We start from the raw sequence: 116,749 nt of genomic DNA on the forward strand, positions 1-116,749 counted from the left end.
TCTCTGGTCTGCATCTTTGGGTCCTGTTCTAAAAACCATGGTGAAAACCATAACATTTGGTTTCCGAAATGTCACAACATGCGACTGAAAATAACGTCATGTGAGCGACCTATGTTTACACTCGCGCCCATAGGTTTGGCATAGTTATGATGTGCTTGACGCTGTATTTATCCGGGTTCATGTAAACGACAACATTTTTGAAAATGATGTTGTGTGCACGATGTTATTTTTGAAAACGAGGGGTGGGAGGAGGGGCTAAAATATCCGTTTTCCAAAATACTCTGCTACGTGTAAATGTAGGCTCAGTCTCTTCCGAAGGATTTCATCCATGAGTATGGTTGAGTCAGACATCTCAGGAGACAAGTCAGAGGACTCTGAGGAAACTACAGAAAATGAAATTTAATATATATTTTACTGTGTAATGTGTAAAATGCTTGATTATACGAGACTGTATACTCACCATCATCACAAACAGCTATCAACACGTTGCCTTGTCCAACAAGGTCGCTGAATATTTCAGAATTGACCTCTGTCCCTGTAGCATCTTTGTAAGTCAATTCTGCACCCGGTGGCAGGCAAAATTTCTCAATGACTGGAAAAATTGTGATATGAAATTGAATATTCTTTTAAAGTCAGCCCTATTCGTTTCCTCACAGCAAATTACTGATGTCAAATACAAATATTAAAGCACTTCAGAATGACAAATGAATTAATGATGCATTTAAAAATTGACAAGTTGCATTACCAAAACTGTTAAGCAATATATCCCCTTTTAAGAAAGAGTCGGCACAAATCAGTATATGACATTAATCAGCTTACACAATGAGGTTTTAAGTATATTTTTAAATTTAGCACTCATCCATGTAAAATAAATGTGCTGTGGGAGGAGCTTAGTTTTTTAAATTAACTCTGGCAGAGTTAAAGTAACAGTGGTTACTTTAACTCTGAAATGTTTAACCCTGAAAATTCAACACACTTAAGTAGAAGAAAGTAAAAAGTAAAATATGATTTTGAAATCAATAGTCAAAAAGCAACCTTGGAGATAAGTTGCGATGGTGAGGATGGCTGAAAGCTAAAAGTTCATATTCTCATTCCTTTGCTTCTCTTCAACACCATGCACCTCTGCTGGCTAAAGCCACGCAAACTGAGGTTTTAGTGCTCTCTAAAGTTTTCCTTATGGACCAATCTCAGTACTGAAAGGTGGAAAAAAGCACTGGAGACAACTCCTCTCACTGTAAAAAAAAGTACTGGACTGAGAATAGCTGCATCCATGCTCTGTACAGTGTGTTTTATTATGTGCAACATTATATTCTCCCCTTCCTCCGAGGCTCCATGTTCATACTCAGCTGCTGTGTTCACTGTTATTGTTGACATGAACTCAAACAAAATGCAGATGGTTTTCTGTGAATGGTACACATCCAGTGCATTTTGGAGTCAGTGTAACTCTGAATTTACAAATGGACTCTCTTTCAGTTTTTTGGGTGAATCTGCTGCCATGCAAATTACAAATATGTGGGGATTGTTCGTATGTATTATATACTAGGGGGTGGCACACATGATTCCCACCAGCGCATACTCTCAGCTACATCAGTCTTCAATAGAGGGGCCCTTTGTGCATTTAACCCCTGCACTTAAGGGAATCTGTGTACGCCACAAGCCATCTGCAATTACACAGTTGCATACACACAGACACAGCCTGCATACACTGGTAAAGCACTTACTGTACCTGTGGTTCATTTACGGTGTGAATGTGTCTGGGCTGCAGAACAATCAGAGGCTGCTGCTGTTACATAAGAAGCAGACAGTGTGGCTCTGTGCACAGCGCTGCTCCAGCTGCCCTATCCTATCTCTTTAAATAAGACAGAGCAGCTCTGCTCTGCGTGTGTGCGTGTGTGGAGGAGAAAGAGAGGGCCACTCTGTTGTGGAGGAGGACTAGGCAATCGGAAATCAAATAGAGAAATTATTTTGAATAGCTTTGAGCGATTTTGCAGAGGGGGCTGTGTATCGGGTTTCCCAAACGTTTAAATGATTCTGATTTTGGACCTGGGTGCTCTTCTTGTATCTATGGGCTCGCTCCGCGCATCGCTCACCTCCCGATAGGACATTACGGGCAGGGCTTCCTCCTAATAATTATTTATTTCCCCTTCTCTGCACCGCAACGTTGGGAAAACGTGATCGAGAGGTAGCGATATCAGCGTGCTGACTATGGATTAATGCCCCAGTGAATTTTCATCAGAGAGGTAAGGAATGCTCCGAAAAAAAAAAAAAAAAAAAAAAAAAAAAGCGAACAAGGAAGATGTGTCCATGTTTGCAGAATATGTGTGTAGAATGTCAATACTTGTGATGGATGATGAGGTGGTGGGTTATGGCAGCCGTGCCCACACTGCGGCTCCTCAGATGAGGCGGAGGAGACTGCAGAGAGATCGGGGGTGATGTGGGTGAATGGCGCTGGGTTTTTCAGCTCTTTGTGTGCATGGTGAGGCCTTTGGGAGACGGAGCTGATCAGTCGCATCGAGCTGCGTATTATTAACAAACACGATGACGTCAGCGTCTGCCAGTGACGCAATCTCTTTCGTTCTCATTTGTGCAGCAACGTGATTTCTTCTTTTTAGTCCTTTATTTCGAAACCAGGTATTTAATGAGTTTCTCTGTGTTTGTCGTGATTCTATACCGATGCTCTGTTAGCTGTTTTTCAGTCTCGTATGGGCTCCATGACATTTCTATACTTTCTATAATTAATGATCACTTAATCCTTTTAACATTTAATCCTCCGACCCCCTTCCATTTAGTAGCTTTGAGATTGGTAAAGCCATCTTTGTATGTTTGATAACTTTTGGATTTCCTGTAGAATATAATTGATTGTGCATTTGAACCATATTTGGCTGTAACGCATGTGGTTAGAATGACTGATCTACTGATGGAGGTGGTGTTGGTGGACCTTGTGAGGACTACACTTCCCATAATGTAAGCTGACAGCTTTCAAACTCCGCCCCTCTCAGTTTGTAGTGTGTGTGTGTGTATGTGTGTGTGTGTGTGGGGGGGCATATGAAAAGCATATTTAGTTTAACAGAAGGCTTCCTTTTGATGGAAATAAGTTGTGATGAGCAAATCAGTTCTTCTCAATGTATCACTAAAATACATTTATTAAAAAGATTTACTCAACAGATTTGTTCTGTGCTAAAGGTTCTGTAATAGCTACCTGGCTTACACGTGCATTTAACTCATCTTAGATAGCCAACTTGCAAGATGCTGAAAGTAGAACTAAAAATGAAAGACACAACACCGTTTGTGCAAGATATTGAGGCTTTTATGACTTTGTAAGAGAATTCATTAATGAGTAACTAAAATCTTTCATAAACATTGTGACGTTTCAGTCTAACTGTCTCTCTGTGTAGGTGCAGGAACACACACACACACACACACACACACACACACACACACACACACACACACACACACACACACACACACACAGACTCAATAGCTTTTTGTGGAAAGACAGGATTTCAGAAAACACAGGAAACAGAATTAAACCCCAACCTCTTCTCACCAGCCACAAGGGGTGATGGACAGGTTTTGAACGAACAACCTTGTTTTTCCTCTTCAGATACATCCATCCATCCATCCATCCATCCATCCATTCTCTATACCCGACTATTGGGCGTTGGGCGAAAGGCGGGGACACCCTGAACCGGTTGCAAGTCGATTGCAGGGCAACATATATAGACATACAACCATTCTGTCTGTGGTCTGTGCCCAGAGAGAACCCATACATGCACGGGAAGAACATGCAAACTTCACACATAAAGGCCCCGCCTGACCTGGGGATTGAACCGGTGACCTTCTTGCTGTGAGGCATGTGCACTACCTGCTGCGTCACCGTGCCGCCCTCTTCAGATACAGTCAACACAAATTGGAAAAGCCACAGTCCCCTCTGATTGTGTCCCTCTCTCTTCCACTCCTTTTATTCACCATGAGTATTTGCAATGGTCAGAATCATCTAAAATGTGTAAATATATTTATCTTGTTTTTTCAGATCATGTACTAATTTTAATATTATGGAAATTTGAACTCAAACAGTGTACCACACTGCTACTGAATGACTTTTTGGTAATACATGTTATCCAGCAAACTTAGACATAAAGTATTTTAAGTTTAAATTAGGTTTAACCTAAATTCTTACAAATTATTGTTACATAAAACCTTTTTGCACTCCATTTTTCCTCAACTATTGTTTTATTTTTCTATTGAAAAACTGGAATACAATATCAAGCGACCTGAACCATTTGGATGAATACATCGACAAATGCTTCAGCAGACTCTCCCTCATGAACAAAGAAAATACAGACAACACAAAAACAGGCAAAGGCAGCTTCACTCCAAACAGTAAGAGATTTCATCCAGGTTCACTCTCAAGCTCAGGGACAACACCATCCACATCTCTGAAACCTCCTCATGAGAGCACATAGGGCTAAACTAAACTATCAAAATTTAGTTTTTCTAAATTCTAATTCTAAATTCTGTAATTCTGTTTTGTGTGGAGCACTGTACAAAAAACAATTTCCCCTCGGGGATCAATAAAGGAAATCTGATTCTGATTCTGATTCAAACATTGTGATTACTTGAGTGGTGTGCAGTTTAGGAACAATATGATTTTCTTGTGGGGGTTCATCAAAAATGAGAAATGATGATGATCTGATGTCTATAAGTTTTGAATTATTATAGTCATCAATGTTGCATTAGACTCAGTAGATGTAGCATTTTCTTGATGCGACAGGTCTATAATTTATTTGTCAATATTCCTGAGAGTGAAATCTTGAAATTCTGTCAAGTCAAAACATCCCAAAATATGAGCTGGTAACAGTGTCTGACTCTAAAGTGTCTGAAAAGAAACTTAAGAGGTGGGTGCATTATTTGGCAAAATAGATTTTTCATTTTTCATTTGCATCCATCTCTTGTCTGAGCTTAGATCACTGTGAGATGTATGAAATTTTTAATGCCGAGTCAAAATAGCCCAAAATATGAGCTAGTAACAGTTGGGGATACAACATTGAACTACAATACTGTCCTTGCATTCCTTCCCAGGAGATTTAACACAATTGCCCTCACTTGACAATCTTAATGACTGTTTTTCCACACACGTGATAATAACCCCAAAGAGGTTAAATATCGGGGACCCCCCCACCAGTCAGTTCAAACTGAAGAGCCCCTTGGATGAGAGGTGACAGTCTAGTTGCCCATGATTCTGTCCTCCTTGGATAACCATGACCTGGATGACTGAGAATCTTCACTGACAGCTGGTAACAGTGTTTGACCCTAAGGTGTCTGAAAAGAAACACAAGGCCAACATGAGTTGGCCAAAGAAATTTTGTACCTGCAGAGATTTGCAGCCACATCTTTTTTGAGCATTGATGACTGTCAGATGTATGAAATTCTCAATATCAAGTCAAAACTACTGTTTAAACTGTTATTTCATTCCCAGGCCTCCTAGTGATGGAGTGGGTGCAGTATTTACAACCTGAGATTTACCTGCAGGGAATTCCATGTCCTATCTCAGGACAGGCTGAGCCTTACACTTTCTGTAATTAACATTAACAGCATTTTTTCCCCCAAGGGGAAATCTCATGTTAAACACAATGTTCTACACTTTACTATGTACAGAATTGCAGACTCACTTTGTTTCCTTTTCTTAAACTGCTGGGTACTTTGTCTGCCCTGGCCTTGGTAATATGCCTCCAAATATTCACTTGCTGGATGATACTATATTATATCATAAATATAAATAACCTCATCTAACTGTTAAAATATAAAAGTATGCTGTAGATGGAAGCATACAAAGTGTATTTTGGAAAAATGCCATATAATGCCATAATAAGGATTAAAAGAACATAAACAGGACAGAGAAACAAAACATGAAATCGACATGAACTTTGATGAATGGGCATGCTAAGACGAAAAAACAAATCCACATGTGAATGGTTGATTAAACTAAAAGTTCCAAAATAAAAACTAAACATTTTAGACACAAGGAAGCAAACACGATAATAATAAATAAAGGACAGTGGGACTAAATAATTAAATGTAATACAACCATAGCATATGACTGTGTGTAGGTCCACAGAGGGCAGAGTTACTCATCCAGTGCTGGACTCCTATGCAGCCATGATGGTACCACTTACCACAGGTGTCACAGCCAATTTGAAAACTGCACATTAAAGTTTAATATAATCAACATTTCATATATTTTGTTTCATTATTCTGAAATCAAATCAAAAATCTAATTAAATTTATTCATAAAGCACAGCCATTGACCAAAGTGCTGGACAATTTTCAACATAAAAGCAGCATAATATAAAGGCAACATGAAAGCAACATACAACAAGAAACAGACAGAAATAAAACTCTCACACTGAGTTAAAAGCCAAAGAATAAAAAATGTGTTTTAAGATGTGATTTAAAAACAGGCAGTGAGGGGGATAATCTAATATGCAGAGGCAGCTCATTCCAGAGTTGGGGGGCTACAACAGAAAAGGCCCAATCTCCTCTGTTTTAACCTTGCTCTGGGTACAACTAAAAGCGACTGATTGGCAGACCTAAGAGTTAGTACTGGCTCATGTGTCACTAAAAGCTCAGCCAAATAACTTGGAGCTAGCCCATGTAAAGATTTAAAAGCAAAGGTTAAATTTTTTAAAACTGATCCTAAAACGTACAGGGAGCCAGTGAAGGTAAGCCAGCACAGGGGAAAATGTGCTCTTGCGTGTGTATTCCTGTTAAAAGACCAGCTGCTGCATTTTGGATTAACTGTAAGCGTGAGAGAGAAGTCTGGCTAACACCAACATAAAGAGCATTACAGTAGTCGACGGGATGAAATAAAAGCATGGATGACTCTTTCAAAATTATTAAAATCTCTGATGATTAAGACCCTTTCATATTTTGGCATAATGCCAGCCAAGAAAGTGGAGAAGTCGTTCAGGAAATCCTTATTATATTTGGGTAGTCGGTTAACCACAGCACATAATACCGGGTGGGAGCGATCCCACTCAAACATACTTAATTTGAAGCTCGAGTAAGAGTCTGACAACAGGTGCCTACAGTGAAACAGTTTCTTAAAAACAGTTACTACTCCTCCTCCTCCTCAGCCAGTGGTTCTTGGTGAGTTAAAATATAAACAGTCCGGCGCAAAAGTTCAGAAAAAGGGCTCAACTAACAGACACTCAGCCAGGTCTCTGTAACAAACAGAAAGTCCAATCCATGGGAGAAGAAGAAATCATTCAGGATAAATGTCTTAGTTAGAGATCTGGCATTTACCAGGGCTATCCTGGTTGGAGCTGGGTTGACAGACGTCTGGGGTTCAGGGATTTGGCCCACCTCTACGGAGGTGAGGTGAGCGAAGGCGGGGGATTAGGATCTCGTCATCTGGGCCGACAACAGGAACCAGCCAGGTATACTGTATATGGGATCCAGAGAGCGCCAGGAAACATAGCGCCGATGATCCGATCCATCTTCAGACAGAATATCGTGGGGATTAGATCCAGGAGACAGTGCCAGGAGGAATTTCAGTCTCACCAGCAAGCCACTGCGCTTACCGCAGTGTCTCTGATGCCTCCTCCGGGGCAGTGGAGCTGAAGCGCGGCATAGGTAGGCAGGTATATCTGATAAGAACCGAGGAAGAGCTTTCTGTCCGTAAAAAGTTGTATTTCACCAGATTATCTGTAGCAACACGTATGTTCAGTAATGCTTGGCAATCATAAGCCAGTGTAGAGTTGGAATTCTCGTGATGGAAGACAAAAACAACACAAACACAAACAGAGCTGACAGCAGCTGATGGCAAGCCACACACACTGGCGCCATGACACCCTGCCCCGATGAGCACACCAAATGAAATGGCTTTTGTCTTACCGTTGGCATTCCTATTATCATACCACTGGAATGCAATGTTGTAAACCCGGTACAAGCAATGTCTTTTATCCTATCATTTTAATGTTATTATTTTTACTGCAGGTAAGCATTAGTTACCTAGCAAAGATAGCAAAGATGTTCCCAAAACATCTTTCACATTTGCAACCTCAGTAACTGTTACAGAGCATTAATGTGCTGTACTACAGAGAATGACTGTAACTTCTTTGGCCCTACTGGACCTCCCAGTGAACCCTTCCACATGAACACGCTTCATGTGTACCAGCATCTTTCAAAACAGGAAATTAGATTTTGATTTTGAAAGAAGTATGTGTAAAATGATGCAGTTTTACATAAAAAATGTGAATTTGATATTTTGTCAATATACACTAGATTCTGCTCAAGCCTACCTATTGGCAGTTAGTAGTTAAGGGATTGTCAAAGCTCAAGCACATTGATTAAGATTTCTACAGTAAGTCTGAATGAAAAGATGAAATAAGAATTTCAATAAGTAATAAATAAGAGAGAATACAATAATAATAATAAATCAAATTAAAATTTCAGCCAGAATTGCATGCACAGTGTTTTCAAGCTCACAACTCATTCACTTCTGCAAGAATGAGAAATAGTCATCTTTCTGTTACTAGAGTGCCCAATGATTTAGCTAACTGTTCACTGAAATGAAAATATTTTCTTAAATAATTGGCAAAGACAAAACCTAACCTGTTAGACATGCAGATATACCTGTCCATGAAGTGAAGCCTCTTTGCTTACATGAAAAACTTAATACTAAAAAAAAAGAAGTATGTCTTTACTGTCAAAGAATTAAATATTTGCAGAAACATACTTTCATCTATTTTACTTTGTGTATATCTGACACTTGACACTCCCCAGGATACGGGTGCTGGGTCAACCAGGCATGTAGCTACAGGCACAGATGCTGCTGGGGATGTAGCTGCAGGTTCTAAGGCTGCAGGTTGTGTGGCTACAAGTCCTGTGCTTGCTGGACCTGTAGCTTTTGATGCCCTGACCTGAGCTGCCTTGGATACGGGTGCTGTGGCTATAGCTGAAAGTGCTGTGACTGTTGGTGTGCTAGATGCAGGTACTGAGGCTGCTGGGGCTGTAGCTACAGATGCAGTGGTGACTGGAAGAGTGGCAGTTAGCAGCTAGCTGCTTGTGTAGAGACAATCCTGTGGGGACCCCTTGGCTTCTGGATCTTGAAATCTCTCAGGTGGTAAATGCTGACTGAGATCAGCACTTTTGAATACCAGTGATGTTACAGTAAATTGCAAATAAATAAAGTAGAAATAAATTAAAGGTCCCAGATTATGAAGCGTTTTCAATAAGTTAACATAGGTCTATGAGTTCCATAAAATGTGTTTTTGAAGCTGTTTGCTTGAAATAGCTTTTAGGAAAAGATTCTCGCCTCCCTCTATTTCCTTTTGCTTCAGTCTGTGCTGTCCTCACAACACGTGCCTGTGTGCTGCTAGACAGCTAGCGAACCATTTAAGAAAACTCCGTACACAAGGCTTTCTTTTCTTGCTTTTATGGAGCTGTCTTGTAGTCAACATGCCAATCATACATGATGTCAAATGTTGACAAATGTTGACAAATGGTAACTGTAACATACAGAAAAATGCAATTACTATCTATAATATATGTGGTATGCTAACACAAACACGTAGTTAACACATGTCGGTAACATCGGTATCCGCTAACGGAAACACAACTGACTTTACAAACTTCCTCAAAATACTAATTCATAACATTTATGGCCTCTATATAAGTGCTTCGTACACATAATACTTACAAAGACGAAAATTTCCCAAGGCTCAAATGCTCTGGAGTCAACACAGCGTGTTATGAGTGTTTTACGATCTTGATTTCTGCCGTACCGCTAGCCAGTCTCTCGTGATAGAAAAAACACCAAAGACTGTCTATTCATGAGATGAGCACCCACTCTGCATTAACCAAAACGATCCTTTACGAAGAGGTGTCTCACTCTGATAACTTTTTAACCATAGCCTTTTAACAGTTTTTAACCATGAAATCAACTTAGTTATTTTTACATTATGAACTTATTTATAACCTTTCAACAGATTTATGAAATTCTAAATGTCTTTGATCCAAAGGCATGACACAGTCCCTTTCAGAATCCACTGTTTCTGGTGTCTGTAGCTTTAAATGCAAATGAGCTGCTGCTTTCCCGCCTATAAAGTGTTACCGTGGTGATGGGGAGAGCTTAGACTTTAACATTCCACTACCCATGTGAAAGTAGCAGACATAGCGGCAATGAACAGACTGAGTGCTTATATAGTTCAACCATACATCTTCGAACCTGAATTGGATCCTGAAGGGAGGGGAGGCTCCTACAGAACCTCAGACTCAGAGAATTCAGGATGGTTCTGAATGGTTAGTCAAAAAATGTCTTTCCTTTTTTTTCTCTTTAATATGAGCGCCCCCTGTACAGATGTGCACAGTTCAGATGGTCAATGCTCACACTAGTAAGCACCAATCCTAACTTGTAGCATACCAGAATGACGGGGAGAAACTTATTTAAAAGCCTCGACCAAGCATTGTCACCCAAACGAAACATAATTCATACCCCAAGAAATTATATGGGCATGTAACGTAAACACAAAAATAGTGTATGTCCACTTTGGTGCATCTGCTGATTTCACCATTTCAGGCAAACCACACAAGTCTGGTATCATATGAAAGCAAAGCGTGTGAAGGTCCTGGTTGTTTATGTAAAGAGGAGGAGGTTCACAACATCGTTTCCAAAAATGTTGTCGTTTACATGAACCCGGTGTAGCAGAACTGGCCTCTAACTGACCTTCTCTTACCCTCTCTGCAATACTCCAGAGAAATGGAGTTGTAAACCAGTCTAACTGGTTGAATTATAGACCACCTGGTTTGCTTACAAGGAAGGTGTTAATTTCAGAGACAAGATGTCTGGCCAAGAGGAATCTCCTCCATGTTTTCTTTTCGGGGAAGCCAGAGACACAGACACCTCAACATCAAAGGTTGCCTTCTCCTCACCTTCTCCTCACTATGTTTCTCATGGCAACGCTACTTCTCTCCTGATAGCCCCATGAGAGATCGGGACAATAAAACTGTCTGAATGAATGGTGCCAGGCTCCAGAGGAACCTCCAAAAATCAGATAATGCTGATGGGTTTTAAATTGGACATTCCTGAAGCAACTTGTGGTGTATGCTTGTGTGCTTCTATGTTCTTCTATGTTGAACTTAACTTTTGATGTTTTCACCTTACAGGATTCCCAATATGTATAATATTGATGTTTTTCCAGTTTCTCTAATTCGAAGAATGACAAAGTTGTGATTTTAACTGTTTAATAAAGTTTGTCTGAATTTGTATCATGGAACCATACTGCCACCTAGAGGTTCGTAACAGTCAGGTTGAATACGTTTGACGTGATGCGTTTAATAAGTAACCGTAATAGTGATAATCATTTTGGGCAAATATAGTCTGCCTTTCTTTATTTCTTTATTTTGTGTTAGTTATACCTTGAGTCATCATTCATATTAGGACGAGCATTATAAATTGTTACCATGATTATCGTTTAATGTTGTCATCCAATCATAGGAATTACCTAACGCATGTTGTGAACAATGTTGAAATGTCATTGAAAATCGTCCATTCAAAATATAGGTGATTGACCATAGTGAGAAGCAGATGAGCCCCTCGTATGAATCATTAATTAATTCCAGCTCCATGAGGCGAGATTACATCGTGCGCCATAAACCGTCCTACGTGAGCGACGGCCTGCCCATTAGACACGCCCTGGAGCGAGATTTAAATGTCTGCAGCTGCAGCATGAATTCAGTGCGCGTTACCCAGTCTTGTTTTAAGTTATGTTACGTTATGTTTTAGTTTGTTTGTTACTTCTCAGTTGTCTTAGTCTTGTACAGTCGTTTTGCTCTTTAAGTTTTTCCCGTCTTCGAGCTACTCAAAAGCCATACTGAGTAGCGTGATTTATTTTTCAGAAGACGTGTTTCTATAGTTTTGCTGTAAACTTTCATTTTTCCAAGTCACACGTTTTTGTTTTAGTATCTGTAAAATTTAGTCAAATTTTGTAGACCCTTTTCAACTGGCCATCGAAGAGACTATCAATTTTGTTACTATCAGTCTAAAATAATCCTTCACGGACTCAACCGAAACAAAACCCTACAGCCAGCTGTTGATCCTTGGTCTGGGTTAACAATGATCCGGAGCCGTCCCTTATCTGTGACCGACACCGTAGAACCCAGTTCGAGAGACATCACCGTCCAACATCAGCTCTTCACCTTGGTGTGCCTGTGCCTTCCACCGGACCACCGAGCAGATCGAGCCACGGACGAGCACCTGGGCATCTTCGAGTTAGTTTGGAGCAGAATTTACTGGGACGCCATCAACCAAGTAGGCATGCTAAGCGGGTTTGACTAAGAGTTGGTCAGTGAGGTTAAGATACTGCTAATTTATCAAAATTCTCTCAACTGCTCGTTTAATTCCTTAATTTTATGTTTGCATCCCTATTATCCCCTTACAACTACTTCTCACTATCGCCAAACTTGTTTGTCATTGCGTTGCCATAAGTTTCTTTTGTGTTATGTCACATCACCTCATATCTTCTGTCGTACTATTCATGATATATCATTCATTATCCACGATTCTGCTAAATAAATGAGATTTTGATTTAAGTCCTGGTTAAACGGTGTCCTTTTGAGCTGAATATATACGATCCCTGTATCCAGAGTTTACACTTCAGATTATCAGACTGGTTTACTGTTAGTTCATTCGTTAGTATTTTATCAGCATTATAGCAGTTAATTTCTGCAGTCCTTCTTAGCTGAGGAAGGTGGTGCCCCGTCATTTTATCAACGAATGCAACATCAAATTAAGGTAGTTCCCCTACACCGGATAAAAACGCTGTAGAGCGCATCAGAACTATGTCAAACCTATGGGCGCGAGTGTAAACATAGGTCGCTCACATGGCGTTAAGTATTTTCAGTCGCATGTTGTGACGTTTCGGAACCTAAAACGCTGTTTAACCCTGTTTACACGGCAACACATAACTGGCGTTTTCAAAAATCTCCACTTTGGCCGGAGTTTTTAAAAATGATAATTTTCTGTGAAAAAAACTCTGTTTGCGTGTAAACGAGAGGCCAAACAGCATGAAAACATATGCGGTTTCCCTAAGTGTAAACGTAGGCTAAAACATGCAGGACAAGGGTCCTCGAGGACCGGAATTGAGAAACACTGATTTAATGCATGTTTGAGGGAGATGTCATCATTTTCAAATATTTACCTGGGTTTATTTTGCAGTTTTACACAACCTAACCAAGTAGTGTTTTGCCATATAGCACAAGCTAACGCTAGCTTCTAGTTAGCAATCAGCATGGTCTCCATATGCAAACCCAGTGACCCTGTCGGTCTAGCAATACATACACAGACCCTCTGCCAGGTCTAAGCTTCGGGAATTTGTGGAAATAATGCATTTGGAAATATTTTCTAAACTGGAATATGTTAGCATAGTCCAGGGCAAAACGAGTGTATGGTTGAGACTACTACATAACAGTTTCTTATTTCTTTCTTATTTAAGGGTGATCTTTTCTTACGCTGTATGTAGCTGTTGGCATAGCTATACATGTAAGATGAAGTTGATGTCACTTCTCATTTTTTATATAGGCCAGTGCATCATTACAGTTACCTGCTGTTGATCAAGTGTAGCAGTAAGCTGTTGCGGCCTGTAGTGCTGGAATTTATACTGTAACAGTGCTGTCATGTTTTACTCATTAGTATGCCATGTGATCATAAAAAATATTTAGTATGCCACCACATCATCAGGGATCCTCTTTTCAAACTGAGCTTTCCAAAGTCCAGGAAGGGAGAGTGCAGAGCTAGAACAGTGAAGACTGAGGCGTTAACTTTTTAATTCAGTTCTGTCTCCTGAGTGTTCTGTTAATTTTCCCTTGGCTCCCAGAGTAAACCTAACCTAGCGTAGAATTACCCAACTCATATGCTAACTTTGTAGCCTAGCATACCTTCCACCCTTTTTGGTAGCTACCACCATTACCTTAAGTGCTACAATTCACTTTTGTGTGTGTTCCTATGTCTGTGTATTGCACAGGGTATATTGATGATTTGATGGACATAATCATTGAGAAGGTCTTTGTCGGGTTGACAAAGACCTTCTCCATGATCATCATACAGAACTGAGATTCTGATGATAAACATCCTGCCGGGCATGTCTTCACAATATGCCAGCACCAGCTCACAAAACTCCTATAAGCTTAATACCTGTAACGGCTGAGAAAATGTAACATGATGTTAGTCAACACGTTCTATAATGATTGAAAAATTACAGCATCACAAAAAAAACCAAAAAAAAACAAACAAAAAAAAAAAAAGCAGAAACAAATACAGAACGCTCCGAGAGAACAGGTTGAGTGGCATGGTATAACCTGCTTGTCCAGAACAATGAAGAACCCATGGGTGGCACTTCTTCTCTACTCCAATGGAGTAGATAGGGTTGTACTGTACTGTTGATGGTATCAGCGTGTTCCTGGATGCTTGTTCCACTCTGAGGATAGAAGAATGAAATTAAATTTAGAAGAAGAAGAAGAAGAAGAAGAAGAAGAAGAAGAAGAAGAAGAAGAAGAAACATACTTTATTGATCACATCACACAGTGAGTTAGTTGCACACTACACGCCATGCTTCTCGTGAAATTGTTTTTCCGCATTTGACCCATCCTTGGACTGTCGATCCTCCGCGGCAGACCAGGAGCGGTGGGCTGCCAGCCGATGCCGGTGCCCACGCCCGGGGACCCATCTTTTTTGTCACCATTGGTCAGGTGGTGATCTTCTTGCATGTTTTTAGTGGGGGTTATTACAGAGGAAACCCCGGGTGAACACGGGGAGAACATGCAAACTCCACACAGAAAGGCCCCCTTTTTTCCTCGAGCAGCAGCACCAGAGGCATGGTGGAGGACACGCCACCAGCGCCACAGCGGGATTCGAACCGGGGACCTTCTTTAAACAATGAAATTCAAAATTTAAAATGAATTAACAGTTTAAATGGTTCAAGATCATAAATCAATACTGTAGGTATATAAAAAAAGTTGTCCCAAATCTCTATGGTGTCCTGTATACAAGATGATTTCTGGGGTGCCTAAGACAATGAGTCTGATGTCTTCTTGATGTCTCAAAAGAAAAATAACATTTTCCACATTCAAATAAGTTACAATACAAACCTTAAACACAAGATGCTTCTTGGCCTGGTTTGCAGAAGCCTTGCCTGGTCTTTTTTGGCCTTGGGCTGAAGGGGAAGCAGGTAGAGGAGGATGACATTCATTGTACATACAGCGCATGCGTTAGCGTCACGTCGGCGTTGTGTCTCTCCGCCAAATGCCTCAGGAAATCTGACTTTTTATGATATTTTAAGCAACATTTTTACGGTACACCTTTTAGATCTTGTTTCTTTTTAACTACTCCTCCTAATCAGAGAAACAATTTCTGTAATCGGACGCCTCGATCTCAAGAAAAGTAAACTAGCTGAGCACAGCTCAGCTCAGCTAGCCATGGCTCCACTTACCTCGCCATCCGGCTGTCAAAGCTGTTTCGCCCTCGGCAAGAAAATCGCTGAGCTGGAGCAGAGGATTTCCACTCTCTACAAAATCCAGGAAGCTGAGAGACACCTGGACACTATCCTCTTCGGCCCTGCACAAGTCTCTGCTTCCAGTAAAGACCTTGAGACCACGGCTCCCTACTCGACTACTGACTCCACGCAGCGCGCGACTACGGCCCCCGCCGCAGGCTTCACTCCACCCGCTGCTGCTCCTGCTCTGGCCGCCACCACCACTGCCTCGATACTCGGCTCTACCGCACTGACCGCTGGTTCCACTCCACCTGCCTTTCCTGAGGACCCCTGGTTCCAACTCGGGGCTAAACCAAAGGTCCCAGTCAGCTCCACTCCTTTACACACGGACACCTGGGTGGTTGTTGGCGACCGCAAGAGGAGGGAGAGGCTGTCATTCCATGCCCCATCAACCTGTGACATCCAGCTTCAAAATCGTTTTAACATCCTGGACTCACACGAATTTCCACCACTGGCTGCGAACCTGGAGCCTTCTTCTTCACCTCCCAGGATTTTAAATGATTTCAGCGGATCTCCACTGCTCCCGTCTGTCCCGGTGAACGCACCTAGGGGAACAACTCGCCCCACACCCCGCCGAGCACAGCAAAATTTCACCCCGGCTCCACGGGACTCTTCTCAACGGTCCTCATCCTGGTCTGCGACCTCTTCTGCCCGACGTCGGATCCTGAAGGAGGCCGTGCTCCGGCGCTCCGGCGGTCTTCCTCGTTCGGAGCCAGCGGGGAATCCCTCTCTCAGGCCCGACAAAACATCCCCTACATTGCACCCGTCTGTCCGGACGCACAGCGCTGACCACGCATCATCTAGCCACGGCACCTCACAACCTCCACCACTTCGTCTGCTCTTCCCTCCAACCACTTTAGTAGTGGGCGGTTCAATAATCCGGGGAATTCGCTTTTTCAACGCAGCCACTCACTGCTTTCCAGGAGCCACAGTCCCAGTTATCCTGGAGAAACTTCCAGGTCTGCTGCGGTCACTCCCATCCTCCATAAGCCGTGTCTCAGTACACGTGGGCTGCGTTGACACCGCTCAGAGGCCGTCTGAGCTGCTCAAAAGGGATTTAAACAACCTTTTTAACTTCTTAAACAACTGTGGTAAGTCCGTTTTTATCAGCGGTCCTCTCCCCACACTGTCTCATCATGGAGCATGGCGTTTCAGCAAGCTACTTTATCTAAACACTTGGCTACAGTCCACCTGCAGAGCTTTTAATGTTGGTTTTATTGACAATTTTAACCTGTTTTGGAACCGTCCCTCCTTTTATAGGGCCGATGGAGTTCACCCCAACAGGCTCGGCAGCCAAATGCTAACTGCTAATATTCACCACGCCGTCCAGTATGCTCCACGAGACTGACTGTTTACCTGTCACACCCCCTCCCCAGATTTCTCTTCTCCGTCCACACCAGCTGTTCACAATACTGTCACACTCACTGGCCCCCCCTACAGTCCACAGCTGTCATTACCACCGAAACCGGACATCTTTATTATAAAAACCATTACAGGCAGACGTTTTCCCCGGACTCACAGACAGAGTGCTTTTAACAGGGATAACCTCATACACCCGGTCATTTTATCTCCCTTTGATCAGGAGCGCACGTTCAGCAAGAACATTAACCTGGCTGTGCTGAACGTGCGCTCTCTTTTAAACAAATCTTTTATCATAAATGACCTGATTTTAGACAACAAGTTAGATGGGTTACTTTTGACAGAAACATGGCTTGGCACAGAGGCACCAGTTGTTCTCACTGAGGCTTGCCCACCAAATTTTAACTTTTTATTCTCCACCAGGGGAGGCAAGAGAGGAGGTGGGACTGCATCAATTTTTAATAATATTTTATTGTCAAAGGAAGTCTTTTTTAACAATTATTCATCTTTTGAGTATCACGCCTTTGTTTTTAGCAGTCCTCCTGTTCTCTGCATCACTGTTTATAGACCACCCCATCATTCCTCTGCTTTTATCAGTGAATTTTCAGAGCTTTTATCAACCATACACACCACTTATAACAGAATTTTAATAACTGGCGATTTTAACCTGCACGTTGATAACACCTCGGACTCACTGTCCAGAGAATTCTTAAACCTTTTAAATTGCATGGATTTTTATCAGCACGTCACACAGCCAACTCACAACAGAGGACACACCCTGGACCTGGTCATAACTTATGGCCTCTCTACTGGTGTGTCCTCTATTGTTGACCTGGCGGTGTCGGACCATTATTGTGTGTATTTTAATATCGCCAGTTTTAAACATCAGGGCGCCCTGGTGAGAACAGTGAGGAAACGCCACCTAACTTCTGAAGTGGCTGCAAATTTTATCGAGATTTTACAGAACACTCCTGCAGAAGTCTTACCTGCACCCTGTGATTTTATTGTTGACAATTTTAACAGGAAATTGCAATCATCTTTAGACTCTGTGGCTCCACTGTTAACAAAAACTGTAAAAACAAAACCTTTACCCCCGTGGAGAAGTAAAGATGAAATTAAAAAATCAAAAAGACTATGCAGGATTGCAGAGAGAAGGTGGAGAAAAAACAAACTCACAGTTCACTATGAAATATTCCGTGAACAACTCAAATCGTACAATAAAACAGTCAAACAGGCAAGAATATCCCATTTCTCAAACCTCATCTCAAATAATAAAAACAACCCAAAATTACTTTTCTCCACCTTCGATCTTTTAACTAATACTATTTCTAAAAAATCCCCAGAGACACCAACGGACGCCCTCTGCGAGGACTTTGCAGACCACTTCAGAAGTAAAATCGATGACATCAGATCCAGGCTTGTATCACATCAGAATGTAACTTTTAACACACCTGGACAGTCGATTTTACCCAAGGAAACACTGGAGAGTTTTGACCTGGTTGATGCGAGGACACTTGGTCGAGTTTTCTCCCAGGTAAATCCAACAACCTGCCTTTTAGATCCAATTCCCACATCACTTTTAAAGACATTTTATGGATTCTTTGAGGAACAAATCTTAAATATAGTGAATTGCTCTCTTCAGACGGGTGTCTTCCCTGCTGCCTACAAAATGGCAGTGGTGAAGCCCCTTCTGAAGAAGAGCAATTTAGACCCCAGCATTCTTAATAACTATAGACCCGTATCCAACTTACCCTTTATTAGTAAGATTTTAGAAAAGCTGGTTTTTAACCAACTAAATTATTTTTTAAATACTAACAACATTTTAGAGAAATATCAGTCTGGTTTTAGAGTGAACCACAGTACCGAGACAGCCCTCTTAAAGATTTTAAATGATATCAGGTGTAATGCGGACTCAGAAAAACTCACAGTCCTGGTGCTACTGGATCTAAGTGCTGCCTTTGATACAGAAGATCACCACATTTTATTAAATAGACTCAGAAACCTGGTGGGCCTCTCTGGTACTGTTTTTAAATGGTTTTACTCCTATCTCACAGACCGTTGTTTCTATGTAAGTTTGGATACATGTTCCTCCGGAACCCGTGAAATGAAATGTGGGGTACCCCAAGGGTCAATTTTAGGTCCAGTACTTTTTAATCTTTACATGCTTCCCCTTGGGGATGTCATCAGGAGACACGGCATCAGTTTTCATAGCTACGCTGATGATACACAGCTTTGCCGTGTCTCCTGATGACATGGGGCCTATTGATAACCTTTTAAACTGTATTTTAGACATTAAGTCATGGATGGCAGAAAACTTCCTACAGCTCAACCAGGATAAAACAGAGGTTTTAGTTATTGGTCCTGAAGGCAAGAGAGAGACACTTTTACCAAAACTACAAGGTTTTACACCATCACAATCTGTTAAGAACCTGGGCGTCATTTTAGACTCTGAGCTTAGTTTTATTCCTCATATTAAAAATATAACAAAGATTGGTTTTTACCATCTTAAAAATATAGCCAGAGTCCGCCCGTTTCTCTCTCAGGCTAACACAGAGGTGCTGATGCATGCTTTTATCTCCTGCCGTCTAGATTATTGTAATGCCCTGCTCTCTGGTCTTCCCAAAAAGACTATCTATAACTTACAATTACTACAGAACTCAGCCGCACGTGTGCTGACGAGGACCAGAGGGCGGGAGCACATTACACCGGTTTTAGAATCGCTGCATTGGCTCCCCGTGTGTTTCAGGATCGACTTTAAGGTGCTTTTATTAGTTTTTAAGTGTCTTAACGGACTTGGGCCATCTTATTTATCTGACCTGTTTTTATCATACCAGCCCTCGCGGATCCTGAGGTCCTCTGGCACCGGCCTTTTGATTGTTCCAAGGGTTCGGACCAAAGCCCACGGGGAAGCAGCATTCAGCCATTATGGTCCGAAGCTTTGGAACAGCCTGCCAGAGTGCATCAGGACTGCAGAGACTGTTGATATTTTTAAAAGAAGGCTCAAGACTCACCTTTTTAGTTTAGCTTTCAATTGATTTCTTATACTCTTTTAACTTAGACATGTTTTATCTCAGTACTTTGTCTTTTAGCTCTTAGGTCCTTTTATTATATTCAATTTTAGGTTTTAGGTCCTTTATTTTATTGTCTTTTAGGTTCTAGGTCATTTAATTCAATTGTCTTTTAGGTTTTAGCTCCAGTGCTTCCTCATGGGGGGCCTCCGCACTGGGACGGGTGTCTGGTCTGCCCGCCGGGGCGTCGTCCTGGGGACCCCTCAGGCGCAGAGGACTGGGGGGCTCTGCACTACGTGTGGAGTCCACCCCGGTTTGTCTGGGTTGGGGGTCTCCGTTGTGGTGGCGCTCCCTGTGGCCACGGCCGGTGATCCTTCGCAGTGTGGATGAGCTCCCCGTAGGTGGTTTTTTCCTCTCATGATGCCTCAGTGCCCTGCCATTTTCGTTGGGGTGGGTGTGTGTGGTTATGTGTATGTGTGTGGTTGTGTGCGGGTGGGTGTGTGCATGACGTATGTCTGCGGGTGTGTTGGGAGGGGTAGTTGCTTTTATATTGCTACGTTATGTTTTTATCTTTTGTCAAGCACCTTGTGCTGCATTTTTATGTATGAAAGGTGCTATAGAAATAAAGTTTGATTGATTGATTGATTGATAATGGAAGAAAGATTCCTGTCCCATCCTATACACAGAATGAAAAATAGTTAAATGCTAGATAATGGTACCATAATCATTGAAACAACATTCCTTAAAAAAAAGAAGAAGAAAAAAAAAAACAATTGAAAAAGGGGAAGGGGAATCAAACTACCTGAGGCAAGAATGCCATTATCCATTTCCTCTTAATTTGATGTTGCTTCTGCACGATGGATCAGTTCTTTCTAACTTGAGGAAGGGAGAGCTTTGCTCTGCTGAATGACCTTCTCTTTGGTCGTAGTTAGCCACCTAGATATAGAGATAATGTTTTAGTTAAACAAAGAAAGTCCAACACCAGTATCTGAAATAACACACAACAACTGGTAAATGTATCAGTGATGAGATTAATAAAAATCCTGTGTCTCTAGAATCAAGTACTCGCTACCTTGTCACCAACTTGTGAACAAATTACATTACACAAACACTGCTAGATCCTGGAGTTTCCTATATTAAGTGCAGATGTGATACAATCAGAATACAGCAAAAGTACCAAATACAACATACTGGGTTTCTGGGCTAGGAGTAATATGTAGTTGGGATTAACCTCTTCACAAACCTGACATAAACATCCTCTCTGAACAGCAGAATGAAATCTTGCTCAATCTGCAACAGATTAATTACATACCACAACCATCAGGTAAGTAATCTGCGATGACATGTGTTTTAGGAGATGATGTGTTGGACAGTCCAGGAAAATTTTTAAACTTTTAGGTCTAGTTGTTGACTAAAAATGTTTGAACATTGAATGGTACACAGAAATGATGTCTATAAAATCATATTAGCACTGAGGCCTTGCAAACTGTGTAACTGTCTCAGATTTGTAAAAATAAGGTAACAGAATATAAAAGTCTCTGTTTGTCCTCTTTTTTAAAATGTACCAGAATATATATAGAATACCCTGAAGTTGGAGCAAGTGTGGCTCATTGTCTGAGTTGCCTTATGAAATGTGTGCAGTCATTTCAGCACAACAGGCAAGTTAAAAAAGGATCTATACATCTATCTAATATTTTGCAGTTTACTTCCCATTCAACTGCAAAATATTAAAATAAACTTCAGAAATTCCTATATTTATGTCATTATTTTATCAACAGAAATTTGTGTGTCAGAAATTTTATCATTGCCTAACCTTTTTACTCATGCATGTTTGACTTCCTGAATACACCATGTGATTTTAAGTGGCGAGAGACAGACAGAAATGCAGTCAGAGGGAGAGAGAGAGAGACAGACAGACAGAGACAGACAGAAACGCAATCGCAGTAACAATGACAGTGGATGTAATAACAGTAGCAGCAGTTGCAGTGGATATCAGGCGGGGCCATGGCAGGAGACGCAGCTGTAATCCACAATCCGGATTCAGCCACCATCCATGGCAAACTCTGATGTCTGGTATGGTGGTATCGTGGTACGGTGGCAACACTGTCGCCTCACAGCTAGAAGTTCCCGGGTTCAGTTCCCGCTGTGGGTGCCGGGGGCATGTCCTCTACCATGCCTTCAGTGCCTGCTGCTCGAGGAAAGGGGCCTTTCTTTGTGGAGTTTGCATGTTCTCCTCGTGTTCACCTGGGGTATCCTCCTTAAAAAAAACCACTAAAAACATGTGAGAAAATCACCAACTGACCAAATGTGACGAAGGAAACTGGGTCCCTGGGTGCCGGTCGGATGGCAGCCCACCGCTCCTGGTCTGCTGCGGAGGAAGGACGACCAGGATGGGTCAAATGCGGAGGACAAATTTCACCAATTGCATGGCGTGTGTGCGTGTATGTTGTGTAAGGTACTATGAGCTCTTTAAGGCAAGAAGGTGCCTGGCCATTTATGGCTTTGTATGTAAAAAGGAGATATATTCTATTCTAAACTTTGCAGGGAGCCAGTGCAGAGTGGCTAATATTGGAGAAATATGATCTCTCTTCCTTGTTTTTGTCAGAACACATGCTGCAGCGTTCTGGAGCAACTGGAGAATATTCAGCAATGAATTTCCTCTAGCTTTTGGTCCTCCACCAGTCTGCTGACATGATGAAGTTCTGCTCTCTGATGAAGCACTCTTCCTTTGGATGTTTTTGAGCCTCCATGTCAAATAACCACTGCCACCCCCAGGATCATAGAAATGTTCCTTAAAATTATAACAGGATCATTAGTCAGAAAAAAGTAGCAGCTAGGTAAAATTAGGAAGTTAGATAAATGTGATACATTATAAGTTGTGTGATCTAAAAGCTTTAGACATTGCAGTATTCGGAAATGCCAATTCATTATTTTTGCAGTATAAATCATGCATCAGGTCCCTGAGATGAAACCACTTTCTTCTGATCAAATCTGAGGTGACCAAATATGTGAACAAATTTTAAATTGTACAACCCAACAACAATGCTAAACACAAAATTCTTATATATCCATTTTTGGAATATGGATCCTTCATCGTAGGGAATGAGGACACTATGCCTTGAGCATACTTTCTCTCACATGGCGTGGTGGTGCCGCTCTGAAGAAAGCAAAGTGAAAGAGCAATGAGAAGTAAGTTGCCACCTAACTTTATATATAAATACACACATAAACACACACACACACACACACACACACACACACACACACACACACACACACACGTGTGTTTCTACTTCTACACAAGCGAGAAATATCACATTAAGTATCACAAGCATGGCAGAAAAGTTCTGCTGGCCAAAAAAAAAAAAAAAAATTAATTAATTAAAAAAAATCAAAATTACGCATAACTTTCAGTCATGTCTGCATGTTAATAATCTGCTGCTGCGGGGAATGCCTTTCGTTCGGTTGTACTCCTTGACTATACGTTCTCCACCAGGTTTCTTTGTCAGTGCATATTCAACCAACTGTGAAAGGAAAGATAAGTCGACATAAATGACCCTACCCTTTTGGTATTACAATGGTGTGTGACTGATGGCTTACCAGAGTTCAAGAATTCTTCCAGGCTGGGCTGACTGATCTTCACATATTTCTGTTCATTATTGATTTTTGTTTTAATCAACATGATAGTATCTGTAAAAACAGAAGAACTGAATCCATATTGTGATCTACACAACAAAGCTACTCTGGCAGCAAAATTAGCTCCTGTTAGCACATGGTGGCATAGTTGTAGTGGTCGATATGGATTTCAAAAGAAGAAGAAGAAGAAATGTACTTTAGGATCACATTATATGCACACACAAACATGCACATGCCATGCTTCATGAAATTATTTCTCCGCATTTGACCCATCCTTCATCCGTCCTTCCTCCGCAGCAGACTAGGAGCGGTGGGCTGTATCTGTATCTCCATATCTGTACTTGGAGTGGGTGTTGCCTAGACCGGAAATGGGTGGGGCTTAAATCGGTACATTATTTTAAGTCTGAAATTGATATGGATTGATCAGAAGTAGCTATATTTATTGTTTATTTGAAAACTATTTACAGAACAGCCTCATATTTGAGATTCAAATCAATGTTTTCGATCACAAAAGTAAGAGAACTAAGTTTTTTATGAAAACATGAATATTCTTAAGTGTATGAATGAATATTTACAGAACAGCCTCAGAATTGAGATTCAATGTTTTTGATCACAATTGTAAAGGAACTATTTACAGAACAAGTTTTTTATAAACTCAGAACATGAATATTCTTAAGTGTATGAATGAATAACAGAACAGCCTCAGAACTGAGATTCAATGTTTTTGATCACAATAGTAAAGGAACTATTTACAGAATAAGTTTTTTTTATAAATTCAGAACATGAATATTTTTAAGTGCATGAATGAATACAACGCATGCAGTAGGAAATTATGAACTACTAAGGGTGCTTTTCATTACATAAATTGGTCTCCTCGTCTCCTCTACTCGCTTCCTCTCCTCGCGTCTTAGCTCCGCCCAGCGAGGACATGAAAGAGGGATGCGAGGAAGGGACGTGAGGACGGAGTAAACGAAACTCCGAAATGAAAAATCCTCGCTCCACAGCGTCAGTCCGAAGCGACGTCAATTACTCATGACGTTTGCACAGCTGTAAAAGCTGTAAAACGTGATATTATGGTCAGATCTGCAGTCAGACTATTCTACTCCTGATTGCTATTGATGAAGTTTCAATTATATGCCGTTAGAGGCATAACAGAGGACGGGTGTGTGGTAGATTAAACCAACAGCCTTGTAGCCTCGCTTTAAAAAAACGTAAATATATACCAAGAATTTTCATTAATTTCTTGGTGACAGATACAATTGTTAAAAGGACACAGTTGAAACGTTCTTGGCATTTTTTTCCCCCACACAAAGTTAAACAATGTTGATTAAGGTGTGTATGTGTGTGACTGAGTGACTGTGTGAGAGGGAGAGAGAGAGGTTGTTCTACTGACCAAATAGTCCTATGCTGTTTTTCAGATCTTCATTTACTTTAATGAAGACCAGTTGTTCCACATGGCTAGGGTCTAGGTTGCTCGCTGTGGACTGACCACATTTCCAGCCATGCTAAAAACACGCTTGGACTGGACACTAGTAGGTGGACAACTGAGATGCTGCAGTGCAAAGTGTGTCAAATTGGGCCAGCACTGGAGCTTGCCTGACCAGTATTTCACTGGGTCATCAGTAAGACTGATGTCCCCATCTGCCAGGTAGGCCTCCACATCACCTGATGGCAAATGTGTCCTCAATGGAGTAGCCGATTTCTTTTTCCGCAGGAAGGACAGTACTGAAGTGCTGCTGGTGGCAGGTGTCTCTTCTGTGTTTCTTGCAGGTGCAGCCACAGGGTCACAGAGCTCCATCCTATGGAATAATGTCCTCTTCAGTGCATCCACATCAACGCTGTTTGGGAAACAGCTGGCCTTACATCTGGGGTCAAAGAGAGTGGTGAGCAGAAATGTGGAGTTTGCAAAGATGGGTTCGAAACGCCATTGTAGTTCTTTGCTCAGACTGGCTGCGCGTTTCCTTTCTGCTGCTCCTAACTTTTCCCTGGACTCAGCTGCACCATCCTGGTCCTGCCCCTCTGTGGCATCCTGGTCATCATCACCAGCCATGACATGATCAGAGTCATCCTCAGATTCCTCACCAACTGCACAAGCCCCCACTTGTGCAGTGACCTGATGATGGAGCAAAAGCCATGCAGTAGGGGGATGACCTCAGAGATGGAGGCACTGTGTTTTGAGGGCACCTGTGTGACCTCCTCAAAAGGACTCGAATGAGTGAGCATGTCTGATGCCAACCTCCACTCATTTGGGTAGATGACTGTTGGAGCTCTACCCCTGTTAGACTCCTGTGTCATAATCTGCACAGCCCTGCGCTGCTCCACCAGCTGCTGGAGCATGTAGAACGTATAGTTCCACCTTGTTTTTATATCTGTTATGAGAGTGTGCTGGGGGAGGTTCAGCTGTGTTTGCAGCTCATGTAGTCTGTTGTTGGCTTTGCTTGAGCGATGAATATAGCTAGAGATGCTCCTGGCTTTGGACAGAAGAGATGTCACAATCCTGTCCTGCTCCAATGCCTTGATCACCACCAAGTGAAGCGTATGGGACACGGAACAGATGTGCCCAAATTCACTTAAAGCCTTCACCATGTTGACTGCATTATCTGACATGACAAACTTCACTCTAACTGGCTGTCCAACAGACTCTTCCCACTCTCTCATCTTTTCTTTCAGGCAGCACAGAATGTTGTTTGCTGTATGCTCAATGTCCAGCACACCAAATTTAGCAGTTATACAGAGGTATGCAAGGGCATTGTGGTTGCTGGTCCAGAGATCAGTAGTGAGGTTGATGACACCTCCATCAGCTGCCTTGAGTGACTGGACCAGCTCCCCTCTCATTGCCTCATACAACTCAGGCACTACAGTTCTAATGAAATGGTGCCTTGACGGGATCTTATACTTGGGCTCTAAAAAGGCAACAAGAGACTTGAAACCTCTCCTCTCCACCACAGCAAAAGGCTCAAGATCCGTGCAGATCATTTTACCAATCATCGATGTAATTTTTTTTTACCGGGGATGGTTTGCAGAGAATGGCTGCTTTGCTGCAAATGCAGTGAGTATCGGTGAAGAGGAGGAAGAAGGTGAGCCCTTAGCAGCACCCAGCTGAACACCAGTGTCCTGAAAAGGAATGCTGCCAGGAGAGGTGGAGGAGGTGGAGGAGAGGGCTGATACAGCGGGCTTTCTCATGTGATGAACATATAAAAGATGGTTATGTAGAGATGTTGTAATGTTTTGGATCTCTACCTCTGCTTATTTTGGACTTGCAACGCTTACACATGGCTTTGGAGGGATCATTTTCACAGACAGTGAAAGAGTCCCATACTGCAGAGGTCCTTTTGGTTTTTGGTGGAGGAGGACTTCCATCACCAGATGCAATATTGGTCTCAGTAGGGGCAAGGTGGGTGCTACCACTACTGCTATTGCGAGTGATATTGCCTGGTTCAGTGTCAGCTGAAGTACCCTCTATATAATTCATTGTATAAGAGAGAGAGAGAGAGAGAGGGAGAGAGAGAGAGAGAGAGGGTGTGTGTGTGTGTGTGTGTGTGTGTGTGTGTGTGTGTGTGTGTGTGTGCTATGTAACAGTTAAAATATCTACTGTATTCAAAGCCTATAAAACAGACCGGGGTGGAGGCAGTTACCGACGTGACATGAGCCGTTTTCAGCTCTGTCTTGTCAAATGCGCCGCGTACGTTACAAAACAAGTTCACCAAGTAATTTTAAATATCATACAAACTGAAATAGAGGTGAGCTGAAGAAAACCTAAGAAGTACTGAAGAGAGCAACGTGAGCAAGAGTCAAGCCAAGTACAGAGATCAGTCACTGTCTGTGTGTGTGCGAGAGTGGGGCACAGCTCTGGCTGCAGAGATGTGTCTGTGTTGGGAGGGGTGGGCGCTGTGTGTGACTGGCCAATCACAGAGCGTGAAGACAGTCAGTTACCCAATGAGGATTTTCCTTCAGCACAAGCACGAATATTGACGAGTTTTGATCATATCATGCTCATACTCGTCAAAAACACTTTATCTGTTCCGGATACTCGTCTGAAACGAGTATCCAGCTCAACCCTAGTTATTGGGAATTTATAAATTTAATGGGCTCAAATATAATTCTGGTAACCTCACAACCTCAGAGCAGACAAAATTGTGTGCACCCCTTACAACCTCTGGCGTCCCCCACTGGGGGGTGGGGGGCGCGGGCCCCAGGTTGGGAAGCACTGATCTAGGGCACAAGTTAATGTAGACAATCTGTGAAACACTGGCTGTGAGCTGCCCTAATACTGAGACTAAAAGATCAGTAGCTGAACAGCCAGGAAGACAGGTGACCTAGTCAGGAGTAGAATGACCTGACTTGGAGACATTTGGTGGACAGGCAACTGAAGGAAAGAGATTAAGGACGGAATTTATCCAACTTACCTGACGCGACGAACAAAAGAAAGATGGGACGAGCCCCCAATCATGTTATGTCCCTGGTTTAGGGGAGGACCAGGCATAACATGGTATGTGTGCCCCCCGTCTCCCCACTCCCAAGAAAGATCAGCGGCACAGAATAAATAATAAAATAAAGGTAGCTTTAAATGGATTCAAAGCTGAACTATGCCCAAAATAACAAAAAAACATCTCTTTTGAGTTCTGGGGCCTGTTGCACAAAAATAGGATAAGGGATTAAGCCGGGATATGTTGGTTATCCTGGCTCAACTTATCCGTGATCCGGTTGCACAAAAGCAGGATAGCAGAAAGTGGGATATGTTATGGGATAAGTTACCATGGAGATTTATTCTGTGGAGCTAGCCTGCTCCAGACCAGGCTAAGTTCCAGGATCTATTTAATCTCATCCCTTATCTCAGTCAGCAGTCATCACAAATGGAAACCAATAGTTATTCCACTCAGTGGCGTAGCTAGGCTGTATTCCACATGGGTTTTGAGGTCAAAGGGGCCCGACATTGCACACGCGAATAGAGGACAGAAAAAAGCCAAAGAAGTAAGGAATAAGTAAGCCAGGAATACACCATGACAGTGATTAGAATTGAAATAGCTGCCTTGTTTTATTGCTATCCATTCCCACCCTTTCCCCAGACCCTATACAAACAGGCAAAATAATAAATAAATAAATGACATACATGACCACCATAACATAAATAACAACACATAAATAACATTTTCCCAACACAATCCCAATACAAATAAATACACAAAATAAAATTACAATAAAATAACTTAAGATGCCATTACACTCCCGTGACGGGTATATCAACACTTTCCCAATACAATACACAAAATAAAACTTGGCTCCAATAAACAACTCAAGGTGCCATTGCACCACCAGGCATAGAAATCTAAGAATAACTTCAGTAAACGTTGGTTAGCATAAAAGTGCAGCTGCATGACAGCAAAAAGGGCTATTGAAAAAATACAAAATAAACGAGTTGAGAACTTTGCATTTCTGCCACGATTTGACTTCGCCTAGAACTTTGTTTTTCTTTTCTTCATCGTAGCAAATGTCTCAACAACATTGTTAAAGTTAGCCCTCTCAGTAAGGTCTCTCTCAATGAGAAGTAATGCCAGGTTTGAGAGACGAGACTCACTCATCGTTGAGCGCAGGTATGATTTAATTAGTTTAAGGCGACTGAAAGTGCACTGCTTATTGGAACAGTCAGATAGATCCTATATAATTTTTCAAGGTTCGGATAGGCCCGGTGCAGGTCATTTGCAATGAACTTAACTTGAACTGCAACTTATTGTTTCATTCTTCAGCTCTGTTTTATATATTTACACACATTTGTTTGCAGAACCTGCAGCTTGGTCGGTTGCAGCTGTTATATTAGGCCTAATCAGTGGAGGGAAGTGAGATGATTGCTTAACGTTATGTTACGTGGTACAAAGTATCATTTCACCTCTTTGCAACTCTTACTGCTTGTGTGTGTCCAGAGGATGATGCCAAATTTTGTTTCAAAGAATCAAAGTCCACAGATAGTTTCCTAAATCGTTTTTATTGCAAGAAATATTATCCACCATTCACTCTGATCATTAAATGTGTATCAAGCAAGTAAGTCTATCCTAAATCATTTTTATAATTATTATCCACCATTCACTCTTTATCAAGTAAGTAAGTAAAGTAAGCAAGACAGAAAGACAGGCAACTAACTATTTAAAATTAAATGCAACATTTCCGTTGATCATGAATGTCTTGCCGTTGTGATAAATAAACTGTGAAATAACATATGTTAACGTATTTTCTGAGTTTCTGTTGCCAAGGTCACCAACTAGCATTTGAGCCAGCGCAATAATTTAGAACAATCAGGCTATTTGACCGGAACTTTTTTATAGTTGTCCTATAACACTTTTTAACAGACACCCTGCAGCCAGTCAGAATCGAGTATTCACCCAGACCATGGTATAACAAGGAGTTATACAGTCTGATGGAGTTACATTTACACAATTTCACTCACAATTTCAAATTCGTAATCAGAATACAGCTACATTCTCAGAGATGTTAATCAACTATTTAGATTGTAATTGTGATGGTTTCAGTGGAGCAGTGGGTGGGTATTTGTGCGCTATTTACGCATTCAGGCAGTCTGCGATACTTTGCCACGCTTTCTCTTGTTGTTTTATAACTGTGGCGGTGTTGCCTTTCTTTTTAATTTGGTCCTTCACCTCCTCGTAAGCCTCCATGAGGACTTCTGCCTCCGACGGGGAAAAGTACGCCGGTGAATCTGTGATCGATGGTGGGGTCTATTTGAGGAAGCCGCGTGCACATACTTATCCAGGATAGGTTTCACCTGGCTTGTTGAATCCGTGTCTGCTCATCCTGGCTTGGTCTTTGTGCAACCGATTAAGCCTGAACGCTCATGTTTTAGATTGGTTGAACTCAACTCAGTCACTTATCCTGGATGTCTTAATCCTACTTTTGTGCAACGGGCCCCTGAACTTCCCTAATCAAATAAAACAAATAAACAAGAAAACTAAACTAGGCTCATAAACAAGAGAAAACGGGAATAAAACAAAAAGGGCTCGCTACTGCACCATTGAGTCACAACAGATTTACAATAGGCAGGACTGCTGGTTCATTGTCTTTGGAGTGGGAAAGGAGAGAAGTGCTGATTGCTGTCAGCTGGACTTTAAGCTTCTGCTGATTGGCCGTCCAATCTGCTGGCTTCAGTGAGATTCAAACCCTCAAATCCCAGAACTCCACCTGCAACACACATTCACTGAAGGGGAGGAGAGAGAGAACTAAGACGAATACACCCACATTCACTAAAGAGAAGGAGAGAGAAAACTAAGATGAACAAAACATACACACCACAAACCACATGACCTAGAGTCATAACAGAGGATGAGGGATGCACCCTGAAAGGGAAAACTTCTTTTTTTTTTCACACTTTATTGACATTTCGTTAATAAGATAAACAACAAACCACATGAACTCACAAAAGCCCTCCCTCCCACCCTCTACAATACAAGATTATGTGAAAAAAAAACCTCAATAAATAAATTATAATAAAAACTAAATAAATTAATAAATGAAAATAAAAACACACATAAAATAATAAAATTAGAAATTCAGTCTCCATGAAATGAAGTAAAAAGTAATCATAGTATCAATCATAGTAATCATAGATAAAGAGAAGAAATAAAAAAAAAGGGGGGGGAAAGGTTATTTCATATTAGTTTATTTAGAAATAGCAAATCACAGGCCTTCTTGGCACTGCATGAAAAGTAGCATTTCCATCAATTATCGTCACTGTAAATTACGGTGGAAGTTCTCTCTCAGCCCCTGTGACCGTGAGGTGTTAAAATGCAAATGTAATGCTGCAACCTATACAAATGCACATTGGGATTGTGTGTGTGTGTGTGTGTGTGTGTGTGTGTGTGTGTGTGTGTGTGTGTGTGTTCTGTGCCTACAGAATAAAGACAAAGATTTTTTTTTTCATGAGGATTTAAAAGTGTGTTTAAATAATTTTATAGGTTACATACAGGATAAGAGTCCTGACTCTCAAAAGCCTTTCATTTTCCACTTAAATTGCTAAATCAAATTGTGAAAATTAAAGCATCCACAGTTCTTGGACATGTCGCAATTTTTCGCATTTTGCCACCACAACACCAGATGAACAGTGGTTGCGTGATTAGCTTGCAAAATTCCAGCAGAGTAAGTCCACTGATGATTCTTTAAGTGGGAATAAAAAGGGAACACACCAAGGTAATTTTCGATGATGTCAGTTTAAAGAAGTTTACATGTTTTATAAAATATTCAGGTACAAAAATAGAAAATCAAAGTACCTAGCAAAATCACAGCATGTTTCTCGTTCTACCCACAAAAATGGTCTCGCGAGAAATTCCGAGAGCGCGACCTCGCATATGATTGGACGCCTCCTCTGACGCAATGATGTTGGCAGAAAACGACCTCGGTGCGTCTGTGAACGCGAATCGAGTTTGGATCAGAACAGTTACGTTTCAGGTCCTGCTAAACTTTAACTCTGTTCATACAATGGTCGGACGTCTTCTTCAGTTCATCCCAGAAGGCACTCCTCTGCGACGAGTGGACGGCCTGTGCGGAGCGACCATATCCAGAAAGTCCAAACAATTTAGAGAAGAAACTGCTGAGCGCCTTCAGTGGATTGTCTTGGCTGGTAACGCAGCTGATCACGCAATTGGTGAGGAGAATGGCCGAGATAAAAGCCAGACTGCTCGCTCTGGAGGAGCAGCCCCGACCGAACTGCAGCTGTGGAGACAAAGAGATGGGTGCATAAGTTGCAGTAAGTAACGTAAGCATTTAATACTACATTGTGCAGTTTTTAGGGCGCCAAACCTTTATTATTCTTATTGCACTACGTTCCGAACGCTTGGTAACCATTCACTTTACATTTAACATTACAATGTATTTTGTATTCTAAAGGAAAACGTGTGACGTCTGTACAATAGTGACGGAAACGATAGGCAATATGAACCTGAGCAGGGGTAAATTGAAATACACAGAAATACACAGGAAATATTCTGCAGAATGTAAGTAAATATAAACGTTGCATGACGTGTTTGTACTTTTTGTGTTTTACAGACTGAACTCGTCCCACAACGAAGCGGTGACGTCATATTTGATGGCGACTTTAACTGGTCCAGACATGGATGGTGTGGACAGGAGTCTTTTTATGTAAGTTTTTTTGTTTTTTTTTTAACCCCTTTCTGTTGTTTCTTGTTGTTGTTGTTTTTACTGAAGCCTGACTTAATTATTTCAAACGAATATATATTTTCTTCCAGCGGCCTGTAAGACATATTACGAGACGGTGCGGAGGAGCTTCAGGTATGCCCAGGCAGCTCTTTCAGTTCGGGCAGCAGCTGTGAAGATTTCAGCTGGCAGCAGACACAGAAGGAAGCGGGTAAGAGTTACATGAATGCAGCTTTATTTTCACAACAATGTAAAAATGGGCTGAATTTTATTTATTAGCTGCATTGTTTTTGTCAAACATGGTCACATATGTTATCATGTGTTATTGTTTCTTAGCAGTACTAATATTATATTAATACCTGTATTTACAGCTGCTGGAAGCAAGAAGGAGTGTCCTAGCTCTCCCAACTCTGCCAGACACTGCAAGAGTGGCTGGAGAGCAACTCAAAGTATGTGGCAACACACCGCAAGAGGCTTCGCATCGAGTCCCCTTCAAAGTGACAGGCGCCAACTCAGTATGACCCAGAGGCAGAAAAGAAGCATTTCCAGAGGCCTTAGACTCTTTTTTTCATGCACCATGGACCAGCAGCATGGCCCAACCCAGAGGCTCTTATCAGTGAACCCCTCTGCACATTTCCTTGCTTTTTTCCCCTAGTAGACACTGATTTTATTTGGTTGATCCTTGTTGATGTGTGTCAACTGTGCTCTTTGTGTTCTACTGTGTGGTAGTGGGTGGTGTAGTTTTCAGAAGGTGGATAGTCAAATAAATAAATCATTAAAATAAAATTATATATATATTTTTACCAATAACAGCAGAGTTGCCATCCAATCGCATGATCACTCATTCAGTTGATTGGAGTTGCTATCCAATCACATGAGGGATTCCTTTTAAAATGCCTGTGGAATCATCCAGTGGTTGTTTGTGAAGCCAGCAGGCCAGCCTGAGTAGATCAACGTTGGTAGCATTCATGTGCTAATTAGAGCTATTCTCACCTTCGTGGAGGCGCGAATAACCACGCCCCCCCACCGACGAAGGGTCCGTTTCCGATAAAAAAGTTTTACCTCTGACTATATAAGTCAGTTTCTGTAACGTCAGATTGCAAGACATCTCCTTAACCCACTGACTGCAATTAGGTCCCTCAGTATCTTTCCATTTTAAAGCAATCACATGTTTGCTTACAACAGATAGAAATTAATAGGTTTGCACTTCTTTATATTTGCAGAGAAGCCTTCAGGATAAATATGGAGTAAACATAGCCTCACTTCCATTGGAATAACACTGTCTTGTCAATTTAGAAACCAGTTTAAGTACCTCTCTCCAGAAGATCCGGAGTTTTTGACATTCCCACATGCAATGGAACAGGGTACCAGTTTCCTCTGTGCATTTGATACAGTCATCAGGAATATCTGGATTAAAATGGTGTAATTCAGCTGGTGTAATATATGTCCTGAGCAACCATTTATACTGCAACAGTTTGTCTCTGGTGTTCATGATTTGGGTTTGGGCCAGAAGGCATGTCTTCTCCCATTCCTCTACTGAGATGTCCTGCTGCATGTAATACATCATAAAACATGGACAACTTTACTGTGACAGCGGGGGTTCCAAGGTGGTTTTATTTTTGTGTGCGTTTTCTAAGTATTTTAGTTCGTGCTGAATAAAGGTACAAGCGCAGTGGATGTTCCAGTGTACTATTTTCTATCCCTATCCAGGCTGGAACCTCTGTATTACAAAAATAATAAATGGCAGCCTGAAGTTGGGCTGCCCAGTAATAAAGTTTAATGTCAAGCAGTCTAAGGCCTCCATGATCATATTGTAGGTAGAGGAGAGAGAGAGATGCAGCCTAGGGCGTTTATTGTTCCATAAAAAGCAGGTGAAGCTTTTTGTAAGTGTGGAAAAGAAGGAGGCTAGTAGGGGGAGAAGGACTGACTGGAATAGATATAAAAATTTAGGTAGGATTGACATCTTGATAATATTAATGCGTCCTTTTATAGAGAGAGGCATTGTGCTCCATTTCTCTAAAGATTCTCCTACTTCTTTCACCAGGGGATCATAGTTGATTGGGATGAATTTTCCAATGTCTGTGGTTATTTTAATTCAAGTAATAAATCCTTCTGTTGTGATATCAAATGAGCATAGACCGATGGACCCTCTCTCTCTTCTTTATTCAACAGTAATAAGGCACTCTTGCCACTGTTCTTTTTATAACCAGAGAATTTCCAGAAAGTCTCCAGAAGGTGACATAGCACCTTTAGTGAGGTTCCCAGATTTGTCAAAAACAAAACAATATCATCCGCAAAGAGAGACAAACGATGCTCCATCTTGCTTAAAGTTATACCAGTGATTTCAGCTGAGGTTCGATGGCAAACAAGAATGATAAAGGGGACATAGGGCAGCCCTGTTGTGTAGATCTGCAAAGATTAAAAGGCTTTGATATTTGCTTGTTAGTTATAAGTGTATAATAATTGGATCCATTTAAGATACTTCTCCCCAAATCCAAATCTTTTTAAAGTATCAAAAAGATACCTCCACTCGATCCTGTCAAAAGCCTTTTTGGTGTCTAATGACAGTTTTGCATGGTCCCTGGCATTTTGTCTAGCATATAAGATATCTAACAATCTCCGTGTGTTGTGAAATGCTCGCCTGCCCTGTACAAATCCATTTTGGTGATAGATCAGCGATCAGATTGGGTATGACTTTTTCAATTTGCTTAGCCAGGGCCTTGCATAGTATTTTGGTGTCACATGACATTAATGATATGGGACAATAAGATGCTCTTTCTGAGGGAGATTTACCTGGTTTTAACAGAAGAGAAATTGCGGCAGACCTTAATGATGGAGGTAATATTCCTTTTTCCTAGGATTCAACACATCTCTAGGAGATGTGGTGGCAGTTTTCCTGAGAATTTCTTATATATTCCTATGGGTAAGCCATCGGGCCCTGTTGCCTTCCCACTGCTCATACGTCTCAAAGCCTCCAAGAGTTCTTCAATACATACATTTTTCTCAATATTAATTTTAGCCTCCTCAGTTAAAGTTGGAAACTGAAGTTGGTCCAGAAACTCATTTTGGTTCTCTGGGCTGTCTGGGTATTCAGATTTATACAATTCTTCATAGTAATTTGTAAAGGCAGTGTTTATTTCAACTGGATCGACCAGATTTTTTCCATCTTCTAATTTAATAAAGTTAATGGCTCTATGTGTTTGTATCTTTCTAATTCTCCATGCCAACAGTCTCTCAGCCTTTTCTCCCTGGTCGTAATATGACTGCTTTAACCATAGCAAATTGGAAGCTATCTTATTGGTGGTTAACTCGTTATATCAGGATTTCAATTTGAGAAGCTCTTGTTCTTTTTCGGGGATATCACTATGATAGAGTTTGTGTTCCAACTCCCTGACTTTTTGTTCGAGAGTGTACAGTTGTGCATAATATACTTTGGATTTGTACTTAGTGTAGCTTATGATCTGGCCCGTTAAGTATGCCTTAAATGCCTCCCATTTTATTGAAGCGCTGGTTTGGTTTGTATTCAGATGTTACAAAATTCAGGTACTGTAGCCAATGTGAGGAGCTTATATTGGGTACTTGCATTGTTAAAGAGATTGAAGCATGGACCAACAACAATATACTATCATACCAGCATTTGTCAATTGTTGATAGTTAACTATTAGAGAATAGAAAAATAATAGAGAATATTAGAAAAATAATCTATTCTAGAGTATGTTTTATACATATTTGAGAAGCATGAATAGTCCTTTTTATTATGGTGGAGGTGTCTCCAAATACCATCCATCCATCCATCCAGCCATCCATTTTCTATACCGACTATCCCTTTCGGGGTTGTGGGGGGGCTGGAGCCTATCCCAGCTGTCAACGGGCGAGAGGGGTGGTACACCCTGAACCGGTCGCCAGTCGATTGCAGAGCAACATACAGGGAGACAGACAACCATTCATGCTCACACCTTTTTTTTGGTCTGTGGGAGGAAGCCAGAGTACCTGGAGAGAACCCACGCATGCACGGGAAGAACATGCAAATTTCACACAGAAAGGCCCTGCCGACCCGGGGATCGAACCAGCAACCTTCTTGCTGTGAGGCACATGCACTACCTGCTGCTCCACCGTGCCGCCCTCTCCAAATACCTTGTATTTAATTGAGATGACATGTGGAGAGGTAAAAGAGAGTTCAGAGATAAATGTCAATTTTCAAGTCGTGGGGGATTCTCGTGGAGTGGCCTGCATCTTCAGGAGATACTCCTCTGCCTCTGCGACGGATTTGAAGATCAGATGCTGGCTGTCATGAGTGATCACCAGGTGAGCCGGATAGAGCAACCTGTAGTGGACATTCATGCTTCAAAGCTGGGCCTTAACTCTGTCGAATTGCCATTGACGCTGTCAGGTTTCAGCTGATCCGGAAAGAAGTTGACTCATTGATTCTCATACCGCACTTCCCTCTGCTGTCTGGCTGCTCTCAGTGTCTTCTCCCGGTCCTTATAGTTGAGAAATTTAATGACAATTGGTCTTGGCGCTGAAGACCGGCTTGTGTTAACTTTGCCGACCCGATGTGCTTGTTCAGTTACCGGAGTAGGGGTGAAAGCATTACCCAGTACTTTAGGAAGCCAGTTTTCCAAAAAGTTGCACATATATGGTCCTTTGGTTTTCTCAGGGAGACCGACCAGCCCCAAGTTTGAGCGTCTTCCTCTGTCTTCTTGGTCTTGGATTTTACTAGTCAGAACTTCCACTGTCCCCTCAAGCTGTTCAACTTTTTGTTGAAGGGCAGTTATGTCTTCTTCTGTCTGCGAGATTCTCTCCCCAATCCTCATCTCCTTTAATGCCATTAATCGGCAGACTGCTTGACCAAGTCATCCTTAAGTGAACGAACTGCACCCAGTATGTCGCTGTTTGAAGGTCCGTCAGCAGTAGTTTCATCGTGATCTGCGTTAGCATCATTGCTAGCATTGGTCGTGGTGTTGCTTGCCGTTTTAGTTTGTGCTGGTGTCTTGGACAGTTGTTGTCCACTTCAGTGTTAATTTTGACAGCAAAATTTCATTTAGTTTTAGTCATAGTCTTTTGACTAAAATGTAATTTAGTTTTAGTCATAATTTAGTCATCTAAATTGTTTTAGTTTTAGTCTAGTTTTAATTGACAAAACTATCATAATATTATAGTTGACAAAAACTACAGTAGATTTAGTCGACTAAAAAGTGTGTAAAGGGTAATATGTAAACTTTCCCTTCAATTTCTGAAAGTCATTACGTTCACCTAGATGAAATGAAACCTCTATGAATGCGTTAAGGAATGTTAAGGTATGACTGTGCAATTCACACACAGGCACAGCTGTAACTTTGCAACAAACATTTATTACCTGTAATACTATAAAATCAGCTGTGCCCTGCAAAAATAAAAACATGTGAAAGAAAAAGTGCATAGACTATAATGCCATCAGGCCTGCTCTCTCTGAATTGGTGTAACTCAAGTATTAAAAAGAAAAAAAAAAGGTATTTGCTTCACTTCACTGTTAAATAGTCAGCTGAAATTCTCGATAATCCACCGATCCACAGATTGATTTATCAAAGCCTTTGTTGAAAACAAATGCATACAGCGGAGGGGTGTCTCAAACGTCTCAAATTTAATATTTCACCCGTAAGCCGTGTAATAAATGGGATAATGTCCAGTGAGTTGTATGTTGTGGAAAAATAAACCCCTACAGGATGTATGGAACGGGTTCCATTCATCCCCATCCGTTGCTTAACATGCTTACTGTGTGTGGATTTCAGGATAACTCGACTGTAAATGTCTCTTCAAGTTCGCTGTATTTTTGCCAGTAATCCTTGCGCTACACTTTTTACACAGTGTCTTGTTTTCCTTCTAGTCAAACGTAAAATTTGTCCATATATCTTCTCTCCTCTTCCTCCCAGGCGTTGACATTCTGTTGTCTTCCGTGTGAAACATGATAGTTGGGAGCAAGTTGTATACATTCCCGGGGAAGTCTCAAACTAGCTCAAAGTGTGTACCTAACTTCATTACCACGTCGCTCTGATTGGTTCTCTTCCCAACTCCTCCCGCCTCTTACTAAATTGTCATTACCTTCCACGAGCCGTCAGGGGTTTTCGCAGAAAATTAGTGGTGAGCCAGTTAATGCGACTCGTCAGCGACACTCCATAACTGGAAGTCTTGCAAAAACAACTTCTGTGAAAAATTGCAACCACACACTTTGAACATTACATATTTTGGTTTGTTTTGGCTTGACAATGCAATGCCATATATGTATATAAACATGAATATTTATATGGAGGCCCTTTACCAGGACTTTTTCATCGGAGCAAGATGGCAGCGTGTACCTGCAAACTGGCAGGTTGTGCAACAACTCTACGCAAAAAACATCTTATTAATTTTGTCAATCCTCTATCTGATCAGGGAAGCAAAAAGAACCTAAACATTAATCTAACACAACGGGAAAATCCTACTGCGACTTTGCAAAAATCATTCATTGCTTGTTTCTCCCTGAGAATATTCCTGCACTGTTGTTATACTAACATTGCCTGGCATGACTTACCATGGCAAAATACACCTTGCAAGAACCAATGAGCCAGTCTTTGTTTTCAATACATTGCCTGATAATGGCCACGCTAAACCACATAGTCACCTGAGAACAACATCAAGCGCTCAGATGACATTTTGTACTTATTAACCATCATGATGTTAGCTTTGGACGTCGAATTGAATCCGGGTCCTGACCTGCTAGGTGATAAATTGACGTCTTCCGCTCAACATAATGGACCTGTTCCGTGCTGTATCGTGCCGGTGATGACTGGGATTGCCTCTGTGATCGCCATGCGACTGTCTGCATTGGGTGGGGGCCTGCCCGGCCTGCTGCATACTGCCACAGCCTCAACCGGAGTATTCCCTGGCGCTACACCGTATGCCTGGATCACACAGACCCTGCTGACAAGGAATATCTGTGGCTCTGCACAACCTCATCAGGGCACTTTGGATTCCATGGCCAATATGCAGCTGTGTTTGCAAGGACAGCCAATGTGGCTGTTTTGCAGATTGGCACAACTTTCTGGGGCATCTGTGACTGTGATTTATTTGGGCCTCAAGATCTAAACCAAAAGGATTCTTATTGGGCCATATTAACATTCGTGAACAAAGCAGAGCAAATGGAACACTTATTGATTGACTCTAAAAATACATTCTATGATCAACTCTTCTAAAATTTTGTAAGCTTAAAAGGGAAATTACTCTTATGGGTGATTTTAATATAAATTGGGATAGTAAATTGGAGAGAAAAAAAAATTGAAACAACTAACAGACAAATTCAATCTTACTCAAGTTATGCAAGGTCCAACAAGAATAACCAGTGCATCCAAAGCAGTGATTGATTTAATATTCACAAATAAATCTGACAGGATTACCAAAACTCTTAATCTTCTATCTGGGCTGCCTGACCATAATTTTACCCTATGTTCAAGAAAAATTAACCAGAAACATTTAACTGACCCCACTAGCCATCACATAATATCTAAAGGTGAACAACAAAATTTGAAGAATGCGTTGCAACAATAAGACTGGTCCATTATTACAATGAATAATGATGTTGAGGACAGATGTGACACTTGTGACAAGAATAACCAGTGCATCCAAAGCAGTGATTGATTTAATATTCACAAATAAATCTGACAGGATTATCAAAACTCTTAATCCTCTATCTGGGCTGCCTGACCATAATTTTACCCTATGTTCAAGAAAAAATAACCAGAAACATGGTTTCTGGTGAACAACAAAACAACAAAATTTGAAAAATGCGTTGCAACAATATCCATCCATCCATTTTCTATGCCGCTTATCCCTTTCGGGGTCACGGGGGGGCCCGAGCCTATCTCGGCTGTCAACGGGTGGGAGGCGGGACACTTTCCATATAGAGCTGGTACAGGCCGAGCTCTTTTATCTACAGAGACCCAACAAGTCCCTCATGAGCAAGCACTTGGCGACAGTGGCGAGGAAAAACTTCCTTTTAACAGGCAGAAACCTCAGGCAGAATCAGGCTCTGGGTGGCCTCGACCGGTTGGCTGAGAGAGAGAGAGAGAGCAAGAGAGAGAGAGAAGGACAGACAGAGAGACATAGACAGAAACAGTGACACAGTAACAATGACAGTGGATGTAATAACCAAACAGCTGTAAATACCCATGTCAGGAATATGCTGGGCATGATACTTTTCAGCAATAAAATATATTGCTGAATCCTTATGAAAGAGAACTACTTTGATTTTTCCAGTAACAAGCCCCTCATCATAATCATCAATCACAATGAGCATGTTCTTTCTGTATTTTGTCCCCCTCACAGTCACTTCATTGGCTATCAGAGTGTTTGTGGACTCAAAATTGTGATGTGCAACTGCCTCTCTGATCACATCATTGTAGTCATCTGAGAAAAACTGTGTTCCCTTCTCCACTGAAACACCTGGAGGGAAGACGGTACCAGCACTCAAAGGCCTGCAGAAGCTGATGTCTCTGCAAGAGTAGAACATGGATTCTTAAAGTTGCACAATTTTCTCAAACACTGGTTAAAATATGTGTGTTTGCTCTCAAACCTTAAAATCCATCGGCGAATAAGTGGCCCAAACTGGATAATGAGCTCAGGGTAATGACTGACATAATGATGTTCAGGCTTCAGTGGGTTGTGAGGAAAGGTTTGCAGAACACTCGATGATGTGTAGCACATGTCATCTAAATTGTGCATCCTCTTCTGGAAAATCTCCCATCCAAATGATGGTTCTTAAAGTCCCCCCCGGAGTTAATGGCAAATTATTTCTGTATTTTTTAAAGAATTGACCAAAAGAAAAGTTCTATCAAACTTCTGATCATGCTCCAAATTCCCCAGTCAACACTCAGTTTTCAAAAAAATACTCTAGTGTCCTGTAATTTAAAACATCAGCATACTGTTTAGGGTCTCTGTCCTGTTGCTCCAAATTAAGCAGCCCACAATGCATAGCTTACTACAGTACTAAACCGTTTAACATGAAAACAGTTTTTTAGTGTTGAAAATTGGCTGTAAATTTACCGCAGTTGCTTGCAGTGTATACCTAACACTCAGTGTTATTTTAAGGCATCTGAAAGTGTATTTTTTTGTTGATACTACATTGAGCAGTTCTCTTCCAATAGTGTTATTTAACACTTACAGTAAAATTCCAATACTTTTGTATCTCTTACCATCATTTAAAGCATACACTCCCACCATGAATGTTTTCATCATTCAATCTGAAAATGCTTCTAATGCCATTAAGACTTAAGACAATATTACATGATACTCTTTACTACCAGGGCTCTATTTTTGACTCCACCGCCGGCGCAGTGGTATTTTCCAGTGGCGCAGGCAGGCGCATGGCGCATTTGGAATTTTGGTAAACCGAGGCGTACAGGGGTGCGCCAGGATGGGCGTTGGTAGGGGGGAGGTGTCGGCATAATGAGCCGCGTAAAAGTGCACTGAAAGCTCGCCACCTCAGACCTGGTCAACTCTGTGCGCCAGCGGCGCAAGTGGATTTTCGTAAACTGGCGGAGTCGTGTGCTCACGTTACCAACACCTCACAGTCAGGTTTCCACAGTGTCTGGCATTTCACTGTGATCAATTATAAGCAACAGCCGCAATTCAATGCAACTATCTGTCAGCACATACAGTCAGACCTAAATTTATATATTTTGTTCAGCATCTCATCTGACCACATCGCAAGCGTGTTCGGCACGCGTAATGATCACTCAACCTGACTGAATGTACACAGGTGAAACAGGGATGTCTGGTGATCTGTGACTCAAATTGCCTGGTGACAAACGTGTATGCCACTTTCCCCGGGTCGGCACATGACTCATTCATCCGGTGAATTCTAGCATCCCTACAGTCTTTCAGGGGGACACCCCTCTGGATGTGTGGCTGCTAGGTAATAACGGCTATCCTCTGAAAACGTGATGACGCCATATATCACACCGTCAACAAGACGGCAGCGTGGTTTTAACGGTGTTTTCTGGAGTGCTCGGTCAGTCATCGAACGCACACTGCGATCAATAATTAGCAACAGCGACGATTCAATGCAACTGTCTGAGTCAGGACGTACAGTCAGACCTATATTTTGATCAGTATCTCATCTGACGACATTGCAAGCGCGTTCGGCACGCATAATGGTCACTCACCCTGACCGAATGTACACAGGTGAAACAGGGATGTGAACTAATCGGTTAACGTCGCTGTGCCAACCAGAAACAGCCGTGGCATCCTACAGAGCATATATACTGCATCTATCTCAGAGCACTCGAGACACAGAGAGAGACAGACACATGGAGAAAACGTAAGTGATGATCGTTGTCCGCTATTACCCACGTCATTTCATTCCAAATACAAATGTTATCATTGTAATGCTTAATGTTATCTACAAAGATGGAGTACATCATTGCTTTGAGGATGATGATGATGAGGAGGTGGATTTACCATCTAAGGACCTCAGATTTAGACATCAGAATCAGAATCAGAAATCCTTTATTTATATTTTTGTTGCAGTGCTCCTTTCAAGAATAGAATTAGAAAAAAAAATTGAAAAAGAAAGAAAATAGAGAGAACTATATACATAAAAAGCATATATATACACACACACACACACACACACACACACACACACACACACAAAATATACCACAAAATATAGAACATCATATAAAACAATATATATACTGAGAAAAAATAAACAGTATATACAAACGGGTGTACAAAGTAATACCAATGGATGTCAGGAGACATGAGTGACGTCAGTCTCCTGGAAACTTGCCATGCGTCTCGCCAGCGGTGTTCTTAAAGGTGAGGCGAGGAGCTGCTGTGATTGGTGAAGATTTGACTCGGATGTGCCAAACCCACTCCACGCCTTTTCCCCTCCCTCTTTCCGAGTTGCGCCGCTGGGTGGGACTGAAATGAGAAGGAGGTGGAGATGCGCCGGCGGCGCAGCTCACGAAAATACCAAAGTCTGTGCCGCCACGCCCCATCGGCGCAGCGGACCTGACTTTGCGCCGCGCCTGCGCTGCGCTGCGCCGGTGGCGGAGTCGAAAATAGAGCCCCCAGTGTCTACCTATATAACTTTAAATGTGTTTACCCACAAGTTAAAGTGCACAAGTATAATAAATCATTCAAACAAACTGTCACTTTATTCTGGAAAAGAAAAAGAAAAATCTTCTAAGCACCATGGGGACTAGCCATTTTCAAAGAAAAAAGTGGTACAATGTATAGGTGCTCATTTTCACAATTTCAAAGAGCTTATACATTACAAGACTGTTTGCTTTGATAACATGTTTCTCATCACTTTCAATTGGTAGGCATGAGAATCCTCACTGAAATGGTCAACCAAAAGCTTGTCCACTAGGAAATAAATAAAACCATCAAGTAAAATAATCTTTTTGATTCTGCAAAACACAGGCATTTTATCTTTAATCTCAGTACAAATGATTAGTCCTGCCTCATACTCTATCCCGCTGATTTTAACCCAGTTGGTAGAGAAGATGTCTTTTGGTACAGCAACATTCAAGGCTTGGGCAAACATGTCACTATTATTCTCACTGTCCAAATTAAATTATTTCAAGGGTCCATATTCAGTATACTTTAAGGGTATCCTATGGAAATTTGATGCTTTTTTGCGAGTGTTAAGTGATATTCGTTAAGTTTTTCAGAGTGTTTTTGTTTTGTTTTGCCTCAAATCTCATGCTCCACATATGCATTAAGGGTCCTATCTTTCGTATACAAGCTTGACAGTGTATCATTAAGTGATGTTTTGGGATAAGGTTTTTATCTGGATACAGTTTTTTGAACAAGTCATGATGTTCCATTGTTAAATGTTTCAAATACAGTCATGCCGAGTGTGACAGAAAATACAATGTTCATTATCAGCTGTTCATTAAAAGCAATGGGATGTTTCTTACAAGTCAAAGAGTGCTGTCCAGGTTAATGCTTGTTGGGCAATTTTTGTGCTCCAGGTACCCGTAGTCAAAAGCATAAATTCTGAACAACATATGAGGTTTGGAAAACATTATCTGAGAGCCACTGAGCAGACGCATGGCACAACACAGAAGAGCTAACTCTTCAGGTTTAGACTCAGCTGTTTACCTGCATCTCAAGGAGGAAGCACACTCCTTTGAGGATAAAAATGTGCATATTCTGGACAGAGAAGACAGATGGTTTGAAAGAGCAGTGAGAGAAGCCATCCATGTCAAGGTTGAAAAACCATCTCAGAACAGAGGGGGAGGCCTGAGACACCACCTATATCCCACATACAATGCTGTCCTTTCATCTCTTCCAAAGAGATTCAAAAACTTAGCCTCTGAAAAGAAACAACAAAGCCATTCACACATGGCTCAAGGAGCCTCCCAATGACAAGAATAGGACACTAACGAGGCAGACGACTGTCGTTGACACCCTAGGGTCGCACCCTACCCCGCCTCAATGGGGGATCATTTGCCTCACAATAGAGTGATACCATCCTTGGTTTTGGGGGTTGGCCTCACTCAGAGGATAAATACTTGAACCTAACACCATTTCATTGGACTAGAGCTGTCCTATCTAGTCCGGTGCGCATGAACTGATGAAGCCTGCTCGGATGAGAGGCGAAACGTCTTCCAAGACAAACTGACAAAGTCCAGTTGCGATCGATTGAATGCCCGAAGCTTACAATGACCTGGATGAATGAGAATATTCACAGGCATGTTTCTGAACATTTTGGGTTGGCTACCCTAAAAATGGTGCGGGAATATGAAAGGATGGCTCGGAAAATGGCGGATTACAGACACCATCTCAGGTTTAACCTGAGATGCAGACAAAACAGCCTCACACCAGTAAGCCTACGCCTACGATCCACCATGAAAGGCTACAGGACTGACAAAATCCTGGAAAAGGCTCAAAAACAACTGCTGAATGAGAGGGTAAGGCAGGTCAATTTCACAATTGAAAGCCTAAAAGTGAAATTTGACAACCTACAGCACAAACTTATGTCATCACTACCTGAAGATATCTGTAAGAAAGTCATAGAATTCACACTGAAAGCCCAACTTGCCCAGCACAACAAAACTAAAGACAGACAAACAAAGAAATTTCAGAACTTACAGTCAAGACATAACACTTCCAACATACAACTGCTCACCTGGAGGCAAAAAAGTGAAGACTCAACACAAAATGAGTTACAGAATAGATGGGTTAAGAATCTGTCTGACAGAGTACTTACCCAGCCGGAAAAGGAGGTTTTAGCTAGAGGATTGAATTTTGCCATGACACCACAACAAGTCCCAGTAGTTGATCTGATCATGGCAACAGAATCAGCTATAAAGAAAAACAACCTAACAGAAACAGAAGGTGAACAGCTCAGGTTGAAAGTGTCGTCAGCTCTCTCCAATGTGAAAGGCGAAACGTCTTCCAAGACAAACTGACAAAGTCCAGTTGCGATTGATTGAATGCCCTGAAGCCCATTATCTGAGAGATTCTCTAAAAACAGCTTAAGCTTAAGCTTAAGACGAGGATGCCAGGATTCTTCAGTGTTTTGATGTCATTAATCAGAGGCTGCAGAATTGCATCAAAGTCATATTTATCTTCAGTATGAAACAGAGCAACCAAATGAATGTTCATAACAGCATTAAAGTATCTCATTCTTTTAGTTTCAGTATTAAAATTGACAAGTGGGTTTTCAAAATTTAAATTAAAAAAGTGTATTCTAATGTAGATCTTACAGGATCATCTTTAGGCACATCAGACAGTATTTAATGCTTGGGAATGCTGTCCCGTGGCAAGTTCCTCCAAATCACTGACAATTGTCGAAACAACACAATTGGCAATACCACTTCCTTGAAGTTTAGCAATAATTGATGCACAGATAATTTTTGTATTTCCTTGATAAATACCTGATCTATTGTCCTTTAAACACTCATCCTCTAGGCTTTGCCTGACATTTGTTTCACCAGCTTCTGTAGTACCTTGAAAATTTGCTTGAAATGACTAATTTACCAAGTTTGATGCATCACCACCAAGAACATCCCTCTCAGGAACACTATTAGATGTTTCTTAAAACCTGAATATGTTGAAAACTGATGCCTCTAATGATCTTGTGCACAAACTAACTTAAACCAGGTGCTTGGAAAGCAACTGATCAATTCTTAAATGGTTTATCAAGGACTGGCAAGCCACGTATGCAAATTGACAAATGAAACACTTAAACCACAGGTGTCAAACTCTTGCCACTAAGGGCAGAGTGGCTGAAGATTTTCTTTCCAACCAAGCAGCAGCACACCAGACTTGACTCATTTCATTAGCTGATCTGAGTCTTCAGACAGCTGATTGGTCAGACTGCATGCTCTTGATTGGTTGAAGGAAAAACCTGCAGCCACATGGCCATATGGAGACTGTTGTTGTAACATCCATGTTGTAGACAGTTGTCTGCACAACAGTGTAGAGCTGGATCAGGGACTTATCATAGGACAGGTTGAACATGTGGTGGGATTTAAACAGTTCATCAAAAGTGCCAAAAGAGCTTTTTGTCCACAATGATGTAGAAGACATCAGTCTTGTTCTGGACTAGTTTTTCTGCATTATTTTGAGACAGGATGTACCTGATTTTTGCAATGTTACAGAGGTGAAAAAAGGCAGTTCTTGAAATTTGTTTTACATGTGAGTGAAAGGACAAATCCTGATCAAAGATAACTCCCAGATTCTTTACAGTGATAAAGACACTTTTTGTTTTTGAAAATAAATTTGTACCTGTTGAAAGCAGGAGGTGATGATTTCTGTCTCTAATAGTAAGAAGTTTATCATTAAAGAAGCTCATGAATGAATGAATACCCCTCTCCTCTCCTCTCCTCTCCTCTCCTCTCCTCTCCTCTCCTCTCCTCTCCTTCCGTTTCCTGTGAGTGTGAGTGCGAGTCGTGGTGGTGGACGTGCGAGTGGCATGGAGTTTGAAAGGTTTTCTGTCCCTGTTCTGTCTGGATTTTTCTGCTTTTTTTCATCTGTCCTATGTACATGATCAGGTAAGCTTTTTTGTATACTTTTGAAGTGTTGGTGAGTGATCAGTGTTTTCGTCTGGTGGTTTTTCGGGAGGAATGACGTCCTCCGTGACGCCACCTCCGTCTATCCGGCAAGGAGTATGGATAGTGCTGCCGGACAGCAATGTTACCGTGGAGGAGGTTCTGCTTGCTGCCGGTGAACAAGTAGGGCATGATAGTCTTTTATTTGCATCGCGAATGAGCAGAGCCATGGTCATGTTTTTGAAAAATGAGGCTGAAGTGTATCAGCTAATAGAGAGTGGCGTGTTTATCAGGGATGCTTTTGTGCAGGTGTCCCCGCTGTCAGTTCCTTTTACGCGGATTACCGTGTCAGGTGTTCTGACGTTTATCCCAAAGGAGTCGTTAGAGAGCGAGCTCCATAGGTTCGGCACGTTTGCGAGTGGGTTTAAGATGGTGGGTCTGGGATGCAAAGATCCAAGGCTGAAGCACTTGCTGTCTCTGAGATGGCAGGTGTTCATGTTCTTGGATTCACCTTCTCAAACACTGGAGGTGTCTTTCAGGGTGAAGTACAGGGATGGCTCTTACATAGTGTACACTAGCTCAGGTCAGCGGAAATGTTTTGAGTGCGAGGATGTGGGACACAAACGTGTTGCATGTCCGCATAAGGGGCAGGGGGCGGCGGGCGGATCACCTGTTGTCCGCAGGGCTCACCCCGAGGAGGCTGATGCCGCGGAGGTGGATGGTGCTCATGCCGTGCCGGGTACTGCGGTGGCAGATGACGCCGTGAGCATTGCCGCAGCTGCACTAAACGCCGCGCCTGACGCCGCTGCAGCTCTTGAGCCCGGGTTTGGGCCTGTGGCTGTGAGTGTGGTGGCGGAGAGTGGCGATGTATGCGCCGCAGCTAGTAGATGCCATGACAGGGAAGAACATATCCAGTCTGAGCAACAGGCTTCTGTGGATGCAGAGAATTTGGGCAACTCTCAGTCTGAAGGCGCTGAGATGCAGTCTCAGACTGTGGTGGAAGCAGCTTCTACGAGCTCCGCAGGCATAGAAAATGCTGTTTTTAGCAGTAAAGTGCTCATTAGCCAGGCTTCATGTGAGGGAGAGGATATGGACTTTGGCTCAGAGTCAGACACCGTATCTGTGTGTGAAAGCAACAGGAATACAGATGATCTCTATTTTCTAGAGGACATAAATAATTTCCTTGATGTAACTTATAAAAAGTCTGTCAAAGTGAGTGATTACTTCAGTGACACTGAAAAGTTCATCAAATCTGTGGACATATTGAAAAGACTGGTTGGTTTTGATCTTTTGGATGAAAAAAAAAACATTTCCGCCATAACATTACAATACTGAAGAAAGACCCCTAGAAAGGCAAAAACTGGTAGACCTGTTAGAAAAACAAAAAAAAGTTAATTGATCATGTATCACTCGGTGTCTTCCTCTTTTTACTGCTCTCTGCTTGTTTCGCTGTACCTGTTTCTCCTCTCTCACTTCTCTATGCAGAACCTTAAAATAGGGTCTTTGAACATAAATGGTGGGAGGGACAGACAGAAAAGGGCTTTTATCTCTGAAGGTTCTACTCAGAAAAGGATAGATGTGCTTTTTTTTGCAAGAGACACATAGTAATCAAGCAGATGAGGTAGATTGGGGTTTATGGTGGGAGGGCTCATATACCCTTAGCCATGGCACCAACTTCCGTGCAGGGGTAGCTATTCTATTTAGACCAGCTGCAAATGCAACAGTTCTGTCTTTCACTGAAGTAGTGAAAGGTCGACTGTTAATTGTTAGGGCTGAAATAGAGAACACTGTGTTTTGTTTTGTTAATGTGTATGCCCCAAATCAGGGACCTGAAAGAGCAGGATTTTTTACCCTGCTAAAAAATGAGTTGCTAAATTATCATCAGGATCAACTAATTATTGGTGGGGATTTTAACAGCACTCTGGATTTTACTATGGATAGGACAGGTGAGGAGCCCCACCCACACTCAGAGCCTTCTTAATGCCATCATACACTTGGACCTGTTAGACACTTGGAGGACAAAGTATCCAACATCCAGACAGTACACATGGGTGAGGGTTGGTAACAACAGGGTGAGTGCAGCCAGATTAGACAGGCTCTACATCTCCCAGAATCTGAGCTCCAGACTCCAAAACTAAGTTTTGAGAAGTTGGAAAGATGGCGCCGGTGTGTGTGGCTGCTCGTCTCTGGCTCTCTCTTTGGTGTGTGTTTTTGGTGTTTCTAGTCCTTGGCACTCTACAGACCAAGTCTCTGCTGGTGTACGATCGCCAGTCTCTCCTGGATCTTCGGCATAATGTCGTGGATCTAAGTGTGTTTGACTATGGTGGGCAAAAAACCTTGCCCCTGCTCCTGTCGGGGATCCCGACTCATCTGCTCCGGGCCTCGGCCTTACCTGCCCGGCGGAAGCGTCTCTGTCGCCGCGGTAAACGCAGCGGCCGTCTGGTGAAGCTAAAGGTCTGCCTGGCACTGCCTTCTTCCATCTCCCGGACAGGACATGGATTATTCCTCCCTTTCGTTGTGTCCCGGCACTTCTACCTGGTACCTGTTGCCAGTCTGGATGAGGGACTCCGGCCCCGCCGCCCCTGCTCTCCTCGGCTCCGCCAGCGCGGGGTGAACCTCCGGAACGTGAGGACGCTGCTCCGGGCTCCCCGGTCCACCGAACCACAGGCCCCGTCTCCTGCCAGGATTGGCCTGGTGAACGCCAGATCACTGGCAAACAAGACGTTCATCCTGAGGGATTTCTTCAGCTCCCGTGGCTTGGACTTCCTCTGTGTGACGGAGACCTGGATCGGTGCTGGTGAGTGCAGCGCTCTTGTTGAGCTTTTACCGGCTGGCTGCTCTTACTTTAACTCCCCGTTAAGGCCGTGGAGGAGGAACCGCGACTGTTTATAAAAACAGCTTTAAATGTAAGCAGCGCACTGTTTCATCTTCATTCTCCAGCTTTGAAGTGACTTTATTTGAGGTGGGTCGCTTCGACCCGGTGCTGTGCGCCGTCATCTACCGACCCCCCAAATACAACAAGGACTTCCTGAATGAGTTTTCTGATTTTCTGGCTGGAATCATGCCCAACTATGACCATGTACTGTTTGTTGAGGATTTCAACATACATGTGTGCTGTCCAGATAAACCGCTGGTGAAGGACTTTTTCAGCCTTATTGACTCTTTCAATCTGGTACAGTGTGTGTCTGGTCCCACACACGAACACAGACATACATTAGATCTGGTTCTGTCTCACGGGGTGTCTGTGTTTAACCTGGAGGTCTGTGACAGTGTGTTCTCTGACCATATGCCTGTGTTATTTGATGCTGGTTTCTCCTGCGCTGCAGTCAAATCTGGCGCTCCTGCTCGGTGCTGTCGGGTTTTTAACCCTCTCACTGCCAGTCAGTTCTCTGCTGCTTTTGACCAGCTCTGTGTTCCCTCTGACTCGACTCCGCCTGATACTGAGGAGCTCAGTTCTTGGTTTCACTCCTCCTGTAAAGCCATTCTGGACTCTGTGGCTCCATTAAAAACTAGGCAGCCTAAAGCTAAACCTGAGCCTTGGTTAAATGACAGGACTCGTGCAGCTAGACGGGAGTGCCGTAAAGCTGAATGCAGGTGGAAGAAGGACAAGCTGCGGGTCTCACTTCAAATCTTAAAGGACTGCTGGTGCCAGTACCAGAACATTGTCAAAGAGACCAAAAGAGAACACCTGTCAGACATCACTGTGTGCAATCGCCATAACCCACATGTGTTATTCAAAACCATCGACTCTGTTTTAAATGCCCCACAGTCTGTTGGTATTGAAGCATCCCCTGAACTGTGCAATAACTTCCTGCACTTTTTCATTGATAAAGTTGTTAGCACAAGGGCTCTCATCTCAGCTCCTGCATCTGACCCCTCTGTGTCTGTTCCCTGCCCGGCTGTGTTTGATAAGTTTGAACCTGTGACTCTGTCATATTTAGAGGATCTGGTCAGCCATATTAAGCCATCAGGCTCCCCTCACGATGCTGTCCCTCCTCATTTCTTTAAAGAGGTTTTCCCCAGTATAGGGCAGCTGGTCCTTACCATTATTAACAGCAGTTTGTCTTTTGGTGTCGTCCCCAGAAGTTTTAAACACGCAGTAGTGCAACCCCTGCTGAAGAAACCTGGTCTTGACCCTGCGATAGTGGCTAATTTCAGGCCCATCTCCAAGCTGCCTTTTATTTCAAAAATCTTAGAGAAAGTTGTCTATGCTCAGCTGAAGTGTTTTCTGGATGAACATGATATTCTTGAGGTCTTCCAGTCTGGTTTTAAAACTCTACATAGCACAGAATCAGCGTTACTCAGGGTCTTCAATGACATCCTCCTGGCTAGTGATTCAGGTGACTATGTGATTCTTGTCTTGCTGGACCTAACTGCTGCCTTTGACACAGTGGACCACAATATTTTAGTATCTCGGCTGCAGCATCTAGTGGGCATTTGTGGTAGTGCACTGGAATGGTTTAAGTCATATCTGGCAGACAGAACTATGTGTGTGAACATTGCTGGTTCTGAATCTTCCTCTGCTCCTCTACTGTATGGGGTTCCACAGGGCTCAGTTTTAGGCCCCCTGCTCTTTTCATTGTATTTACTTCCTCTGGGTTCCATTCTGAGAAAACATGGCATCTCCTTCCACTGTTATGCTGATGACAGTCAGATATATGTGCCACTGAAGAAAAAACATGCTTTCTCTATTAAACAACTTCTGTTATGTCTTGACGACATCAAAGCCTGGATGGCCCTGAACTTTTTAAATTTTAATGAAAATAAAACGGAGGTGTTGATGTTTGGACCCAGTGGCCCCTGTGAAACCCCCCCTGTTGATTTGGGCCCCTTGGCCCTATATGTGAAGCCAACAGTCTCAAACCTGGGTTTTAAGATGGACGGTGATTTTAAATTGGACCGTCAGATAAGTGCAGTGGTCAAATCGAGCTTCTTCCATCTCAGGCAATTGGCAAAGGTGAAGCCTATTCTCCAAAGTCAGCACTTTGAAACAGCGATTCATGCCTTTGTTACTTCTCGGCTGGATTACTGTAACGCCCTTTATTTTGGAGTCAGCCAGTCTTCCCTCTCACGTCTCCAGTTGGTCCAGAACGCTGCTGCTCGTCTCCTGACTGGAACACGTAAGAGGGAACACATAACACCCGTCCTGGCCTCCCTCCACTGGCTGCCTGTGCATTTTAGAGTTCACTTTAAGATTCTTTTATTTGTTTTTAAATCTTTAAATGGTCTCGCCCCGCCTTACCTCTCTGAGCTGCTTCATCTTTACGCTCCTGCTCGGTGCTTCAGGTCAGCTGATCAGCTGCTCCTGGAGGTACCGAGGTCAAAGTTGAAGCTCAGAGGGGATCGTGCCTTTTCTGTCGCTGCCCCAAGATTATGGAACGACCTACCTTTGTGCATCAGACAGGCCCCCTCATTGTCCATTTTTAAAACTCGTCTTAAAACACATTTTTATTCCTTGGCTTTCAACCAAGCTTGAGACCTTGCTCCTGTTTTATTGTGTCTATTGTTTTTATTGTTTGTCTTATATTTTAGGTTTATTCATTTTATCTATTTATTTATGTTCCTATGTGCAGCACTTTGTCACAGCTGTGGTTGTTTTTTAAAGTGCTTTATAAATAAAGTTGAGTTGAGTTGAGTTAATTCACAGCAGCATAACTCCAGTTGGCTTCACTGATCACCATCTTGTCACCATAGACTTGGTCAGCTCGCTAGAGAATAGGGGTAAGTCCTACTGGTTTTTTAATAACAAACTGCTACAAGACGTTACCTTCTGTCAGACTTTTGAACACTTTTGGCAGGAATGGAAAGGAAAAAAAGGTGGTTTTAGTTCTTTGAAGCAGTGGTGGGAGGTTGGAAAGGCACAAATCTGTGTTTTTGCCAGCAATACACCTCCCATTCCACTGCTAAAAGACTTAAATAGACTTAAAGACATCTTGGAAATGATTGTGCAAACAGATCAAACATGTTGTGTGCCTGATAGGACAATCATGGACAACATTTTTCTTGTTCGAGATGTTATTGAATCTTGTAGGTTCAACACTAATGTCAATTTTGGTATTGTGTGTTTGGACCAAGAGAAGGCTTTTGACAGGGTGGATCATTCATATTTATTTTATGCACTCAGGGCTTTTGGTTTTGGTGATGGGTTTCTGGCTTGGATTGGTTTATTGTACAGTGGGGCACAATGTTTGGTGAAGACAGGGGCAGGGCTGAGTCGGCCAGTCCCTGTACAGCGAGGAATCAGGCAGGGCTGTCCTATTTCAGGTCAGCTTTATAGCTTGGCTATTGAGCCCTTGCTGTGTAAATTGAGGGATTGACTCAGTGGCCTCTTTTTGCCCGGGTCCTTGGATCTTGATCATCCCCTAACTGTGTCTGCATATGCAGATGACGTCAGTGTTTTTATTACAAATTAGGGGGATATTCAGTGTCTACAGGATACCCTGTTCCTGTATGAAAAGGCCTCAACTGCACAGGTGAACTGGGAAAAAAGTGAAGCTCTCTTGGTGAGACATTGAAGGGGTCAATTCAATTCAATTCAGTTTTATTTGTATAGTGCCAAATCACAACAGAAGTTGTCTCAGGACACTTTCCATATAGAGCTGGTACAGACCAAGCTCTTTTATCTACAGAAAACCAACAAACACAGGGTCAGGCAGCGCCTAGTCTGCCTGGAGGGCTTCAGTGGGGAAAGGAGGGGTTGAAAGTGCTGGGTGTGTTTTTGGGCACAGAGGGTTTTCAGGGTAAGAACTGGGAGGGTGTTAGGGAGAAAGTGTGCGCGAGGTTGTCTAAATGGAAATGGTTGCTACCCCAGTTGTCGTATAGGGGAAGAGTTCTAGTTGCCAATAACTTGGTCGCCTCGGCCCTTTGGCACAGGTTCAACGTTTTGACACTACCAAAGAGCCTGATAGAAGACATTCAGAGGGCCATCGTGGATTTTTTCTGGTCAGGAAAACACTGGGTTCGGGCAGCAGCCCTCTATCTGCCTGTGGCTGAGGGGGGACAGGGGCTGATTGATATCCAGTCCAAGATTGCCTCCTTTAGACTCCAGGCTGCGCAAAGACTGCTGTATGCCTCTGGCCCAGGTTGGCTCAGTACCGCTCATCAGGAGAGCTGGGTGCCTGGGCTATGATAAACAGCTTTTCCTTTTTAAGCAGGAAGATGTGGATTTTGTTGGACTGACACCCTTCTACAGCTCAATGTTGCAGGCATGGAGAGTTTTCAAGGCTGCACGTACCCCAAATGAAAGTCCGGGTATGTGGTTGTTTGAGGAACCCTTGTTTTTTTAACAATTTTCTGAGGACTCAGACGATGCAGTCTACCAGCCTGCGAGCCAGCCTCAGAGAAGCTGGCTGCACCAAACTCGGCCATCTCATGAAGACGACAGTGAACACACTGAGAATGAGGAGCAACATTACTTCTGTCAGGCTCATTACAAAGTGGTGCAGGAAGTCTGTGCTAACCTGCTGCAAAACTTGAGAGTGCTTGCAGAAAGTCGAACTCTGTGCAACCAGTGGACTGAATGGGGTGAATACAGCTTCCCCTCCCTGCTCATCACCGCGGCAGTGGGGGAGTGGCAAGGAGGAGGAGGTCAGTTGCTGTCTTTTGTAACCCCTCACCTGGACACCTTCAAAGATGCAGGGAAAAAGGCACTCTACCACTTATGTGTGAAGGTTCTGAACCTTCACTCGTTGGCAGGGCTGAAGGAGTCGAGGTGGACTGAGTTTCTTGGCACAGACGCTTCTCCGAAAGGCAGCTGGCGGTCCCTGTACAAGCTGCCCGTTGAAAAACGGACAGCAGACCTCCAGTGGAGGGTTGTACACGAGGCAATAGCTTCAAACAGATACAGAGCGCACCTAGATCCAGGGATGGGGGAGGAGTGCATTTTCTGTGGTCAGAGGGAGACTCTGTTTCATTTATTTGTACAGTGTTCCCGGCTGTCGACTTTGTTTGAACATTTAAAAGGGTGGTTTGAGGGGCTTGGGGAGATTTTTTCTTTCACCTTGTTCATCTTTGGCCCAAAGTACTGTGCACGGAAGAAAAGTGCTCACACACTGATTAACTTTATATCCGGTTCTGCCAAGTTGGCCATTTGGTTGACGCGTAAGAACCAGGCACAAAGTGTTGGCAGTGTGGAGCCGGTGCTGGTTCTAAAGGGCCTGCTAAAGGCCAGACTGAGAGTGGAACATGCCTATTGTAAGATTACGGACAATTTGTTGGATTTTCGTCAAATATGGACTGTTGGGGGGGTTCTGTGCTCTGTGGGGGAGGATGAGGGGTTGAATTTAAATATCTGATTGAAGAGAGTTGTTTTCTGTTTTCTGGTAATGTACAATAAAGGGATTTGAAAACCTCTCCTCTCCTCTCCTCTCCTCTCCTCTCCTCTCCTCTCCTCTCCTTCCGTTTCCGGTGTGAGTGTGAGTGGTTGCAGTGGTGGTGGCGGAGTGCGAGTGGCGCGGAAGTTTGAATTTGTTTCCTTTTCACGGGTCTCAGGTGTCTTTTCTCTCCACTGCATGTGCTGATCAGGTAAGGTTTTTTGAATTACTTTTGACGAACTGTTGTTTGTTCGATCACTTGTTAGGGAGTGTTTTTTCGGAGGGATGGCGTCCGCCGAGACGCCACCTCCGTCCCTCCGGCAGGGAGTGAGGATAGTCCCGCCTGACAATAGTGTGTCGGTGGAGGAGGTCCTGCTGGCTGTGGGAGAGCAGGTGGGTCACGAACAGCTAAGCTATGCTTCCCGCATGAATAAGGCTGTGGTGGTGTTTTTGAAAGGTGAGCCGCAGGTGAATCAGCTGATTGAGAGCGGCGTGTTTATCCGCGATTTGTTTGTGCAGGTGTCCCCGCTGTCGGTGCCCTCCACGCGAATCACCATATCTGGTGTTCCGCCGTTCATACCTAATGAGCTGTTGGAGCAAGAGCTCCGCAGGTTCGGCAAATTTGCCAGCGGGATTAAAACGGTGAGTTTAGGATGCAAAGATCCTAAACTGAAGCATGTTCAGTCGCTGCGAAGGCAGCTATTTATGTTCTTGGACTCTCCGACTCAAACGCTGGAGGTGTCCTTCAGAGTCAAACACGGGGAGGGCTCATACATGGTGTACGCGAGCTCAGGTCAGATGAAGTGTTTTGAGTGCGGGGATGTCGGGCATAAACGTTTGACCTGTCCGCACAGACAGCAGGAGGCGGCGAGCGGCCTCGCTCGCGCGGACGCGTTGGGCGGTGCCGGGGGTGGCGGCGTGTCTGCTGCCGCTGCGGCCGCGGGCGCGCTGCCGCTTGCGGCGTCGTCCGATGCGGATGGCGGCGGGTGCTCTGCCGCTGCGGTCGCGGGCGCGCTGCCCCCCGCGGCGTCGTCCGGCGCGGGTGGCGGTGCGTCTGCTGCCGCTGCGGCGGCGGCCGGTCTTGTGGTCGGTGCTGTTGTGGCTAACACCGCCGTAGCCGACTTTGTGCACGTCGAGGCAGCTGACGTGGCGGCGGCTGGGCCCGCGCCTGCCGTCGCCGCTGCTGCTGCAGCTAATAGCGTGACAGCCAGTGTCACAAACACCTTAGGTGGAACAGAGCAGGCTGAGGAATGTGAAGCTCCCGTGGCTGCATACAGTCTGAGGAGCTCCCAGTCTGCAGGTACTGACACATCTCTCACAGTTTCAGGTGAGGAGATGGATTTTGATTCAGAGTCAGACACTGTCTCAGACAAGGAGTTTTCAAGCAGAAATACTGACCTCTACTCTCTGGAGGACATTAAAAACTTCCTTGACGAAACATATAAAAAATCAGCCAAAGTTACAGATTATTTCAATGACACTGATAAATTCATTAGATCCGTTGGCGTGTTAAAAAGACTTGTTGGGTTTGATCTTCTTGATGAGAAGAAACGTTTTCGCCTCAAGAAGCACATCACAGCCCTGAGAAAGGAAGCAAAAATTAAGGGTAAAAGTGTGCGGAAAAGTAAACGTTAAAATATGATCATGCACAGCACGGTGCTTCCTCTTTTTGACTGTTTGTTGTTTGTGTCTCTTTGTCTGTCTCTCTTCTCTGCCCTCTTCATGCAGAGCCTCATTACAGGGACCTTAAACATTAATGGTGGGAGGGACAGGCATAAAAGAGCTATAATTTCTGAGTTAGCTACTCAAAAAAAGTTGGATGTGTTGCTTCTACAGGAAACACATACAGTCTCAGGGGATGAAGTAGACTGGGGCCTATGATGGGATGGACCATGCGTCCTCAGCCATGGCACAAATTTTAGTGCGGGGATAGCAATTTTGTTTACACCATCTGCAAACGCAACTGTTCTGTTCTCTGTTGAGGTGGTGAAGGGTCGCGCACTCATTGTTAAGGCAGAAATACAAAGTGCTGCTTTTGTTTTTGTAAATGTGTACGCACCAAACCACGGCGCTGACAGAGCTTGCTTCTTCAGCACACTGGCAAATGAGCTGCAAAAATACCAAAATGAGCAGATCATTATGGGTGGGGATTTTAACTGTACTTTAGATTTCACTTTAGACAGGACACATGAAGAACCACATCCACAATCATCACTTCACTTGAAAAATGTCACCACACATCTAGATCTGTTGGACACATGGAGGGTTAAACATCCCCACACGAGACAGTACTCATGGGTGAGGGTCAGCAATAACAGGGTGAGTGCCGCCAGGCTGGACAGGCTTTACATTTCTGGAAGCCTCAGCTCCAGGCTTGCCTCCAGTAGCATCTGCCCAGTTGGCTTTACAGATCACCATCTTGTGGCCATGGAAATGGTAACCTCGCCGGGTAAAAGGGTTAGCTCGTACTGGTGCTTTAATAACAAGCTCTTACAGGACATTACCTTTTGTAAGGCTTTTGAGGGGTTCTGGCAGCAGTGGAAACTGAGGAAACCCCTCTTCAGTTCCCTGAAGCTTTGGTGGGAGGTAGGCAAGGCCCAAGTCCGAGTCTTCTGCCAACAGTACACATCCTATTCCACTTCTAGGATAAAGGCGGCAGTGCATGACCTTGAGGCCAGCATTAAAAACATTGAGTTGGGGCTGCACGGAGACCCAGACCCCAATATGGGTTCTCTGCTACAAGAGAAAAGAAAGGAACTAAGCTCCTTACTACAGGAGAGGGTGAAGGGGGCTTTGGTAAGGTCTCGCTTCCTCCATCTGAAGGACATGGATGCCCCAAGCGCCTTCTTTTTTGGCTTGGAAAGGTCAACAGCACAGAGGAAGATGATGACCTGCCTGAAGCTCCCAGATGGTAGGGTCACCACCAGCCCAGAGGAGATGAGGCGACACGCCGTGGATTTTTACACCGATCTCTTTGCTGCAGAGGATTGTAGGACCGAGTGTCAGGAAGAGCTGCTGCAGGAGCTCCCCCAGCTTAGCCCAGGCGAGAAGGATATTCTGGACTCCGAGCTCACTCTAGAGGAGCTGACCACTGCCGTCCATCAGATGGCATCTGGGAAGGCTCCTGGGATTGACGGTCTCTCCAGTGACTTTTTCAAACAGTTCTGGAACATTATGGGATCTGACCTTCACGAAGTTCTAGTCGAGTGCTGCCGGACAGGTTCTCTTCCTGTCTCATGCCAGCGGGCAGTCCTCTCACTCCTGCCAAAGAAAGGAGACTTGGCTCTTCTTAAGAACTGGAGGCCAGTGGCGCTCCTTTGTACTGATTACAAGGTTCTCTCTAGAGCCTTGTCCAACAGACTAAACAGTGTACTTGGTGTCATTGTCCACACAGACCAAAGTTATTGCATACCTGACAGAAATATAATGGACAATATTTTTCTTGTTCGTGATGTGATAGAAATGTGTAACTTTTGTGATGTAAACACAGGGATTTTATCACTAGACCAGGAAAAGGCATTTGATAGGGTAGATCACTCTTATTTGTTTTCTACACTTAGGGCTTTTGGTTTTGGTGATGGGTTTATGTCGTGGGTTAGTCTGTTATACAGGGGTGCGCAGTGTTTGGTGAAAATGGGGGCAGGGCTGAGTCGGCCAATCCCTGTGCAGCGGGGGATCAGACAGGGTTGCCCTATATCAGGCCAGCTATACAGCTTAGCCATTGAGCCCTTGCTGTGCAGGTTGAGGGGTTGACTCACCGGCTTATCGCTGCCGGGTCCTGCTCTCAGTGAGCGTCCTCCAGTGGTTTCTGCTTATGCGGATGATATAAATATCTTTGTCACAAGCCAGGGAGACGTTCACGGTCTGCGGGATGCCCTGTCCCTGTACGAGAGGGCTTCATCTGCACGGGTCAACTGGGCAAAGAGTGGAGCGTTGCTAGTCGGGCAGTGGAGGGGTCAGCCAGTGCCCAGTTTGCCGGGAGGGCTCAAATGGGGTAAAGAGGGCCTGAAAGTGTTGGGGGTCTTTCTGGGCACTGAGGCTTTTCAGTCCAAGAATTGGGAGGGGGTGATGGAGAAAGTGTGTGCTCAGTTGTCTAAATGGAAATGGTTGCTACCCCAGTTGTCGTATAGGGGGAGAGTTCTGGTCGTAAACAACTTGGTCGCCTCGACTCTATGGCACAGAGTTGTCCCTCTTACACCACCACCGGGCCTGATTGAAGATCTCCAGAGGGCCATCGTAGACTTCTTCTGGTCCGGCCAGCACTGGGTTCGTGCAGCAGTTCTCTACCTTCCTGTGGATGAAGGTGGGCAAGGCCTCATTAACATTCAGGCAAAGATTGCCTCTTTCAGACTTCGAACAGCTCAGGAAATATTATATGGATGTGGTCCCAGCTGGCTGGACACCGCTCACCTGCTGCTGAGGAGAGCCGGGAGGTTGGGATACGAGAAACAGCTGTTCCTGATACAACTGGAGGAGGTAGACCTGACAGGGCTGACTCCGTTTTACAGCTCTGTGGTGCAAGCATGGACCACAGAAGGGACTCCTGGCATGTGGCTATTCGAGGAACCTCTGTTCTTCAATGGATTCCTTAGAGCACAGACACTGCAATCAGCCAGCCTGAGGGCTAACCTCTGAACAGCTGGCTGCACCAAACTGGGCCACCTGATGAGGGCAAGGTTGAGTATGGATGCCCTGTGAGACAGGAGTGGCATTACTTCTGTGAGGCTACTCAACAGAGTGGTGGAGGAGGTTTGTGCTGCCCTGCCAGCATCATTCAGAACATTCATTAATAGCCATGCTCAATGTGAACAGTGGACAGAGGGGATGGAGTATGGTTTCCCTTCTGTGGTGGTCACACCTTCTGTGGGGGAGTGGCAGGAAGGAGGGGGACAGCTGCTCTCACTTGCAACCCCAAAGCTGGACAAGTTTCAGGACGCTGGAAAGAAGGCTATTTACCAGTGTTGCTTTAAGGTTTTGCACCTGCGCTCTCTGGCAGAGCTGAAGGAGTCGAGGTGGACAGAGTTTTTCGGCCCAGACACCTCTCCCAAAGGCAGCTGGCGGTCCTTGTACAAGCTGCCCCTGGATAAGCGGGCAGCAGACCTCCAATGGAGGGTTGTACATGGGGCAATAGCTACGAACAGATACAGAGCACACCTTGATCCGGAGCTGGGGGAGGAGTGTGGGTTTTGTTCAGACTCTGAAACAATTTTCCATCTGTTTGTCCAGTGTCCGCGGCTGGCTGCGCTGTTTGAACTTTTAAAGTCCTGGTTTCAGGCCCTCGGGGAAGATTTTTCTTTTAGTTTGTTTATATATGGCCCGAGATATAGTGCAAAAAAGAAAATGTTGCACACTTTAATCAACTTTCTTTCAGGGTCCGCTAAGTTAGCCATCTGGCTGACGAGGAAAAATCGGGATAAAGGTGTCGGCAGTGTGCAGCCATTGTTGGTGCTGCAGGGTCTGCTGAAGGCCCGACTAAAGATTGAACACACATATTATAAGATGGTGGACAATCTGCAGACTTTCAGTCACATGTGGGGCATTGGGGGGGTTCTCTGCTCTCTAGGGGGCAATGGAGAGCTCATTACTAATTTTTGAATGTTAATGCCGGAATAGGACAGGCTTTTTCTTTTTCTGTGGTGTTTTTGTTTTTCTATCTGTGATTCGGGAATATTTTAGCTCATTGAAAGAAGGGATGAGGATTTGATTTTGTGCTAAAGTTGGCAAATAAATGGCTTTTTAAAACCTCTCCTCTCCTCTCCTCTCCTCTCCTCTCCTCTCCTCTCCTCTCCTCTCCTCTCCTCTCCTCAGGCCTCAGTCTGTCTGAGAGGACAGAGAAATACCTCTAGGTGTTTTTATCATCGCCACTCAGCTATGAATCTGTGTCCGTGTTGGAAATGGATTAAAGCGTCTCTCCCAGAGCCTCTCCTCTCCTCTCCTCTCCTCTCCTCTCCTCTCCTCTCCTCTCCTCTCCTCTCCTCTCCTCTCCTCTCCCCTTGTGGTGTTTCTAAAAACATAAAAAAGATGAAAAGCTGTCTCTAGAGTCAGTTTGGTTGTCTGTTCTGGGCTGCTGCACTGTGCAATACGGCAAACTCTGTGGAAGAGGACCTGCTGGTCCTGGTAAACAAAAGGCCTGATTCCAAGGTAGCAAAAACACAATGATTCTTATTTCAAGTGAATTATACATTAATGAATTTGAACATTTTATAATATTCCATTCCTAAATTCCTAAATCATACAGACCAGACCTGTAATTCTGTAGGAGGAGCTGAAATGTCACAAACCATGTAAGGACTTCCATTTCATTCAGCTAAGTGAAATGTAGTGTGAGGGTTACTTGGTTGAAATCTTGTGAAACAATAATAATAATTGCTTGCAGGTTAGACTTAGAATGGGCTGAATAACTGAGGCAGGTGGCCTGTCTTGTTGGTGCATTTGGGCAGTAGAGGAAGGAGGACACAAATGCAGACAGTCCTGGTACACAAGGACAATTAAATGATTTGTTGACAAAAGAGGACAGAAAAGCTGTAGTGCATGATGTTAGTCCAGTTCTAACATTCAGTGCCCAAACCACATGTTAAGTTGTGGAAGTCTGGATGACTGATGGGTGTGTGGGGTGTTTTTTTGATTTTGGGATTTACAGAATTTCCCAACTATCAATCTTCTTTTCTGGTTATGTGGTTGGATTATCCAGGGTAACAGGAAATTAGACTGAGAAATGAGGAGTGGCAGCATAGTTCTGCAAGGCTTCTATCTGTTATGCTTTCTGACTTGTGGTCAATAAACAACCGAGCTATCACAATCCATGATTGATTGATTTTGGTGCCAAAGTAAGATAAGATAAGACAAGATAAGATAAGACTTTATTGATCCCGGGGAAATGCAGTTGTTACAGACAGCAAGTATTACAATGAGCAAGCACAGTGGCATGAAATGGGTCAAAATAAAAAAAGTATACAGAATAGAAAAACAACTATGTATATATACATTTGTACAGATTCTAAAAAATAAAAAATAGAAACACCTGAATACACTTGATTGAATTTTTTTTTTTTCCAGAATAATACAACCAATTGCTAAATCAGATCAATATGTGTAACCACATCATGATGTGAGTTAAAACTCTCACATCTTTTGGTTATGTGAAAGCATGGACAAACTGAAAAAAGCTTATTTAGAGAATATTGTGTGGGAGGAGTTTCATCATGACATGATGGATAAAATAACCACTGTAATTACTGGGTCAAAAGTTATGTGAAATCAGTAATACCATCTGCAGAGATGAAAATGCAAACAAGATTTACAAAACTAAGAATAAATAGGACATTATAAATGTAAAACAAGTCATGAATAAGGCAGCAGATGGAAAAGGAAAAGACTGAGAATGTGTCTATATAGTCTTGCATTATGAACCATGACGCAAATCAATATTGTCATAGAGGATTTTATCCATACTGCTCTGTTTTGCTACGTATGTTTCCAGTACCTCACAGCAAGAAGGTCACCGGTTCGATCCCCGGGCAGGGCCTTTCTGTGTGAAGCTTGCATGTTCTTCCTGTGCATGTGTGGATTCTCTCCGGGTACTCTGGCTTCCTCTCACAGACCAAAAACATGCTCATTAGGTTAATTGGTGACTCTAAAATTGAGTGTGAGTGAGAATGGTTGTTTGTCTTGTGTGTTGCCCTGCGATCGACTGGCGACCGGTCCGGGGTGTACCCCACCTCTTGCCTGTTGATAGCTGGGATAGGCTCCAGCCCCCCCGCAACCCTGAAAGGGATAGGCGGTATAGAAAATGGATGGATGGATGTTTCCAATAGTGTCATATCATCACAAGGACACAAAACCTCAGATAAGGCCTCTGTATTATGTAAGTTGATTTTGTGGTCATGGGGTAACATGTTAGAAGCAGTTTCACCTGCTGACAAAGCAGGGTCAGGTGCAGTGAAGAGAGCAGAAATGGCTACTGGATTTGAGGGGTTGCTCATTTTCCATCTGTCATAGTGCTTAATTCCTACGAGTATCATTTCAGGCTATCATGATACATAATTGCTTTGCTGGCACAGACAGTGTTTCAGACTTGGCAAGTTGAACTTGATAGTCTTTGATATGTAGTGAAATACTAATGTATTTATTATATACATTATATACTTTATGTTAAAGCAACTTTTTCTTATTTTGTTTATATAAACATTTTATGTTTCTTTCAGGAGTGTCAGATACCTATCCCAGTCTTTGTTGCCACGACTGTCCCAAGGTTTGAAAAAAAAAAAAAAGAAATCATAAAATGTTGCATTTTAAAACAGTATACATCCCTGATTAAAAAAAAAAACAAAAAAACAAAAAAACAAAAATTAAGATGCTGTGTAAAATATAAATAAAAACAGCAATTCTTGCAAATGACTGAGTCCTACAAGGATGCTGGATGCTTTCATATCCAATTATGATACTATCACCTTTACCAGTGGAATGTTCCAAACAGGTGTTTTTCGAGCATTCTACAACATTCCCTGTCTTTTGTTGCCCTGTCGTAATTTGTCTGAAATGTGTAGCTGTAGCTGATAAAATTCATAATAAGCAAATATTTACCCAAATCAATATTGATGAGGTAAAACATTAAATATATTGTCTTTGTATTGTGTTCAGTAGTATATTTGGAAAAAGGTTAACAAATTATCACATTCTGCATTATTTATGTTTTAAACAATGTTCCTCAGCACTTTCTGAAATAGGGGTTGTAGACAAAAACACACATACTGTATAGTGACAAACACCAGCAAAAGCTTAGCCATGTAAGATTAAAGCTTTTTGATTGTATCATTTTTATTTGTTATGGTGCTTAAAGAAAACTATATTAGGATTTTTTCTCTGCATCGTGTTGTTTTTTTTCAAACAGTAGCACTAGGTTTATTCAGCATGTTGGTTTCCTCAACATTTACACATTCATTTATTTTTTGTTTTGCAGATTTTTGTTTTTAATTTTTCAGATTAAAATTTTATGTTGCAACAAATTTTAAGTTTTTGGTGCTAATTATAGTACTCCATGTACTTCACAGGACTGATAAACTCATTCTCTGACCCTCTTCTAAAAGGCCTTCCGATTTTTTATTGTAAAACCCCTCTTGAAACTTTCATTTACAAATACTGTCCACAATTCACTTTCCAGTTCATTTAGTCAACATTCTATACAAGTCATCCCATTGGTGTATTGAGAACATATCACATCCCTACCCCTTTAAACCGGTCTTGCATAGGACAGTATTTCTGTTCGCAGTGTTTCCCCTCTTTCCTTTTTTTTACATTTTTGTAAAGACTCTAGGCCTTCCTTATCTTTCCTTATCCTTTTTGTCTTTTTTTTAGACACTAGACCTTGTCTCTACTTCTTTGTTACTTCTCTGTTAAATGAAACAGTATGCAAATATATTTGTAACTGGTCAGACACTAGGCATTTAACAATGACAAAGGGAGTGATGAAATCAAGGGATTAAAAGGGGAGGGGTAGGATGTACCTTCCAAATGATACTTGATTATGATTAGGTAAAGTATTTTTACACTGGGGTTCAAAACATTGGATCAAAATCAAAAGGATATTACAAAGAATACTTGCAACATGCTTCTGTGAAATTATTTATCCCATCCCAGCAAGTCCTTCCTCCCCGGTAGACCAGGCTGCCAGCTGACAGCGGTGCCTTCCTTTTTGTCACCATTGGTCAGGTGGTGATCTTCTTGCATGTCTTTAGTGGTTTTTTTTTGTGGAGGATACCCCAGGTGAACACCGTGAGAAGATGCAAACTCCACACAGAAAGGTGCGAACACGCCCCCGACGCCCCGAGCAGGAATCAAACCAGGGACCTTCTAGCTGTGAGGCGAAAGTGGTACCACCGTGCCACCTAAATTACAATGGAAAGCTACAGATGAAGCCATAAGAAATGAATCAACCGATTTTTCATTATTTAATGAGTAATGTTGTTTTATCACAAACACGAGAAAATGCTGGAAAGCTACTCACAAAGGACGCAGACAATCTGACAAAGACACACTGGGATGGGCAGGTATACATGAGGGGTGGAACAATTAGACACAGGTGTAGACAATGAACAATCACACACTTGGGGAAGTCGAGACAACACACAAGACAACACAAAACAGGATCTGAAAACAACCTTCAAAATAAAACAGGAAATGACACAGACAACGCCCAGACTAGGACCTGACACTCATCTCAAAAAAGTCAACTTTTCATGAACTCAGAAAAACATCATTGTTTTCAGCTTTGTCACAATGCATTTTCCAGCTAATCCAAGGTGAGTTAGTTTAAGAAGGACAAGAAGATTTTCTCAACACATAATGTAACAGTCGGTCAGTTTATCTGAAAAGTAACTACAAACTAAGGCTATCAGATAAATATAATGTACCTAGTTCTGCCACTGACTACCAAGTCTGTGTTAAAATTTGTATTTTCATCATCATTCACTAGAATTGTTATTTAATTTCAAAAGCAGCTGAAGCCTTTTTTTCAATGTTTGCCCTGAGCCAATCTCTGATGCACTGTATGTGTTTGTACATTTGCTTGGTTAGAAAGCATTGTTCCATGCTACTTATTTTCTCTGTAGTGTTCAAAAATAAAATATATATAATAAATATAAATATATAATAAATATATATAATATATATATATAATAAAATATTTTTTTCTGAAGGTGTGGAGTTGATTGAGCTGTTCTTAACCATTTACCACAGTGTTTCCTATGTTTCATTTTCCCACAATGACAGATGCTGGCTGCTGTTTGACGGTGTCTGTGACCATGGTGACCATGGTTTAGCACATATCATTCTTCATCTCCATTCATTACTACACAGTCAATTTTTCACATCTTAAATTTACATTATACAAACATGTACCTGTGTGGTCTCATTATTGAGTTTTTCTTAGACATGAACCAGTAATAACATCTCTCCACCCTGTGTATGTAGTTCTGTTTTATGTATATGGTGCATATATGGTGTAATTTTCTAAAATGCTGTTTGCATTGTCAAAAGTGTATAAACAGAGCAATCAGAAACATAGGGACTTTTAAACATGCTCCTGTGAATCATTCTGATGCACATGGTGGGGACTGTAATAGTGAGACTAACTTTGGACTTCTTAACACATCTCTAACAGATCTTTTATTTGTCATGGCATCATTAGTTCAAATAATATTGTCTTCTTACTATTAACTGAAACATGGCTTAGTGAAGGTCACTTCATGTTAGGATCTGGACTATTTAGTTTGTTAGTTTTATTTTGGTAGCCATCCCTCATGTATCTAAGTGTACTTTACTTCCTGTATTTTTACCACCCTTGTGATTGTGTTCACCTCTGTTTGAATTAGTTCTCCTTCCCCTGTCCCCGTCCTTCCCTATTTAAGTCATTGTGTTCCTTTTGTCTTTGGGACGTCACCCCCATATGTGGCTTTCCTTGTTCCTTGAGATCGTTGTAATTAATTCCTGTAAGTCATTCCTTGTCTAGTATCTGTGTTTTTTTTTTGAATTTTGAAAGTAGTTGGATTTTGTTTGCCCTTCTTTTTGTTTAATAAAGCATTTGGACTGTTTCCTCTCAGCGTTTAGTAAAGTCTGCATCATTGGGTTCACTCCTTGCCTTTTGCTTGGCAGCAAAACGTAACACTTCATTCCCCTGATTTAAAACACACCTCCCAGTTTTCATGGCTGGCAGTCATTTATGGGAATTTGTTTAATTGCCCTACTGTCTGTTTTTAGTGATTACATATCTTATGAGCTTCTGTGTTTTGTTAGAGGAAATATTAACTTGATTTGTGTTGTGAGTCATACACATCCCTGTATTATATTAATGAAAACACAAAAAAATAAATTCAGCACTTAGTTTATTTATACTTGAAGGATATGTACACATCAGTTAAACATTATGCTTCAGTTGTGAGTTTGAGAGAGGCAATTGGTAAGAGAGAATTTGTAGGAGAGGGTGATTGTGAAAATGGAGAGGGAGAGATAATATAAATACAGTCATTGGTGGAGCATGTTTTTGCACCTCTTGGATGTGCTTATGCTTGTCATATGTGTGCATATTTTACAAAAAGTATGACTGACTGACTTTGCTCTTCATTAAGTATGGGTAAGCAATCTCCTACTTGGTGAAACTTGCACAAACTTCGAAACTTTTTGGCAGGTACTCCCACATTTATCCATCCTCTTGTTCTTCTTGTCCTTGTTCTCCTTCTAGTTTTATTGACAGATGCTGCATGAGTGTCAATGAAAAAACACACTCAAAGGAGTGGAACAAAGAACTAAAGGTGCACTGAAAGGAATGGAACAAACAAATCCCCAAGTGGGGAGGCTGAAGCTGAGCAAAGCTGGATGTGGCTGGTAGGCATTGCAAGAGACAGAAACACACATGAAAAAAACAAAAGAAAAGACCACCGTTCTAAGTGTACGAAAAAAAAAAAAGCTGAGACAGCAACGGGCAATGACTAAGGAACTCACTGGGCACGGGCCCTAATCACTAGTCAGGAGGAAGACAGGAGGACAGTAGGAGAGAAGGTTGAATTATTGGAGAAGCCCAGAAAAAATGGACCAGCACCATAACCCATTAGATTCAACCCTGAAGGGTGCAACTTATGCTCTAAATATAATTACATTAAAGAAGTCACTGACACCATGAGTCCCTCTATTGTTTCTATTATAAATAGCTCATTGGAAACGTTCTCTCCAAATTTAAAGTGATCCAACTGACTATAGGCTTATGTTTGAATTGCCATTTCTGCCAAAGGTGAGAAAAAATCCAATAAGGCTTTCATTTTACACAAATGTCTGTTCTATTTTACTTCTTCTTGATATTAGTGCGGCCTTTGATACAATAGATCATAAAATTATTTAAACAGTTTGAGGAATTAGGTTGGTATCTCAGGTCCTGCATTTGTCACTGTTACGCAGATGACACCCAGTTATCCATCCTCCCTAATGACCCTAATAGCTTTATTTCCCTGCATAACTGCTTATGTTAAAACGCTAAAAAAAAAGTTGAATCACAACTAGAAAACTTTTAGCCTATGTGATAGATAGATAGATAGATAGATAGATAGATAGATAGATAGATAGATAGATAGATAGATAGCAGTCCAGATGGGGTGGGCGATGGATCATGTGGGAAGCCAGGGTGAGCGATTTCATTATCCAAGACGTCAGGTCCAGCAGGGCTACCACCTTAGGGGCTAAGGTAATTGATATTCTGGCCCAACTTTCTAGTCTGTTGTGTCAACATATCTCCATTAAGAGGGTTGTTATCCACATTAGTACTAATGATATCTCCTGGCAACAGTCCAAACTCTTAAAATGTGATCTTAAGCATCTTTTTGTAGCTCCTGATGTTCACTGAGAAAGACATTTTTATCTACCCATTCTCAACCTTGGTGCTTGATGCTTCAGTAGGCTGTTGCAGTTGAACAACTGGCTTCAGTCAGTAATTTGTTGTAGCATCACTCCTGTACCAGGGGGGTGTAAGACCCCAATGCAGTACCACTCGAGCATGGCATAGCTCTAACTTTAATCTTAGACTTGGCAAAAACAGATATGCCGCAACAAGTTCAAAGTCTCTTGAAATGTTTGCTGAGCCAAACACTACATAGTCACGGGCAGGCAAAGATCCAGGAAGTGCACAGCAAGACTCATGGTCAGAAATAGAAGGCTAAGGTAGTTACCACGGAACAGCAGTACAGACGAAGTCAAGAACAGGCTGGGCAGGTGAGCAGATGGCAAGGAAATGGCAGCAGGTAAGAGGCTGAGCCTACGTTTACACGTAGCAGGGTATGTTGGAAAACGGATATAAAATAACATCGTGCACACAACATCGTTTTCAAAAATGTTGTTATTTACATGAACCCAGATAAATCTGCCGTCGAGCGCATCCAGTGGCATAGATGATGTAGGGTTGGTGGGTTTTGTAAACCCATGGGCCCTCTTGTGGTCAAACTTTTTTTTTTTTTTTTCTTAAATGTAATGTCGCCGCGGTTGACCCACACAGCTGCAGGTAGCTCGGAGTGTAACGTCAGACTGGGTCACTGCATTGTGTTGCATATAAGGGGGGATACGAGCGCCCCCTCCCAATTTGAACTGATCCATGCCTCTATTGATTGTGATTGGCTCAGCCGCTCAGACAGCGACCGTTATTTTTCTGGAATAAAAGAAAGAAAGAAAAACAAAAAGCAAGGTAGAGGCAAAGATGCTTAAAAGAAATAAGGCACCAGAAAAAGAGATGTGTGGTGCAGATAAGCGGAGGGCAATAAAGAAGAAGTTAATTGAGGATGCGGCCAGATGCACAAAGCTGACAGATCTCTTCTGTCGTGGCGGGAGCAGCCAGGCCAGTGACGACATGGGTCCGAGCAGCAGCACGGCCACAGCAGGTAAACAAGCACTGTCTGCTGTAACACTGCGCTATCATGACCTCAGACTTGAGACTAGGGTTGTCACAAGAACCGACACTACCGGTAATCTGAACGCGACCGAACCTGGATCTGCTCCAGCTGCTTGGTGTGGCCACAGCCACAGGTGAAGCCCATAAGCATGACGCGCCATGTGTCTTGCTCCGGTCAGTTGTCATGGGAACAAGACGCTCTGACGGTGGTGCGCATTTAGATCATAATACATCCATGGTTTGGAGCAGAGGCAAACAAACGTGTGTGAATATATAAAACGGAGCTGAAGAATGAAACAATAAGTTGCAGTTCAAGTTAAGTTCATTGCAAATGACCTGCACCAGGCCTATCCGAACCTTGAAAAATTATATAGGATCTATCTGACTGTTCCAATAAGCAGTGCACAGGCAGAGCTTTCAGGCACTTTCAGTCGCCTTAAACTAATTAAATCATACCTGCGCTCAACGATGAGTGAGTCTCGTCTCTCAAACCTGGCATTACTTCTCATTGAGAGAGACCTTACTGAGAGGGCTAACTTTAACGATGTTGTTGAGACATTTGCTACGATGAAGAAAAGAAAAACAAAGTTCTAGGCGAAGTCAAATCATGGCAGAAGTGCAAAGTTTTCAACTCATTTATTTTTTATTTTTTCAATAGCCCTTTTTGCTGTCATGCAGCTGCACTTTTATGTTAACCAGTGTTTACTGAAGTTATTCTTACTGAAGTTATTCTTATTCTACTACTCTTACTTATTTCTGTGCCTGTTGGTGCAATGGCACCTTGAGTTGTTTATTGGAGGCAAGTTTTATTTTGTGTATTGTATTGGGAAAGTGTTGATATGCCCGTCACGGGAGTGTAACGGCACCTTAAGGTATTTTATTGTAATTTTATTTTGTGTATTTATTTGTATCGAGATTGTGTTGGGAAAATGTTATTTATGTGTTGTTATTTATGTTATGGTGGTCATGTATGTCATTTATTTATTTATTATTTTGCCTGTTTGTATAGGGTCTGGGGAAAGGGTGGGAATGGATAGCAATAAAACAAGGCAGCTATTTCAATTCTAATCACTGTCAAGGTGTATTCCTGGCTTACTTATTCCTTACTTTTTTGGCTTTTTACTGTCCTCTATTCGCGTGTGCAATGTCGGGCCCCTTTGACCTCAAAACCCATGTGGAATACAGCCTAGCTACACCACTGAGCGCATCATAACTCTGCCAAACCTATGGGCGCGAGTGCAAACGTAGGTCGTTCACATGACGTTAGGTATTCAGTCACGTTATGATGTTTCTGAACCTAAAACGCTGTTTAACCCTGTTTACATGCCGACAAATAGCCGGCGTTTTCAGAAATCTCCACTTTGGCCGGAGTTTTTAAAAATGATCGTTTTCCATGAAAAAACACTCCGTTTGCGTGTAAACAAGAGGCCAAACCGCATGAAAACGTATATGTTTTCCCTAAGTGTAAACAGGGTCTGAATCTACTGTGACAGCTCCACAGCTTTTAAACGTGACTCCATCCCAATCGAGCAGGCTCTTGAATGCTGGTGACAAACTTATTTTATTACATATTCTCCAGCCCTCTGCTCTGTAACAACTCTGGACCATGCAATGGACTTAGGCAGACACCTGCTGATAATAACAATCATTCCTTGCTGACACTTGCAGCTAGTCCTGTCTGCAATTGATGTCAACGGGGCCTGAGTGATCTTAGATGTGCCTCTCCTGCTTGTAGTTTTGAGTTTTAAACCTAGTATAACTGTTTTCAACCCAATGGGTTATGATGTTACTGAGCCGGACCCCATGGCCATTCCAGTCAGAATTTCAGCCAGATCTAAGCTGCTGCATGGAATACTCAGATTAATTTAAGGAAAATATAATATATACAAAATATTAACATTCCTTTAAGTTGAGGAGATGTTGGGCTTAATGCATTTAAATACAAGAAGACGGTTACAGAAAAATATAACTGATCACATAAGCATCTTTATATCTCAGACGGAGCCAGTTATCTTTGTTCTGGCTAATGGAATCCTGGCTAAAGAGAAGTATTAGTGATGCTGAGGTGGCTATAACTAACTAGAATTTGTTTAGAACTGACAGGGTGGCAAGGGTTGGCGGTGTGACTGTTTATGTTAAATCCGGACTCTCATTTGCAATTTTAAAGAGTATCTTAATTCCAATTTATTTTATTTTATTTTATTGCCCTTAAGATTGATTTTGGTCACAGCAATCACATAACAATTGCAGGTGTTTATAGGCCCCTCGTCAGCCCCAGCTGATGCCTTGGATAAGTTGGCTGAGTTCCTCCTCTAGTCTCCTCTAGTAACCTCAGATCCAGTTATTTTGGGTGATCGCAATCTTGTTATCATCTGCATCAAACAAGCTGAAAGAGATTTGTATTGGTATGAATTTGACAAAACTAGATTCTGAACGCAAACAACCAAATCCACATGACATCTTAAAATCCAGCTTGGTTGATATCATACTCTGTAACAAACCTAAAAATTAGTCCTTAGAGGTGTTTTTGATCCCGGGATAAGTCATTACTATCTTGCAGCCTGCATCAGTTAGGAGGTCACACACATCATCCTGGATAATCTCTTCCTCAATCACAAGAGCAATGCTTCTTGTAATTGGAGTTGAGTGAACTGTTCCAACATCATCTTCAACAACCGTGAGGATTTTAAGTTGAACTCCTTTGGCAAGTGTCCTAGAAAAACAAGACTATAATCAATGTTCACCCCTCTTAAGGTTTTAATTTTTTCTCTCCAGTCTGTAACAACAAAATTTCAAAGTCAAAATACATTTTTGCCAGCAGTTTGTTTCGCACTGAATTTCAAAATGAAAGAGAAACTACACTCACAACATGATCATCTTTTTACTCTATGGTAATGTCAAGGAACATATCTTACAAAAATGAGGGCTTGATAAAGTTTGCGTACATTTTTCCTTCTTCAGTATTCCACTTTAATGGCATTAACCGAATAGCGCTTGCCAGACATGTCTTCAGAAACCCATCTGGCTTCTCCCTCAAAAACAAAGGTAGGCCTCAAGGAGCTGTTGACTTTATGTATGCAAGCACATCAGTTGTCTAAACGATACAAAATTTAGACTGAAAAACTTGATATGGCCTAAATATAAAATCTGATTGATTATACCCAATTTACAGTTTCAATAAATGTTTTCACTACAAACTGTTTCTAAGTATGCTGCTCCAGTATAATGGATCATGTACTGTAGCTGTAGGTGTACAATCACATCACTATTTAATGGTTACTTGCCGATACTTTATGCAAATACACCTAATGTGTCTGCGTCTGTATCTTGTGAGTGCTGTTGCTCTCGGGAAATCGTTCAAACGATACAAAATCACAGGGCAAAACAAATGATGGGGCTATTCTGCACTTAATGCTTAATCATACAGTTAGGTCCATATATATTTGGACAAAGATAAAGTTTTTCTAATTTTGGTTCTGTACAGTACCACAATGCATTTTAAATGAAACAATTCAGATGCAAGTGAAGTGCAGACTTTCAGCTTTAATTCAGTGGGTTGAACAAAAAGATTGCTTAAAAATGTGAGGAACTAAAGCATTTTTTTTAACACAATCCCTTCATTGCAGGGGCTCAAAAGTAATTGGACAAATTAAACAACAGAAAATAAAATGTTCATTTCTAATACTTGGTTGAAAAACCTTTGCTGGCAATTACTGCCTGGAGTCTTGAACTCATGGACATAACTAGACGCTGGGTTTCCTCCTTTTTAATGCTCTGCCAGGCCTTTACTGCAGCAGTTTTCAGTTGCTGTTTGTTGGTGGGCCTTTCTTTCTGAAGTTTTGTCTTCAACAGGTGAAATGCATGCTCAATTGGGTTGAGATCAGGTGACTGACTTGGCCATTTAAGAATATTCCATTTCTTTGCCTTAATAAAGTCCTGGGTTGCTTTGGCTGTATGTTTTGGGTCATTGTCCATCTGTATTATGAAACACCGGCCAATCAATTTGGCTGCATTTGGCTGGATTTGAGCCAACAATATGTCTCCGAACACCTCCGAATTCATGCGGCTGGTTCTGTCCTGTGTCACATCATCAACAAACACCAGTGACCCAGTGCCACCGGCAGCCATGCATGCCCAAGCCATCACACTGCCTCCGCCATGTTTTACAGATGTGGTATGCTTAGGATCATGAGCTGTACCACGCCTTCGCCATACTTTTTTCTTGCCATCATTCTGGTAAAGGTTAATCTTCGTTTCATCTGTCCAAAGAATGTTCTTCCAGAACTGTGCTGGGTTTTTAAGATGCTTTTTAGCAAAGTCCAATCTAGCCTTTTTCTATTTTTCAGGCTTATGAGTGGTTTGCACCGTGCAGTGAACCCTCTGTATTTATTCTCATGCAGTCTTCTCTTTATGGTAGACTTGGATAATGACACACCTACCTCCTCAAGAGTGTTTTTCACTTGGTTGGCTGTTGTGAAGGGGTTTCGCTTCACCATGGAAAGGATTCTATTATCATCCACCACTGTTGTCTCCCGTGGACGTCCAGGCCTCTTTGCGTTGCTGAATTCACCAGTGCTTTCTTTCTTTCTGAGGATGTACCAAACTGTAGATTTTGGCACTCCTAATATTGCAGCAATTTCGCAGATGTTTTTTTTCTGTTTTCGCAGCTTGAGGATGGCTTGTTTCACCTGCATGGAGAGCTCCTTTGACCGCATGTTGTCTTCACAGCAAATTCTTCTGAATGCAAGCACCACACCTCAGATCAACTCCAGGCTTTTTATATGTTCAATTGGTAATGACATAATGAAGGAATTGCCCACACCTGCCCCTAGAATGGCCTTTGCGTGAGTTGTCCAATTACTTTTGGTCCCTTTGAAAATAGGGTGGCACACATTAAGGAGCTGAAATTCCTAAACCCTTCATCCAATTTGAATGTGGATACCCTCAAATGAAAGCTGAGAGTCTGCACTTTATGCCCATGTCAGTTATGTAACTGTAATTGGAATATGTTTCATTGAACAGGTAATAAAACAAAACTTGTGTCATTGTCCAAATATATACGGACCTAACTGTATTTAGATTCAACTATGTATGTAATCTCCAAATAGCCTACAATAAGGGGATACAAACCACTTGCTGTTTTACAATACTGGGTGACTCAAATTGAAATTGCCAGTAAAATATTTAATTAACTAAATAAATGCCACAATAATTGCAGTTTGTCAATACCTACATTTTAAAATATTCATTGAACAGTTAAAGCAAATTAGACTGTGAATATTAACAAATATATTTTTCAGATAAAATGTTATTTTTTATCTTTTCTAGCATATATTTTTCTAAGTTCACCATGGCTGTTTTGTTGCAATTGCTCTGTATAATTTAATGACATCTAGTCTATGTAATTCACTTTAAATGATCAATTCTTTAGGAAATCTTACCTGAATAAATCTAGGCTTTTTTGCGTATGTGAGATTATCTCAGTGATAAACATATTACTCCAAGCTGAACTCATGCAGTTATTTGTTGAAGCATGTACTTATTTTGTTACTTATTTCATAACCATATTTATTAATTTGAACAACTAAAGCTCCACATTTTCTCCCTCTGTACCTGGATAGTGCCTGCCTGCAGCACTGAAGGACTCCGCCAGAGACGTCTGTCTTGCCCTAGCAGCAGCACCTGACACTGCGCTCTTCTCCTCTGTCCGCATCACCAGAAATGCCTCGTATTCTGTGTTGTGGTTTAACCTGAGGTGTTTCACAAGGTTTGTTGCCACAACTCCTTCCTGTCCTTCCACAGAGATCGCAAACCACGTCGTGGCTGTCTGTGGAGCTGAAATAACTCCACACATGACTGCGTTTCCGCTGAGCCATAGGGCTCTATTTTCGACTCCGCCACCGGCGCGGCGCAGGCGCGGCACAAAGTCAGGTCCGCTGCGCCGATGGGGCGTGGCGGCGCAGATTTTGGTACTTTCGCCGGCAGCGCATCTCCACCTCCTTCTCATTTCAATTCCCACCCAGCAGCGCAACTCGGAAAGAGGGGGGGGGGGAGAAGGCGTGGAGTGGGTTTGGCACAGCCGAGTCAAATCTTCACCAATCACAGCAGCTCCTCACCTCACCTTTAAGAACACCGCTGGCGAGGCGCATGGCAGGTTTCCAGGAGACTGACGTCACTCATGTCTCCTGACACCCGTTTATATTATTTTGCACACCTGTTTGTATATACTGTTTATTTTTTCTCAGTATATATATATTGTTTTATATGATGTTCTATATTTTGTGGTATATTTTGTTTATATATATATATATATATATATATAGTTTTTATATTTGCTTTATATATATATAGTTCACTCATAAATAAAGGATTTCTGATTCTGATTCTGATAAATATGAGGTCCTTAGCTGGTAAATCTTCGGCCTCCTCCTCATCCTCCTCAAAGCAATGATGTACTCCATCTTTGTAGATAACGTTAAGCATTACAATGATAACATTTGTATTTGGAATGAAATGACGTGGGTAATAGCGGACAACGATCATCACTTACGTTTTTTCCATGTGTCTGTCTCTCTCTGTCTCTCCAGTGCTCTGAGACAGATGCAGTATATATGCTCTGTAGGATGTCATGGCTGTTTCTGTTTAGCACAGCGACATTAACCGATTAGTTCGCATCCCTGTTTCACCTGTGTACATTCGGTCAGGGTGAGTGACCATTACACGTTGACATTAAAACCACACTGCCGTCTTGTTGACGATGTGATATATGGCGTCATCAACCACGTTTTCAGTAGATAGCCGTTATCACCTAGCAGCCACCCATCCAGAGGGGTGTCCCTCTGAAAGACTGTAGGGATGCTAGAATTCGCCACCATGAACGAGTCATGTGCCGACCCGGGAAAAGTGGCATATACGTTTGTCACCAGGCAATTTGAGTCACAGATCACCACACATCCCTGTTTCACCTGTGTACATTCGGTCAGGTTGAGTGACCATTACGCTTGCCAAACGCGCTTTTGATGTGGTCACGTGAGAGACGGATCAAAATATATAAATGTAGTTCTGACTGTATGTGCTGACTCAGATAGTTGCATTGAACTGTTGCTAATAATTGATCACAGTGAAATGCCAGACACGGTAGAAACCTGACTGTGAGGTGTTGGTGACGTGAGCGCACGACTCCGCCGGTTTACGAAAATCCACTTGCGCTTGTTGACCAGGTCTGAGGTGGCGAGCTTTCAGCGCACTTTTACGCCGCTGGTGCAGACCGAAATGGTCGAAAATTCCAATGCACCGGCTCATTATGCCGACACCTCCCCCCTACTGCGCTGCAACGCCCATCTTGGCGCACCTCTGTACATCTCGGTTTACGAAAATACCAAATGCGCCGTGCGCCTGCCTGCGCCGCTCGAAAATACTACTGCGCCGGCGGCGCAGCCTGCGCCGTGCTGGCGGCGGAGTGGAAAAAAGAGCCCAACATCTCAATAGTTCAGTTACTTTCCACTGTGTTCCTGTTAATGATATACATTACCTCAAATGACTGAGGTATCAAAAGTATCGATATTTTGATTTGAGAATCGATTTTAGAGCATACAGATCTAGTATCGGAGGAATCGATATTTCAGTATCGATCCGCACATCACTACTATAATGACAGACACACGAAGTCAGATTCTTGACAGATCAATTTCATCAATCTTTCCAGTTCTTTCAAAATTGAAAAGTAGCAACTATCATATTTATATAAATCTCAAAACCTCCCCATAGCATTACACTCACATTAATGTCACCATAAAAACAGAACAATACATGATACCTCCTTTCATATAATCATTTTTAGAATTGATGTTCTCGGTGACACTAAATTAGGAGTGGTGAAAATGCACAATTCCAGTCTTTGGTCCGAGAACCTATCTGAGGACCCTTGCTATACCATGTAATTCATTACTTCATCATACTTGTCCAAAAGGATCCTGATGTTCGTTCCAAGTGCTCCACTGCATGATCTGTACAGTTTAATAAGCTGTGATGAGTGTGCATCCCCATAGCATTCAGTCTTCATCAGCTCTTCATCAGCTCCACTCGAGTAATTCTGATGAACTCTGCACAGATCTAAAAGAGGTCACAGTGTTCATGGACACATTCAATATTCTAAGCTATGGCACACAGAAAATGTTATATACAACAACCTCAAATTGTCTACAGACAATTTGTTGACAAAAAAGAGGACCATTTAACAAAATATCTACTCAACACATAAAAAAAAAAAATACCTGCCTGATCTGGCAAAAACAACACAGGACACCTCTCCATGACATCAGCAACAAGTGTTTTCTCTTCAACTATTTCCTTCCTCTGGTGTCCTTCCCCTGGTGGCACAAATGTGCTATGCACTTCAGATTTTTGAGACTGTTTATGTGTGAGATTTTAATGCCAATTTGAAAGTGCGGATGCAGTCTATATGCAGGCATGGTAATGGCTAGAATTATCCCCGGTAATGTCGAAGTCTGTAATGCTTTAAGAACACTTTGTGACTGGGACAAGAAAACTCACACTACCTCAAAATCTTATGAGCAAGGAACGTTGTGCACATGCTTTGACAGTAGCAGGTCTACTACACAAGTAAAATATGTGCAAAACTGCTAGCTGCAGGTATAATTTTCTTTTGCATTAAAAGACAACGGGTTTGCGGACTAAGCAGTTAGCAAGTGCAACATAGACTTAACTGGTTCATTTATGGTTGATGCAGAAACTATAAGCATGCTGTAGCTGGAACTGGTGCGCACTTTCCAACTCTCCCCGCATTCACTGGTGTTCCAGAGAGCGCATGCGCAGTAGAGGACATTCGAGATTTCGAGTAGTGAGCCAAGAAACACAAGAAAGGCAACACATTAAAGCAACAATGTCTACCCGTGCACAGTGGCCTTAGTTACTTCAGAAGATGCCCTAATCAGTTTTTGAAGTTTTCTCAACCTAAAACTTTCAGTGAATTGCACATTTTATTTGTAAACTTAAAAACTGGAGTTAGCTCACCTTTTTTCCAAAATATTTGTTCATTTAACTTTGAAAAAAATGTTACGTTATTTTTTTTTTTTTTAGCTCGCTCAGGTAGAAAGTAACAAAAAAGACAACCAGACAACAAGACCAATCAGATGTCAATGGTTAAAATTAGTTAGTTTTATTTAAACCCAAGTGGTGTTAAATTGTTTTTGTACAAAAGGCAAAAGGCCAAGACCACGAAAAGAGCGAGTGGGTGCTTTTCAAACAAATGACATAATCAAAACCAAAAGAGAACTCTCCAAAAATGAGAGCTTAACTAATTATAACTAAAAGAGAACTCTTCAAAAATGAGAGCTTAGGTAATTAGAACCAAAAGAGAACTCTCCAAAAATGGGAGCTTACCTAAGTCACACACAAAACAAAAAATGGAAATAAAACCCTCCGAAATGAGGCCTACAGTTCAGATGAAAAACGAGAACCAAAATACAAGGGAAATAGCACCCCTAAGCCTATTGAGGCTAACAGACAATATAACTAAGTGTGTGTGTGTAATCAGACCCCCTCTAACCAAGCTCAGTTCGAAGTCTGGTTGCCAAAACGATACAAAGAGCAGAGCTCTGACAAATCTGTCAAAAAACGATCGAGTCTCTCTTGTGCCGAGGACTGGTCACCAAAGATGCCAGCCTCCAACTGCCAGGCTGAGGCGACTCTTGAAGCTGGCAGGAAATAACAGCTTGCAGGCGATTGGGCACTGGATGGCTCGGAGGAGTCCTGTTTCCACACCCCTTCACATGCAACCACTCACACACATGCCAGGCACAAGAACACACACACACAAACACCCCCAAGAACGGTGGCAGCCGTAACATGTTAGAATAACAAATTTGATTTTGGGCTTTTTAGAGTGTAGCAACACCATTAATACTTGTTAAACCAACCACATGGGACAAGTGAATGTAGATTACATACCCTGTCTTGTTTTGATATGATCCATGTCTTTAGTGCTGTTTCATCAGACCTTTACCAGTGGTTACCCTAGCAAAAAACCCGAATGTAAACATCATTCAGCACCGCAGTGCATGAAGTTTGCTGCTTGGCTAATCCACATTAAATCGGCATTAACAGTCTCACATGACAGAAAAATGTAATTAACGTACCCTGACTTATTTTGAGATGATCCACATCTGTAGTGCTGTATCACTGGACCTTGCGAATGGTTAATGTAGCAAACAACCATAACATAATATCAACATTCAGTGCTGTGGTGCTGAAAGTCTGCTGCTCTGTTAATCCATAGGAAAATAAAAGCTATGTACCTTCACCAAAACAAAACAACAGTCATCCCGGGGCACTTTGGTACTGACGTTGTAGACCCAACCACTAGCAAGGAAGTTCTATGCCTCCATACTTTTGTATGCTTTCATTTGTTTCCTAGAGCAGAATGATGTCTAAATGAGCAGGTAGTTGGTTATATCTACTGTCTCAATAGCAAGCAAAACTTTCAGTTCTGCTTAAAAATCATTCCTCTTTATAACATAAGGGTCACATCCAACATATGTTCTGATTTTCTGTGTGTACCTTTCTCCAATAATTTCATATAAACCAGCCCAGTAAGAACTTTCTTTCATCTCATCCATTGCAGTTTTCACTTCTGGCCCTGCATCTAAATGAACATCATGTAACTGAAAACAACCTATAACCTATATATAAACCTGTTGTGAATTTTGCTGTTCAGCTCCTTGTTAGAGAAAAGCAAGTTGTGCAAAAAGTACAGAAACATTGAACAGTTGGAAGTTTAGAGAAGGTTAAATTAAGTTCACCTGTAAAGGTTATAGTGCATTTTAGATTCAGCCTATAATTTCACCTGAAAGCTGAATATCCTTAACTTTTTTTGAGTAGTGTATGTACATACAAAAATAATAAAAGCCTGTATATCCGTCTGCATGTCACTGAAGGACAGAAGATATACAGTAACAGTCAAAAGTTTGGATGCACCTTCTCATTCAATGTTTTTTTTTTTTTTTCTACATTGTAGAAAAATCTTAAAGACATCCAAAGCATGAGGGAACACATATAGAATTATGTAGTAAACAAAAAGTGTCTGCCCTGCAATCGACTGGCGACCGGTTCAGGGTGTACCCCTACTCTCACCCGTTGACAGCTGGGATAGGCTCCAGCCCCCCGCAACCCCCGGAAAGGGATTGTTGGGTATAGACAATGGATGGATGGATGGACAAAAAAGTGTCAAACAAAACCAGAATATGTTTTATATTTTAGATTCTTCAAAGTAGCCAAGATAAATTCAGCACTTTGTTTATGTATTACTTACTAGCTAGGTCAGTCAGTCCGGAAAATTTCAAGAACTTTGAAAGTATCCTCAAGTGCAATCGCAAAGACCATCAAACGCTATGATGAAACTGGCTCTCAGTTAACAGCACCACAGATTAGAGCCCACATAAATGCTTCACAAACACTTGAGTTCAAGTAGCAGCAAGGCCGGATTAACCATATGGGCAATTGGGCAATTGCCCAGGGGCCCACGACCTCTTAAGGGCCCAGGGCAGTGTGGGCACAAGCAAAATATCTTGTTATCTCTCGCTTATATGTTAAACTGTCCACCGGAGCCGTTGCACAGAAACACAGAAAATTTAAAGCATATATCTAAAATAGGAAATTTCTTCATTCCAGTTAACGTTGCCAACTGTTCTGTTAAAGCAGCTTCTGTCAACGGGGACAGTTCAGCTAGCCAGGACATTTCTTCACTGCCATCGCTCACTAATGTTTACAGCCCGGAGAGCGAAGAGCCCCTGGCAGCATCTTCAACCGACGGCCTGGATTGTGCTGCGAGTGTGACCGTTGAGGGAAACGGTGATGGGTCTCGAGTCTCACCGCCATCTGAGCTGCTTGTCGAGTCTGCGAGCAGCCCCTGTACCTCAACGCCTCTACTACCTGGGGATTCGATTCAATTCAATTCAATTCAATTCAATTCAATTCAATTCAATTCAATTCAATTCAATTCAATTCAATTCAATTCAATTCAATTCAATTTTATTTGTATAGCGCCAAATCACAACAGAAGTTGTCTCAGGACACTTTCCATATAGAGCTGGTACAGACCAAGCTCTTTTATCTACAAAGAAACCAACAATTCCCCCATGAGCAAGCACTTGGCGACAGTGGCGAGGAAAAACTTCCTTTTAACAGGCAGAAACCTCGAGCAGAACCAGACTCTGGGTGGGTGGCCATCTGCCTCGACCGGTTGGGTGAGAGAGGAAGAGCAAGAGAGGGAGAGTGAGACAGACAGACAGACAGACAGACAGACAGAAATGCAGTCAGAGAGAGAGAGAGAGAGAGAGAGAGACAGACAGAGACAGAGACAGAGAGACAGACATGCAGTCACAGTAACAGTGACAGTGGATGTAATAACAACAGTAGCAGTTGCAGTGGATGTCAGGCAGGGCCAAGGCAGGAGATGCAGCTGAAATCCACAATCCAGATTCAGCCACTGTCCATGGGAACCTGCAAGACGACAAAGCACAGACACTCCGGGGAAGGAGCTAAGTTAGTAACACGCCGTGGTAGGACATGAGAGCGTGCGGATGGAGAGGGACAGAAGGACAGAGGAGCTCGGTGTATCTTTGGATGTCCCCCGACAGTCTAATCCTATAGCAGCATAACTAGGGGCTGGTCCAGGACAAGCCTGAGCCAGCCCTAACTATAAGCTTTATCAAAAAGGAAAGAAGGAGAGGAGAGGATCCTGCACTGTGGGGGCCCGTTACAGAGTAGCTCCGGGAAGAGGCAATCTACCGAGGGCCTACAGCTTTCCAGAACCAGACTATCAAGTATTCTGATTCAGTAAGGGAGTCTGGACTTGGGAGAAGGACACGCTCCCTCACCAATGATTTACTTCATTGTCATCTCCCAGACAACCAAATTGTGCCAAGGGAATGGCTGCTTTACTCGCCATCAATTGGATTAGTTTATTGCTATGCCTGCAAACTCCTGTCATCCCAAAAACATGCATTTATCAGCGGATTCTGTGATTGGAAACACCCGGAGAGGATTAGTGATCACGAAAAGAGTGCAGAACATAGACAAAACATGCTTTCTTTATTGCACAGGTCTAAATATGCATGCAGAGTGGACGCTTCTCTTGCCCGACAGTGTGAGGCAGAACAGCAGTACTGGAAAGAAGTCCTTAGATGTGTGGTTGCTGTTATTAAATGGGAACTATTTGGGACTGCTTGAACTGATAGCGGAGTTTGACCCCTTTTTAAAGGGGCACCTTGACAAGCATGGCAAAAAGGTTAGAGGTAAGCCATCTTATCTGTCCTCAACTGTGTGTGAAGAATTTATTTCATTAATGGGTGACAAAACTAAGCAAGTGATAACAGAGGAAATCAGACACGCTAAAAATTTCTCTGTAATCGTTGATTCAACACCAGATTTACCACATGTAGATCAGCTCACATTTGTTTTTCGTTTTGTCAGTACACATGGCAGAGTAGTGGAAAGATTCATTGGGTTTGAGCCCATCCACAGCCACACAGGTGTTAGCCTAGCTGAATCTGTTATTGAAATGGTGCAAGGCTTAGGGTTAGACTTGTCAAACTGTTGTGGCCAAAGTTATGATAATGCTAGCAACATGTCTGGCAAATACAGCGGGCTCCAGGTGCACTTGAAAAAACGAAACCCACTAATTCATGATACACCGTGTGCTGCATATTCACCGAACCTTGTAGGCGTTAACTGCATTGATAATTGCTGTGAGGAGGTTAACTCTTTTTTTGAACTGCTGCAGTCTCTGTATACATTTTGCAGCGCATCAACACATCGCTGGAATACAGTTTTCCATAACAGTGAACATTACATTAGATACACTCTAAAATCCCTCAGCACCACTCGATGGAGTTGCAGAGCAGACTCCACAAAAGCTCTCAATGAATATTACGGAGCAATTAGAGATACATTAGCCAAAATAGCTTCAGACTGGCATTGGTCACAAAACTTGATAAACTGGAGACAGTAATAATGACTATGTTGTGGGACCGGGTACTGCATAGATTTAAGGCAAGTGACCAACTCCAAAAAAGCGATATGGATTTAGCTACTGCTCTTGGCCTTTTGCGGTCACTGCATTCATATGTTGGCACTCTACAAGAACAGTTTGCAGAGCTCGAAGAATCAGCACGCGCTATCATTGCTACACAAAACTACCAGTTTGACACTCGACGTGTGAGAAAAAGAAAGAAATTTGCAGATGAGTCTGGTGATGACAGCGAAGTAGCTCTTATTGATAGTAGTCAGAGATTTAAGGTTGAAACATATTATGTCATCAATGACAGACTTTGTTCGTGCCTATCCAAGCGCATCGAAGCATACGCACGTGTGTGACCTCTTTAGAGTTTTATTTGAGAGGGACTGTGATGATTGTGATGTGTGTGTGCAAGCTGCTAAGCTGAGCTCCACTTATCTGATCCACTTTAAGATGTGTTTGCCAAATGAAATCAAGCATTTCAAATTTAAACATGCAGTTTTCCCTTATTTAGGGAGAAATTTGTGTATATTGCCAGATTATGTGGCATCTTTTTGTCTTCTTATTGAGGGAAATTGACAGATCTCCAAATTTTTATGTTGCACTAAAATGTTTAACCCTTGCCTGTCTTGTTGAGTTGTGATGTGACAGGTTGTTTTCTGTTTTAAAACAAGTTGAAATGTGCTTAGGACCAAAATTATGTAAATAGTTTATTGTTGTTGAGAGAAAACTGTCAGATTTCAAAATGTTTATATTGCACTATAATATGATTGTCCTCTTGAATTCTGAGGTGACAGGTGATTTTTGTTTAAAATGAGCTGAAGACCAAAATGTTACTTGGATTTTTGTTTGTATCTTGTCTGTGGACTTCCTCTGTGATGGCTCTATAAATTGAATACAGTTGTGTTGGGAGTAAGTGTTGTTAAATAAATATTGGATGCTTTGAAAGTGGTTGCTTATTTATTTTTTTGTGAAAATGCAGGTCACTTCCCTCCCTCTCTACAGTATGTAGTGGGTCACATATGCGAGTGAGTGGTCTTGACAAGAGGACATGTGGTGCATTTGTGGTTCTATGAGCATTTGCACATCTGTACATCAAAATGCACTTGATGACAGTTTGAGTTTTGAGTATATTTACTGTATATTACTGTAATTTATTCTGTATTTTGCCTGATTATGGTGATCCTGGGGTCGTGATGATGGGGCCCTTGAATATTGTTGCCCAGGTGAAGTGTTAATCAGCGAAGTGTTAATCTGGCCCTGAGTAGCAGACACATCTCAGACACATCAACTGTTCAGAGGAGACTGAGTGAATCAGGCCTTCAAGGTGGAATTGATGCGAAGAAGAAGAAGAAGAAGAAGAAGAAGAAGAAGAAGAAGAAGAAGAAGAAGAAGAAGAGAATTGCTTGGACTAAGAAAAACAAGGAATGGACATTAGACCAGTGGGAATCTGTCCCTTGGCCTGATGACTCCAAATTTGAGATTTTTGGCTCCATCTGCCATATCTTCGTGAGATGCAGAAAAGGTGAGCAGATGGTTTCTAGATGTGTGGTTTCCACCGTGAAGCATGGAGGAGGAGGTATGATGGTGTGGGGGTACTTTGCTGGTGACACTGTTGGCGATTTATTGAAAATTCAAGGCACACTCAACCAGCAAGGCTACCACAGCATTCTGCAGCAACATACCATCCCATCTAGTTTGTGCTTAGTGGGACCATCATTTCTTTTTCAACAGGACAATGACCTCAAATACACCTCCAGGCTATGTAAGGGCTATTTGACCAAGAAAGAGAGCGATAACCTGGCCTCCAAAATCACCTGACCTAAACCCTAATGAGATGGTTTGGCATGAGTTGGAGTGCAGAGTGAAGGCAAAGCAGCCAAAAAGTGCTCAGCACCTCTGTGAACTCCTTCAAGACTGCTGGAAAACTATTCCAGGTGACTACCTCATGAAGCTGATTGAGAGAATGCCAAAAGTGTAAAAAGCTGTCATCAAAGCAATTGGTGGCTACATTGAAGAATCTAAAATATAAAACATACACTGTTTAACACATTTTTGTTTACTACACAATTCCATATGTGTTCCTTCATGGTTTGAATGTCTTCAGTATTAATCTACAATGAAGAGAGAGAGAGAGAAAAAAAAAGAAAAATCATTGAATGAGAAGGTGTGCCCAAACTTTTGACTGGTACTTTACATATATCTTCTGTCCTTCAGTGACATGGAGACAGGCATACAGGCTTTTATTTTTTTGCTGCTTCACTATTCTGCTGCCAGATAATTTAATGTGCACTAACAAAAGGGAGCCCATTACACCTGTCCTACCATCATTGCACTGACTTCCTGTACATTTTAGAATTGATTATCAAATTATATTACTCTCTTTTAAAGTGCTACTTGGACTGGGCCCAGATTATATAACAGATCGCTTAACATCCTGTGACTCTGAACATGATCCTAGATTATCTAATCACCTATTTCTTGGTGTTTCCTGGTCTAATTTTATGACCAGAGGGGATCAGGCTTTTGCTGTACAGACCCCCAATCTCTGGAACTTCCAGTAGAGATTAGATCATCGACTTCTGTAACTTTTCAAAAAACATTTAAAAACTTTTTTTAATGGAAATTTTATATTGTATTGTGTTATATATCTGCAAGAAGAGCAGATACAGTATAACACACATTTATGCACAAATGTCTGCATATATGTGTTATGAGCGTATGTAGTGTGTGTGTGTGTGTGTGTGTGTGTGTGTGTGTGTGTGCGCGCCTGTGCGCGTGTGTGTGCACTGTGCGTGTGTGTGTGTGTGTGTGTGTGTGTGTGTGTGTGTGTGTGTGTGTGTGTGTGTGTGTGTGTGTTTCCTCCTCTGTTTTGAGTTATTGTATGTTTATCTTGGTTTTATTGTCTTGTGAAGCACTTTATAATATTTGTTTCCATGTTGTTTTAGTAGTGACCTTTATCCACAGTGAATCACCTGAACAATGTGAAAATGGCTAAATCTCTTCTTCTTTGTCCTCTTTTCAGTTGGCAAGCAACAAAACTGTGTGTCACAGCCAGCATCTGGTCAAGGAGTGGGACAGACAGCCCGGCTGACCAAATCCTTTTTTCATGATCACAACATCGTCTGATAAAACCAACATAAATACAGGTTAATTACAACTATTGCGGTGTATCACTGGCTATATCATTGTTTAAAATGCATGATCACAGAAAAAGTTAGATGATAGAAAGTGGCACTACTTGGCAGCAACACAGTTGACTGTGACTGGACTGCTACACACAGCAGGTTACCCTGCAAAGTGGCAGTGCACTGTATACTGTGTACTCTGTATACTCTTCAGCCTTATTGACATTTAAAATGAGTGATCAAAGAGAAAGTCAGAGGCGACTAAAGGTTGTCCTCTTAACTTTATTGCAACACATTCCTGACCCTCAATGGACATGTTATATCATTGCTTTGGAGAAGCTCTGTTTAGCTTGAACACACTCACTGTACACTCTATACAAGCTCAGTTTTTGGGCAAGAAGAAAAAGTGAGCTTAGTCTGAATGGGGCTGAAATAAATAGAAAACAAGGTGCATTCACATGTTCTGAATTACATAATCCAGCCCTGGGTGTTGCTCACTTAATTTGGTTATCAATTTAAGGTGTTGGTGGTTTGATCTTGGGTTTCACATCTTGAAGCATCTTTGAGCAAGATGCTGAACCCTGAAGTGTTTGTATAGGAAACTATGTTAGTAGCTTTAAAGAGAGCGAAAAACAGTTAATGTTATTAGCAATCTAAGATATATAGTATATTTATATAAGTCTTGCACTTATTGTGAGTAGAGTGATGGAAGACTGGGACCTAATTGCATTATGAATTCATGCTTGCATTCATTGTTATCAGTGTGACATTATTTTTGTATTTTTTAGTGAAGATTGATGTGAAAAGCCTGCTCAGTGTTCATAATGATAATTTAAGTATGACAAAAGATAATACAGACAGTTTTAGTCATTTGCTAGTTGATTTTCATGCAGTTAGGAAATTACATTCCCTAAAATTGTGGGAATTGTGGGAATTGGGAATTGTTGGTTCTCTGTAGAAAAAAGAGCTAGGTCTGTACCAGCTCTATATGGAAAGTGTCCTGAGACAACTTCTGTTGTGATTTGGCCCTATACAAATAAATTGAATTGAAATTGAATTGAATTAAAATAAATCAGCTTGATTTGTAGTGTGAGTATTTTGACACATGGAGCAGCATAGATTAATATGATGGATGCATACTTCTTCAGAAGTATCGTAGCTGAATTTGAAAACTGTCTCCTGTATGTTTTTCCTTTTTTTTTTTTTTTTTCATTAGAACAACTATTCTTGCCTTCAGAATAGACTCCCACCACCCTTACTACTGTCCACTTACCCCTTACATTTAAACAAGGGAACAAACAGTGAATCCTGAAATCACTACTAGGCAACCACACCATTTAAAATATCAGAGCAACCAGGATTGGGTTTACTAGTTCCTGCATTAAGCGACTACAACTAGGTGGTCAGAATCAGATAGCTAGTTGAATGTGAAATGCTGTTAACATTCCTGTATTATATTGATGAAAACACAAAGGGGCAGATAAATTCAGCACTGAGTTCATTTAGGTATTACTTGAATGATATGTACACATTGCTGACACGTTATTGATGTGATTTCGAGAGAGGCTTATGGTTAGAGAGATAATTAGTAGGAGAGGAGAGGATGATTATGAAAATGGATGGGAGAATAATATACATACAGACATTGGTGGAGAATGTTTCTGCACCTCTTAGGTTATTTGTCCCCTTTCCCTCTGTGCGATACGCAAATATTTGTGTGGCACATTTTTCAAAAACCATGACTTCGACATCGCTGTACGGGTAAGCCACCTCCCATTTCGTGAGATACTTCTTTTTCTTCTTGTTTTATTTGTGGGTGCCATTTGAGTGAATGACCCCTCGTTAACAGATGTTGAAGCTAATATTCTACATAGTGCCACCTGCTGTACTGGAAGGAAATACATCAAATCGGAGGTTGTGCCTCCTATCAACCTTACAGCCAACCTCTGTATGAAGAAAGGTCAAAAAATCTGGGAGATTTATGGAAAAATATTGAAACAGAACATAAAATGCAGGGAGAATGACACTCCACACTAACAATTAATTTAAAGTCAGAGGCTGATGGTTGTTTATCTTAAATCTTCACATTTCTTTGGAGAGGCAAGACTAAATTAATGTCTGTCGTTGAACTTCAATATACAACACCCCATGGATACGTTATCCTGGATAAAGAAAAATGCATGTTAATGCACAGTGCAAATGTATTATCATATTTTGTTCAGAGCTCATGGTAGGCATAGGTGCAATCACAGTCCATATAAGGTACTGGCATTCATATATAACATAACATTGACATAGAGATTTGTTTTTACCTAGCATAAATATAGGTTGTTCAAATGTAGAGACCAAGCAAGGAAGAAGACTGAAAGAGGCACACCTATAATTACTGATTATATGTCTATTCTGTGCCATGGAAGAACCAAAAGAGGTGTTATCCAACAGAAATGCATGTAGAATCGGGCGGCTGTGGCACAGGAGGTAGAGCGGTCATCCACCAATCAGGAAGTCGTTGGTTCGATCCCTGGCCTTCTTGTATCCTATCCTCATAAGTATCCTTGGCCAAGATACTGAACCCTAAAACTGCCCCCAGTGCTGTGCCATCTATGCATGAATTCATATGTACGTCACTTTGGATAAAAGCGTCTGCCAAATGACTAATTGTAATTGTAAGAATGAAGGCATTAGGGGCTAGAAATGAATGAAATAGAGTGAGAAATAAGTTTGTGTGTCTGCTGCTCAAAAGACATATAATTTATCTTTATTAGTCACAGTAGTAGTAGTCAGCTACATGCCGGTATTGCGACACAAATAAAGGAATAAGTTAATTACTAGTATAATTCTAATTATTCTAATTATTGTTATTATTATTATTAGTAGTAGTATAATTATGTTTGCCAAATTGATGAGGGGACAAGTAATTAAAACTTTGTCATAAACATTAATACACAATGTTTCTAACGTTTCCACTAACCCAACAACTCACAAAACTGTGATTTTTTGGCTGTTAAGTCAGTCTGGGGCCAGCACCTCAAACTATTTGCGCAGGTTTTGCTCTGGAGAAAAGAGATCCGATCTTGTTCAGGATAGCAACAATAAGAACGCAATAATACCAGGTGTAAACACAAAGGCAAAATGTTATTATTTTTATTTATTTAATTATTTTTATGTTTTGTGAAGCATCTTTGAGTTTTGTGAAAAGTGTTATGTAAGTATAATGTATTATTGTTATTATTTTATTATTATTAAAATCTGAACATGTATTACTGAGATAACATATTCAGGTTCACCTCCTATTTTAATACCAGGATTAAGGGGGTGAAATGCTTTCATTCTTCGTGCATTTCTGTTAGATAATGCGTCTTTTAGTGCTCCCATGGAACAGAATAGACATATAATCAGTAATCAGAGGTGTGTCTCTTTCAGCTGTCTTGGTTGTTTGGTCTCTAGACTTGAACAACCCATATTTATATTAGGTAAAAACAGATATCTTTACTGAATATCAGCACATTGTATGGATTGCATTTGCACCTCGGCCTTGCAGTGGTAAGTTTTTTTTTGTTATGTTGTTATTTTAGTAGAAATAACATAGCATTAAATAACAAGCAGTTGTTTGAATGAACACACATTTATGTACTGAAAATCAAATTTTCTTATGCTGTGTATTCAGACTACAATTTTTCACTGATTCACTATGAGTCAGGGGGAGCTGTTGAAGTACATAGCTATCTTTATTACAGTGTTGTTTAATTTTGAGAGAAGATCACGACTCATTCGAGAGACATGCTTATACTACCTATAAAAAGACACATAAAAGCTTCCATCATGTAACTGTCTTTACATTAGAAAAAGAAAGGAAATCAATGAAGTTGATTGGAGGAAATCACTTGCTAGACACACCAAATTTCACATTAACATTGGCAATTTTAAGTTTTTGTTTTACAATGTACTCAGTGTACACAAGGGTTTTATTGTGAACAGCCGGAAGTCCTATTATTCTTGCTTCTGGTGGATCAGAGGGAGTAGAGCCTCCCTGCCTGATACAGACACCACGGCCACATGACATAACAGACGGAGGTGGGGTAAATACAGATTTTGCTGTCGCTATGCATTCATTACTTTGTCATGAACCTCATTTTATTTTAGCCTGGCCTATAACATCTGACTGCTTGATGCTTGCTGTAGCCAGTCTAGTTGAAAACATCGCTGAATTATGTAATGGATGAACTTCGGTGATGTTACAGTGGAGGCAGAGCCAGTCTCCATCTGCTAAGGGACCAACAGCAAATGCTTTAAAGTGATAAAATGTAAAACGCTGCCAAAAGAGGTCATATTGAAAAATACTCTTGGAAACTAATCGATAGTATGTATAAGTGAATGCATGTGTAATTGGATGTAGCAGGTGTTATTAGCGCAAGTGGTTGTGTCAGTAGATTGGGACAGAGAAATGTTGCTTTGTGTGAAGCCCTATAGTCAGCATATTACATAACTGAGCAGTTTGAGCCTGTGAGCTGTCCTCCTGCTGTTGATACAGTGAGATCATAGAGAACAGGCTAGGTGAGGCCATGGGCCACAGCATGCACTTACACTCTGTGTGTTTTCACTTGGATACAACATCCAGCTCTGTTGAATGCAAAGAACAAAAGAAAAGCAGCCTATTGAAACAGGATGCTGATGATAATTATAACAGTTTTACTCAGCTCAGTGTCAGCACAAGAACAAATGTACAAGGGGGGCACCAAATTACTGGCAAATGGCAATGTAGTCGTGAAAAATGAAACAACTCTGTAGTATGCTCTCCAGGAAAAAAAATAAGAAAAGATCACAGCAATTGTATATTCTTATCGCTTTCCCAATAATCTGAGTAAAACACAAGGGGCACTGCAGAGGGCTTTCCTGTACGTTTTAAGACAAAACGAAATTCTTCCAAATTACGGGGACACCTTTTTCTTTATGTTTTTTCTGAAGTTTGCTTTAATTTGCGGATTTGAGGGGTTTACCATGGAGCTAACCTTGTCTGTTTTTTTTTATCTTATTTGTTAGAGGTGGAGGATTATATAGATAAAACATTCTATATGCAATTTTATATCATTAATTTAGAATCTTAATTGAACGTCCACTTACAAGCTTTTTTTTGAGAGTTCACTTCACGGTGGATGCAGGTTGCTCAGTTATGATGGATCTGGTACAATTGTAGAATTTACCCACTTGATATGCCATAAAATTACTGTACTTTGTTCCTTTGAAATAGATTCCATTTGCAAAATGTTTTAAAATAAAAATCCAAAATTAAAAAAATATCAAAACAGCTATAGAAACTTCCGCACTGTTGAAGCATAATACATTTCTCTACTGTTAATGTCTGCTTAGTCAAAAGCTTGATATTCAACTGCTGGACTTGTATATAAAATCAGTAGCTCCTAAAGATATCACCTGTTCTTGTTATAGTTCCATTATTATTATTATTATTATTATTATTATTATTATTATTATTATTATTATTATTATTCCATTATTTCCACCACAGTACTGTATTGATATTTGGTGTGTGCAGAACACACATCCAGAGAAGGGGGGTTGTGCTGTTCAACACTTATCAACTCTGCTAATCAATTTCATGGGGGAATATTGGTCTACATGTTGCTCAGCACTGTTATAACCCCCAAAGCTCTTTTAAATCCTAGTAGAGATCCCAAACAAAACATGTGTATGCTAAAATACTGAAGCTTGGGGAAATGTGCATAATCTGATCCTTAAATGACTTGGTCACCCACTCATAAAGAAAATGCTTTTAAAATTCCTGAAACTGCATGTGAGTCTTAGTGTCAATTAGCATATAGAGCTGCAATATTTATGTCTAGGCAACTAAAGTTCTTTTATCATAGATACTTTAGTAATTAGTCACAGTAATTACTCGTCACATTTCAATGAAATAGAGGGATTGTCTGCTTACTCATTTACTTATACTTATAAGTTCAGCTGCATTAGATCAGCATTGGTTGTAAGGTCATAATTCAGAGGAGTTTAAGTAAATCTTTAGACACACCCTGGGCCTTTATAAATTAGTCTTTGCAAAATTTTCAGCATTTAACAGCACGCTATGGATCTTTTGTCTCTTTGCCAGGTTCCCAATGTTGAATATGTCAACCCCTAGTGAGCTGAAGTCTCCCTGCATGACTCGCAATGGCATGGTCAAGCTGCCCCCCAGCCAGCCCAACGGTTTGGGCAGTGCAAGTATCACCAAGGGGACACCTGCTGCCAAGAACCGCCTGTGCCAGTCCTCCTCAGTACCCTCCATCCTTCCCCCTCCACCATCATCTCTTCCTTACCACCACCATCATCACCTGGATGGCCCTGGAATGCCCAAATCAGCAGCCCCTCTTTTGGCCTCTGACCTGGAGCCTGAAATGCCTCTGGTGGGCTTGAAGCCATCCATTCGTCAGCTTCCCCCTCTCACTCTACCCAAACCCATGCTGCTGGAGCGCCAGCTTGTGCTGGATGAGAAGCTACTCAACCGATTGCTCTGGTACTTCACCACAGCTGAAAAATGTGTCTTGGCACAGGTATGCAAGACATGGCGCAAGGTGCTGTACCAACCCAAGTTCTGGGAGGGTGTAACACCCATCTTGCATGCAAAGGAGTTGTATACCCTGCTGCCCAGTGGGGAGAAGGAGTTTGTCAGTCTGCAGGCCTTTGCCCTACGTGGTTTCCAGTCTTTCTGCTTAGTAGGTGTGTCAGACCTGGACATTTGTGAGTTCATCGACAACTACCCACTGTCCAAAAAAGGTGTTCGCTCAGTCAGCCTCAAGAGGTCCACCATCACAGATGCCGGTTTGGAGGTGAGTCAGGATGTGTTTGGTGGAATTTGTTGGATGACAATTTTCCCAAATCTTCAAGATGAAATGGCACATTGCGAAACCAATATGTTATGTTTATTTATGGAAAGAGCTGTAAAATTATTAGTATTTTTTCCGTTTTACTTAGTTGTTGTTAAATAGTTGGCCTTATTTTAGTAAGGTGTCTTCTGATCTGTTCCTGTTTTAATTTATTGTTGATACAACCTCAACGCTTCCTCCATGTTTATGTGTTGTCCTGATAAATTCAGAATTATCTATATTTTCATGGCATTATCCATTTACATGTCATACATTACATGTCATATATGCCACTTTGCTGTTCTGAGTTTCTTGTTAATACATATGCTATTTTCATTCATTTATTATTTCCATTTGCTTCAAGTTCCAAGTTTGCTACAAGCCTTTTTTGTTTTCAATGGTAAAGTACTATTCTGGAACTCAACATATCCTGCACTGATACTTCTACTGCATCAATCAATTCTATTTGTCACGTGTCAGGGACAAGGTACAATCACAGTGAAATGTAATACAGGAAGTATAACATAGACATGACATAAATACAGGAAGTGTCAAATGTCATTAACTAGAACCAGATTTGGTAAAGAGAAGAGATGGGAAGTAATTAGGGAATGAAAACAGTTGAAAGAGAAGTGAGTGAGACCAGTGAGACCAGAGTGGTGAGTATCACATGACTCTTTAATGATGTGGATAAATTCACCTTATGAGCCATTGAAGTACAGTTAATTCCAGCCCTCCTCAATGTTTATTTATTTATTTTTAATCCTTATTAGTGGCCAGTTATTTGAGACTCATTATTGAATGCTGGCTTTTATTTTTAGTACTCCAAGTCAGTGCCATCACTTGTGGGATGAAAGCTGAGGACATTTCTTCAGGCACACAGGAAAGGACCTGCAAAACTGAAGTTAAACAAGTTACCTTTTAGTCTGTTTTTGGTTCTAAGTCTAGGTCCTAGTTTGTGTTGTGGTAATGAAATGGTAAGAGCATGGTAAACAGGAGTGGCAAAACATATTGAGATATTACATATTTCCAGTTCTATTCTAATAATTTCTGTCTTTGTGCTGTCATATTCCATTGCTAAGAATTATAATGCTTCCAGAGTGTTTCTCAGATGACTGTTCATACCTGCTAGGCTCGGATGCTATTCTGGGATGAGTGGATGGTTGCTGTGGAGAAAACTGGAATTGTTGGCTACATGTGGACATGTGGACAGTTCCAAATGATACTGACACATAGGTTCAGGAAGGCTTTGTAAAGCTGTATCTATAAGTATCTATAAAATCTATTAAAGAAAAGGCTTAGATGTGTTCTTCAGTTCAGTGGAAGAAGAAGAGGCACACACAAGCGTCTGATTCTCTGGATTAATCTATTGCAGTGTGCTGTGGTCTGACGAGTCCACATTTCAGATTGTTTTAAGAAATCATGAACTTAATTTTCTCTTGGCTAGAGAGAAAAGGGACCATCCAAATTGTTGCCAATGCAAAGTTCAAAAGCTAGCATCTGTGATTGTTTCCGTCCATGGCTTGGGTAACTTGCACATTAATTGTACAGTTTTCAATTGAATATAGGTCTAAAAGGATTTGCATGCTTGCATCATTGTGTGCTGTTTTTATTTACTTTTTAGACAATGTAACAATTTTTTGGAATTTGGGTTATATTTAAATTGTTTGATTGACCAGGGATTTACACAAACAAACAAACAAACAAACAAACAAACAAACAAACAAACAAACAAACAAACAAAAATATACTTAACAAAAGCTGCAATTAACTTATTCATTGTGAAAAAAATGGGCATATATAACATTTAATAATACTGAGCTGACTGAAGTGTTTATGTATTTATATTTATAATACAGCATCTAATCTGCTTTTCACAATGTCCTATTTGTTTGATATCGAACATATTTGATCTTTTCAATTATACAGTGGCAGTAGCTGATATGTCTATAGATTTTTATCCCCAATGTGGCATTTAGTGAAACTCAAAAGTAGTTAATTTCACTGGAAATTAAGAATGTAAGGGCCAACCCAATAGACACATAACATTTCACTACTTGTACTATCACTAATATGGCCACAAATTGTTAAGACACACAGGTACGATGACTCATTAGATAGATATTTGATCAAACACCACTGTAAAAACTGTAGTTAATGAATAATTCCGTGCAAGTGTAATCTATCTATTCATTCAGTTTGGGTAGTCCTCAAATCCAGAAGTCTGATGCTTTTCTGTTGTGTGTGTTTTTTTTAATTATGTTTTTCTAGTCAGCAATCGTGTATCTCCTTTTTATCTCTCTGTACATTGCACCAGCTACATCAGTGAGTTAGACTGGTGGCCTTTATGTTGCAGGTCATGTTGGAGCAAATGCAAGGCCTGATGCACCTTGAACTGTCAGGCTGCAATGACTTTACAGAGGCTGGCCTGTGGTCCAGTCTGAATGCTCGGCTAACTTCCCTCAGCGTCAGTGACTGCATCAATGTGGCAGATGACGCCATTGCTGCTATCTCACAGCTCCTGCCCAACCTATCAGAGTTGAGTCTGCAGGCCTACCATGTCACTGACACAGCCATGGCCTATTTCACAGCCAAACAGGTAGGATGCCAAAACAAGAGAAAGGAGCTTGTATTTTACAATCTACATTCACACACCTTAATTCTTATTGTGGGTCTCAAATATTCTTGTATATTAGCAATGAATAAATGACTGATCAATGAAGATAATTGAAGTAAATGCATGTAATGTGATAAGGGCAACTTATAGTGTCACAGAGAATTACTGTATTATTAGGAAGGCCATCTAGTGATGATCAGTTGGTTTGATGCAAGAGTAGGTTTTTAAACTTTCAAATGCCAAGTTTAATGAAGACGCTGAACGTGGAAGTTTTCTGATTTTGGTACTGAGTCTGTATCCAGGGAATTTTTTTACCTGATATATTTTGAGATTTTACAAAACCATGAAGTAGCTGGTTTGGAAATGAAAGAGAACAACATTGTCTGCAAAGCAATTTAGACACGCTTCCCTCTCCAAAGACTGTACCGTACACTATTTTGTCATTCATTCATATGGCTATAGTGACTGGTTAGATTGCAAACAGTGTCACAAGCATATACAGTTTTTCAAAATTGCCTTCCACCCACAGGGCTACACCACCCACACTCTACGACTTCACTCCTGCTGGGAGATCACCAATCATGGCGTTGTCAACATGGTGCACAGCCTTCCCAACCTGACTGCCCTCAGCCTCTCTGGCTGTTCCAAGATCACTGATGATGGTGTGGAGTTGGTTGCTGAGAATCTGCGTAAGCTCCGCAGCTTGGACTTGTCATGGTGCCCTCGGATCACTGACATGGCCCTAGAGTATATTGCCTGTGACCTGCATAAACTGGAAGAACTGGTGCTGGACAGGTCAGTGTGTTTGTGATCCTTTGCTTTCATTATTCTGAAAAGCACATAGAAACTGATATGTGCAGTGTAGCATATAGTTCCATGACTTTACTGAAGTCAACACAAACAGAAGTAAAATCCTTTTTAAAATAATACTAAGAATACAAACTTATCAGATGAAAAAAGTAATTGTGCACCTAAATGAGGGGCCAAATAAGCCATTATTTATTCTTGGCACTCTACACTCAAGATACATTCAAGTTTCAATATGATTTCAATATGATTTTATACACTTAATGTCCTCTTTATGAGGTACACATGAACAGTCTGATGTAATGAAATACAACTCTTCTACCTTAAAGTCATCTTTTATGATGCCCACAATGCTCATGCTTTGTTGACTCTGTAATAAAGAAGGTACATGTAATTAATTAATGTGTTGTAGCATTCAGGTCATAGTTAGTACTGGACTGCATCATATAATGTTTCTAATTTTACTACCTCATGTATGCAAATTAGATACACTCATTGAAAAGTCCAGCACACCACCTTTGACTGTGATCTCAATGATAATCATGTATTTGAATTTACACATTTCCAACAATGTCACCAAAAACATTATGAGTTTTGTAAAGAGAGATGATGTGGTAGAACTGTATTGGACTGCATTCGATTGTACAGATGTAACTAATAGTAAGGCAGCACAGTGTCTATGTATGTGTTTGAAAGTAGAGTTTACTGTATATGTATGTGTGTAGGTATGTGTGAGAGAAAAAATATGTATGTGAAAGCAGAAGAAATGCATGGGGATGGTGCTAGTGGAGGGGGTCCTGTGGGGGATGGTAGGGGATGTGGGAGTTGAGTCCAAGGGAGGGATCACCGGGGAGGTTGAGGATAGGACAGAGAAATTTTGCGCAGAGGGGGTTATGGAGGTCGTCGTGGACAGTAGTAATGTGTCAGGCGGTGGGGGAATGCAAGGCCATTCCTGGCTGTAAGCTAAACCTGTTGAAAAAGTGTTTTGCTCATTGGCCTCAGTCCAGCTCAAATCCTTCACTCCCCCCCCCCCCCCCCGCTCTGTCCTGGGGCCCCTTCTCTTTATCATTTATCTTCTCCCTCTTGGCAATATCTTCCATAAATTTGGTATCCTTCGTGGATGACACCCAGCTCTATCTTTCCAGTAAACCAACCTCCACTGTCCCACCCTCTTCCCTCACCCTCTGTCTCTCTGAGATCAAATCCTGGTTCACTTCCAACTTCCTTAAACTCAACAGTAACAAGACAGAACTTGTTCTCATTGGCACTAAATCAACCCTTTTCAAAACCGACAGTTTCTCCCTCAACATTGACAGCTCCACAGTGTCCCCCTTGCCTCAGGTTAAGAGTCTGGGGGCTATATTTTCGACTCCACTGCTGGCACTGCGCAGGCGCGGTGCAAAGTCAGGTCTGCTGCGCTGATGGGGCGTGGCGGCGCAGACATTGGTATTTTCGTGCACTGCACCGCCGGCGCATCTCCTCCTCCTTCTCATCTCAGTCCCACCCAGCGGCGCAACTTGGAAAGAGGGAGGGGAGAAGGCGTGGAGTGGGTTTGACACAGCCGAGTCAAATTTTCACCAATCACAGCAGCTCCTCACCTCACCTTTAAGAACGCCGCTGGCCAGGCACATGGCAAGTGGCAAGTCCGACGCCCAAACTTCTCCCAGGAGGAGACTGACGTCATTCATGTCTGTGTGCGTGTGTATATATTGTTTTATATTCTGTTCTATATTTTATGGTATATTTTGTTTGTATATATATATATTCTCAATATAAATATTTTGTTTTTATATTTGCTTTTAGTTCTCTCTCTTTTCTTTCTTTTCTAATTTTATTCTAATTCTATTCTTGTAAGGAGCACTGCAACAAAAAACAATTTTCCCTCGGGGATAAATAAAGGATTTGTGATTCTGATTCTGATGTCTAAATATGAGGTCCTTAGATGGTAAATCCTCGGTCTCCTCTTCCTCCTCAAAGCAATGATGTACTCCATCTTTGTAGATAACGTTAAGCATTACTATGATAACTGTATTTGGAATGAAATGACGTGGGTAATAGCAGACAACGATCATCACTTACATTTTTTCCATGTGTCTGTCTCATTGCAGGCTTGTTCATCAAAGCTGTCAGAGGTTAAGGTACCATCTTTAGTCCTAATTGCTGCAATATTTGCTAAATCCTCATTTGTCCTCAATTTAGAAGCGAGGAGATGGCTGGGCTCCTCCTTGAACTGCCACCTTATCGTGGTGGAGGAGTTTGAGTACCCGAATGATCCTAGAGGCTATGTTGTCCGGGGCTTAATGCCCCTGGTAGGGTCTCCCAAGGCAAACAGGTTCTAGGTGACGGGTCAGACTAAGAGCAGTTCAAGAAGCCCCTATGAAAGAAATCGAAGCAAGGAAGCGTACGTCGCCCGGATTGGCGTCACCGGGGCCCCGCCCTGGAGCCAGGCCTGGGGTTGGGGCTCGCAGGCGAGCGCCTGGTGGCCGGGTCTTTGCCCACGGGACCCGGCCGGGCACAGCCCGAAGGCGCGACGTGGGCCCGCCTTCCCGTAGGCCCACCACCCGCAGGAAGGATCAGAAGGGGCCAGTGCTATGTGGAATGGGTAGCAGTCATGGGCGGGGGCCCCGACGACCCAAACCCTGGACAACGACTCTGGCTATGGGGACATGGAATGTCACCTCACTGTGGGGGAAAGAGCCTGAGCTAGTGCGGGAGGTTGAGCGGTACCGGCTAGAGATAGTCGGGCTCATCTCCACGCACAGTCTGGGCTCTGGAGCCCAACTCCTTGAGAGAGGCTGGACTCTCTTCTACTCTGGAGTTGCCCGCGGTGAGAGGCGGCGAGCTGGTGTGGGCTTGCTTATAGCCCCCCAGCTCAGCCGCCGGTCAATCTACGTTCCTACCCTCACCTATGGTCATGAACTTTGGGTCATGACCGAAAGAACGAGGTCCCAGATACAAGCGGCTGAAATGAGTTTCCTCCGCAGGGTGGCGGGGCACTCCCTTAGAGATAGGGTGAGGAGCTCTGTCACCCGGGAGTAGCTCAGAGTAGAGTCGCTGCTCCTCCGCATCGAGAGGAGTCAGCTGAGGTGGCTCGGGCATCTCTATCGGATGCCCCCTGGACGCCTCCCTAGGGAGGTGTTCCAGGCATGTCCCACCGGGAGGAGGCCCCGGGGAAGACCCAGGACACGTTGGGGTGACTATGTCACTCGGCTGGCCTGGGAACGCCTCGGGATCCCCCCGGAAGAGTTGGAGGAAGTGTCCGGGGAGAGGGAAGTCTGGGCGTCCCTGCTCAGACTGCTCCCCCCGCAACCCGGCCCCGGATAAGCGGAAGACAATGGATGGATGGATGGATGGAGACGGCTGGGGCGTGCACTGTTCATGTAGTGATTCTGCCTAGTGCGATGGATTATAAATTCTACATCCTGTCTCAGTAGACCATTGAGTTCATCCAGTAATCTCTGTCGTTTAAATAAGTTTTCAGGTGCATTGTTGCTAAGTAGCACTTGCTCAGCAGCTGCAATTGCAATCTCCAGAGATTCAATATGATGTTTCCTTAGTTTATTAAGTTTGGACGCAAAGGAGATAGTTTTATTTCTGATGCAGCCTTTGACAGCATCCCACAGTACCCGGGGATCATCGACTGAGCTGTTGTTAATTTTAATGAATTCATCTAATTCAACCTCAAGTTCTTGTTTAAAGGTATCATTTTGGAGTAAGGAGGTGTTAAACCGCCAGCGAGGAGCTTTTGACTTACCAGCTCTCAGAGAAAAAGTGCAAAGAACAGCTCTGTGATCAGACAGTGGAACTGGGATCATGTCAGTGTTACAAATATGATGAAACAAAGTTTTGGAGGCAAAGATATAATCGCTTCTTGAGAAAGTCTTATGTCGGGTGGAAAAGAAAGAAAATTTCCTAGTAGAGGGGTTCATTGTTCGCCAAACATCAATTACGCCATGATCATTGGCTAATTTCTGCAGAGCAATAGATGCTCGCTGCTGTTCTGCACAACCTCTTAGGCCTGTCCGATCGATTTCATTAAGCCATACTGAATTAAAATCCCCACCTATTAAGAGGTGGTATTCTGGGAGGTCTAGTAATATGGAGGCCAGAGAATCGAAAAAGAGCTGATCAAAAGAATTAGGGGCATAAACACATATTAAATCCACTTTAATTCCATCTAAAACTATTTTGCAAAAAGTAATACGACCATTTCCTGTGACGTGTGTGCACGAAACAGAACCCAGGAGCGGAAACGGAAAAGGTTGAACAAAGATTTATTTACAACAGGGGCAGGGAGTGCACAAACAAGTACAAAAAATCCAAAAGGGCTGGAGAGTGCTGGGCTGTGTGGGAGACGGGAGGCACTGGAAAAGAAGAGGAGAGACACGAGTTAGAACAAATTCAGCAGTTGTCACGAGAGAGGGAATATCAACTTCTCACAAGAAAAAACCAAGCCAGCAGATACCACGCAAGCTATCAGGATACTCTGGCGCCGAGGAGTGTCTCTGCAGGCCTTAAGAAGGGACACTGATGGTAAAGCAGGAACAGGTGTGTTCAATCACTCCTCAGCGCAGCAGGGGGGAAGGGTGCCTCAGGAAGAGCAGGTGACAAGTTAGCCCACAACAACCCAGCCAGGAACCAGTGTCACCAAAATAAAAGTCCATGAACCTACCAAAATAACAGCCCAAAGCATACAAACCACAACAATTTCCACTTCCACCTATTCCTAACACAGAGAAATTTAGATTGCGTTTTGCAGCAATAAGGACGCCTTTACTTTTTGTTGTGTGACATGAAGAGGCTATCACATGATAAAATTGTTTTGAAATTTACATACATCAGGCTCAAAAAATGTGTCTCCTGAATAAAAGCAAAATGGACATTCTTCCTGCAAAGCATCTCAAGGGTACTTACGCGCTTCTGAGAGAGTTAAGGCCCCGCGTTCCAAGACAAAGCTATAATCTTATTTAGAGCCAGTGTTATTCATATGAAATGGTGCCGACACCAGTGAGGCTAAAAACTGTTCTGCCTCACCCGGCTCAGCAAAAGTGTAGGTGTTGCTCCCCCGAAGTAGCTTGATAGTAGCCGGGTATAACAGGAAAGCCTGGAAGCCTTTGGCACGAGCCTGGTGCATCACTGTATAGCAGGGTTTACGGCGTCTGGTGGTCGTCTCGCTGTAATCAGCCGCAAACTTCAGATGGAAGCCAGCCACCTCCGGAGGATTTTTCCTTGCTTCGTTGAGTAGCCGGTCTCTATCCGTGAAACAGAGACACTTAACAATTAACGGGCATGTGCGCTGTATGTTCAGTGTGCCCGGTTTGGTTAAGTGCCCAAGGCGATGGGCTCTCATCAGCTCCGGTGCAGCAGACCCGAGGGCCGGAAACCATTTCAGGATATTCTCATTAAGGTAAGCGAGTAGGTTTGAGCCCTCTGTGCCCTCCTTCAAGTTAAAGATGAGCAGGTTGTCTCGGCGTGATCTGTCCTCCGTGTCCGTGAGCTTGGCTTCATATGCTTTGTAGGCTCCTCTGACACTGAGCTGCAAGCTTTTCAGCATCGGTGACACGCTTTTGGAGGTCAACTGTTTCAACGCGTATGACTTTGATTTCCTCTGTGTGCTTCGACAAGATGGCATTCATGTCATCAATGCGTTTTTTAAGTCTGCTGGCATGCGCCTCTGATTTCTCCTCGGCCTCCCTGAAATGTTTGGTCAGGAGTTCCTCCATGAGTTTTGCCAGAGCCGAGTTCTCCTCACCGAGTTCTCTGTATAAATGTGCCATCCTTTCTTGTTTAGCGGCGTTTTTTTGTCTTGTATTTGGCATTTACTTAGACTGAGATTGTACATTAGTCTGGTTTTTCCGATGTTCCAAAGAATAGACGTGCAGTCTGGATTTCTTTCAAAGATTTAAGGGAGGGTGGACGCCGAAGTTACCTATGCCGCTGCCATGACACCGGACATCAGTCTATGTAATCTATTTTAACCTACCTATACCATCATTTTATGATGTGATTTGCCCTATTCCAATCTATTTTCACTAGTGCTGTCAATCGATTAAAATATTTAAGCGTGATTAATCTCATGAATGTCATAGTTAACTTGCGATTGATGGCAAAATAATCGCACATTTTTATCTATTCTAAATGTCCCTTGAATTATCATTTTAATACTGTTATAAACATGGAAAAGTGGATAGGCTTGCTTTGCGCAAATGTTTTTTAATTGAAAACAACAACATGTAGTGTTATATTTCACACTAACATTCTCACTTTGGGGCTGCATGGTGGCGCAGCAGGTAGTGCGCGTACCTCACAGCAAGAAGGTCGCAGGTTCGATTCCCGGGTTGGGCCTTTCTGTGTGAAGTTTGCATGTTCTTCCCGTGCATGCGTGGGTTCTCTCCGGGTACTCCAGCTTCCTCCCACAGACCAAAAACATGCTCATTAGGTTGATTGGTGACTCTAAATTGCCCCTAGGTGTGAGTGTGAGTGTGAATGGTTGTGTGTATGTGCCCTGCGATCGGCTGGCGACCGGTCCAGGGTGTACCCCGCCTCTCGCCCGTTGACAGCCGAGATAGGCTCCGGCCCCCCTGCGACCCCGAAAGGGATAAGCGGCATAGAAAATGGATGGATGGATTCTCACTTTGAGCAGTAATTCACATTTGAATGAATCAAATCTCACTGTCAATTTAACACAATTTAACACTGTCAATAAATAGATGACAAAAAAATAAATACTTTAACAACCCTTTATAAGGGATCAAAACAGGGTGATCAAAAATAAAGTTACAGAGTGCACATCATCATAAACTAGGACTCAGGCTATTGTGCAGTTAAACCATGGCTTAAACTTTCCTTTCTTAAGTTCCCTTTGAACATAATAGCATCCATATGCATAAGGAGGTGGCGGAGAATTCGCATTTGCCGTGTGTTTGGCCATCAAGTGGTATTTCAAACTGGATGTGCTACGGTGATAATTCAGTTCACACCGACAATACATACAGATAACTTTGGTCTTGTCAGTCCACCCATCTGGCACCTTTTTGCAACTAACTTTCCATTCAGAATCTTGTTGCCATCCAATTCGGTGTTTCGCACTTGACATCCACAGAAACCGGTAACCTTCTCTACCTACTCACATGACGTTAAGTATTTTCAGTCGCATGTTGTGACGTTTCAGAACCTAAAACGCTGATTAACCCTGTTTACACACCAAAACATAACCAGCATTTTCAGAAATCTCCACTTTGGCCGGAGTTTTTAAAAATGATCGTTTTCCATGAAAAAAAAACTCTGCGCGTAAATGAGAGGCCAAACTGCATGAAAACATATGTGTTTTCCCTAAGTGTAAACGTAGGCTAAGAGTAGAGAAAGAAAACCACAGAAAGCAGAGAGAGAGATACCAGACAAAGAGTTATTTTAGATCTTTATTATTAGTGATACAGTGCTTTTGCCTGAACACAGCAGGGGTTACTGCTCGGGCATGCTTTCACCAGAGTGGAGAGAAGCACTGAAAATTGTGTGAAACTTTTGTCTTTCTAAGCTCCTCCAAAGCACAAATTTCACTCTACGTGCGCGAAACTTTCCAAGGTTGTAGTGCCGCTTGCGCTGATTCTCACGATGTGCCTGGCTAAGCCAGACAGGACTTACGGTTTTTGAGTTGTGAGCCTCTGAGCGAGGAGAGCGCCTCTGACCTCGCCCATAAGGTCCAATACAAATGATAAATGGGAGAGACAGAAACCAGCCGTTTTTTAACTCGCTCTAAAATCCGCATTTTTCAGCCCAGCAAAAAAAGAAAGTGATCAGAGTGTACAGCAAAGCCTTGTGGCTCTCACGGTGAAGAAATTTCGGCAATAGGAGTTTCGGTGTCGGCGTGAGAAGCATTTGTTCGGAGGGTGCGCAGAGGCCAAATTCAGACGTTTCTCAGTCTCACAGACCTGCAGGTGGCTTGATCTCAAGTTGCCGTGGCAACCTCTGAGCCTAATTGCCTCTCCCACACACACACATATGTAGCTTTAGCATGCTAACATTAGCATGTTAGCATGCTAATGCTAATATGCTAACTTAGGCTAAAATGATTGTTGAAGGCATTCTAATGGGGGTTCAGAGGTTTTTAATGTGTTATTTGACATGCTAATGTTAGCATGCTAATGCTAACATGCTAACATGCATTAAAATGATGGGGAAAGGCATTCTAATGGCGTTTGAGACCTTCTTAATGTGTTTTCTGACATGCTATTGTCAGCTTCGCGATGTGTTTTTAGTACACTAGGACACTGACCTCTGTCAGCAACACGGCCGGCGTTTGGCACACGGCCCGGCGTTTGCGCACTGTATCACTCTCCAAATTTCCCGCCGAGGGGAATTTGTCTAGCACTGAACCACTATTGTTCTTCTGTGCGCTTCTTCTTCTTCTTCTTCTTCTTCTTCTTCTTCTTCCGTACAAATTTTGATTCGCTATAGTATATATCAAAACGTGCGTCTCGATCGGACTCGGTGTGCTATTATTTTTCTCTACAGAATATGCATGTCTTACAACGCGAAAAACGCACGAAAAAATCCCATAAGAAATGAATGGGACGAGCCGAAAAATTCGACAAAATCTCCCCCTTTTTCAAAGGGCTACTGCTCCGGCATACTTTCACCTAGGGATGCCGTTCCAACTTTAAAACGTAGACACAAGTCTCGTCTATTGGTGTATTAAATCTCGTTCTGATAGGTCTTATAGTTTTTGAGCAGTCGCCGTTCAATGACCGTGAGCGTTTTGGGAGAAATTGTGAGTTTATAATGGGTGTGTATTGCACGGAATGTTCACGCTAGAGTGGAGGGGATTAACTGCCAGAGTGGAGAGAAGCTCTGAAAATTGTGTGAAACTTTCGTCTTTCCACGCTCCTCCAAAGCACATATTTCGCTCTATGTGCGTGAAAATTTCCAGAGTTGTAGTGCCACTTGCGCTGATTCTCACGATGTGCCTGGCTAAGCGATAGGACTTACGGTTTTTGAGTTGTCAGCCTCTGAGCGAGGAGAGTACCTCTGACCTCGCCCATAAGGTCCAATACAAATCAAAAACAGGAGAAACAGAAACCAACCATGTTTTTAACTCGCTGTAAAATCCGCAATTTTGACCCCAGCGAAAAAACAAAGTGATCAGCGGGTACAGCAAAGCCTTGTAGCTCTGAAGGTGAAGAAATTTCGGCAATAGGAGTTTCGGTGTTGGCGTGAGAAGCGTTTGTTCGAGGGGTGCGCAGAGGCCAAATTCTGACGTTTCTGTGTCTGCTCCTAATTGACTCCAATCAAATGCATGTGTGTCTGCGCCTGTGTCTGAGTGGATGACGTCATTGATCAGGCCACCTCAAGTTGCTATGGCAACCTCTGAGCCTCAGCACTCCTCTCCCACACACACATACACACACATATGTAGCTTCAGCTGCAGCTATGTAGTGTCATGCTAACCAGCCACAGCCAAGCCTACTACTGGTGAGTTGTATATGTTAGTGAGGTAATGAGTGATGTTGGCCTGTTAGCATTAGCCACAATGCTAACATGCTAATGCTAACATGAGGTCCTATGAACTTGTTGGTGCGTGGAGGTTTGACTAGTGATGTCAGGTTGATGTGCTAACATGCTAATGTTAGCATGCTAATGCTAATATGTTAACATACGTTAAAATGAATGTTCATTGTGTTCTAATGGTGGTTCAGATGTTTTTAATGTTTTATTTGACATGCTAATGTAAGCATGCTAATGCTAACATGCTAACATAGGTTAAAATGATTGGTAAAGGCATTCTAATGGTGTTTGAGACCTTCTGAATGTGTTTTCTGACATGCTAATGTCAGCTTCGCGATGTGTTTTTAGTACTGGACACTGACCTCTGTCAGCAACACGGCCCGGCGTTTGGTACACGGCCCGGCGTTTGCGCACTGTATCACTCTCCAAATTTCCCGCCGAGGGGAATTTGTCTAGTTATTATTATTATTATAACTGTAGCTACACCCAATTGTTTTGCTAACTTTTTTTTCAGTTTAAGGTTGTTGTGACAGTAGAGCTTGGCTTTCTGTACAGGATGACATTTGAACGATGCTCAGTCGGTATTCAGGAGCCTAATGAGTGGAAATATTTCCCACACCATCAACATCAGACGACTGCAATGGATCAGTGAATTCAGGTTGTTTACGCAACATTCTTACCCTATCATTTGATGTAGCCCATCCAATGCAGTCGCTGAAGTCTGTACATACAAGATGCTCTTCGGCATATCACTGCTATAACTTTGAGTGGTTAGTTTAGTTACTTTTATTCTCCTGTCCATTTTGGCTGTTTCCCTCTGACTTCCCAATCCACTCAATGAATGATTTTCTCACCAATCTTTATAACCTTCAGACAACCAACAATTAATCTATCATATACATCATTTGAATCACATAATTTGGTCTGAACAACAGCTGAACTTCTTGACCATATCAGAATGCTTTAATCCATTGGGTTACTGCATTGGCTGTTTAGATATTTGCATGTGACTCATGCAAGGTGTATAGGTATATAGTAGACAATAAAATTGGCCAATGAGTGTACACTGACATTGTCATATATGTTAGCAACTATGCAAAAGGAAATTACAGTACATAACTGGAAGTATTAAAAGACTGATTGTGTGAATGCTTTATTTCCACCAGGGTCTCATCGCGCTTGTCAATAAAGAAAAGTCATGATTTACTCAGGTGTATTTTTGTGTATTGTGTCTACTTTCAGGTGTGTGCGGATCACAGACACTGGTTTGGGTTACTTGTCCACCATGTCATCATTAAGGAGCCTCTATCTGCGCTGGTGCTGTCAGGTAACAAAAAAATTCACTCATACGCATGCACACAAAGATGTAACAAAGCATAAGACAAGTTCAGCAATTTTTAAAATCCCACGTTGGATTTTCATGAATCATTTTAGAAGAGCAGGTGTTACATTATTTGTCATGTACCAAGCAAGATTCCAGCCTATGAAAAACAACCTGGCAGTGTACATGAACAGTATCTGATACCAGCAACATATTTCAAACAAGTTGGGAGAGGTGCAAGAAAAGACTGGAAAAGTTGTGGAATACTCAAAAAACATCTGTTTAGGAGTGGAGAAACTACAGTGGAAAACTACAAATAAAAGAAGCAACATAGAATGGGATAAGGCGAAACACAAATGCTGACGAGGCAGGAAAGGCACTGAAACAAAAAGCACACATAAGTGGCAGTCCATAAAAACATCCAACACTTAACTTACAAAAACCAAAGCACACAGCAGAGGAACTGGCAAAATGCTTTCAATACTCACACTGGGAACGAACTAGGAAATCAGGAAGGAATCAGGACAATCTGGCAACAGGTAGAGCTGAGAGTTTTCCCGCAAAATACTCCACTGTAATCAGGCTGATGCGGGCCAGCTGAGTGCAGGGACACACCCAGCTAGACAGACAGGGGAACAGACAGACAGCCAAATAATACTAGGGAAAAGAGAAAAGGAAAACACTAGGACAAGACAGGTTAGTGGATCTTAACATATTCTTAATGTTTTTACTCACCATTTTACTTTTTCACTTTTGGATGTAATTTTCTGTTATTCTGGCCATTTCTGTCTCTATGGTATGAAAATCCATTAGCAATCCATCACTTAACATCCAGAATTGTTAAGTGATAACACAGTTTAAGCCCAGAAACTGCATTATCTTGGAAATATAACATCACACTAAAAACTCTTAATGCAGACTTGATGTTCATTATGAGACACTATGAGACAGTCTGCCGCTTGATTTTACAACCTGCACACATTCGTTTGATTCATTGAACAATTAAAGATCATGATTACAAGAAAACACTTGCCCTTTTACTTGTTAGTCAATAACAATAATATGTTGGTCTTTAATTGGAATACTGTGTGTGTATGTGTGTGATTGAAGGTGCAAGATTTTGGACTGCAACATTTGTTTGGAATGAGAAGTCTTCGGCTATTGTCTCTTGCAGGTATGAATTATCATTATATTTTTCCCATGAGAAAGTTATATGTGTGTGTGTGTGTGTGTGTGTGTGTGTGTGTGTGTGTGTGTGTGTATTTTATCCACACAGACACACATGCTTTAAATATAAAAAACATTAATCTTTAAAATGTAAGTCAAATAGCAATAATATGTATATGGTAAACAGAATCCAAAATCATATGATGTAAATTGTGTATGTAATTTGAATTTTGTGTTTCAATTACTGATGTGTCTTCAAATTCATCGACTGAACTCATAGTCCTTCAATATATTCAGACCTCTCATGACAAGCTATCGAGGATCTCAACAACAAAGATACCATTTTACAGAAAATGGTATCTTTGCAAATAGCTAAAATCAACTAAGTTTTATGAATTTAGGCAATAATTACTTATAAAACACAGTTCACTTGTTTTTATTATTATTATTTTTTGTTCATCAAATCTTGTAACATTGTGGCTGGTGGATATGCAATTCAACCAACTGTAACTACCTGTAACACTGCATCAAAGAGGATGTTGCTCACCAGTGTGACCTGTTTTGAAGCCCTAAAATGCCATCTAGTATCTACCACTGCTTTAGAAATACAGGGCATGTATAACGAAAAACTGTACTTAAAACTTGTGTCAACTTTGCTCAAGAGATATCTCATCATTTTATTATCCGATTGCCTCTCGTTTACACCCAAACAGAGTTTTTTTCACGGAAAACGATCATTTTTAAAAACTCCAGACAAAGTGGAGATTTCTGAATTTTTCTGCGTGTAAACTGGGTTAAACGGCGTTTTAGGTTCTGAAACGCCACAACATGCGACTGAATGCTTAACGTCATGTGAGCGTCGTGTGTTTACATTCGCGCCCCTAGGCTTGGCATAGTTGATGATGCGCTCAAAGCATATTTATCCGGGTTCATGTAAACGACAAAATTTTTGAAAACGACGTTGTGTGCACGATGTTATTTTTGAAAACGGAGGGGCCAAAATATCCGTTTTCCAAAATACCCTGCTACGTGTAAACGTAGGCTAAGACATGCAGGGCAGGGGGGCCAGAGGACCAGAGTTGAAACTCAATTAATTGTCATAGTTATCTGTCAAGCAAAGTGGATTTTCTGCTTCATTTGTCAAATGTGATAGTAAATTAAATATCTTTAGGTTTTGGCTGTTTATGTAACAAAATAGGACATGACAATGTTGGGCTCCTTGAAAATTGTGATGGGTATTTTCACAATTCACTGATCTTTTTTTGACCAAATATGAATTGAGCAGATACACGTTTGTATAATTTTTGCTGGATTAGTACCCTTCTTATCTATGACTTAGTCCACAGCTGAATATTATCCTGCCTGCTATGTCCCCTCAGGTTGCCCCCTGCTGACCACCACCGGTCTGTCAGGCCTCATCCAGCTACAGGAATTGGAGGAGCTGGAGCTCACCAACTGCCCTGGAGCCACAGCTGAGCTCTTCAAATACTACTCCCAGCACCTGCCCCACTGCATGGTGATCGAGTAAGACCACTGAACCAACCGACTGATCGCCCTACTTCTACTTTCCTCCTCCTTACTCTTCCTCACTCTTTTATCAAATGCGAGCCAGGAGACTGAACAGCTCCTATTGTACCACACCATTACTCATATCCTGCTCCCCCAACCTACCCCTCTAACCCACCCGTCTTCCTCTGTACCCCATTTGAGTAGACTGACCCACAAGTGGACAGAGAGGCGGGATGGCAGATGATGGTAGATGCCAGACCCAGAGGATGATGGAATGGTGTTTGAACGTTTAGACGATACTGGAGTGAAGAGCTTGGTGTGACGTCTTGTCTGACAGCAAGTTCTTTTTCAGAATTAACAAAAGGCTTTTGTTTACAGATAAGAGCTTCTCTAAAGACTTTGTTTCTTGTTTTGTTTTGTTTGTTTGTTTTTGTTTTTTTGAGCTGAACGGATTCTGATGGGAGTGACATGCTCAGATCCAGATTCAGTGTAGAGGAATTAGGAAAAGGGAAATGAAGGTTTTTGTGTTTGAGCTGATATGATGGAACTCATACATGTGCTCATACGCTGTAAACACACTCACCCACATACTGCATATGCATATAGTAAATGAAACACGTGAGTCCCCAAGACCACGAGTACCGATGTTTCTATTTCCATCATGTGTAATATAACCTCTGTTATTATTTTCTCAGAAGATATGAAAAGTTAAGTTTTCTCTTGTTTAGAGGCGGCATATGCCAGCTGGAGAAAAGGAAATCAGAGAGAATTATAGATGCAGTTGGGGAAGTAAATGACAGGGATGGAACTTCTCTATCTTGCTATTTTTCTCCCTTCCTCTGTTTGTGAAGTGTGTGTCATGGACTCACAGGTTCCCATCTTTTTAGGATACCGCAACCTTTTTCCATTTCTGTGTCTTAAAATTTTGAAAAACAACAGTTTGCAGTGTTGAGAGTTGATTGCATCATTGTTTCCCATTTTCCCCCTTCTCTTCTTCATTTTTTGACGATTTAATTTACAGATCTGAAGGATAAGCTGTTGTAAACTGTGAATGTTGTGTTTTAAAAGGGAAATGTATCACTGAGGAAATGTATCACTGAGGCAGTGCAACATGAACAAGTCAGTCAGATGAAAGCAGACTGTGCAGAATCTATTTGACTTTAATCCTTGAGAGTTTCTGGAGATTTCCTCTCAAATAAGTAATCAAATAGAATCATGAGTAGACAATGAGGTAACTGTGGGGCTTAAACTGACAGTGCGGACATGACATTTCTGGACTCAAACTTTAATAATAATAGCAGAGACAGTTTTGCAAGCAATCTTTCTGTTGGTGAGATAGTTCCGTCCAAATTGGGGGGACATTTGGTTTTGGAGTTAAAATCTTCTTCCTCTTCTTTCCATCTTTTAAATGCTAATAGAAACACTGCATTGTGTGACCCCCTTTACTAAAGTGAGGTTACCTCAAAGGTAAAAAGTGAGACTAGGGAATTTCAGTATTCAGTGTTAGAGCAATTAATACAGTGTCCACTACAGGCCAGGGTCAGAAATGAACAGGAGCTCAGGGCCTTTGTAATATGGCAGTTTCTAAAAGACAGATTAGTTTGTGGAAATTTGACTATTTTTCCTATAGCGAGAGTCAGAGAAACTTATAAATTGCCTTTTTATGTTTTTAAATCATATTATTCTGGATCTAGCTCAAATAATTGATGTTAATGGGATCATATAACAGTTTGTCTCAATCCTCAGCCCTGCAATCAATGGCTGAACTAACTGCACTAAATGCTTGAATGTAAGTGACACATTACAATTTCATTTACATTATAGTGGTCCTAGTATCACAGACTTAAAACCACAAATTGCCTTTTAAAGGCAAACCAGGCTGTGGAAGCACATAAAATGTTAGCAACATAATAAAATAAGCCAAAGAAGCTCCCATTGTTTAGGAGAATGCTTTTGTTGGTTTTAACCAGTTCACATTTTATTTGTTGACTTTACAGATATGGTTGATGAAACAACATTTATCTTGTTGAATACTTTCACTCTATAGTGGAGCGTTTTGCAGTAGCCTTTAAGATGTATTTATTCCCCTTTTGTAGGTTGAGTGGGCAGGAAACGTCAGGGTTTGAAAGCAAGCATTGATGTACATAAACACTTCAGTGCTCCAAACAGCAGTTTCCAGTGTTAAAGACATGAGGACTAATGCAGCATACCACCTCTAATCTAAACGACCATTTGAATAGATTAGTCTGTTTTGGGTGGTACACAGGCACAGGTACACCTTAGATTCCCATACACATCCATAAACTGAGCTAAGCTAGGCTAAGCTTTGCATTCAATTCAAGTTTGCACTGCTACACTGATACAAAAAGGCATTTGAAAGTGTGTCTGACTATGGGTAAGAAGGAAAAATAGTAAATTTTCCCTTAAAGAAAATTATTTATTGAACATGGAAATAAGTCACTGTTGTCACAATGGATGAACAAATAACTTCAAAGCCAGTGGTTGTGTTTCTTTCACACAATCATCTGATACTGAAAGGAAATGAATGAGCCCAACAGTGAGATATTGTGGTGCTTTTTGCCTCTTTTATGTCCACAGATGTGCTTACTGCCAACAGAAGAGGTTGATCAGTGTCAGCCTGTATTAGGCTGTGCCAAATGCATTTGCAGTAGTGCATAAGCTGACCAAGGACTACACTGAAATGGACTGGGTATGCACTGTATGGACATGGCAGACCATGCATGTTTTTAATTGGTCTGCATTTTTGTTTCAAGAAGGCTAATTTTAAAGATTGTTCTGAATTTCTTCATTGTACATAAGTGAATTTATTTATTTATTTATTTATTTATTTATTTATTTATTTATTGAGATTGATGTCACACATGATGTATTTATTGAAGAGACATTTTTCAAAGGATTTTGTTTTATGAAACTTGCTTCAAATTTGGTCCTGTTTATTTTTTTTTAGTATTATTATTATTTTCTGACAATTCAAACCCCCAAGTGAAATAATCTATCTACTTATTACACATTTGACATACACTCTTTTTTGACACCAGTGACCATTAACATCATTAAGACTGACTTAAAGTTTTTAAATCTTAATAATGCACAAGAGTATATTTTCCTCTGTGCAAATGTCTATCAACTTTGTATTGCTGTTGGGTCCATAATGAAGAATAAGGGGATAAACAATGGTGAGAAGTTATATTTACTGTGACTGTCCTAAATGTGGAAATACAGAGTATGACATACATACCGTAAAAGCATTTGAAATCTGAGATTGACCTCTGTCATGACTAAGCAATGTTTATACTGTCTACTAAAATGAATTAGTCAAGATCTCTGATTTGATGATACGAAAGATAAGGATTCTGCAGAAGCTTATTATTGACAAAACTACTGAAAAGAAAAAGCAACCCAAAACCTTAAAACAAGTTTTCAGCATGATCCACCAAACTACCTTTAGTACTATCTCAGCTAATTTGCTTTGGCTGGCTTAAGACGTAACACTAGAGTGCTCATTTTGTTATTACTGTAACTATCCACTCAAGTGGAATATGATTTTTCTGCCACACATTACCCATGAATGAAGGTCACCCCCTGGAAGCAACACTTAAAGGTGTTCACTAGTGTGTCCTCTAGAGAAGAATTTTGTTTCCATCTGGAATTCTCATTAATTGGCTGCATCTGATAAAATTGTTATAAACTTTGGGTTTGGTACATCTAAAGACTAAAATTAGACAAAATGCCTAATTAGACAAAAAAATATGACCACAATTATTTATTTGATTTTTTTTTTTTTTTTTTTTTATAATAACTGAGTGAAATTGCTTTCATTATACAACTTCATTTTAAATACCAGTATTGCAGAGTTGTCAATAATGAATTGACTGAAGTGGATAATTGATCCCAGTCCAACTCACCTTAAAAACATGCATTTCCGTATGTGTTTTACACAAACTGCACTCTCAACCCATGAGTTACAATTTGATTACTGATCAACATAAATGTGTTTTCTGCTCTTTCACTATTTTTGCTTTTAATGAGCTTCTAATGGATTCATTTTACATATCATGAACTCTGACATGCACAGTCATGCATTTCTCAGCTACAAACAACTAACAACAAACCTTTCCAATGTATATTTTCTAGGGAAAATAATTCCTATCATTTCTTTTACTGTCTACAGTCTTTGGTCTACATCTGTCATGATTTTGTTACAACCCTTGTACAGCACAACTTTAAGTAAGCAGTAAAATAAATACTTACATTTTACTGATAATGTAAAATTTGCAGAATTTGTGTGCTCTTTTGGTTTCATTTTGTCAAGCCTACCTGTGCCTGTACTGAACTTACTTTGACTGAAGATCGTCTTTGTACTGATGACCAGAGGTTTTTTGTGCTTTGGTACCTGGAGATGTTCTAGACCATTTGAGAAAATATTGTGCCAATTTCACACCAACATGTCTTTTTACAACTTCTAGAGTCAGATTTGATCTCCAAGTGGTTTGGACTTGTGGTAACCATGGAAATGAACTGATCTGGTGGAAAGCTGTGCTGTTCACACATTCACTATGTCAGTATGTATTATTAGTTATTATTATTAGTTTTCTTGCAGCTCTTAAGCAAATAAAATGTAATGTTGGAAAGTAAAGTACATGGTGGACTAAATAACAAACACCACATTAGTTATAAATTTACTGACAATGCACATCATTTGATAAAATATTTTTTAACTTGAGGTCCACTTACTGTACAAGCTTTTTCTGGAGTCCGACCGGAGTTAGAAGTGAGTGTCCGTCTCTGAAAAAGGATAGGCCTAAACCACAAAAGCGCAAGGGGGGCGCAGAGAAGCTGCGAGAAAAGAGGCTCAAAAGCCTACAGGTAGAGGCAGTGAAATGCGCCAAAATCACAAACATGTTTGTTGCCACAAGTTCAACTGCAGCAGTGGGGCCGTCGACATCAAGTGCAGAAGTAGTCACTGGTGCAAAGGCTGTCGGAGAGGCACACAGTTCTAATGTGCAACAGAGGCGTAAAACAGAGGAAGGAGAAGTAGCTATTCAGTAGGGCTGGGCGTATCGATCTAAATATCGATGTTATCAATACTAAGGTGCCTATTGGTATCAGAGTTCATACGAGCGAGTGCAGCTTCTCTCCAAGTCTGTCGCCGTGTGCAAACAGCGCACCTCTCTCTCTCTCTCTCTCTGGAGTGAGTGCTGGGTGCAGGGAGCGTGGTGAGTGTGTCTGAGAGTTTGTGTTTTTTCTCTAATTCTTTTCACTTTTCCGACACTTTGGTCACGGTATAACTGAACATAATTCGTG

The 116,749-nt window shown here is 41.9% G+C and overlaps 1 protein-coding gene across 1 annotated transcript; it reads left to right on the plus strand.

The window, feature by feature from the left end:
* The first annotated feature begins 1,843 nt into the window (after positions 1–1,843).
* Positions 1,844–115,716, plus strand: fbxl16 (F-box and leucine-rich repeat protein 16). Its single transcript, XM_070980231.1, has 8 exons — positions 1,844–2,240; positions 87,528–87,651; positions 93,752–94,466; positions 96,859–97,101; positions 97,649–97,914; positions 108,670–108,754; positions 109,859–109,922; positions 111,295–115,716. Exons 3-8 carry the CDS (start codon positions 93,759–93,761, stop codon positions 111,441–111,443), a joined length of 1,515 nt encoding a protein of 504 aa, XP_070836332.1. The 5' UTR covers positions 1,844–2,240; positions 87,528–87,651; positions 93,752–93,758; the 3' UTR covers positions 111,444–115,716.
* The last annotated feature ends 1,033 nt before the right edge of the window (positions 115,717–116,749 follow it).

This window comes from Chaetodon trifascialis, chromosome 15 (assembly GCF_039877785.1).
Source record: "Chaetodon trifascialis isolate fChaTrf1 chromosome 15, fChaTrf1.hap1, whole genome shotgun sequence".
Lineage (NCBI taxonomy): Eukaryota > Metazoa > Chordata > Actinopteri > Chaetodontiformes > Chaetodontidae > Chaetodon > Chaetodon trifascialis.

What these genes read in the sequence shown, in the direction of transcription:
- fbxl16 (XM_070980231.1), top strand. Translation starts at nt 93,759, where the DNA reads ATGTTGAATATGTCAACCCCTAGTGAGCTGAAGTCTCCCTGCATGACT. An exon ending in TCACAGATGCCGGTTTGGAG is followed by an intron (nt 94,467 to 96,858) that starts GTGAGTCAGGAT and finishes TTTATGTTGCAG; the next exon opens with GTCATGTTGGAGCAAATGCA. An exon ending in ATCTGCGCTGGTGCTGTCAG is followed by an intron (nt 108,755 to 109,858) that starts GTAACAAAAAAA and finishes GTGTGATTGAAG; the next exon opens with GTGCAAGATTTTGGACTGCA.